Here is a 141,491-nt window from a genome sequence, read left to right on the forward strand (position 1 = left end):
ACACATTTTTTGAATTATGAATTTGATTTTTTTTTTTTTTTTTATTTTTTTTTTTACTTTAAAAATAAATACCCCTTTTTTTTGATTTTGAAAGTGATAAAAGAAGATTTTTATAAATTTTTTTAATAATTCAAACTAAGAAGACAAATTTTGTTTTTATTCTTTCTTTTTCTTTTTTTTTAGAACAATTCCGGTGAGGTTTTGACAATACTTGAACATTGGTTTTATTTTTCCAAAATAAGTAATTATCCTTCCACGTTGCTATTTTCCTCTTTTTTTTAGAAACCGGTCAGCATGCGGAACCGAAGCAAATAAATGCACAAAACAAATAGGATGCAGCAGGGTGGTCTTTTCAATTCAGGTTGCCTGTCCTAGACGGACCCAACCCCTGTGTTGAGCCCCCTAAGTCAAATGCAACATAATGCAAATAAACGTTCCTACTAGGGATCCGGCATGAAGTTTCGTTATACTAGGTTTAAACCTTGGTATTTGTTCTAGACTGTGTACCCGAGCGGACCAACTCGAGTCGAGGAGGGGCTACGTATCGGGGACCCGCGAGATCGTCCGGCTTTGTAACTTGTCCATCCTCTTTCTTATTTTAGGTATTGACATTAACAGAATAGGGAGTCTCGACCAGCGAGCTTCTCCCCGGAGGTAAGAAGAGAAGGGTTTCGGCACAGTTTATATACAGTTCAGATAATATCAAAGCGGTAAAAGACAGCATTTAGCACATTATGCAAAAACATGTAATAAAGATCAGATAATAAAGCCAAATATAACAATTATTCTAAGCTCGAATTCTTGAACCCTGAACCAGTGGTTCTGGGTCCACTATCCCCAGCAGAGTCGCCAGAGCTGTCACACCTCCTTTTTGCGCGCCCCACCCCAAGGGGTAAGATGCGCGGGTGGAGTTTTTCCAATTTAAGTGACAATATTCGAAATGGGATTATTTATTTAATTCAGAGTCGCCACTTGGGAAAGGTTTGGTTTTTGGTGTCCCAAGTCACCGGTTTATCTTGAATCCCAAATCGAGGAAATTTTCGACTTTTCCAAGTGAAGTCTGCGAACCAGAAATTCTAAGTAAGGAATTCTGTTGACCCGAGGGAAGGTGTTAGGCACCCTCGAATCCCGTGGTTCTAGCACGGTCGCTTAAATTATTATAATGGCTAAATATCTGATTTAAATACAGGTTGTGACTTATGTGCTTTTATTAAGTTTAAACCGCTTTTATTATTATCATTTGTTTTATAGAATTGCAACGTCGTGAAAATGCACCTCAAACCACGTCACAGTCAATGCGCCCGTAGTTGTTAACACATTTCGACTCCGTCGAGATTTGGATTCGGGTCACATCAATGTGCACCCAAGTTTAACAGTGTAATTTATTAAGGGCGCCTAAGGGGGTCTAGTGCGTTATTATTTGTGGAAGGCCATGAAATTTATTAAATGGCCTATCCTGAATTCTAGATAATTATCAAGGTTATTTATTGAGGACCCCGCGATTTTCATCTCATTTGGCGAGGCTCGTCTCATTTTTTTAGAAGGAACATCCTAAAGCGATTACATTTCTAATGTGTTTATCTCTATAAAAAAAAATAGAAGAAAAGATGCGTGCTATTTTTACTATGTGTTTGGCCCAAATCCAGATTTTTAGCTAATCATCCAATTAATTATTTACGGGATGAAGAAACATTGTACCTCATGTAAACATGCTTTGAACTTGATAAAAGAAACGTATATGGGATTGATGAAATGCTATGACTGTTACAAGAGCTCCTTAACTTTAACTTATTCAAACAAGATTAATTAAGATTGCTTGTTAAGAAATGCGACTAATGGTATTTTACTCATCCTATAAACTGCTTCACGCAAACTGAAACTCAAGAGTTTGAAACTGTATTGTCTTTAGCTAAATCTTAAACAATCATTTGCCCCTACATATTCAAAACATGCTGAAATGGCGATTTTGAGTTAGCAATTGCATTAAAATGGCTGCACATTTCATGGATTGTATTTACATCTTATGTACTACCAAACGAATAAAATGTCACAGCTCCAGATGGGCATAAACTTTAATTAAGTACAACCTTACTAATGTGTCTCTATTAGGCTAACAGACCAAGAAACTGCGTATCTTAACAACATTAAAAAAGGCAATTCGTAAGCAATACAACAGGTGATTATAACTCCTTCAAATCTTTTGATTCATGCTTTCATTGTTACATCAAATGCGAGTCTTAGTATGTACCTGGATATTGGATACAACAGGAGAAGCAAGGGGTCAGTAGGGCAATAGAAGCGACACCAAACAACAGCAGTAACAGCAGGTGCCAAATAGAACAGAAATCCCAGTGCAAGAGGCCAATAAAGCCAATGGAGGAGAGGCAGAATGAGACAAATTCCCAGTAGTAATGGAGTCAGAGAATCAAGCAATCCAATTCCAGGGGAAGCCAACAAACAAATCCAAACAATAGACTTAACTGACACTTGAAGGAAAACAGGACTAACTTGGACAGTTTGAACAAAATGAGAATCGACAAACAGTAGGGAGAAGACAATTCCTGATTTTTGTGATATCTCTTTCCCTATCTCCTTTCTTTTCAAGTTCTAATATCAGTCCTCAATTTGAAATCTATTTGGTTTATCGAAGAGAAAACTTTTCCAGTTTCTGTTTTCAGAATTTGAAACTTTCAGATGTTCCCTCTCATTGCCTCTCTCTATCTCTGTATGCTTTTTCTGTGTATCTCTATCAACTCTCTCTTTCAAAACTCCTCACAGTGTGTGTGTGTTTCTTCTCTAATCCCTCCTGTCCTAATCTCAGATCCTCCCCTTTTATAAGCCTCCACATCAAAACTTTTACAGCCTGTTAGATTAATCAGATACCCCTCCCATGTGCCCATTACTTTTCAGTTTCCACTCAACTATTTAAGTATTAATCCCATGACATTCCCTTAGCAGGCTTTAACTTTTTTACTTTATTATCTAAAAGCAAGTATGGGCAGTAAAATATATCTGACAGCATATACTGTCAGATTGTTTAAAACTTAAAAGCTTCTTAATGCAGAAAAACAGGCTGTGCACAAGGCACATGAGGTGCACCAATGCACATGCTGTGCACGAGTGCACATGCCTTCCAATTCAGGATTTAAACATAAACAATCCCTTTTTACATTGACTGGTCCAAATCAACAGCTATAGGTAAACGAAACTGATTCTGAATTGATTTCAACAAATGTTCAACAGAAGCAAATCGATTTACTATGCTCAGACAGTTGAAATTAATTGACGACACATGTCGACTCGACTATATTAGCATTATCGTACACAATCGTAGCCGAAAATCAAACATTCAGAAGTATAGGATACATGACTCGACTTATACTGATTAAAATAGAATGGTGCATCCGAGGAATCAGTTAGTTAGTACAAATTGGAATACAACCAATACGCATGCCGTATCAGAATAGGAGGAGAAGGATTCAGACAAACACAGATGTTCAAACAGAGTGGACGAACAAAAGTTGATAAAAATTCAAAACACAAATTGACACAAAACATGAACAGACATCTAATCCCTCACATGGACCAAACAAATAAGGGAAGAAGGCAGACTCACCTCAAATCTTGAAAAATCGGAAACCTTGAACCGGACTTGGACAGACTTTCTTAAGGCTGAACGGACTTTAATCGAAGTGTTTCTCAGATGAGAAACACTTCGATTAAGGTCCCTTGGACCTTAATTTCTTTGGCTCGAACGGGTATGAACTAGTGACGAGGAACTACAAAGTTCCAAAACTCAGATCCGGGATTCATGTTTCCCTGGTTAGATTCGGACCAAACCAAGTATGGTTCGGTCACGAGGGGGTCTGGGGAGTATCTGGTACAAAACTGGGGTTGGTTGGGTCAGATCGAGTTTTGACTCGAATCTTCGAATGAAGATTCGAGGACCTGGGGGGTGATTCGAAACATGGGGTTGGTAGATTTGGGTTCAGGATGGCCTGGGGGTCCTATGGTGTTCAAGGGAAGGTCACCGGCATCCATGCCGCCGGCTTTCATGGCGGAAGTATGCAGAGGCGGCTAGGGTTTTAGGTGTTGTGGTGAAGACGACGAAGGCTGGGGTTTGGATAGGGGGGGCAGGGTAGTGTTATGCGCTTATATAGTTAGTGGGCAAGTGGATCCTGGCCGTTGGATGAGACGAGATGAAGGGCCAGGATCCTTCGGCTAACAGGGAACGACGTCGTTTCAAGGGTAAGGGGTTGGGGTCGGTCCGGGTGTAAATGGGTCGGGTTTGTTGATGGGTTATGGGGATTGATCTTGGCCGTTGATCACTCTGAGATCAACGGCCCAGATCAGGCACGACTCAAACGACGTCGTTTGGACGTCCTGGGCATCAGGTGACCTGGGCTGGGCAGGCCTGGGTCTTGGGCTGTTTGTTTGGGCCAATTTTGTTAAAATTGGCCCAAGTCCGGAAGGGGTCTTTTCTTTTTTTTTTTTTTTTTCTTCTTATTTATTTTAAAACAAAGCTAAGCCAAAAAAATCAAATTAAAATTAAATACACACTCAAATACAATTATTTGCACACATACTAAAATATTTCAAAACCGGTAAAGTCAAACCAAATAAAATCACGGACGAAAATGCCTATTCACGATTTTCTATTTAACGACCGAATTACGGTTTGAATTACGCAGGACACATACATATTTTTTGAATTTTATTTTAATAAAGTAAATAAATAAGAATGGGCCAAAATCACAAATAAATCCACAAGGTGCCGTACAGAAATCCGAAATTGTACAGCAGGGCCAATTATATTTGTTTTTTTATTTCTTTTTGGAGTGATTGTCGTGTGAAACAAAAATCACGTGCTCACACTGTTATTACATCAAAAATCAAAATAAAGCATGTTTCACTATATCAGTTTTTAATTATTTCTTCCGCAATTGTTGTTTATATTTCGCATTGTTAGGCTTACCTAGTTGTAGAGACTAGGTTCCATCACGATGGTTCACGGAGGGTGAATCGGGGTCGTGACATATTCAAACATTATTCAGGTATGAATCTAAACCCGTTCGAGGACGAACGTTTATTTAAGAGGTGGAGAATGTAACTGGTCGTTTTGATTTCTAGTACCCCGTTCCCCTAAGCAACACCTAAAGAGGTAACCCATCCTTCTAAGCAACTGAGCGATATCCTACTCCATACCCGTTACGTCCCTTACAACAACAACTAATTCATCCAACGTTTCTCATATACCCGCAAAGCATAACACAGCCCTCATTAAAAATTTTATTTACTCGAGCCATCCTCAATCTCAACCCCTGTAAGTGTCATGACCCAAATTTCCCCCACACTCGGGAGTCGCGATGACGCCTACTATTGAAAGCTAGGCAAGCCAACTATTTGAATTATTTACTTTTTTTCCATTTTAATCCTTTAGCAATTAAGAACCAACATTATATAAACATTGGAATTTAATAAGTGGAAGAACAAAGTATAACTATTTAAATATTACCAACACAACTCCTTAAATATAGACTACCCAGAACTGGTGTTACAATTTCACAGACTGTCTAGGAATACTACAAATAAAGGTCTGAAAGATTAATACAACGTTGTCTCTAAAATACATGAAAGAAACAGAATGAAAAGACAGAAGGAGACGCCAAGGCCTGCGGATGCCAGCAGGACTACCTCGGGTCGCCTGTTGGACTGAAGGCAGCAACCTCACAGTGGTCCAAAAGTTGCAGCACTGGGATCTGCACACAATGCAGAGTGTAGTATCAGCACAACCGACCCCATGTGATGGTAAGTGCCTAGCCTAACCTCGGCAAAGTAGTGACGAGGCTAGGACCAGACTACCAAATAAACCTGTGCAGTTAAATCATATACAGTGGAAAATAAAAGCAGAAATGTACAGTTAAGGATGGGAGGGGGAAACATGTTGCAGGGACATTAAATAATAACAGGAAAAAAACAACAGATAAATATAAGGATCACCAAGTTCAATTAAAGATAGGAAAGGGGAATCATGATGTGGGGTACAACAAGTATCAAATAAAAACCAACAGTTAAATGTAGAGAAACCATATCTCAGTTATCAATAAAAATCAGGAAATCAAAGACAAGTTCACGGCATCACCCTTCGTGCTTTAACACTCTCTCTCACAAATAACATGCACGACATCACCCTTCTTGCTTTAACACTCTCTCACAAATATTCTGCACGGCATCACCCTTCGTGCTTTACACTCTTCCTCACCCAAGAAACAATCACAAAACAATTTGGGCAAGGGAGTCAATAACATCACAATAAAATTAAGCAACAACAGAAAATCAGTAAATAAACGTAAAGAACACCATCACTCAATTATCAGTAAGAATCAGGAAAATCAAGGACAAGTGCACGACATCACCCTTCGTTCTTTTACTCTCATCCTCACCTTAAGAATCAATATAATCAGCACGACATCACCCTTCGTGCTTTTACCTCACACAATCATGGAACAGAATGATCCTTCATGCATTATCACTTATATAAAGGCATAGAATGGTACATCATGTGGCACGACATCACCCTTTGTGCATTAACACTCTCTCACAAATATTATGCACGGCATCACCCTTCGTGATTTACACTCTTCCTCACCCAAGCAACAATCACAAAGCAATAAAGGCAAAAGAATCAATAAAATCACAATAAAATCCCGACAAGGGAATAATAGTACAACAATCATATCCTGGCAAGGAAAACAATATCAAAAGCAATAACACCCCGGCAAGGGAGATAACATTAAAAACAACAACATCCCAACAAGGTAGATAATATCATAATCCTCTTCTCTTTTCACTCTGTTACACCCCCATGTTTTCGTACTTAAGAGTACGTTGTAAGTCAATTGATGTAAGCTCAGAAATGATATCATCTTTGAAAATTTTATAAAGTAAGTTAATCATGTTACCGTGGAAGTTAATATTATTTAAGATCATGAATAACAAGTACCAAGATGGTTAGAAGTATTATAAGCTAAACAAATTGAAGAAGATAATTTTGTCGAAAGTCGACAAGTTTGGTGTTACACCCTGTGCGTCCTAATGTGACGTATAATGAATATGAGACATGTTAATCATGATTTAATGAGTGTAAAGTTATAATATGACTATATATGATGTTTGGACATAAAATATAAAGTTTGGGAAAATTTGGATTTAACTTATGGAAAATCGAGTTAAGATTTTCCTTGTGACGAGACGTTTTGAGAAATTAAATTCGTACGCTTTATGGTGTCATTTTGGGACATATATCATACAAAAATGAAGGTCTTGGAACCTAATTTCCAGTGGTCCAAGCCATTTATTCATACAACATCGGGGTAGAGAAATATGGATTTTTAAACTAGGGTCACCAAGTCACGTTGCCGCACTTCGGAGAAACTAGCAGGTTTATAGGCCAAGTTGCGATGAAGTTTTCTCCCAATATTTTGAGAATTACATGGAGATATTTATATGGAATTAAATCCCTATGTTTCTAGTTTCCAACGCTGAAACCATTTCTCAATATGATATCGGAGTAGAGAGAGATACAAGTTTCAGAAATGGCACTGCTCAAGCTGCCAAGCAGGCAGCTTACCCACCTGCTTGGAGAATTGAGGCGGTGGGCTTATAAGTTGTCTTTATCCATTAAATTTCATAAATATCCAGAGATCAATGACTGCAAAACACTCTCAAATTTTCCAAGAACTTGTACAAGGTTCCAAGAACTAAATTCAAGAGAAATCAACACAAATCTTCATCAAAGGTGTTAAAGACTACAAGAGAATACTTCTATGATGTTGTGGTGTGATTGAGGGTTATTGTGAGCTAAGTTGAGATAAGGTTTCGAGTTGTAGCTGTTGTCCAAGGTATGTATAACATCTTATTCATTGTTCCTAAGGTTAATCTTGTGTTGGTTGTGTTGTTTGAGTGAAAAAACATAAGATACACTTGAAGGAACATGGGATACGATTATCTTTTTGGTGGGACTATTTTGTGGTTAAAAATATGGTTTGTGGTGGCTGAAAATTATGAGAAATAATTTGATAATGTTTTGGCTGTTGTTGTTAAACTTCCCTAGGTTTTAATTAAGTTGACTGAAGAAGAAAAGATGAAAAACAAGTGATTGACGATAAAAATTAAGGTGCTAGACGTATGAGGCTGTTTTGGAAGGCATTTTGTGGAGGTTTTAAACTAGAAATAATATGGTAAATATAAGTATGATGCTCTGAAGGTTGTAAACTAATTTATGGGGATTCAATTTATAATTTTTTATGAGTAAAAAAAAAGAGCTTGCCGCTATATATGATTGTTAAGATAATCGAAGAAACTCATGTTGGATTATATTGTTGTTGTTACTATGCTGGTTATAGTTGTTGTTGTTAGGCTATTGATGACCCTTAGTGGTCTTTGGGGTTATTAAAAATAGGGGAGTTGCTGCCCGATTTTTCTTAAGTCGTGTGATTAGCCAAATACGACGTACGACATTATATGTTAACGACAATATCATTTCACTTGTCGTAGATGCAAAAAGTTGTGTTGAGCTTGGTTGAGTAATAAGGAAAAGATCATACAAGTATGTTAAGGCTAAGTCATTCCTTCATTTTGGCATGATCTTGTAATTATACAAGCTTGATAATGAGACATAAAGAGAAATTCATATTTCTGAATTTATGTACATTTTTCTAGTCTCATAAGTTACAGTATTCTCCCTTATCATATTCAATTGAGTATTATCTTCTTCTAGTTAAGAAAGCAGAGAGCCTATATATAAAATATTACAGTATTTTCATTACCATCGAGCTATAATCGATGGGCAGGCCCCTATTGGGAAGCCTCTGATCAGATGGTAAGTTATATACCGAGCCTACTGTGGGCGAGCACCTATGAGTGAACTCATCATGGCCGAGATACAAATCCTAGTATGGCCGAGCGCCTATGAGCGAGCCTACTATGACAGAGCAATTATATAAATACCGAGCCTTATAGGGCCGGACAACTATTTTACTTACTATATTGAGAGAGTTGAGTCATCAGCATGTAAGCATATCTTTAGATTATGTTTGATTCTCAGATACTTTTAGTTATTATATTATCAGTTCAGTTTCAGCTTTCAGTTATTATGTTGTCTTACATACTCGGTACATTATTTCGTACTAACGTCCCTTTTGCTGGGGACGCTGCATTTCATGCCTGCAGGTCCTGTTAGACAGCTGGATAAATCTTCCCAGTAGACAGAGTTGAATATCAGCTTGGTTGGTACGCTCCACTTTCTCGGAGTTACTAGGTCTATACCTTGGAGACTATTTTATATATACAGGTTTGATGGGTAGGTCAAGGCCATGTCCCGATCATGATACAGTTTAGTTATCTCTGGAGGCTTGTAGACGAGTCCTGTATATTTTGGTCTATCAGTAGACGTTCATGGTGGCCTCATCAGCCTACACAGTTACATATATATATATATATATATATATATATATATATATATATATATATATATATATATATATATATATATATATATATATATATATATATATATATGCGCTTTTGGGTATGTTTACCCCTCAGATGAGAGAGATGATATTTTAAGATGATTCAGAGTATGGCCTCATCAGCCTAAGTTAAAGGTTACCCCTCGAGAGTTCACAGTTACAGAGTGGTACGCTCTGGCCGAGTATGGCATCGGGTGCTCGTCGCGGCCCATCGGTTTGGGTCGTGACAAAAGTGGTATCAGAGCAGTTCTGTCCTAGGAAGTCTACAAGCCATGTCTAATAGAGTCTTGTTTTATGGGTGTGTTGTGCACCACACTTATAATAAGCAGGAGGCTACAACGCATTTAGAACTGTCACTCTTACTTCTTACTCTAGATCGTGTGGTAAAGCTCAATTGTAAGAACTCAATTTCCTATACCCTATCTTATTCATAATACAATGATGCCTACATTTCGAAAGATGGTTGGTAATGGATTGCACGTAGTTATGGAAGAGTTGAGTAAGAGTAACTTGATTCTGCAGGATGCTTATAATGCGTAAATATAAGGTCTTCAGCAGACACTACAAGATATCGCCACTAAACATTTTTAGTAGCGACCTTAAAGGGTGCTGCAAGTAACTACGTTACTGAATGTTTATTGTGATGACTTCTTGGGGTCGCTACAAAAACAACTCATTTGTGGCAACTATACTCGCCACTAAAGTCAGGCATGTACATCACAAAAAAGGTTCCACAATATAAATTTAAAGTGAGCCGCTGCTGAAGAATGCCTTACAGTAGCGATTATAGTCGCCACTAAAACCCTTATATCTTCAGTGGCAACTCTTATCCCCACAATATCCTAATGTTTAGTGGCAATCTTGGTAGCCACAATTACTAATCGTTTTTGTGACGTTTGGTCGCCACTAATACATGTTTTTTCAACAATATTTTCCAAAATCTTATTGTTTCAGTGGCGCCCTAATTTATAAAATTAATATACATGTATTTTTCTACCATTTGACAATCAATATTAAAAGCATCCAATATTATTCAACAAATACCAAAAAAAATTCTCAAATTGAATTTTATAGATACTTCCATTACCAAAATGTCAATTAATTTGTACTACACAATAATTCATCATTCGTTGTCAATGTATCTTTATACATATGATAACAAAAATAAAAACTAAGATTTATGGCCTTCAAATTCCTCCATTATCGGCAACATTTGTGATTGCCCTCATTCCTGTTATTAGGGGGGGGGGGGAATAAGAGATCAATTTGACAATTCTCATAATTTTATTCTAATAAAAAAAATGGTAGCCACAATTGATTGGAGTGAAAATTAAAATTCTACAAATAAGTTTTCCAAGAGAACTAAGCTCAGAAATTTGAAACTATCAAACTGCCCAAGTGCTTCGAAGTGGAACATCTAGACAACCAAACTCAAATACCACAAGCATGAGAATTTAAAGAGAACTCAATCCAGGTTCTTGTATAAAAGCTTCAAGAGTTAATCAACTTATTTAATTATGCACAAAATTTGTAAACTACTAAATATGATCATAAAAAAAGTGCTAATCAAAATCTACAACACAAATAGAAAGAATGAACTTTATAACTGGTTCGAAACAGAGCCAAGACTTTCCACCAAAATTGAGAAAAGAAAGAGAAATAAACAAATAAATAACGGGGCCCATACTATCTGGAAGTTGATTTTAAGATTGAACAATAAACTTTATTCTAGAAAATCTTAGCTCAATTCAGCAAAAACCCAAATAATGTATGAAAAGTAAATAAACACAACTGATCCCAACTCTGGTACTACACAAATAAATTAGCGGGTACTACAATTATCAGTTGGTATAACACACACATCTTTTTAGCTTTTGCCAAAGTAAATAAACACAACTGATCCCAACTCTATCAAGATCAAAAAGAATGAAAATAAAAAAGAAAATACATAAGTGGTTGTGCTAGTAATACTAACATAAAATCGGAATGAGGGACGAATACCCCAAGAGCACTATAAATAGAGAGCTTTCCAATCGGAATACCAATTCCTGAAACTATTTTGGAACTTCCGGACAATTAGTTTCATGGCAGTGCTAGTAATACTAACATAAAATCGGAATGAAGGACGAATACCCCCAAGAGCACTATAGAAAGAGAGCTTTCCAACCGGAATATTAATTCCTGAAACTATTTTGGAACTTTCGGCCAACTATGTTTCGTTCAATTAGTTTCATCCAGTTGTTCAAATAGCACACTATTAGGCAATAAATCTAATAGTTAGTATAATTTAAAAGATTTATCTGACAGCCAAGATTACCAAGTCCTAATATTCCCTCTCTATCAGTAACACTAATGACTTAGATACAAAGTTCATGCACATGGAATAATTGATGAGAAGCTTGTAAGATGAAAGTAGTTCTTCAATATTATTGATGAGAAGCGTATAAAATAACCTTTTTCCTTTCCTGAGCATTGGAATAATACGTTATCAGCAGAATTTTAGCAACATAGACATAAAATCACCCATTGGTCCAGTGACAGAGTAGACTCATCATGAAATAACTTTGAATAGTCAAATAGTGTTTAATGAGATTGTATTCCCGTAGACTTACTGTCAAATGATTTTAAGTGTACAATGACCAAAATAGGAGCTTAAAGCATTTGTTCTAGAGAGCACAAAAGGGGGAAAATATGATAAAATAAAAAGGAGAACGAGAAAACTAAACATATGTTGGACCATATGATGAAGCAGTACATAATACAAAAGCGAGAGGCGGGTCAGTCGTGCATTGACAAAATGCATTTCCAAATAAAAGGAATGCTTCATATCACGCAGGTCAGATAAATACACCAAAGGAAGTTAGCACCTCTAACTCTTTTGATGTTTTGATGAGTGAACCGGTCATGGATGATACTGGAAAGAGAGTGCAACAGCTTGAATGTGCGGCAACATCAAAAACCAGTCAGTCATTCAAAGACACCAGACATTACAAAAGAGAAGCAGAAATCAGAAGCTACAGGTGATCTGTTGAGATATCAACCAGCTGCTGAAATTGCTGGTTCTAAATCTACAGCTGGGAAATAGATTTCTCAGGTTTTAGAGTGGGAAAAGCAGGCTGCTAACGGCCCTGGTGTTAAGTGTGTTCAAGTTAGGATTACAGATAATCCTGTAGTTGCTGGGCACATTAAAACTAGACAGGAGCAGGTAGTAACAGAAGGGAAAGAGGAAAAGGCTGGGCAGGTGTTTGCCAATGTAGGCAGAACTAGTGAATTACATCAGAAGTAGGTGCACAATCTACTACACATTATAATGTGAATGCTAATGATGTTTTGATGGTTGAGGATTAGTTAATACGTGCCAACATTGAGAAGGATTCAAAAAATAAGAAAGGGAAGCTTATGGTAATTGAGGATGAGTGCTAAGTATCCAGGAACTCTATTGCACCTGCTACTGTTAATCTTACTGCAATTTGTGCTAAAATTCTGGAAAGCATGAATCCTTTGCAAGTTCTTCTTGGGTGTTTGCCTAATCCAATGGAAGGACTGTCTCTTCAAGAGGTGAAGGAAAACAATGACATGGTAGGGGTTGGTTTGAATACATCCCAACATGATATCCCCTCTAATGATTTGTTTGATTGATCTGGCAACATGTTACAAGTCTCAAACAACCAACAAACTTTATCCATGATGTTGTCTACAACAAAACAGCCAAAAGGAGGGGCTGAGCACACAAGAGAACAACATAAAGACACGATGAGTGAAGACAAGTTAAGTGGTAAACCTGTCCAGAATTTAAATGAGCTATAGGAGCCAGGAGGTAGAAGGTAGAAGGCCGTGTGATAGCATCTCTCTCCACCACAGTGAAGGCAAGTCCTTTGTTGTACTGTGAATCCCAGAACAAGCTATATCCATATAACTCTGTAAAGATGACAGCCAAGAAGGACTAATTATCGTATAGTTGACAACTTTACATAAGATATATTAATTATTTTCAAAACCAAACATCCATTAATTAATAAATCTAGTCGAAGAAATCAGTAATAACTAAATAGTTTCTTCCGGAGCAAGAAACTAACTTAATAGAAATTAATCTAAAGAAAAAGAAGATAATAACACTATTTCCAACTACACATTAGATCCCACTATTTTAGTTTACAGATAACTAAGAATTGCACGATTAAACATGGAGCACTATAATATTGTTTTGGATTATAGTAGGAAAAGTTAACACAAGCAATGTTAAGCAAAAGCTAGACAATTGAAGAATTAGCCAACAAATAGTTTGGATTACCTAGCAACAGTAAAGGTCCTTTGGGAGATAAGCTAATCTTCAGTATTTCTATCTTCTAAAAACATAACCTCGACACCTCCAACACCACATTTATCCTTCATGGCAAGAACAAAATTACCAAATTGATATATTCTCTCAATCAATTCCTCCTCTTTCCGCCAATACAAGTACCCCCAATGCCTTTCTCTACTAACAAAACAACATGCAACAACAAAACAACAATAACCCACAAATAAAAAACAAATAAATACCCAAAAACTATGAAAGTTCATACTTCTGCTACCAAGAAAAGAACCCAACTTTTATAATAACACAAAATTGCTACTCGATTTTGCTAGAGAAAGAGATAGCGAGAGACTAGATGCCGTCAAGACCGCGGACTATTACTGTATGAATTTCTTACCACGGACTATTACTGTATGAATTTCTTTTCACTCCTATAGATTTTTATCTGGGCCAGAGAAATTTTAGATGAAATCTGTAAAATTATTGAAATTATCATTTTCGCTAACTGTTTATACCACTGAAAAGGGATTTGAGCATGAGATTGGAACACGTACCTGATGTAATCAAGATTTCTGATTAGGGCTTTTGTTTTGCTATCAGATTGGTCACAATTTGTGATTTGAGCAGTTAAAATTGAGAGATTCGAACAGAGAGGAAATTGAGTGGGAAATTTTTTTATAGAGAGACGAGTAAGGAGAAGAAGACTTACATCAGTCTGTGCTTCTTTTTTCATTTAATAAGAGTGGTTTTTCTTATAAAGATGCTTAGTAGTGTTAGAGGCAACTTAGTCGCCACAAAAGACCTTCAGCGGCGACTTTATAAAAGTTGCTACAAAACTCTCAAGCCAAAATTTCAGTCTTAGTGGGAAAGAAAAAATCAGTATTTAGCTAAACGTATTAGGAGCGACCTTTGAAAAGTCGCCACTAAAAGCTTACCTTCTGTAGCGATAATTATAGTCGCCACTAAAAGTCTAGCTTTTGTTGCAATAAATCAAGTCGTCGCTAAATATTGCCACAATAAGTCTGATTTCTTGTAGTGAGTTCATGTGTGTACTAAGACATGTAAGCTTCTTGTTGAGGAACCCTAAGCATGAATATTTATCCACCCATATGGTGAAAAGCAATGAGAGAATAAGAAGGTACTTATTTCAACAAGTAAAGATGAACATTATCTACAATTCAGGAAGAGAGATATAAGCATTTTGAGTTACTTTGAACAGTAACAGATGTATGTATAATTGGCCACATCGATCTTAGTTATGCCTTATGGGAGCTAACATATATGGTTTAAGATAAGGACGGGATATTAGGACCCGGCTGGGATTAGAGTAACCAAAAATGATGGATGGATTATTTGCATTAGTTGACATTTCCAAAGGATATTGCAAATATGCTAATAGATCTCCTTGTGAGACACCCGGATGGTGCACTCTAGAATAGTACAACTATATATGAGTACTACAAAGAAAGACACTGGAAGCCTTGAAAGTTCATCGATGATGTGAGAAGACGCCAAAGATGAAGAGGTAAAATATCTATAGGTAGATCGTCGTACTGCTAAATCTTAGTACTCCCCTAAAGGGGGAATATTGAATGATGTGGCATTAAGTCAGAATTAAGTGGTTTTAGTAATTTTGGAATGGTGAAGGAAGAATGCGATAAAAAATGAGAAAAGGGATGAGATTACACTTATCCAAATCCTACTGATATGCTATGATTCTAGAACATTATGCAAACGCGACGTCAAGGAGAGGAAGTAAGGGTTTCTGCCCAGGCTGTTATTAATAAATAAAGGGCCAGTACGAGAGGTAAGTTAAGATAAAGGAAATAATCCAAGAAAGATTACGCAGAATATTGATATGATAATGGACCAACGAGTAGTTAGCAACAGATTCAGGAAGAGCCTAGTTATGGCTAAACAAAGGGATACAGAGAAATCAATAGATCGTGCAAGATAAACATAGTAAATCCCAATATGGGGAATTCAGTATCGCAGATATGACATCGTAATCTTGAAAAATATTAAGATAGGAGTTGGGTAGTTAAAGGTACCACATGAGTGTTATGGAGATAAAAAAGAGTGTCACTGGGAAGACAATCAAAATATCATCTTAGAAGCTACTCTACGAGCAAAAGAGCATGAAGGTAAGTAAGTAAGGATAATTACAAGTAAGAAAGAACATCAAAAATTCCACCGGGTAAATGATGTAATAAGCTCGCATCCTTGCAAGAATCAGAGGGTCCTCCCTAAGCACTACAATAAAAGACTAGCTAAGAAAATAAGGAAGAAGGATTCAACCTAATCATAGTAACCTAAAGAGGAAATGGTTTTGTAACAACAATCTCACTACAACATTGCATGCACTCTATAAAAAAGTAGGATTCGAGATCATGTGAGTTGTACGGAAATTCTGTCATGCGTGGGAACTAAGAAAAACTAAGTATGCACGATACAATAGGGCAGAAAGACTAGGAAAAGCAATAGCCTACGTTTAAAGAAAGCTGAGAAGAAACGAAAGGAATTATTCGAACAATAATCCAGAATTAGTTATGATATGAACGCACTTAAGATTTCAGAGTATTATCCATGCAGCATATATGTTGACAATCATACAGCCTAGAAGACTCCGGTATAAGTTAAGAGAAAAGAAAAGTATTGAGTCCAGATCATAGACAAAGGATTGAATTGTTAGATGATGGTGTCACGGGTATTCCACAACGTCCATAAAAGGCTAAAGTAATAACTACTACCATGGGCCGCATACCGGAAGACGACTTAAGCCTACATAAAGGCTGATCAGAAGAATGAGAAAACTAAAGAGTTACATCAACCAAGTAAATTAGGAGTCTGATTATTGGACTCCGAAAATTATAGAAATCGCAATTGAGGGCTTTGCAGGATAATCCTTAATATCAAAGGTACAAGAGAGATAGTACGACAACCATATTATATAATGGCTCTACAAAAAAGCAGTTAGAAGAGTACCAGCCTCATAAGAAGTTAGTATGAAGCTCCCACTGGATTGTGTATACACCAGAGGTGTAAGTATTACAATAGAACTTCAAGTTCTGGATGTAAATCATACCTATGTAGAAAGAAAGTTATGAAAGAGATAGAAGACGTGATGCGATATTTTAATGCAAGTAAGGTAAAGGTGAACAACGTATGAGACACTTAAGTGCAGAAGGTTGTGGATAGTCTTTACTTCAGATAGAAAGCTAGAAGCTTTGGGATTTAGTATCCAGGAAAGATAGCGGTGGCATGCCTTCTAGCCTATGGGTTCTAGGTATCGGGAAGCCTGATTAAGAGAGTAAATAAGAGTTAGAGATGATTTGATGTCTCGCTTGATAATCCAGAATAACACAAGGAAATCTATGGTGCAAGCACGTTGAAGGAAGGTTGCAAGTAGTATAAATAGACATGTATAGGTTGCAGGAAAAAGTATGGTGAAGCAACAGGTTTTAGGAAGATATGAGTAAGGACATGAAAGGGCGAGTAAGAAGGTGATGAGAAATGGATGTCCTCGGAATTAAACCCAGGAAAAAAAAGAGCTGATGGTTTCTGTAAGTTATAGACAGCTTAGTATAGCCTTAAAGAACTCAAAGGAGTCTAAGACTAGTAGCATTTAGAAGAGATAGAATGTTGCCCTGGTAATGAGGATGTAATTGTGATAAATAATGGATGACGTTTGGGCTTTTGATTGAGCAATTATTTGAAAAAGGGGGATTTCATGAATTGTACAGTATTGACACATCCACGTAGGGTGAATCACATTGGGATGCTATGAAAAATGGTTATGGAAATTACTCCAGATGTTCCTCGATGCAACATGGGCCATAGTGATTACTTAAGAAGTTTTAAATTATCAGTGGTAAATTGTAGATCAATATTGAGGTGAATCAAAAATAAATGGACAAAAGTTATAAAGTATAAGATGAGATTAGGTCATCGTTCTTAAGATGAACAATAATGAGGAAGCATTAAAGGACTTAGCTTTATGCATATAGGATAAGCAACGAGAATAACCTAGAGTTTGGTGGCAGGCCTCAGTAATTATAGTATGACCAACCTAGATGCGGTAAAGTCGTATGGATGGATAACCAGGTCCAGGAAGTAAAGTATAGCAACATTCGTAAGTTCATCAAAGTACCGAAGAACTTCAGTATACCTATAGATGCCTAGAGGGACATCTTGTCAAGCTCTGTATATGTTTACAAGGTGAGGCCTAGAGATTGGGTAAAAACTTGAGGAAAACGCTGGAGGGAATAGTCGAATAGGCGCACATACAAGGAAAAAGGTGGTACAGGTTGCATGATGAAAGATTTCAACTACAAGTCATGGTGTGAGAAAGAAACCTAAAAGAGGGATGCCCTAGCCTTTACATTTGTTCACAAAGTAGTTGGCTAGATAGAAAGGACAATATTTAAATATTCTTAAGAGCAAGGGGTTATGAGACTGATAAGCGCATCAGTCAACATTCGAGGAAGAATGTTCCAAAGGGGGGAATGATGTTACACCCCCATGTTTTCGTACTTAAGAGTACGTCGTAAGTCAATTGATGTAAGCTCAGAAATGAAATCATCTTTGAAAATTTTATAAAGTAAGTTAATCATGTTACCGTGGAAGTTAATAATATTTAATATCATGAATAATAAGTACCAAGATGGTTGGAAGGCTTAGAAGCTAAACGAATTAAAGAAGATAAGTTTTGTCGAAAGTCGACAAGTTTGGTGTTACACCCTGTGCGTCCTAAGGTGACGTATAATGAATATGAGACTTGTTAATCATGATTTAATGAGTGTAAAGTCATAATATGACTATATATGATGTTTGGACATAAATATAAAGTTTGGGAAAAATTGTATTTAACTTACGAAAAATCGAGTTAAGATTTGCCTTGTGACGAGCAGTTTTGAGAAATTAAATTCGTACGCCTTATGGTGTCATTTTGGGACATATATCATACCAAAATGAATGTTTTGGAACCTAATTTCTATCGGTCCAAACCATTTATTCATACAACATCGTGGTAGAGAAATATGGATTTTAAACTAGGGTCACCAAGTCACGTTGCCGCATTTTGGAGAAACTGGTAGGTTTATAGGCCAAGTTGCGATGAAGTTTTCTTCCAATATTTTGATAGTTACATGGAGATATTTATATGGAATTAAAGCCTTATGTTTCTAGTTTCCAACGATGTAAACCATTTGTCAACATGATATCGGAGTAGAGATATACAAGTTTCAGAAGTGACACTGTCACACCTCCTTTTTACCTACATCCGCAAGGGCATAATGGAGTTTTTCCAATTAAAGGACAATCGAAACGGGATTTATTATTAAAGATTTAGAGTCGCCACTTGGGAGATTTATGGTGTCCCAAGTCACCGGTTAAATCTCGAATCGAGGAAAAGATTGACTTTGTATTACAGTCCGCGAACCAGAAATCTGAGTAAGGAATTCTGTTAACCCGGGAGAAGGTGTTAGGCATTCCCGAGTTCCGTGGTTCTAGCACAGTCACCCAATTGTTATATTTGGCTTAAATTATCTGGTTTTAACAATTATGAACCTATGTGAAAATTTTAACCTTAACCGCTTTTATTCATTTTTAAAGAAAATTGCAACGTCATTAAAACAAGTCTTGAACCACATCACATAAATGCACCCGTGGTTTTTGGACATACTTTAACATCGTTGGTATTTGGATTTGGGTCACATAAAAGCGCACCAGAGTTTAGGGAGGTAATGTTATTAAAATACGCGCCTAAAGAGACTAACGCGTTATTATTTTGGGGAAGGCCGTGAAATTCGCTAAACGGCCCGTCCCGAAATCTAAGTATTTTAATATATACAATTATCGAGGACCCCGTAATTTATGTGTTTTGTTTAGTGAGGCTCATCCCGTTTTTTTATTTTAAAGTGAAAACCTAGAGTAATCTATAGTTTTCTACTTAATTTGTCTCTAAAATAAAAGAAAGGCCATAATTAATTTGTTACTGGACTGATGAAAACTAAGTAATATTTTTGCACCAACATCCGACCATTGGGCTCCGATGTGAGCCCAGCAGAGGGAATTTAAAACCAGATATACACCATAAAATCGGCCAAAACAAACCTTGGCCCAAGCCTAAATGAGAAAGGGGCCAAACCTGGCCTGGGCCGTGCATCAATTGTCCTGAGGCCCAAACGTTTAGGGACTAGCCTGTTAAGCCCTGTCTTTTACACTAAATGGAATTTCAATTTAATTAAGAACACAAATCTGATGAATCTACTATTAAAATTAACTAACCAGTAAAATAAATTCAATGCAACATTAAACATGAGTTGGAAAACAACTGATTTCAGATTTCATGACCCACGTAAACTGCCTATGATCACAATTTCAAACATGGTGCATACTAGTTCAAATTTCAAATTCCCTACTATGACTCATTTTTATTAAAATGCTGACTCATGAACTTTGATTAAACACTAACGTGACCACATATTAGAATTAAAACTCGAGAATTAAGGATGATGGACGAAAATGGATTGCCTAAATTAACCTTACGAATTACATATCTCATATCTAGTTTTAACTTTCTGATTTCGAACCCACACACAACCACACAAACTCAGAATTATAGATTAACTCACATCATCACTACTAAATATAAAGCTCCCATGATCAGAAGAAGTATCACACTACTTTAACAGTTTACAGCCTAATTAATCACAGCTTGAAAATACCATTTATACAGATCTAGGAAAATCGGAAATTAACTAAACTAATAGAAACTATTCTGTTAGTCCATCATGGAATTATTACAACGAATACTCAACTAAACTCATATGCATTTCTAAATATCTAACACACACTTAACGGTTCAAATGCACAATCTTATAATTAACGGTCCATCAGTACGGTTATTACAGTATAATGAAAGCAGTAAATCAACAATAGGCATCCACTTCAACAACAATAGGCCTCCACTTCATTCATTTGCAACTGGATATTTACATACATCGAGTTTCAGGACATGTACCTGGTATGTAGAACAGGAAAATGGGGTAAGCAATCAGCAACAGCAAACAGCAAAATACAGCAGCAGAAAGCCCAACACAGTAACTTCAACACCTCAATCCAGAAATTCCAGCAACACGGAGAAAACCAGTAAAAATGGAAAAGAAAAATAGTCCAGAAATCTCTCTTTGTTTTCTATTTCTAGCTTTGAACTCTCTCTGGTGTTCTTCCGCTCTCAATATTTCAGAAAATTTGGTTCTATCTTTTTTACTCTCTCCAAAATGAATTCTTCCCCTGTATATCAAGTGTATCCAGAGTGTATATCGAGTGTATACCTCTCTCTCCGCCCCCTTTTTTTTTTTTTTTTCTTCTCCTCTCTTCTTTTTTTCTTCTCCTATTTATAGCAAAAAATTTGAGATTTGTCAGATTTTTTTTAAAAAAAATATTTTATTATTTTATTATTTTTTAATTAAAAGAAATTCCACTTACAAATTGCTTTTATTTTTTTATAAAAAGAAATCTCACCTTTCTTTACTTTTATTTTTTAAATTCCAACTTTAATTACTTTTATCTTATTTAAAATCTCACTTTTTTTACTTTTTAAAAGAGAATTCCACTTTATTTAACTTTTCTTAAAAAACAATCCACTTTCTTTTGCTTTTCTTTTAAAAATGCTACTTTCTTTTACTTTAATTTTTTTAATTTTCAGATACCTTTATATTTGTTTTTCAATTCCAACTTTCTTTTACTTTTTGTTTTTTTAAAATTTCCACAAAACTTTACTTTTATTTTTTTAATTTTCTACTTTCTTTTACTTTTTAAAAGATAATTCCACCTATTTTTACTTTTATTTTTTTTATTCAATACTTCCCTTTTTCTTATTTTTTAAATCACTCCCAATTAAAAAAAATATTTTTTCGGATTTTATTTTTTAAAATAAAAATAAAAATAAAAATAAAATAATATTAATAGTAATAATTCACCTTTTAAATTTTATATTTTTACCCTATAATAAAATGTGTAACAAAGATAAAAATTGTAGGTTAAAACCCCTAAAATATATTACATAGAAGAAGTGATAAAAAAATAAATATTATAAAAAATTAGGTGTTCACAGTTGCCCCTCTTTGTTTGGAAACATGAAGAGTTTTCAAGCAAAGATAAGGTGAGCCATGTGACTAATTTTTGAACAGATTTTTATTCAAAAAGGAAGAAATAAGGATAAGAGAAAAGAGAAAGGGTGCAACCGAGTCTTGGTTTTGGACAACCTACATATCCCGGGTTATAGGGGAATCAGGTTGCGTGTAGTTCAAGAAGTTTGGTAGCTGGGACTACCATGAAGCTGCGGTTTTACTGTTACTGTTGTTGCTGCTGCTGATACTGCCTACTGTCCTCCTTATTACACCATGACAAAAATGAAGAAGCTAGACTAAGCTATAATCTATGCTTTACAAAGATTTATTTTCAAACTTGGTCTTGTGACTGTTGTTGCCTTGTTGATTTGCATTTTCCTCAGTCGTTCCTTCGCTGCTGACTCGAATTGTATTCTTGAGATGCTCTCCCTCTCCTTCGGGTGGGTACCTGAATTGCTTGTTCCCTTCGTTCTCAATGTGGACGCTTGATTGCTAAACTTGAATCGTATTCCTTTGTTCTCCATGTGGACGCCTAATTGCGGAATCTTCCATTGCCCTTCCTTGTTCTCCAGGTGGACGCCTGATTGCTTGAGCTTGAATTGCTTCTTCCCTTCGTTTTTCCGGCGGGTTCCTGATTACTTGAAATCTGAATGGTATCCCCTTGTTCTCCAGGTGGGCTCCTGACTACTGCGCTTGAAAGTATTCCCTGCTCTCCAGGCGGGTTCCTGACTTCAAAATAGACAAACCAAGAATTTGAAAGCTAAAACTTAAATTATACTCCCTTGTTCTCCAGGCGGGCTCTTGACTGTTGCGCTTGAATGTGTTCCCATGGTTTTCAGGCGGGCTCTTGATCGCTAAAACTCGAACTGTTACTCCTTATTCTCCAGGTGGACACCTGATTGCCAAAACTTGAATTGTATTCCCTTGCTCTCCAGGTGGGCGCCTGATTGCCAAAACTTGAATTGTATTCCCTTGCTCTCCAGGTGTGCGCCTGATTGCTGAAACTTGAATTGTATTCCCTTGCTCTCCATGTGGGCGCTTGATTGCTGAAAATTGACTTGTTTCTCCCTGTTCTCCAAACGGGTCCCTGATTTCAACAAAAATAGACAAAACAAAGAAAATTTTCTGCCCCAGTTTGGTAGTTGGGCGCATATGTGAGTGTTAAACTGAATCATATTACCAAATATTACTAAAAATTTGAAAGCTATGTCCCATTATCCAGGGGGGTCCGGACAACTCTTAACTAAATGCCAATTTTAAATCTAAGCTATATCTTTTAAAGGTATGACTTCCGCTAAATCTTGTTATCTAAGAGGGTCTTAAACTACTCCCCATTATCCAGGAGGGTCCTGACAACTCTTAACTAAACGACAATTTTAAATCTAAGTTATATCTTCTAAAGGTGTTACTTCCGCTAAATCTTGTTATCTAAAAGGGTCGGTCTTAAACTATTCCCCATTATCCAGGAGGGTCCTGACAACTCTTAATTAAACGACAATTTTAAAGCTGAATTATATCTACTGAAGGTATGTCTTATGCTAAATCTTGTTATCCAAGCCAGTTTTAAACTACGTCCCATTATCCAGGAGGGTCCTGACAATCAAAAATCAAGTCTTATCTTAAGAGTGACAATTTTACGGCTAAACTATATTACCCTACAACAGAACTTATGCTAAATCTTGTTATCTAATGGAAATCTTAAAGCTAGGTCCCATTATTCAGGAGGGTCCTGAAAACTCCTAATTGAATCCTATCTTAAACATGCAATCTTTGAAACCAACTTATATTCCTTTGGGGTACATTTATGCTAGATTTTTCTATTTATGATTGTTTCGTTTTTTTAAACTAGGTCCGATTTTCTAGGAGGGTCCTGACAACTCCTAGCTAAATTCTATCTACAGAAAAAAAAATTTGAAACCAACTTATATTCTTTTGGGGTACATTTATGCTAGATGTTACTACTCATGATTGTTTTGAATTTTAAACTAAGTCCCATTTTCCAGGAGGGTCCTGAAAATTTCAAATTAAATCTCACCTTAAGAGTGACAACTTCAAAGCTAAATCATATTTCCTAAAGGTAAAACTTACGCTAAATCTTATTTTCTATGAAGGTCTTAGAACTAAATCCCATTGTCCAGGAGGGTCCTGAACACTTAAAACTAAATCCCATTATCCATGAGGGTCCTGAAGTGCCGAGAATGAACTTACCTGAGCCATGATTTCTTTCTGGAGGATCTCTGCATGACGAACAAAATTCCTTGCCTTTGAACCATGCTTTTCCTCGTGGAGGGTTCCTACAGATCGAACAAATTTTCCTTTCCCCTTCTCAAACCGCCTTTGTGCTGACAAAATTTGGGCATGACATTTGAAAATAATTCAATCTTCCAAGATTTTATTTGGACACAATATTTGTCTCTGTTTCAAACAAAGAAAACTTGTGAGTTTATAAATATGGTGGTTGCTTTGTGGCATTGACTTTGAAGGAGATTGCTCCTTCACTTCCCATGATAACTTTAGTTTCAACTTGAAAGACCTTGCCTATTTATTGACTGACCACTTTCTCTGTCACCCTTATCACAGAAAATACCTCTGATCCGTTCAGACCCAATACCTTCTATCTGTTGCATTGATCATGAACCGGCATCTACCAAACCTTTGTGTTTCACATGATCCCCACGGTATATTGATTATTACCAAATTCAATGTACACATTATTCTTTCCCGATTTAAATCACTGGCCTTGGTCTTGAGGTCTATTGCTCCATTGCTTGCCATGATAGCTTTGATTTCTGCATGGAAGATCTTGTTTGTCACTGGTTTACCACCTTTTTTTCCTTGTATTTCACATGGATCCCAACTCATGTTTATTTTTACCAACTCAGTGTATATGCTGTTCTTCCTTGACTTAAACCACTAGCCCTGGCCTTGAGGTCTACTGCTCCCTCGCTTGCCATGATAACTTTGATTTCTGCTTGGAAGACCTCGCTTGCCACTAGTTAACCGCTTTTGTCAATCTTAACACAGAAGATACATTTGATCCGTTCACCTAACACCCTCTATTTGTTGCATTGTCTATGGATTGATATGTACCAAAGCTTTGTATTTCACAAGGATCCCAAAGCAAGTTGATTATTACCAGTTCAGTGCGCTTGTTGTTCTTTACTGACTTATGATGCTTGATGTGCTAGCCAGATCTCATTTTGTGCACTTGGAAAGCTGGTGGCAAATTTTGAAGTCATTTCTCACTTGTTTGGACCAAACAGACTCAGAAAAAAAAAAGTAAACACAACAAAAGAAACAGAGTAAATGACAAGGGAAAGAGATGATTCCTAACAAGAAAACTACAAATGAGAAACCTATCAGATTGGATACCAACTCTAACGACCATGACATGCACTTGTGGCCTATTCTGTCAAACAAGTATGATGTTCAACTATTGTTGTACCCTCTAAGCCGTGAAACTGGGCTTCAATGCTCCGATTATCCAATCTGATTTACAATCCTTATTCAACTTGTAGTGCCCAAAGGGTTTTCACCACCAAGCCTCTCTCATTTGATTCTTTCTATCAACTTTCGTCGCCTCAAGGTGCCCGTGAAGGTTTTCACCAATAAGACTCTCTCATTTTTATTTCTCTCAACTCCCATAGCCTTACAGTGCCTGTGAGGGTTTTCACCGATATGACTCTCTCATTTTCATTACTTTTCCTACTTGGACCAGAGTGTTACCCTGATATGAATCACCTCTATTTGCTCGACTTGGCATCCCTCGAAGACTGATTGAAAGGTCTTTATTTGGACTGTAATGTGAGATTTTGGATGGGGTTAGAAAGAAAGGATATCAAAGGCTCAAAACAATTTGAATGGGTTCAAAATTACAACTTTCGGAATCAGATTTCCTACCACAACCACCACTTCTGCCCCAGTTTCTTTGCTTGGGGACTTTTGGATTTTTATTTTGATGAGACCGAACCGTGAGGTTGCCTACGTATCCTTAAAAGGAATCAGGTCAAACGTAGTTCATGTCATAGGACTTACTTTGTTGTTGTGCTTTTCTCTTTTCTCTTTCTTTTCTTTCTCTTTTTTGCTTTCTTTTTCTCTTTTTGTTGTTTTTTTCCTTTTTTTTCTTATCATTCTTTTCGTTCTCTTTTTTTTCCTTTTTTTTTTGATTTTTATTTTTCTTCTCTCCCTTTTTGTTCTTTTCTTTTCTCCTTTTCCTTTACTTATCTTTCACGCTTGTGTTTCTGATCTTTGCTACTGATTCCGAAAGAGGGGTATGAAAGAAAATAAACAAGGCTCAAAGGCGTAACGAAGGTTAAGATATTTAGATAGCAGAACAAAATGCCTTCGTCATTCCAATCTTCAAAACATGCCAAGTACAAACAACACAATTAAACAAACCAAGGAAAATATTTGTAACATCTTTTGATTGCGCCAGCCTTGATGACCATATCCACGCATTCGCCTTCTACATCTGTTAAGTACGAAGCACCATTGGAAAACACTCTCATAACGATGAACGACCCCTACCAATTTGGGGCAAACTTGCTTTTAGCTTCAACCTGATGCGGCAGGATGCATTTTAACAGTATTTCTTTTTGTTCTACCTGCCCCAGTTTCACAATTCGGGCTTGAAGTGATCTCAAAATGCCTTTACTTTTTTTTTCAAATGTCCCTATCATCTTCAAATTGTTTCATTGCTTCATGACTAAACTAACTTTTTAAGACCAGGCTGAGAATTACGCGTGCATGTCATGTCACTAGAGTCAATAGGAAAAGAACTATAAAAAGAAAAGAGAATGAAACAAAAATGACTAAAAATAACAGAGAACAGAAAGTTGCATTAGACATATGGTAAAAGGGTTTTAACAACAAAAAAAGCAAACTAAACTGGGGTTACAAACCTAGAAAAAACCTAGACAACACTAGACGGGCTACTATGACTAAACAAACTAGGCAAAATAAAAGGATAGAAGGGTTTGAGTCACCAGACAATATCTGGATTACAACCCTGAAATAACCCGGACAACAGAAATGACAACAAAATAAACCACCAAACTCCTCCCCAGCTAACCAAGAAAGGAGCATCTTTCCAATTGCCAAGCTCGGCATCTTAGCCACTGAATTCCGCATCAACATTACTAGGACCTTCACAAACTTCCATCACATTGTTCTTAACAAATTGCTTTTGGGTTCCCTTTGCTGGCTCTTTCTTAAGATCAACTTCTGATAGCATTGAAAACTTTGCAGCGCGTGGACCTTAGAGGATCTTAGAAGAATTTCCATATTCCTTTTCAAAACAAATCATACTCACCATATGCGTCTCATTACGAGCAGGCGATGGACTTTGGTTAGTGTCTGCTGCATCTGGATTTTGCACGACAATGTCACCGGCATCAATAAGCTTCTGAATTGCTTTCTTCAGATTCCAACACTTCTCTATGTCATGCCCCGGGGCATTTGAGCAATATGCGCACCTTTGAGAAAAATCAAACTTCTTTGACAAAGGGTTTGGCATTTTTATATGAATCAGCTTCAACATGTCCAATTACTTCAACTTTTGGAACAAAATGACATATGATTCTCCAATAGGTGTGAAAGCCTTTTCTTTTTTTTAGCAACCTCTCATTCTTAAATGCTTGATTGGGCCGGAAACCTGATCCAGGGGTTTTTTGATAGGCTCGTGGGGGTGGATAGCCATTTTTTGGAGCTGGGTACTGAGAGAGTGATGTACGATTTTGGGAGTTCTGTGGAGAGAAGTGGCATTGGGGAGGATCATATGGTGCATCAGGATATCCCCGAGGATGATATCGAGGCTGGAAGTGTTGATCGGGAAAGCCCATCGGATCATCTTTTCGGTTTCTCTTTATTCCACCCGAGCTTACTGGGATGTTCTGAATGTCTTTCGAACAGCTCATGATTTTACCTGATTTGATTCTCTCTTCTACCATCTCCCCCATTTTTAACACATCATCGAAAGTCTTTCCCAAGGCCGGGATCAAATGACTGAAGTAGGTGGCCCCCTGGGCTTTTAGGAAGAGCTCAACCATTTCTTCTTCACCGATCGGGGTATTGACTCGAGCAGCCTGCTCCCTCCATCTTAGTCCAAATTCACTAAAGCTTTCCTCCAGCTTCTTTTCCATTCTGGATAGGGAGGAGCGGTCTGGGGTAACGCCCGATCTGTATTGAAAGTATCGAACAAAATCTTGAGCCATGTCACCCAATGTAGGCCAATTACCAACATCTTGACGATTATGCCATTCCAAAGTTGCCCCAGTCAGGCTTTCACTGAAGTACGCCATCAACAAATCATCTTTCTCGCCAACACTTCTCATTTTACTACAATAATCCCTCAAATGGGCTACTGGATCTTCACACCCATCATACAAGTTAAACTTTGGTACTCTAAACCCCGCGGGCAGGCGAACGTCAGGGGACACATACAGTTCTTTGTAGGACATGCTGCACTGATCTTCCCTTCCTTGTTTGTTCTTCGAGGATTATTCTATGCCTTTCAGCCTACTGGGTATCCCCTCTTTCCTTTCTCTTCCTGTGAACCTTTCATTTTCAACATGCAACTTATCCCGAGGGCTCTGTTTGTATGAGTTGGGAACTTTGTGGGCAACCTCTGAGGGATAATATCAGGCATCGTGAGCTTTGAGTGGGTGCTCATTATTGGGGATGGTGGAAAAGACAGGAGGGCAATTTTTAGGAAAGGTAATTGGAAGATGAGTGATAGATCTACTAGGGTGGTTGGGAAAGCTGTGATAAGCGGGTAGATCTAGAGAGTATGGAGGATCATCTGGCATTGTGTCCGAAGTTTGGGTAAGGGCAGCATTTAAGAAGCTAGGTGGTGGCGGGGGTGGTGCCTTCCCAGTCATCCAAGTCTGATACATGTCCGCCATGTGTTATCTTAACATCTCTACCTGTTCAACCAACCCATTTTCATGTTCAACTACCTGCTTTCGGGCACCGATATCAACCAACTCAGTTCTGTTGTTGTCTGCCATTGTCTTTTGACTTTGTGTTGTAGAGAAGAGTTACCACTTTAAAAATCACAAACCAACCACCCTTCTGGTATGAATATAACAAAATGAGGCCATCACGTTAGCGTTAGGGCATTTAACAACAAAAATATCACATTGTGTGCAATGCACCTAGCCACAATTAACGGTTCTAGAATGACTTCGAGGGTCATAAGGTCACTTGGCATCATCCCAATTTGTTCATTTCAACCTCCCGTTTCTTTGCTTTTCTAGCACTTGCTTGATCATTTTACTTCATCTTTTTTTATAATTATCACTCTTTTCTTTCCTCTCATTTCTCACGTCCCATAATTTCACCCTTTTTTCTTTTTTTTTCCCCCTTTTTTCCTTCTTTTTTTTTCTTTTTTTTTAAAAAAATAAAATGATTTGATCGAACCCTATGTAGGTTGCCTACGTATCATGACGCCGCATGAATCAGATCTTTGCGTAGTTCTGGTAGATCGAGAATAAAGTAAAAAAACTAATATTTTTTTACCTTAATGACTACTTTGATGAGAAAAAGAACTAAAAGAATTTGAATTTTCTAAACTGAATGTTCAATAACCTATTCCAAACTCAAGCTTAACGAACACATATTTTTTCTCTCTTTGGAAACAAATACTCTATGGGAATTATTAAGGGAAAATCGTAGAAGAGAAAAATATTTTTTTTTGATTCTTTTTTTTTTAGGAAGAAAATCTCAAGAATAAACCACAGAAAAATATTTTGAATTTTCATTTGATATCTTGACGCAAGATTTCGAAACAAGCAAAAAAAAAAAATTGATTTCAATTTTGATTGCCTAAAAGAGAAACTCCGAAAATAAATCAAAGGTAAAGTATGTTGTCTTTTTTTCTCTTCTATGTACAATATCCTAAAGAAAATAAAAAGATTTTTTTTTTCATTTTTCACTAATCCCAAAGAAACTTCTCAAAAGAAAATCTTTTTAGATTTTGAATTAACACCTTAAATAAAGCTTTTAAAGAAGTACTAAAAGAAAATTCTCTTTTTGTTTTGGAATTTTGGTCCTAATATATTTAAAGGAAACATAAAAACAATTCATTTTAAGTTCTAGATATAGATTGCCTAAAGGAAAAACAGCCTCAAAAAATTTTCTTTTTCCATTTCTAGAATTAGTAATCTAAAGAAAACTTATAACGGAAATATAAAATGCAATATCTCTTTTTTTCTGGATTTTCGAGTTACAACACATGTTTTTCAAATATAAAGAAGAAAATACAATAACAAAAGACTTGACATTATTGTACAAAACTAGAAAGTAAAAGACAGACATAAAATGAAGAACGGACTCAAAACATAAAAATAAAACAAATCTCCTTAAGCAACTCCTGATTGAGTGATCCTGACTGGATGGTCATGGGGTGTCTGTCATGCTCAAACTCCGGTAAATAAATCCACACATGTATGAGAAAACTTTAAACCAACACTATGTGAGACAATAACACTCCCTACTGGACACATGCAAGACATGATTGAGGCTATTTTTGCAAAATGGCATATTTGGTGAAAAGGTGGCTAGAAGTACAAAATTTGGCTAAGACCCCGCAAAGCCAAGAACCTAAGATTTACTAGGAAGACCAGACCCTATGTGGGTTGCCTACGCATTCCGCCCCGAGAGACGAGAATCAGGTTCGCGTAGTTCGGGCTGATAGGATACGGGCGAGAAGTAAAAATAACAACTAATTTAGAGAAAATACGTTTTTTTTCTTTATCTTTTTTTTTTTTTGAAAAAATGATGAAACATGTAAACTTTTTTTTTTATTTTCTTTTTCGCTTTTTTTGATTTTTGATTTTTGAAAAATGATGAAAAAGTATAAATTTTTTTTGAATTTTCCAAGCTCTCGTTTTTTTCTTTTCTCTTAACAAAATGTAACAGAAAACATAATTCATCATATTTCATTTCCAAAAACTCATATATATTCCAGAAAACAATTTTCTTTAAAAAATTCATTTCTCGGGCTTGAGACCTTGAAATTCGATTCTGGGCATACGCCCAAGTCCTATATTTTCCTACAGACCCTCCGGGACCGTCAAATCACAAGTTTGGATCCGTTTACCAAAAATTTTGACCGAAGTCAACCTAAATTCATTTTAAAAGCAAAATTCATCATATTTCACAGATTTTCACATAATGGCTTTTTAGATACACGCTCGGACTGTGCACACAAATCGAGATGAGACAAAAAGGTGGTTTTAATGCCTCGGAACATAGAATGTATTTCTAAAATGAGCCATCCTCAGTCTCAATCTCCGTAAGCCATAACTGATTATCCAGCACCCTCAAACTGGAACCAACATAGCACATAACCGTGCAATCAACTGATCAATAGAAGACTCCCCCGCTTGGCTCAAAGCCATAGATTCGATACACCCAATAGCTCACAACGCCTATACTCTATTACTGCCATAATACCATAGTGAGATTAAACTCAATCCTTCATAAGCTCGTGCAACACAAGTCATCTAATACTTCAAATCTTTTGTAAATCTCGCATTCCCCCTCGTAACAGTCAAGACAACTCTCATAAGCGATCCAAACTTAAACTGCAACACATACAATTTACCGGTAAAAGAGGACTTTCAACAAATAACATAGGGATCACACAAACTTCAGAACACTCCACAGGAGATAACCAACCTGCTCCGCCTCAAACTAACTTCTCTTTATACCCTTCCACTTCCATAAACATAACGCAATCACCAAACCTTCCTGAGTCTGAACTCATATCAGAACATTAAATCTACTTCAGTCCCCAACTAGACGACATGAAAAGATTCTTCAACACACCCACAACTCAAGCTATATAACAAATCACGATGGAAATCAAGCACCAGATAGTTTTTTCTACCCTTAAGCGGACCCTTCTCGTCACATTTAAATCATATGAACACATCTCGTAGTCACGTCATACTCATCACGTAGCCATCTGGTCATCACTTACACTAATAGGGACATTATAGAACATATAAATACAAAAGCACGTGTTCACACAATCAACACCTTGGTGCTCAAGCTACAAGCAAAGTCCGGCCTCATGTCCTCCAGACTGGCCCCACGTCAACACATAGAAATCACATCTCGCCCCTCATTCAGGGAATCACAAGTCGTCGATGCATAGCTGATACCGAGCGCTCATGCACACATACGAATGCGTGGAAGGAATTCAAGGAGTTAAGCTTCAAGATGAATCAATGTTGCACGATAAGAATTCAAGAATGTGAAGTTTTTCCTAAAGGTTCTGCAGCCTCTCGAAGATAAGTATAGACGTCTCCGTACCTATCTGCGAGACTCTATTAAACCCACTCATGACTCGTGAGACCTATGTAACCTAGGCTCTGATACCAACTTGTCACGACCCAAAACCCGACACGTCGTGATGGCACCTATCGTAAAACTAGGCCAGCCTCAACTCAACAATCAACATGATAATAATAAGTTTGAAAATATTTACGGAAGCTTTTAATAGTTAAAGAACTATTTGAAACACAAGAAATTCCAAGAATAGATACAATCTAACCCAAAACCAGGGTATCACTGAGTGCATGAGCGTCTAAGGAAAAATACAAATTCTATTATAATGTCTAAGGGAGAAACTGAAATACAATTGGAAAGCACGGTGGAGAGCCAAGGCCAGCGAATGCTGTGCAGATACCTCAATAATCTCCTAAGTCAGAGGCCTCGATCAACCACCGCCACTGGATCCAAAGTGCCTGAATCTTCACACGAGGTGCAGGGGGTAATGTGAGTACACCAACTAAGTAAGTAACAAGTCCAACCTTTGGACTGATAGGTAGTGATGAACTCAACCTCATCAAGGGTAATGGAAATAATGTATAGAAACGTAGGCATGCTTTCAGTTAAATAAACAGCTCGAATAGTAAAACAGAGCAAGTATGAACAAGATAAAGAAGTGTAATTCTACTACATCTACATGCCGATGCACATGCTGTATGAAATGCACCATGCTTAGTGCCTCACGTGCCTACAATCTTAGATACTCATCCAATCAGTACTGTATATGGCTCGTACGACCCCGGGAAGATCCATCCCGAAATATAAATATCTCTGACAGCAGTCACTCAGTATTGAGGAAGGGCATTCCAGCCTATGGAGAAGATCCATCTCCAGATAATAACAATAACAACCTCACAACCACTCGGTACTGTATATGGCTCACAAGGCCCAAGGAATATCCATCCTGGAATATATACACATCACTGACAATAATCATCCAGTACCGAGGAAGGCCATTCTAGCCTATGGAGAAGATCCATCTCCCGATATAAATACTTCGGACAAGATCCATGTCCAGGGAAGATCCATCCCTCAATATCATCAACTGCGCTCACTAGGGGTGTAAAGACTCCCGAGGGGCTCCTTTCAGCCCAAGCGCTATAACAAACCAACGAAGGCATAATCAATATCTCGTTGCGGCATGCATCCCGATCCCACACTATCACTCAATATCTAGCTCTCGGCCTCACTCAGTCATCACTCTCTAGTCTCACACACGGGCTCAAAATGCCATGATACTAGCCCGAACAATGATATGATATTCCAAATAGCGATAATCGAGACTGAGACATGATACAATATGCATGAACAGGACTGAGTACAGAATATCAATGAAGCTAATGATGTGACAGCAAGAAACAACCTCTCGGGTTCTCAATGGTATTGGCGTGAAGCTTTAACATGATAATTAGCATGATTTACAGTTTATTAACTTATTCACATAATTGCAACATAGATATCAACAAGAAAAGTCACTAAGCGATGCCATGGAATGATCCAGGCTACGGTTCTCACGGTGCACGCCCACACGCCCGTCACTTGGCATTTGCGTCACCTCACTAGTAATCACAGAATACATAATTCGAGGTTTCGAACCCTCAGAACCAAGTTTGGAAGCGTTAATTACCTCAAACCAAGCCAAAACTCTAGCCCATGATGCCCTTGCCTCTCGATTCACCCTCCAAATGCTCCGACTCTAACCAAAATCAGTATATTATCATCAATACATGCTAAAAGAACAATGCCCATGCGAAAATTATCAAATTAACTCAAAATTTCCGAAATTGGCCAAACCCGACCCCCGGGTCTACGTCTCGAAATTCGATAAAACTTACATCACAAGAATCCTTATCCTCCCACGAGTCTATACATACCAAGAACATCAAAATCGGACCTCGAATGGCCCCTCAAATCCCCAATGAAAACTCTCAATTTCAAGCCCTAATTCGTCGAATTTTCACCCTTAAATCACAAAATATTTCATGCTTAAACAACTTAAAATCACCATAGAATTGAGGTTTAGGTTCAAGAAACTTACCTCAATGGAATGGTGGAAAATAACCCAAATTTCACTAAGTCCACCTTATATACTTTCTGCCCAGGCATCTCGCACCTGCGGCTCTTTTTCCAGCATCTCCGGTCCTGACCACCGCATCTGCGACTTCCACTTAATCCCCCAGAACCACTTCTGCGGTCACCCTACCACACCTACATTCTCGCAGGTGCGCTCCACCTTCTGCACCTGCGGTTCCTGCTCTTCTCAGCCTTGGCCGCACCTGCGGTCTTTCCTTCGCTTCTGCGTTCTCGCACCTGCGGCCATCACTCCGCAGGTGCGCTTATGACAAAACCAGCAGCTTCAGCTGCATTCTCCAATTTCCAAACGTTTCGATAACCATCCGAATTCATCTCGAGGCCCCCGGGACCTCACTTAAAATACGAACAAGTCACATATCACTATTCAAACTTATTCCAACCTTCGGAACACTCAAAACGACATCGAAGCACCAAAATACCCTCGGATTCAAGACTAGGGACTCGAAAACTTCCGAATTCCGCAACCGATCCAAAAACCTATCAAACCTCATCCGAAAGACTTGAAATTTTGGATACACGTAAAAAATGACACAACGGACCTACTCCAATTTTCGGAATTCTATTCTGACCCCGATATCAAAATTTTCACTACTAACTGAAAAATGCCAAAACTCCAATTTCGTCAATTCAAGCCTAAATCTACCATGGACCTCCAAAATACATTCCAATCACGCTCGTAAGTCCAAAATCACCTCACGAAGCTATCTAAACCATAAAAACCAAGTTCCGAGATCATTTACTCATAAGTAAACTTCCAGTTGACTTTTTTTTCCAACTAAAGCTTCCCAAAAAAAGACTAAGTGTCTCATTTCTCTACAAAATCACTGTGAACCCTAACCAACCAACATGATACGATAAAATGTAGCTAAACAACACATAAAGAAGCAAAAATGGGGCAAATGGAGCGGTAAATCGTGAAACGGTCGGTCGGGTCGTTACATCAAATAATATATATTTTAATCAATTTTTCGTGTGATATTGAAAAATATACCCAATTATTAAACAAAAACTAATGGCTTGGAAGGTGATTTCTATCAAGTACTATCAATAGTTACAAAATAAACGATAGTAGAGATTGTAAAAACTAGCTTGCCAAAATTATACTTATGGCCTCAAATGAAAAAGATTCAACTGACAAGAAATATAAAGTAAAAGCTGATCTAGTATTCAGTAATTTCTTGCTTTGTGTCAGAAACGAAGAAGGGTATCTAATAAAAGATGATTTGGTTCTTCTAGAACACTTGGTTATCAATCCCAATTGTAATAATAGTGCATTTAATAAAGAAATATTTTTATCAATAGATTAAAATGCAATTTGTGCAAATTGCATGATAGAAATTAAAAAGCTATCTTAGCTAGCAGAAATGAATATTTTGATCAACTAAATAAAAGTCTGATTGCGAAATTTTATAGTAAAAATAAGATATTTTTCAGTTTTTAACTCAGCAGAATATGATACCAACAATTACTACCAAGAAGAATACTTTAATACTAAATGGCCTTCTACCACACAAGTGTGTTGTCAAGTTTTTTTATGTACGCCAGTGTCACCGTATATGTAATAGACTAAGTTTAAAGTGATCTTTCATTGCAGATAGATTGCTTTTGAAGAAAACTATGCCGGTCATGCTACTGAAAAACTTAGCTCCGCAGAATAGGTTATGTAATAGCACATATATCGTATATAGAAGTTTTGAATGACGTCATGCATGCAAAATTATGATATTGATCAATGTGCTTCTAAGTATATTTTTATCCTCGAATTCAACTTTCGTCTTCCGAAACTAAAGAATATCCTTTTAAATTTATGTAAATATAATGTTCGGTATGTTTATGTTTTGCAATTATAATAAATAAAGCACAAAGACAAATATCCTAAACATTGGATTATATTTATCGCAATATGTTTTCTTGCACGAACAACTATATGTTGCACTTTCAAGAGAAATATCAATATCGACAACAAGAGTTCTGGTTATGGCAGAGCAACCAAAGCATTAGAAGGAAACATACACAAAAAAATCATCTACAAAAAAGTGTTTGACAAGATACCATCTAATTAAATACTTCTAAACTATAATACATAATTATCTAACTAACATGACTAAATTGATCATTTGTGTAAGTTCTGATGATATCCTTTTATTTTTAATTCACATATTATGCTAATGTAATAATATTTAGCTTTCAGATGATTTGAATGGTTAAACCATCACGTGCCATTATTATAGATATTGGTAATATCAAAACCATCTAGTACTGATTATTACATAATAGAAAACCAACATAATATAAAGTTCACTTATTATTTGAGTTACGATACTGTAAATGAACTGTCAAATACAAAATAAATTTGAAAAACGAATTACTTGGAAGCAAAAACAAAACAAAAATAGTTAAAAGCACTAATCCTCGTGATGGGGGCCGATTCGGCCCAACAGACCCAGGGCTGACTGTTTATTTCTGAACTTTCCCCATGTTACATATTCGGCCAAAAATACTCAAATTTTCTAGTCAAATACACAGAAAATATATACCGATTATGTAAAAAAAACAATATATATTATACAATAATATACAAAAAATATACATTTTATCGGCTGTTATTTCTCGAAGGGGCTATGCATTATACTTTACCCTTTCTTCTATTAAATGTACTTTCTTGTTGTAATATAAATTAGGCCATTTCTTTTTCTTTTTTTTTTTCTCCAGAAAGTTGTATTTCTCTTATTCTTTTTTGTTGCTAAAGCTGGTTATTGCTTTCTGTCTCCGAGAAACTCTCTCTCGGCTCTAAGGTCTCTCTTTGGTCGATTATTTTGAGTTTCGAGTGTTCTCAACAGTTGTGAGTCTAATAATAAAATGAGTGACTTTATAATAATAATAATAATAATAATAATAATAATAATAATAATAATAACAACAACAACATCTGCTTGCTATAAATTTTTAACATACGAAAAATAAATTGTACCCACAAAAGAATAAAGTGATTTTATTGATAAACATTGCGGGTTACAACTCTCTTTATCCCTTGATTCTTCCTTCGAATTGTTCTTCATGATTCGTGAGCTGGATTAGCGTATTCTCGAACATAGGATGATACGGATCTCTCTAGATTATTTAATCTTGTAAAGACCCGGTCGGTCGTTTCATGAGTTACCGCTCCGTTTTCCTCCATTTTTGCGTATTATTGCCTTGTTCAACTGTATTATGTGTTATCGGGTTGGTTGGCTTGGGTTCAGAAAGGTTTTGGTAAGGTTTGAGACACTTAGTCTCTTTTGAGTAAGCTTAAGTTGAAAAAGTCAATCAGATGTTGACTTATGTGCTAAAGGGCTCGGATGTGAGTTCCGATGATTTGGATAGCTTCGGGAGGTGATTTGGGACTTAGGAGCGCAATCGGAATGTGTTTTGGAGGTACGATGTAGATTTAGGCTTAAATTGGCGAAATTGAAATTTTGGCGTTTTCTGGTTGATAGGTGAAATTTTTATATAGGGATCAGAATGAAATTCTGGGAGTTGCGGTAGGTTCGTTGTCTCATTTGGGATGTGTGTGCAAAATTTCAGTTCATTCGGACGTGGTTTGATAGACTTTTTGATTGAAAGTGGAATTTGGAAGCTTTTAGAATTCTTATGCTTGAATCCGATGCAAATTTGGTGTTTTGATGTTGTTTTGAGAGTTCCGAAGGTTGGAACAAGTTTGAATGATGTTATGGGATATGTTGGCATATTTGGTTGAGGTCCCGAGGGCCTTGAGTGAGTTATCGGGTGGTTAAACGGACCATTTCAAGTTGGATAAAATTGCAGAAAATCTGTTGTTGATGTTGCAGACAGTTGTTCTTCGCGTTCGCGAAGGGTTAGGATGTGAGATTGGAAGATTGGTCTTCGCATTCGCGAAGGAGGTCCCGCGTTCGCAAAGGGATAAAGTCATTGAGCTACGCGTTCACGAGACGGAAGTCGCATTCGCGATGGGCTGTGAAGCTGAGCCTTCGCGTTCGCGAGAGGGGGAGCCACGTTCGCAAAGAAGGAAAATTGGTCAACTCAAATTTGTGCTTCGCAAACACAAGGCATTGACCGTGTTCACGAATAAGAGATTTTAAGTGCTGGGCAGAATGTTCAAATGACTCATTTCTGCGATTTTGGGTCTAAGTTCCTCCATTTTTGGGCAATTTTGAAGCTTTTTGAAGGGAATTGAAGAGGGAATCAAGGGGGAACACTTGGAGGTAAGATTTATGGACTTAATACTCAACCCTAATGTGATTTTTACCTAATTAATCATGGAATTTATAGAATTTAAGCCTAAGTATTGAAGAACTAGGGCTTGTAATTGGAGACCTAGAATTTCGGATTTGAGGAGTCGTTTGTGGTTGGATTTTGGTGATTTTGATATGAATGAACTCGGGGAGTGATAAAGAGTCTACTGATGTAATTTTTATCAGATTTCGAGACATGGGCCCAGGGGTCGGGTTTGGCCAATTCGGGATTTGTGTTGTAATTTGATTTCTTTCATGTGGGCTTTGTTCTCTTAGCATATATTGATGGTTTTGCACTAATTTTGGTTAGATTTGGAGCATCCGGAGGTCTATTCGAGAGGCAAAGGCATCACGGGCTAGAGTTTGGACCGGATAGAGGTGAGTAATGATTGTAAATGTTGTCCTGAGGGTATGAAACCCCGGATTCCACATCGTTGTGCTATATTGAGGTAACACACACGAGATGACGAGCATGGAGTCGTACACTGTTGGGAATTGTGACTTAGTCCATCCCGAATGACTTCTTTACTGCGTATTTGATTGAAAATTGTTTGTTATCATCATGTTTTGGGCCGAATGCCATATATGGGCCTCGTGCCAACTGTTTTGGACCCTTAGGGGATTTTTACTACTATTCCTCACTGTTTTGACTTTATACTTGTACTTAGTCATGCTATATTCCACTATTTTCATAACTCAGCCATGTTTATACTGTTTTGACATCTTAAATGATATTTTGAGCTAAGCATCATAATTTACTGTGCCTGAGTGGCTTTTAGAGATTTCTGACTGAGTTGGGCCGAGGGCCTGTGTTGTGAGGTTATTATGGGATCGGGTTGCACGCCGCAACAGTGTTGTACTTATTTATGATTATAAGGCCGAAGGCCTGAGTTGTTATGCCACGAGGTGGCTTGATATGAGGCCGATAGTCTATTGATTATGCCATAAGATGGCTTGATATTGCGCTTGGGCCGTAAGGGGCCCCTCCCAGAGTCTGTACACCCCCAGTGAGCATGTGTACCCAATGTGATATGTGATATAGCCCGAGGGGCTGGTGTTGTTCCATGTTATTGCCCGAGGGGCTAGTATTGTTCTATGTTATTGCCCGAGGGGCTGATTCTGTTGATATTGGGCCCGAGGGGCCGATTTTATGTGTTTATCTTTTCTCACTGCTTTTTATTTACTTGTTTAACTGTTAAAAAGGTGTTTTAAAGAAGCTTATACTGAACTAAGGTATTTTTATAAGATTTCACTATTTTATTGCATTGTATTGGTTTTACACTACCTCTTTGTAGCATTTTATTGTGTTATACGTGTTTTCTTATCGCTCAGTCTTCATTTATTTTTATTACTCACTGAGTTGGAGTACTCACTTTACTCTCTGCACCTTGTGTGCGGATTCAGGAGCTTCGGGTCCCGCCAATGAGGGTTGATTTCTCCCAATAGGCTATTTGGAGTCCACTAGGTAGCTGCTCGGCGTTCGCAATCCAATGTTTCTCCCTCCTATTTTACTTCCCTTGTTCTAGTTCTGTAATAGACTGTATAAACTCTTTCATACTCTTAGACTTATGTTAGATGCTCATGACTGGTGACACCCCGATGTCAGGCTGTGTTGCTTTCCGCAAATTATACTAGTTCACTTTTATTTTTGGATTATTAGCATGTTAATGACTTAAATTGTGTTATTATAATTGTTTAAAATGAATTGGGTATTGTGTCAGCTGGCCTTGCTTCACGATAAGTGCCATCACGACTGGTACAGATTTAGGGTCGTGACAAATATCCACGAAAGTCGATCATTGTATGGATATTCTTCATGGAGTATTTGATTATCAAGAAGAATATCTATTGATCACGATATTATTTTATGCCTTGATCCCTTTGTGAATATCCTGAGAATTTATGGGATTTTTGAGACCCGTCTTTAAAGGAATATGTATCCCTTTATATAGGTGTACGTTAGGGTTTAGAGTAGTTTAACCTCCAAGAAACCCCGATAGTCTCCTAGGATTGAAGAGTCCTGTATTATCTTGAATTTAGGATCTAACTTGATCCTTTAAAATTTCGATGTTTACAACAACAATAACAATAAAAGTTCTGAATAGGTTGAGGTCACCAAATTTTGAGTCGGTATCAATTTATGCCAAATTGCTCCACATATAATCCTCAAAATAATAATAATAATAACAATAATAATAATAATTTATTTTTATTTGATTTAATGACTATTGTAACTTTTATAAACACTCATAAATCATTATGGGAACACAAAGAATGGATCCTGAGATATTGAGATGGCACATCATGTTTCTTTGTCTTGACCTCTATAAAATATCGATGATTAAAATTTCTTTCCAACTGTAATGATCCGACCAGTTGTTTCGCTTTCTAGAATCTCATTCCCCTGAATAAGACTTTCTGTACTTTCTTTAACTGATTTATGACTAGGTGGGATGGTTGGTTCGGAATTTGGAAGAGTTTGGGTTGAAATCGGAACACTTGGTTCCTTAAGGTTGGCTTAAAAGGCCAAGTTTGACTTCAGTAAACGTTTTGAGTAAACGACCTCAGAATCTAGATTTGAAGGGTCCAGAAGGTTCGTATGATGATTTCAGACTTTGGCGTATATCCGGATCGGGTTTTGGATGACCCGGGAGCATTTTGGTACATAATAGTGAAAGTTGATTCCTTAAGGATTTTGAAGTTCTTAAATTTGGTTTTGAGTGGGTTTTTGTGTTATCGAGGTCCGAACGAAATTTTGAGACTAGGAATAGATCCGTAATGTAATTTAAGGCTTACACGCAAAATTTAGTGTCAATCCGCGTAGTATAAGTGTGTTTCGTCACATTGGAAGTAGATTGAAGGACTTAAAGTTCATAAGTTTGATTTAAGTGATTTTAGGGGGTGATTCTTAGATTTAGCGCTGTTTCGGGCGTTCCGAGGGTTCAGGCGAATCTATTTTATCATTTCAAACTTGTAGGTATGTTCAGGTAGGGCCCTGAAGGCCCCGAGCATCAATCAGACGAGGCTCGAGCTTAGTTGGAAATGTGGGAAAGAGCTTAAGCTTCAGGCTTCTGTCATAACCGCACCTTCGATTCACCAGCCGCAGGTGCGAGCCCGCAGAAAAATGGCTAGGACATCGTAGATGCAGCCATGGGTGGCCATCCCTGGAGCCGCAGTAGCGGCCTACCCTTCGCAGAAGCGAGCCCGCAGAAGCGGTTTGCTTACTACAGAAGTGGTCCGACCGGCCAGTGGAATTTCCGCAAAAGCGAATTCTTTTCCCCAGATGTGGTGGGCGCAGGTGTGGCCCAGGACCGCAGATGCGGAAATCACTTAAGGTAGTGACCTTCATTTATTACGGGTGTTAGCCATTTTTGGCTCATTTCCACTCAAAGGTTGGGCGATTTTGGAGCTCTTAAGAGAGGATTTTTACCAAACTTTTAGAGGATAGTAATTCCTACTATATGTCAGTTAAATACTTGGATATTGGATAGATTAACATGTAAAGATTAGTGAAAATTATGGGACTAGAGTAAAACCTAGGGTTTTGATAAAAACAAGATTTAACAACGAAATTCGTTATGAAATGAAGTAAAGATCATATATTCTTGGTCATTAGGTTATGGGTAACAACTTCCTTCGAAAATTTCCGGAATCTGAGCATGTGGGCTCGGGATTGAATTTTAGGATCCTTGCCCTAGGGATTGGATAATTGCTTTAATAGCTAGAATATGAATTTGTAAACCTACTATGATGGATTTTTACACTATTTGAATAGTTCTGATTGTGCGGCTCCGGTTTGAGAGTTTGGACGCATTTTTGAGTTGGAAGTAGGCTCGAAACAGGTAAATCTCTTTTCTAACCTTGTAAGGGAAAATGTCCCCATAGGTGAACTTAATTAATATATGATTAATTGTGGAGGCTATGTACGCACGATGTGACGAGAGTCCATACGTAGCTACTATTCCTATTATGTCTGGATAGTTTTAGGATCACATCATGTTTTGTAGCCGTTATTAATTGCTTATATATGCTAATGGTATGAAAGAAAGTAAGTTAAAGGAAATCTATAGATTTACATGCTTCAAGTGAATTGTATTCATTTTTATAAAAAGGAATTAAAGAAGTGTTGTTTTTTACATGATGATAATTATGTTTACCGCATAACACGTATGATTAGCTAGCGAGGTTATGCTTTTACCACGTCACATGTTGTGAGCACCTAAGTTTTGACTATATTTGAGTTTTTCATCACTTTTAGTAGGTAAATATATTTAAAGATTAATCTACATATTTTAGCTCTTATTTCTCCTTTTATATATATTTTATTTACGAAAATTAAAATTAATAAAAAAAAGAGTCACATTTTTAATATAAGCTTTATCTTCATTTACAAATAAAAAAAAAGTTTTCCAAAAAAATATATTAGTTTGTTAAGTACGTTTTGAATGATTAGTATTTTATCTTGCTATTCAATTCTAGGAGTAGTATTTTTTTCATCTATGAATCAATAAAAGAAAAAATCAAAATCACAAAAAAAGGAAAGAAGTTTTAATTTTGACTATTTCTACTAAAGTCTTGCTTTGTCCAAATGTCCAAGTCATGTCCCAAATTGGCCCAAAACATAACCCAACTCGCCTAGCCCACTACCCAAAATCCAATATCCCCTCATCTCTAAAATACACCCTAATTCCCTCTCTCTGAAAAGGGGACTTTCCCAAAACCTAGAACTAATTCTAGATCCCCTCCCATAGAAAAAGCTAAGAGCTGACAGTCGCAAGAGACCAAAAAATAGACGGAGGAGGCAGATTGTTTCTTTGTTCTTGAATTTCACCAAAATGAGCCATTTTCCGATCCCCTTTCTAATTCTATCTTCCCATAAAGATATATCTAATCTCAAAAGAACAACTAACTCATTCACAAAAAAGACGACAAACACAAAAGAAAAAAAAACCAAAAAGCGAACAAAGAGAACAAACAAAAAGAAGAAGCAAAAATCAGAGGAAGATAGATATGGTAAGTTGAGTGAAAATTTTGAAGTTGAGATCTTGATTGTTCGGATCTGAGTGACAAAGAGGTGGCGAGACTGTTCGTTTTGGTGCTTAAGGTTTCTGGTTCCGGTTTCTGTTTGTACCATTGTTGCTGTAACCGAGATGGCATCGCATCTTGAGGTCCACTCTCATATTGCTTATGTTAATTGATATGTCAATAATTTGGTGTTGGCATTGCTTATTATTAATTCTTTGTTGAGCTTCATACTAGATTGAAATGTGAAAAAATGCTTCTGCTTATTTGTGTTAGTTTAGATACGAGATGAATGGTGTTAAATTACAAGCAGCTCATTTGCATTTAAGTGTTAAGGTGCTATTTTTAAAAGAAAGAGCCTTGGTTAGAGTATATGGAAAATAAAATGACTTAAACATTGATGCACAATTTTATAGTAACAAGAAGGGTAAGGTGACGTCCACTCTTGGGAAGGATAACATTGGAATCAACCATTTGAACAATTGTTGGAAGCATGTTTGAATTCATTAGCGTAGTCGTTGTTTTGATATTAGAGTAGCATTCTTGTTAAATGGTTTAATTTCTCCAAAAGTGGAATTCAACATTTAGTCGTTTTAGGAGTTCATTTTAAGATGAGTTGTGAAAATCTTAAGTAATTTTTGGGAATTAAGTTGCTTTCCTTGGGGGCATTAAAATTGATACAATAGCTAATTGTAACTTTTGACTTGCTAATAATAACTAAGTCACACTTTTTCTTTTCAAAAATAATTCCATAATCTATGGACTTACAATAATCTCAAAGTAGTTTTAGGAAGAAAAAATTAAATTATGAACATCATAGTTTTTTTTAGGCGCAATTAACAAATCCTCGTGACTATGGGTACGGTTCTCGTAGCATAGTTGCGATACATGAATCCAAATTCGGGTGTACATTTCATGCGACTCGGCCATAACTTCGATATTGATAAAAATAAACATGTTGTAAACTGCGGGTGCATTTCATGTGACACGATTAACAATGTGTTCAAAAACGATAAGTGTATGACTATCGTGCCTTGTTCCGAAAATAAATCCATAAATGTTAAAAGCGGTTTAAAGGAATAAAATGCACATAGGTTTCAAATATGTAATTAATCAGATAATTAGGCCAATTAATAATAGCTGAGCGGCCGTGCAAAAACCACGGAACCGGAAAATGCCTACCACCTTCTCTCGGGCTAACAGAATTCCTTACTCAGATTTCTGTGTTTGCAGACCATAAATAAGAGTCAACTTCCTCGATTCAGGATTTTAAACTTGTGACTTGGGACACCATAAATTATCCAAAGTGGTGACTCTCAATTTGAATAAATAATCCAGTTTCGGTTATTGTCACTTTAATTGAAAAAACTCCCTTATATCCCTTTAGGGTAAAAAGGAGGTGTGATAGTTCTGGCGACTCTGCTGGGGACAAGAACCCAGAATCTCTAGTTCAGGGTTCACAATTCAAGATTAGAATAACTATGATAGTTGGCTTTTTATTTATTATCTAATTTTTACGTGTATTGAGCCTGATGTGCTAAATGTCTCTTTTTATCGCTTTGATATTGAGTGAACTGTATATAAACTGCTACGAAACCCTTTTCTCTCTGAGTCTTCTAAATCTTCTGGGAAGTGTGCGCTTCGCGTGACATCTTTTCCGTTAGTGTCATATCCCAATTTTAGAACGAGGTTTGGACAAGTTGCAAAGCTAGTAAAGTTTCTCTATTTCCGATACGCTGCCCTCCCCCCCGGCTCGAACTGTCCGCTCGGGTAAGCCAGGTCTAGAACAATACACCCAGGTTTTTAAATGTGACGATCCGGCTAGTCGTCTCATGAGTTACCACTCTATTTCCCCCATTTTTGCTTCTTATTGCCTTGTTCAACTGTATTTTGTATTACCAGGTTGGTTGGCTCGGGTTCGGAGATGTTTTAGTAAGGTTTGAGACACTTAGTCTCTTTTGAGTAAGCTTAAGTTGGAAAAGCCAACCGGATGTTGACTTATGTGTTATAGGGCTCGGAGGTGAGTTTCTGATGGTTCGAATAGCTTCGGGAGGTGATTTGGAGCTTAGGAGCATGATCGGAATGTGGTTTGGAGATCCGGAGTAGATTTAAGCTTGAATTGGCGAAATTGAAATTTTGGCATTTTACGGTTGATAGGTGAGATTTTGATATAGGGGTCGGAATGGAATTATGGTTGTTGTATTAGGTCCATTGTATTATTAGGGATGTGTGTGCAAAGTTTCAGGTCATTCGGACGTGATTTTGGTAGACTTTTTGATCAAAAGCGTAATTCGAAAGATTTTGGGAACCTTAGGTTTGAATCCGATGTGTTTTGGTTGATTCGATGTTGTTAGAGGTGTTTTGAAGATTGGTATAAGTTTGGATGGTAGTATATGACTTATATTTGCTTTTGGTTGAGGTCCGGAGGCCTCGGGGTGATTTCAGATGGTTGGCGGAAAGTTTGGAAGTTGGTTTTGGCAGCTGAAGATATTCCAATGCTGTCATAACCGCACATGTGCCTAGGGGACTGCGGGTGCGGGCTCGTAGAAGCGTAGAGGGAGCCGCAGATGCGGCCAAGAGGAGGCTCAGCTGGAACCGCAGAAGCTATAAGGGGAGCGCACCTGCGATAGCGCAGGTGCGGGCAGTGCATCACAGATGCGTATTTTGGCCACTTAAGTGATGACCACAGAAGCGGTGCTCGGACTGTACAAGCAGTTGCACAGGAGTGAGATATGGTCTGCAGGTGCGAAAAGCCTGGGCCAGAAGGTATAAAATGATTCCTTCGCGATTTTTGAGTTGTTCTTCACCATTTCATGTCAGTTTTGGAGCTTTTTGGGAAATTTTTGAAGAAGTATTCAAGGGATAACGTCTGGAGGTAAGATTTTTGAACCTAATAATCGATCCTAAGTCATTATTTTCACTGATTTGGCCGAAGATTAATGAAAATTAAGAGTTAAAATTTGGGGATTAGGGCTTGGTATTGGAGACCTTGACTTAAGGATTTGAGAGACCATTTTGTGGTCGGATTTTGGGACTTTTGATATGTATGAACTCGTGGGGAGATAATGAATCTATTGATATAAATTTTATCAAATTCCGAGACGTGGGCCCGGGGGTCGGGTTTTGGTTAATTTCGGGATTTATGTTGTAAATAGATTATTTTCGCATGGGCTTCGTCCCCTTAGCACATTTTGACGTCGTATTTCTGATTTTGGATAGATTCGACACGAGTTGTGGGAGATTCGAGGGGCAAAGGTGTTGCGGGTTAGAGTTTGGATCGGATTGAGGTGAGTAATGTTTTTAATGTTGTCCTAAAGGTATGAAACCTCGGATTTCACATCGTTATGCTATATTGATGCACATGCTAGATGACGAGCATGGGGTCGTGCACCATTGGGAATTGCGACTTAGTCCATCACGAATGATTGTTTTACTGTGTATTTGATTGAAAACTATTTGCCACCATAATATTTTCGGTTGAATGCCATATTTGGGTCTCGTGCCAATTATTTGGACCTTTAGGGGTTTTCTATTGATATTTTCTCACTGTTTTGACATTATATCTGTACTCAGTCATGCTATTTTATACTATTTTCATAACTCAGCCATGTTTACTCTATTTTAACACTTTAAATGATATTTTGGGCTGAGCATCATGTTTTACTATTGCTCGAGTGGCTTATGAGATTCTGACTGAGTAAGGCCGAGGGCCTGTGTTGTGAGGATATTTTTGGGTCGGGTTGCACGTCGCAGCAGTGATACACTGATTATGATTGTGAGGCCGATGGTCTGAGTTGTACACCACGAAGTGGCTTGATATGAGGCCGATAGCCTATTGATTATGCCACGAGATGACTTGATATTTTGCTTGGGTCGTAAGGGGCCCCTCTCGGAGTCTGTACACCTCCAGTGATCGCGGGTACCCATTGCGATATGAGATATAGCCTGAGGGGCTGGTGTTGTTCCATGTTGTTGCCTGAGGGGCTGATTTTGTTGGTATTGTGCCCGAGGGGTGGTTTTTATGTGTTTATCTTTTCTAACTGCCTGTCATTTACTTGTTTAACTGTTAAAAAGGTGTTTTAAAGAAGTTTAAACTGAACTAATGTCGCAACTACAGCCTATGAGATTTCACTGCTTTATTGCACTTTACTGATTTTACTTTGCCTCTTTATAACATGTTGTTGTGTTTTTACGTGATTTCTTATCGCTTAGTCTTCATTTATTGTTATTACTTACTAAATTGGAGTACTCACTTTACTCTCTGCACCCTCTGTACAGATTCAGGCGCTTCAAGTCCTGCTAGCGAGGGTTGCTAGCTTCCAACAGATTCTCGGAGTCCACTAGGTAGTTGCTCGGCGTTCGCAGCCTAGTGTCTCTCCCTCTTATCATTATTTCTTTCCCTTGGTCCTAGTTATGTAATAGATTGTGAAGACTCTTTCAGACTTGTAGTTTTATGATAGATGCTCATAACTAGTGACACCCTGATGTCGGGATGTGTCTATTCCGCAAATTGTACTATTTCACTATTTATTTGGGATTCAATCGTGTTAATGACTTAGTTATACTATCTTAACTGCTTAAAACGAATTGGGTGTTATATCGGCTGGCCTTGTCATCACGAGAGGCGCCATCACGATCGGGTTCGGGTTTAGGGTCATGACAAGTTGGTATCAGAGCCTAGGTTACATAGGTCTCATGAGTCATGAGCTGGTTTAGTAGAGTCTTACGGATCGGTACGGAGATGTCTGTATTTATCCTCAGAGGCTGTAGAACCTTTAGGAAAAACTTCATGTTCTTGAAATTCTTGTCGTGCGAATCTTTTGATCCGAGTACTAAACTTCTGTTATTCTATTCTCTCACAGATGATGAGGACATGTGCTACCGGTCATGATGGACGACCACCAGTACCACCAGCTGTGGCCACTAGAGGCTAAGAACGTGTTAGGGGCAGGGGTGTGGCCCGCATAGCAGCTAGGGAAGCACCTACGGATCCACCAACCGTCCCAATTCAGGATTAGGTCTAAGTTGTGGACGCTCCAGCAGCACCAGCTCAGGCACCAGTTGTGCCCATTGTGATTCCGGGTCTTCAAGAGGCTTTGGCTCAGATTCTATTAGTATGCACTAGCCTAGCTCAGGCGGTCTCATTTACTATAGTCGCAACTACTTCTCAGGCCGGGGGAGGCACTCAGACTCTCGCCCCTCACATACCTAAGCAGGTCGTGCAGGGACTTCAGACACCGAGGGCATATCCAGCCTAGCCGGTTACAGCTGCTCAGGACTATGTAGCTCCTACCATGCCAGAGGATGAGCAACGCAGGTTGGAGAGGTTTGGTAGACTTCAGCCTCCGACTTTCAATGGTAAAGAGGGCGAGGATGCCCAGGGTTTCTTGGACAAGTGTCAGAGGATTCTTTGCACAACAGGTATTCTGGAGACCAGCGAGGTCCCTTTCACTACTTTTTAGTTTTTTGGAGTTGCCTTCACTTGGTGGGAGGCTTATGAGAGGCGTAGGCCTGTTGGTGCAGCACCCCTTACCTGGAAGCAGTTTTTCTTTCTCTTTTTGGAGAAGTATGTGTCGCAGTCTCGCAGAGAGGAGTTGCGCAGACAGTTTGAGTGGTTTCGTCAGGGAGAGATGACTGTGATGCAATATGAGATGAGGTTCTGCTAGTTAGCTCGTTATGCTATTTGGCTGGTTCCGACAGATAGAGAGAGGATTAGGAGGTTTGTTGATGGACTCATATATCAGCTTCGTATTCTCATGACCAGGGAGAGAGTGTCTGGTGCTGCCTTTAAGGAGGTTGTTGACATTGCTCGTGAGATTGAGTTAATTTGTCGCCAGGAGCGAGATGAGAGAGAGGCCAAGAGGCATCGAGGATCTAGTAGATATGGTGGTGCTCCTTCGAGAGGTCAGTTTTAGCATAGAAGAGGTCATCTGTTCAGCCATGCTCAGCCAGCTCACCTAGGTTATCGTGGGGTGTCATAGGGTCATGGTTCTCAAAGATATCATCAAGGCCAGTCATCAGTTAGTGCCCTTCCATCTCGGAGTTCCTCCCGTGCTCCATTAGTTCAAGGCTCTTCTATGCTAGGTGCATCTGCTAGTCATTCCGGTGCTAGGGAATCCCTTCAGTCCCGTCTCCAACACACGGGAGTTGCTATGAGTGTGGAGAGATGGGTCATATGTGGAGGCAGTGTCCTCGTCGTCTTGCAGGTTCATCTCAGCAAAGGAGTTAGCTATCGGCTTCAGCGTCGGTTACTTCACCATCACCCACCCAGCCAGTTAGGGGTGGAGGTCAGTCAGCTAAGGGTTGCCCTAGAGGAGGAGGTCGATCAGGTAGCGGTCAGACCCGGTTTTATGCACTTCCAGCAAGACCCGATGCTATTGCTTCTAATGTTGTTATTATAGGTATTGTCTCAGTCTGCCACATAGATGCCTCTGTATTATTTGATCCAGGTTCCACTTATTCTTATGTGTCACCATACTTTGCTCATTATTTGGATACGCCATGTGAGTCTCTTGTTTCACCTGTTTATGTATCTACTCTAGTGGGCGATACTGTTGGTGTAGACCGTGTGTACCGGTCATGTTTTGTTACTATTGGGGGTCTGGAGACCCGAGTGGATCTTTTATTGTTACGTATGGTGGATTTCAATGTTATTTTGGGCATGGATTGGCTATCTTTGTGTCGTGCTATTCTGGACTGTCATGCTAAGATAGTGACATTGGCTATACCGGGTGTGCCACGGATTGAGTGGTGAGGTTCGACTGATTATGTTCCAAGTAGGTTAATTTCATTCTTGAAGGCCCAGCGTATGGTTCGGAAGGGTTGTATTTCGTATCTAGCCTTTGTGAGGGATGTCAGTGCAGAGACTCCCAATATTGATTCTATTCTAGTTGTGAGGGATTTTCCCAATGTGTTTCCTGCAGTCCTGTCGGGCATGCCACCGGACAGGGATATTGATATTGGTATTGATCTAGTGTCTGGCACTCAACCCATTTCTATTCTGTCGTATCGTATAGCACCAGCTGAGTTGAAGTATTTAAAGGAGCATCTTCAGGAACTCCTCGATAAAGGGTTAATTTAGCCTAGTATGTCGCTTTGGGGTGCGCTTGTTCTATTTATGAAGAAGAAGGATGGCACTATGAGTATGTGCATTGATTATAGGCAGTTAAACAAAGTAATAGTTAAGAACAAGTATCCCTTGCCTCGCATTGATGATTTTTTCGACCAGCTTCAAGGAGCGAGAGTGTTCTCCAAGATTGATCTACATTCAGGTTATCACCAGCTGAAGATCAGGGACTCGGATATTCTTAAGACAACTTTCAGGACCCGATATGGTCATTATTAGTTCTTGGTCATATCTTTTGGGCTAACCAATGCCCTAGTAGCGTTCATGCATTTGATGAACATCGTGTTCTGGCCTTATCTTGACTTACTCGTCATAGTTTTCATTAGTGATATTCTGGTGTACTTGCGTAGTCAGGAGGAGCACGTGGAGCATTTGAGAGTTGTGTTGCAGAGATTGAGGGAGGAACTACTTTATGCAAAGTTCTCTAAGTGTGAGTTTTGGCTCAGTTCAGTGGCTTTCTTGGGGAATGTGGTGTCCAACGAGGGTTTTCAGGTTGATCTGAAGAAGATAGAGGTGGATAAGAGTTGACCCAGACCGTCCTCAGCCATAAAAATTCACAGCCTTCTTGGTTTGGTGGGTTATTACCGCCGGTTTGTTCAGGGATTCTTATCTATCGCATCGCCCTTGACCAAGTTGACTCAGAAGGGTGCTTCATTTGTATGGTCAGATGAGTGTGAGGAGAGCTTTCAAAAGCTCAAGACAGCCTTGACCACATCTCGAGTGTTAGTTTTTCCATCAGCTTCAGGTTCATATATCGTGTATTGTGATGCTTCGAGAGTTGGTATTGGGTGTGTATTGATGCAGGAGGGTAGAGTTATTGCTTATGTTTCTCGTTAATTGAAGCCCCATGAAAAGACCTACCCTATCATAATTTGGAAATGGCTGCCATTGTTCACGCATTGAAAATTTGGAGGCATTACTTGTATGGTGTGTCTTGTGAGGTGTTTATTGATCATCGTAGCCTCCAACACTTGTTTAAGCAGAAGGATCTCAATTTTAGGAATCAAAGATGGTTGGAGTTGCTAAAGGATTATGATATGCCAAAGATGTGACTATTGGTGATGATGGGGTGTTGAGGATGCAGGGCCGGATATTTGTGCCCAATGTAGATGGGCTTCGGGAGATGATTCAGGAGGAGGCCCATAGCTCGTAGTATTCCATTCATTCGAGTGCTGCAAAGATGTATCAGGATCTGAGACAACATTATTGGTGGAGGAGAATGAAGAAGGACATTGTGGGATTTGTAGCTTGGTGTCTCAATTGCCAGCAGGTGAAATATGAGCATTAGAGACTGGGTGGCTTGCTTCAGCAAATGGATATTCGAGAGTAGAAGTGGAAGTGGATCACCATAGACTTTGTAGATAGTCTCCCATGGACTTTGAAGAAGTTCGATGCTATTGGTGATGAGGATGCAGGGCCGGATATGTGTGCCCAATATAGATGTGCTTCGGGAGATGATTCTGGAAGAGGCCCATAGCTCGCGGTATTCCATTCATCCGGGTGTTGCAAAGATGTATTAGGATCTGAGACAACATTATTGGTGGAGTAGAATGAAGAAGGACATTGTGGGATTTGTAGCTCGGTGTCTCAATTGTCAGCAGGTGAAATATGAGCATCAGAAACTGGGTGGATTGCTTCAGCAGTTGGATATTCGAGAGTGGAAGTGGGAGTGGATCACCATGGACTTTGTAGTTGGGCTCGCACGAACTTTGAACAAGTTTGATGCTATTTGGGTGATTGTGGATCGGCTGTCCAAGTTTGAGCACTTCATTCATATGTGTACCACCTATTCTTCAGAGCGGTTGGCAGAGATCTATATCCGGGAGATTGTTCATTTGCGTGGTGTCCCAGTTTTCATCATTTCAGATAGGGGCACTCAGTTTACTTCATAATTTTGGAGGTCCGTGCAGCGAGAGTTGGGTGCTCAGGTTGAGTTGAGCACAACTTTCACCCTTAGACGGACGGGCAGTCCGAGCGCACTATTCATATATTGGAGGACATATTGCCTGCTTGTGTCATTGATTTCAGAGGGTCATGGGATCAGTTTCTACTGCTCGCAGAATTTGCTTAAAACAACAGCTACAAGTCGAGTATTCAGATGGCTCCATATGAGGCTTTGTATGGGAGGCGGTGTAGATCTTCAGTTGGTTGGTTTGAGCCGGGTAAGGCTAGGCTATTGGGGACAAACTTGGTGCAGGATGCTTTAGAAAAGGTGAAGGTGATTCAGGAGAGGCTTCGTACAGCGCAGTCAAGACAAAAGAGTTATGCTGACAAGAAGGTTCGAGATGTATCCTACATGGTTGGTGAGAAAGTCTTGTTGAAGGTTTCACCCATGAAGGTGTTATGAGATTTGGAAATAAAGGTAAATTGAGTCTTCTGTTCATTGGGCCTTTTGAGGTACTTTGGAGGATTGGGAGGTGTCTTATGGCATTCCTTGCAACCCAGCTTGTCGAGTGTGAATCCGGTATTTCATGTTTCTATGCTTCGAAAGTACATTGGGGATCCGTCTCATGTTCTGGACTTCAGCACGGTGTAGTTAGATGGTGATTTGACTTATGATATGGAGCCAGTGTCTATTTTGGAGCGTCAGGTTTGAAAGTTTAGATCAAACGATATAGCTTTAGTAAAAGTGCAGTGGAGAGGTCGGTCCGTGGAGAAGGCTACTTGGGAGACCGAATGGGAGATGCGAAGCAGATATCCTCACTTATTTGAGGCTTCAAGTATATTTCTTGACTCGTTCGAGGATGAACATTTGTTTAAAAGGGGGAAGATGTGACGACCTAGCCAGTCGTCTCATGAGTTACTGCTCCATTTCCCTTATTTCTGCTTCTTATTGCCTTGTTCAGATGTATTTTGTGTTACCGGGTTGGTTGGCTCAGGTTCGGAAATGTTTTGGTAAGGTTTGAGACACTTAGTCTTTTTTGAGGAAGCTTAAGTTGGAAAAGTCAATCGGATGTTGACTTATTTGTTAGAGGGCTCAGAGGTGAGTTCCGATGATTTGAATAGCTTCGGGAAGTGATTTAGAACTTAGGAGCATGATCGGAATGCGTTTTGGAGGTCTGGAGTAGATTTAGGCTTGAATTGGCGAAATTGGAATTTTGGCATTTTCCGGTTCATAGGTGAGAATTTGATATAGGGGTCAGAATGGAATTCCGGAAGTTGCAGTAGGTCTGTTGTATCATTTGGGACGTGTGTGCAACAGGTCATTCGGACATGGTTTGGTAGACTTTTTGATCAAAAACGTAATTCGGAAGCTTTTGGGAACCTTAGGCTTGAATCCGATGTGTTTTGGTTGATTCGATATTGTTCGAGGTGTTTTGAAGATTGGTATAAGTTTTGATGGTAGTATATGACTTGTTTGTGCTTTTGGTTGAGGTCCGGAGGCCTTGGGGTGATTTTGTATGGTTGGCGAAAAGTTTGGAAGTTGGTTTTGGCAGCTGAAGATGTTCCATTGCTGTCATAACTGCAACTGCGGCTAGGGGACCGCAGGTGCGGGTTCGCAGAAGCGTAGAGGGAGCCACAGATGCAGCCAAGAGGAGGCTCAACTGGAACCGCAGAAGCAGTAAGGGGAGTGCACCTGCGATAGCGCAGGTGCGGGCAGTGCATCGCAGATGCAGATGCAAATTTTGGCCACTTAAATGATGACCGCAGAAGCGGTGCTCGAACCACAGAAGCAGTTGCACAGGAGCAAGATATGGTCTGCAGGTGCGAAAAGCTTGGGCTAGAAGGTATAAAATGATTCCTTCGTGATTTTTGAGTTGTTCTTCACCATTTCAAGTCGGTTTTGGAGCTTTTTAGGAGATTTTTGAAGAGGGATTCAAGGGATAACATCTGAAGGTAAGATTTTTGAACCTAATAATCGATCCTAAGGCATTATTTCACTTATTTGGCCTAAGATTAATGGAAATTAGTGGTTACAAATTATGGATTAGGGCTTGGTATTGGAGACCTTGACTTGAGAATTTGAGAGGCCATTTGTGGTTGGAATTTGGGACTTTCGATATGTATGAACTCGTGGGGAGATAAGGAATCTATTGATGTAAATTTTATCGAATTCCGAGAAGTGGGCTTGGGAGTCGGGTTTTGGTTAATTTCGGGATTTATGTTGTAAATTGATTATTTTCTCATGGGCTTCGTCCCCTTAGCAAATGTTGACGTCGTGATTTTGATTTTGGATAGATTTGACACGAGTTGAGGCCGATTCGAGGGGCAAAGGCGTCGCGGCCTAGAGTTTGGACCGGATTGAGGTGAGTACTAATTTTAAATGTTGTCATGAGGGTATGAAACCCCTAATTTCACATCGTTATGCTATATTGAGGTGACGCACACGCTAGATGACGAGCGTGGGGTCGTGCGCTATTGGGGATTGCGACTTAGTCCATCACGAATGACTGTTTTACTGCGTATTTGATTGAAAACTATTTGCTACCATCATGTTTTGGGCTAAATGCCATATTTGGGCCTTGCGCCAATTATTTGGTCCTTAGGGGATTTGTACTGATATTTCCTCACTGTTTTGACTTTATATCTGTACTCAGTCATGCTATTTTATACCATTTTCATAACTCAACCATGTTTACTCTGTTTTAACACTTTAAATAATATTTTGGGTTGGGTATCATGTTTTACTATTGCCCGAGTAGCTTATGAGATTCTGACTGAGTAAGGTCGAGGGCATGTGTTGTGAGGATACTTTTGGATCGGGCTGCATGCCGCAGCAGTGATACACTGATTATGATTATGAGGCCGAGGGCCTGAGTTATACGCTACGAACTGGCTTGATATGAGGTCGAGAGCCTATTGATTATGCCACAAGATGGTTTGATATTGCCTTGGGCTGTAAGGGGCCCCTTTCGGAATCTGTACACCCCAGTGAGCACGGGTACCAATTGTGATATGAGATATAGCCTAAGGGGCTGGTGTTGTTCTATGTTGTTGCCTGCGGGGCTGATTCTGTTGGTATTGTGCCCGAGGGGCGGTTTTTATGTGTTTATCTTTTCTGGCTGCCTGTCATTTACTTTTTAACTGTTAAAAAGGTATTTTATAGAAGCTTAAACTGAACTAAGGTATTTTCATGAGATTTCACTGCTTTATTGCACTTTACTGGTTATACTTTGCCTCTTTATAGCATGTTGTTGTGTTTTTACGTGATATCTTATCGCTCAGTCTTCATTTATTGTTATTACTCACTGAGTTAGAGTACTCACTTTACTCCCTGCACCTTGTGTGCAGATTCAGACGCTTCAGGTCCTGCTATCCAGGTTTGATAGCTTCCAGCAGATTCTCGGAGTCCACTAGGTAGTTACTCGGCGTTCGCAGCCCTGTGTCTCTCCCTCTTATCATTATTTCTTTCCCCTGGTCCTAGTTATGTAATATATTGTGTAGACTCTTTCAGACTTGTAGTTTTATGATAGATGCTCATGACTAGTGACACCATGATGTCAGGTTGAGTCTATTCCTCAAATTGCACTGTTTCATTGTTTATTTGGGATTTAATCATGTTAATGACTTAGAATTGGGTGTTGTGTCGGCTGGCCTTGTCTTCACGAGAGGTGCCTTCACGACTGGGTACGGGTTTAGGGTCGTGACATTAAACCTAGAATAACATAGCCTCTTGTCGGATCCCTAGTAGGTACGTTTTTTTGCATCACGTGTATTTGACTTTGGGGACTCAACACAGGGGTTGGGTCAGTCTAGGACAGGTGAACCCAAATTAAAAGACCATCCTGATGTATCTTACATGCTACTTGTGCATCTGTTTGTTTCGGCTTGCATGTTGATTGGCTTCTAGAATAGGGAAAGAAAATCAAAAAGAAAAGAAAAGGGGAAAAAAGAAAAAATCAAGAAAAAATTAAAGGGAAAAAATCAAGAGTGAGAGGTAGGTATTTGAAATTCTGAAACTCTGTCGAAATTTTGAAAAAAAAAAAATAACCCAAAGTTTTCAAAGGTCATGCTTCTCCTGTTCCGTCAAAACTGGCTGAACTACACGAGTCTAATTCTCACTGGATGTGAGATACGTAGGCAAACCTCATCGGTTCCGGCCCTCAATTTTCAAAAATCCAAAAATATTTTCCTTTACTTCCTTCTTTAGAACAGTTTTTCTTTGAGACCCCAATTTTTAAAATCCAAAAATATTTTCCTTTATTTCCTTCTTTAGAAAAGTCTTTCTTTAAGACCCCAATTTAAAAAAAATCTAAAATTACTTTCTTTAAATTTCTTCTAAAAATCCAAAAATATTTTTATTTTTCTTTAGAAGTTAAGGCTGTATTTTGGGCTGGGCCTGGGCTTAAATGGGCTAAACGGGCTGAGCCTAATGGTCCCGGGCTTTGGCGTGCCGGTCTTTGGAGGTCCCGGGCCAAACGGTCCTGGGCTAAACGGTCCTGATTGGTGGAGCTAGCCCACTGTAGGCCTAAGCTCACATGGTTCTGGGCTAAATGGGTCGGGCCCACGGGCCTAAGTGTTACGGGCTATTTTTTTAAAAAAATTTTTATCTAAGATAATTTCTTGTAAACTATATATATATATATATATATATATATATATATATATATATATATATATATATATATATATATATATATATATATATATATAGTATGTATAATATGTATATATATCTACAAATATATATATATGTATGTATGTGTGTGTGTATATATATATTATATGTATTAGATATATAATATATAATATATCAAATTTAAAGACAAAATAAATTGCAAAGAAATATTCAAGGGAATGTCTTATAATTTTTATTATTACGACATTAATAAAAAATGGCAATATGTTTCCTAGCCTTCCTCCCCCCAATGGAATGAGCACAACAAGGTACTAATACCACCATTAAAAGGAAACAAAACTAAGGAAGATGTGCCAAAATACAAGTTACATATTAGTCTATGTATTATCTCTAACAAATTTCATAAATCCTTCAAGGTCCGGAGGAATTTTCGTTGGTGGTGGCGGAAAAGAAGCTTGTTTATCACCACTTCTGGGCAAAGCAGCATCCCGCACAAGTTCCTCTAGCATTTCTTCATAAGCTTCGTCTATCTCCGGTTGTAATTCTGCAAGTCCAAAATTTCTTCTTTCCGAATGGATCCAATCTCTGAAGAATGCTGATTTTTCCAAGCTCTCCCTCATAGACGCTCTATGATCACTAATTTGAAGTCTCGCTTGACTGAAAGCGCTATCCGATGCCACTATTGAAGCTTGAACACTTAAAATATCTCGAGTCATCCTTGAAAGAACCGGATAGTGTTTTTGTTTTACCTTCCACCATTCCAAAACATCAAATGAGTCGTCGGGATTCTCTGATTCAAGTCCCTGCGACAAATAAACTTGAAGCTCATTTAGTTGTGAACTATCACCAATATTATCACCTTGAGAACCCCTGAACTCCGTCCAAGAACTAAGTGCTTTTAGGCCCGCAGTTCTTTTAGATGATTGCGAACTAGACGAAGTAGGAGTTGGAACATTTGGTCTAGCATGATCTAAGGCAAGTTGATAAGCATTATAAATTGTTTGAGCATTTATTTTAATTGAGGCTTTTGCATCTCCAAGTGTAGCAAATTCCTCATCTGAGAGTGATAAAGCCTTATAAATTTTTGTGTACCAAAAGTGAGGATCTCCTAATTTCATGGTAGGATTTAACATGGCAGCAACAACAAAAATAGGGGGGATAGGAAAAAAATATTTTTTAAACTTATCTTCCATAGAATTAATAGCAAGATGATAAATTACCCCGCCCTCTGAAAATTGAGTAAACAAATCTGCAAGTGCTATAATATAAACTAAACAGTTAGAAATAATAGGATAATATTCCCCAGATAATTTATTTGTAGCAATATAAAATTGTTCTAAAAAGTCTACAAGCATTTTAACATTAGTCCAATCCTGATTTGTAAGGTGCTCATCATCATCAGCAACAACACCAACACGAGCATTGAACGTTGCGTTTATTGGGTTTATATATTCATATGCAACAACTAAACTTTCATACATGTAATTTCATCTAATCAGACAAGGTATAGGAACTTTTCTTTCTCTAAGGCCAAATTCGTCATATTTTTTAAAATATTCTCTCAGTCTACTTCTACGGTTTGAATAAAAAAGCCAATAAAGAAATTTCCACATTTAAAATTTTCATACCATCACTGACGATTAAATGGTAAATATAACAAATACATCTAACATGGAAGATATTACTAAATGCAGGATTTAGTGTAGTTGTAAGCAAGCCTATAACATTAGTGTTACTAGAAGCATTATCCATTTAAACTAACATTATTTTATCTCTAATGCAAAAATATCTACAAATATCTGCAACTATGTTAGTAATAAACTTACATGTGTGGCGTGAATTAATTATTCTATAAGCAATAATGCGCTTTTGCATTATCCAATCCTCATCAATCCAATGACTTGTAACAGTTAGATAATCATAGTCATTACCACTTCTACCAATATCATTAGTAATAGAAATGCAACAATCTATATGAGTAAATAAATAGCACATATATTGTTCATATTCATGTTTATAATAAATATCACTCTTTACGGTCACACGAGGCCATCCTTTATAAATATGATTAAAAACTCTTCTAATATAATGCACAAAGTCAGGGTTAGAAGGAAAACTATAGGGTAAGCACATAACAATAACCATTTTTGTCAATTCTTCATGATCTTTATTTGGATCATAATATAAAATGTCACCGGTAACAGTGTTAATTCCCAGTTGAACTAGATTTGACCTTGTAGTAGGGCTAACCTCAGTATCTACACTTTTCCTCTCTTGCGCAGCTTTCATTTGTAAATATCTAGCTTTATCTCTAGGGTGTTTCTTTATGTGTCTAGTCAAAGTACTTGTACCGCTATGGTCTCCAGTATATTTATGAGTCATCAAAAACCCACAAGTTTTACACTTAGCCTTATTTTGTTCTCTTAGTTGAGTAAAAAAGTGCCAAACAAGAGATGTTTCGGTCCGTTTAGAAGGTTGTCTATTAAAAGTAGGGGTTACTACAGGAGGGTCAGGCGGGGCATCATTTGGATTATTATCAGTTGGGTTATTAACAGGACTAGTAAGTATATCATCTAAATCCGGTTGTGTTTCATCTAAATCATCATTTTCCTCATCATTTTCAAAGATAGTTTGATTATGATAAAGAGCATTCATAACTTCATCATTTAATTGTTGACCTGGTGCAATATCATGGAAAAATTGACTATCGGAAAATTGAAAACAAGGGTTATCACTATCAAGAATAACATATGGAGGAGGACGGGTAACAAGTGCAACAAGTGAATTTTATTTATTTTTCTTTTTTTTTGTCTTTTTTTAATTTTTGGAAGAACGACTTATAAAGAAGAAAGAAAATATTTTTTGTATGACTATAGTTGGAACTTCTGTTGTGCGCTCCCAAAGTTTGCCATTGACAATCATCCAGGCAACCACTAGTGTTATGCATGTCTTCACCATCCCACAAACGACGGTGGTGCAGAAGAAAACTCATGAGTCACAATTTGCTACCCAGCAAGAGCAGTACCACTCTCCTGAGTACCGCTCGTACTTATTTGATCTTCCTGCAAACATTGAGTAGCCTACCTAAAAGATGACACTGGAAGAAATGACCCAAAGAGTGAAAAGCTTAGAACAATAGTTGAAAAACATGCAAGAGTTGGCAGGTTAGAAGAGTATTGCCTTCAAGGATCTATGTATGTTCTCCGATGTCCACTTGCCACCTGGTTTAAGATCCCAAATTTAAAAAGTATGATGGATATGGAGACCCCATAGCCCATCTGAAAAGGTATTGCAATCAACTAACAGTTGCGGGAGGAAAGGAAGAATTACTGTTGGCTTAATTTTGGGAAAGCCTTATGGGAGTAGACTCCAAATGGTTTATGGATCAAGACACATCTTGCTAGCATGTCTAGGATGACATGGCATATGCTTTTGTCAAACAGTTCCAATACAACATTGACATTGCCCAAAACTTGAAGAAGAAACTGACAGAAAGTTTCAAGGAATATGCTATTAAATGGAGAGAGCAAGAGGCTAATGTCAAGCCACCCATGGATGACCACGAGTTAATCACTGTCTTTCTTCAGGCTCAAGAGCCAGATTATTTTCAAATCATGATGTCCGTAGTGGGCAAATCCTTCTTGGAAGTAATCAAAATAGGGGAAATGGTTGAGAATGGCCTTAAGACAGGAAGAATTATAAGTCAAGCAATTCTCAAAGCCGCAACTCAGAATGTCCATATTGAATCTGATAATTTTTGTGACATGAATGAGAAGGATGCAGAAACCATGATGATATCAGGGTCGAGAAGAGGTTCTAGGGGAACATCTCGAAGGTATGAACAACCTCATCTAGTTTCTGATGATTCCCCTGAATACTATTATCCACCTCAGAACCCTCAATAGTCTGTTGCTTCACCTCAGTATTTTGCCCGGCCACCAAGACACCCCAGAAGGTGAGCACCAGCACCGCAAAATCTCCACCAGCCTCCACAAAATTCCAAGCCAGGGGTATAGAAGGTAACAAAGGTTGAAAGATAATTTTACACCAATAGGAGAGTCATATGCAAGTTTATTTGAGAAGTTAATCCATTATGACATAATTGTACCCATTATTCAAAATCATGTGGACCCACGTGAAGGAAGCTTTGACCCTTATAAAAGGTGTGATTATCATTACAATGCCCAGGGGCACAATGTTGAAAGCTGTCAGGATTTGAAAAGAGAAATAGAAAGGATGATCCAGGAAAAACTGATTGTGATCCAAGACAGTGACACCCAAAATATCATGCAGAATCCTTTACCTGCAAATGATGATGCACACTTTGTGGGGATGATGCGTGGTGACAAGGAGTATGAGAATCCTCTCGGGAACTTGCTGACTGAAGTTAATGATTTTGAAATTGGAGAAGGCTTTGCTTATTTTTATGAACAAATTTGTGGCTAAATGTCAAGCCTAGCAATTGAAAAGTCATTCCCTCATCACTAGGAAGGAATCTTGGTATCTTGTTTTAATGTTTTTCTATTATCTGGGTTATTTCAGGGATGTGATCCAGATTTTATTTGTTTTTATTGAGTCAAACCCTTCTATCACTTTATTCTGTTTGTGCGAGTCTTGTCTATCTATTTTATTGCTATTTTTATTAGCTGGGTTATTTTAGGGTTCTAACTCGGATTTTAGGTTGTTTGTGTTATTGTTTACTCAATGAAATACAGCTTGTCCTTTTGTGTCTTTCCTTGCTTAGTTCTCTTCCCGCTAGTTTTAGTGACATGACATGCATGCGGAATTTTTGGCCAGATCTTAGAAAATTGATTTAATCTCTAATTGGATAACTGATAACAAGGCACTTTTGAGAATGAAAAAGAGTTGAAATACCTTGGAATTAAGCCCGAGTAATATTCAAGTGGAAGTAGAATAGTCAGACCCGTGGAGGTTAAAAATCTTTACCTTCAAAATCATTGAGAAGATCGGGTTGAGGAAGAAACAATTGAAATTTGTTGGAAAGTTTGATATTAAGGGATGGAAGTGTTTTGTGACCACAACACACTAAGAAGACAAACATGTTCGTCAATGTTGTGATCGCGAAAAAGTTACTATGATTGGTGTTCTCGAGTCTGGGAGGCCCTTTTTCTGCTATCCAAAAACTTTATATCTTTCTCTACCCCTTTTGAGTCTGTGTCATTTTCTTTGACCGCTCTCTTTTGGAATCAAGTTTAGAGTCAAAAGTCCAAAACAAAACAACAACAAAAAAATGAAAAGAAAAGTCCATGCCCCAAGAGTACAAACTGGGGAAACTCTTAGAAAGTTCACACGAAGAAAGAGAAAAAAAAGAACAGTCAAAAGTCCATGCCCACATAAAATAAAAGTTGGGGCAACTTGTTTTAGACCAAAAAAGGAGAAAAAAAATAGAAAGAAAGATGAAAAAAATATAGTTAGGTCGGATGTTTGAACTATGTTCGACCTGATTCCTTAAAAAAATGATATGTAGGCAGCCTCACGGTTCGGTCCAACAAAATAAGAATTCAAAAAAAGGAAAAAAAATTCCAAAAAATCTCCAATAGCTGAAACTGGGCAAAGATTTTATTTCACTTGTGAAAGAGTCAATTCCAAGAGTTGTAAGTCTACGACCCCCTTTACTTGGAGTCTATTTTGAGCCTTCATGACGTTCTTTCTTCCTACCCATATCCAAAAGCCTTCCAAATAAAGTCCTTCTAATTAACCTTCAAGAATGCCAAAAGGATGCATGCAATGAGCAACAGTTGTCAAGCGACATAGAACACTGTCAAGTTGCTCATAAAAGAAAAAGAAAAATGAGAAAGTCTCACTGGTGAAAACCCTTACGCGCATTGTAAGGCGACTGTAAGCAGAGATGAATAAATGAGAGAGACTTGTTGGTTAAAACACTTCGGGGCACCACTAGTCGAAAGTGAGTCATGAAGCCAATTCAAAGGATTGACGCGAACAGGCCCGACTTCAAAGGTCATAAGAATGGTAAAAAGGAAGATTGGATTAGTTTGATAGATCAGGTCGTTGATTCCAAAATGCATGTCATGATCATTAAGGCTAGTTATTAAAAAAATCTTCCTTTTATCCTTCTGATTGGGGAATTTCTTGTTAAAACTTGTTTCTTTGCATCATTGTATCCTTCACTCTGAGTCAGTTCTTATCAAAATAAGCAAGAAAAGATTTCAAAATCTGCTACCAACTTTTTAGTTGCATAAAGTAAATTTGGCCAGCACATTCAGTTGTTACTGTCAATATACCTTGAGGATTCATGAAAAGGCTTCCTCAAAAGACTCTTGTCAGCCTACTTGGCAAAAGAAAAGATAACTGGTGATTCTCTCTGACAGAAAAATTGCTCAAAAAGCAGGAAGTCATTTAAGATATCAGAAAAGGTCACCTAAGCATCAGGGGTGATGCAGAGCAAAAGTCTCTTGAAACTGACTCAAGCTGATTGAGCAGAAGCCAAGCTGCTCAAGACTCAAGGCCACAAACTGACCACCACTTTCAAAACTAATAAAATTTTCTTTGTGTGAAATAGGAACAAAGCAATGCAAGGAAAGTTCTTCAAAAAAGAATTAAAAACACAAAAAAAAAAAGAAGAGAAGAGTAGACAAAGGGAAGTTTCTCAAATCTTTGCCTTTATTTGTCTTGCTATTGTGCATAAAATCTTGCCATTGATTTTTACATTTTTCCTCCTAGGATAAAAAGTCCTAGTCTGATAGATTTTCCTCCCAATCAAAATATTAGTCTGATTAATCTTTCTCCTAGGATAAGAAAACCTAGTCTGATGAATTTTCTCCTAGGATAAACATCTTAGTCTGATGAATCTTTCTCCTAAAATAGAAAACCTAGTCTGATAAATTTTCTCCTAGGATAGAAATCTTAGTCTGATGAATCTTTCTCCTAAGATACCGAAAAAAGAGACCTAGTCTGATGAATTTTCTCCAAGGATTGCAGTCTTAGTCTGATGAATATTTCTCCTAAGATAGAAGACCTAGTCTAATGAACTTTCTCTTAGGATAGATGTCACGACTCTAAACCCAGACCCGGTCATGATGGCGCCTCTCGTGAAGACAAGTCCAATCAACACAACACCCAATTCATTTTTAAGCTATTAGAATAACACAATTTAAGTCATTAACATGATTAAATCCTAAAGAAAACAATGAAACGACATAATTTGCGGAATAAACACAGCTCGACATCGGGGTATCACCAGTCATGAGCATCTATCATAAGTCTACAAGTCAGAAAGAGTTTAAACAATCTATTACATAACTAGGACAAGGGAAATAAAATAGGAGGGAGAGACACTAGGCTGTGAACGCCGAGCAACTACCTAGTGGACTCTCAATAGCCTGCTGAGCAATCAACCCTCACTGGCGGGACCTGAAGCTCCTGAATCTGCACACAGGGTGCAGGGAGTAAAGTGACTACTCCAACTTAGTGAGTAATAACAATAAATGAAGACTGAGCGATCAAAAATCACGTAAAAACACAACAACATGCTATATAGAAGCAGAGTAAAACCAAATAAAGGCAATAAAACAGTGAAATCTTATAAAACACCTTGGTTCAGAATAAGCTTCTTTAAAATACCTTTTCAACAGTTAAACAAGTAAATGAAAAGCAACTAGAAAAGATAAACACATAAAATTCGCCCCTCAGGCACAATGCCAATAGAATCAGCCCCTCGGGCAATAACATGGAACAACACCAGCCTCTCGGGCTATATCACATATCACACTAGGTACCCGCGATCATTGGGGGTGTACAGACTTCGGGAGGGGTCCCTTACGACCCAAGTTCAATATCAAGCTATCTCGTGGCATAATCAATAAGCTCTCGGCCTCATATCAAGCCATCTTGTGGCGTACAACTCAGGCCCTCGGCCTTATAATCATAATCAGTACAACAATGTTGCGGCGTGCAGCCCGATCCCATAATAATCCTCACAACACAGTCCATCGGCCATGCTCAGTCAGAAATCTCTAAAAGCCACTCAGGCACAGTAAAATATGATGCTCAGCCCAAAATATCATTTAAAGTGTTTAAAACAGAGTAAACATGGCTGAGTTATGAAAACAGTATAATATAGCATGCATGTGTACAGATATAAAATCAAATAGTGAGAAAATATCAGTAAAAATCCCATAAGGGTCCAAATAGTTGGCATGAGGCCCAAATATGGCATTCAGCCTAAAACATGATGATAGCAAACAGTCTTCAATCGAATACGCGGTAAAACAGTCATTCGGGATGGACTAAGTCACAATCTCCAACGGTCCACGACCCCAAGCTCGTCATCTAGCATGTGCGTCACCTCAAAATAGCATAACGATGTGAAATCCGGGGTTTTATACCCTCAAGACAACATTTACAATCATTACTCACCTCTATCCGGTCCGAACTTTAGCCCGTGATGCCCTTGCCTCTTGAATCGGCCTCCGGATGCTCCAAATCTAACCAAAAAAAGTGCAAAACCATCAACATATGCTAAGGGAACAAGGCTCACTAAAAAGAAATCAAATTACAACACAAATCCAGAAATTTGCCAAACCCGACCCCCGGGACCATGTCTCAGATTCCGATAAAAATTACATCAATAGACTCCTTATCGCTCCCCGAGTTTATTCATACCAAAAGCACCAAAATCCAACCACAAACGACCCCTCAAATCCCAAATTCTAGGTCTCCAATTACAATCCCTAGTTCTTTAATATTAGGCTTAAACTCCATGATTAATTAGGTAGAAATCACATTAGGATCGAGTATTAAATCCATAAATCTTACCTCCAAGTGTTTCCCTTTGATTCCCTCTTCAATTCTTCTCAAAAAGCTCCAAAAACGCTCAAAAATGGTGAAAGTTGGACCCAAAATCGCGGACAATGGCTATGTAAACATTCTGCCCTGGCATTCAAGTCCTTCTTCGCGAATACTGTCAAAGCCTCGCGTTCACAAAGTACAACTTGACGTTGACCACAAATTCCTCTTACGTGAACACGACACCCCCTCATGAACGCAATGACTCCCTAGCTCAAACCATCGCGAACGCGTCTGCTACCTCGCGAACGCGATGATCAAAGACCCCAGCCCTTCGCGAACGTTAAGGCCAAATCTCTAGCCTCACATCTCAATCCTTCGCGAACGCAAGGGCCCACTCACGAATGCGAAGGCCAACTGTCTGCAACACTCAACAACAGATTTTTGCAATTTCTCACAACTTGAAATGGTCCGTTTAACCACTCAAAACTCACCTGAGGCCCTCGGGACCTCAACCAAACTTGCCAACATAACCCATAACATTATTCAAACTTGTTTCAACCTTCGGAACGATCAAAACAACATCAAAACACCAAATTTGCATTGGATTCAAGCCTTCCAAAATTTTCTAAATTCCGTTTTCGATCAAAAAATTTATCAAACCACGTCCGAATGACCTGTAATTTTGTACACATATCCCAAATGACACAACGGACCTACTACAACTTCCAGAATTTTATTCCGACCTTTATATCAAAATCTCACATATCAACCGGAAAATGCCAAAATTCTAATTTCGCCAATTCAAGCCTAAATCTACTCCGGACCTCCAAAACACATTCCGATCACACTCCTAAGTCCCAAATCACCTAATGGAGCTAACCAAATCATAAAAATTCCAATCTGAGATCATGTACTAACAAGTCAAAGCTTGGTCAAACCTTTCAAACTGAGAACTGTTCTTCCAAATACATCACACGGGACTAGTCATGCTCGAGAACTAGCGAGCGAAGTGCAAAAGGTCAAAATGACCGGTCGGGCCGTTACAATAGAAGTCTTAGTATGATGAATCTTTCTCCTAAGATAAGAAAATCTAGTTTGAAGAATGTTCTCCTAGGATAGAAGTCTTAGTCTGATGAATCTTTCTCCTAAGATAATAATAAAATCTCGTTTAATGAATTTTCTCCTAAGATAAACATCTTAGGCTAATGAATCTTAATCCTAGGATAAGAAAACCCAGTTTGATAAATTTTCTCCTAAGATAAACGTCTTAGTCTGATGAATCTTTCTCCTAAGATAACAAAACAAAACCTAATCTGATGAATTTTCTCCTAGGATAGAAATCTTAGTCAGATGAACCTTTCTCCTAAGATAACAAATAAAAACCTAGTCTCATGAATTTTCTCCTAGGATAGAAATCTTAGTTTGATGAATCTTTCTCCTAAGATAATTTAAAAAAGGACATAGCCTGATGAATTTTCTCCTAGGATCGAAATCTTAGCCCGATGAATCTTTCTCTTAAGATAGAAGACCTAGTCTGATGAATTTTCTCCTAGGATAATAATCTTAGTCTGATGAATTTTTCTCCTAAGATAGGAAACCTAGCCTGATGAATTTTCTCATAGGACAGAAATCTTAGTCTGATGAATCTTTCTCCTAAGATACAAAAAAAAAGACCTAGTCTGATGAATTTTCTCCTTGGATCACAGTGTTAGTCTGATGAATCTTTCTCGTAAGATAACAAAAAAAAAGGACCTAGCTTGATGAACTTTCTCCTAGGATCAAAATCTTAGTCTGATGAATTATTCTCCTAAAATAGAAGACCTAGTCTGATGAATTCTTTTTCCTAGGATCAAAATCTTAGTCTGATGAATCTTTCTCCTAATATAATAAATTAGAAAACCTAGTCTGATGAATTTTCTCCTAGGATAGATGTCTTAGTCTGATGAATTTTTCTCCTAAGATAGAAAACACCTAGTTTAATGAATTTTCTCATAGGAAAATAAAAAAAGAAAAGAGGATGTCTCGATTTTTTTTTAAAAGAGTCATTTGTTCATGCCTTTGAAAAAAAAAGCACTAGGGTAGTTTAATTAAAATAATAATTTTCTCAAAAGAAAAAAATGAAATTGATTTTCTTCCAAAAAAAAATCCTTCTTGGTTTGTTTTAGCATAGGGTACACAATTCCCTATTAGGGTCACCACTCCCTAGTTGATGCCAACATAGGGTTTCCACTCCCTAGTTGATGCCAGCATAACCTGATGCCAACATAGGGCCACCATAGGGTCAACACTCTCTAGTTGATGCCAACATAGGGTCTCCACTCCTTAGTTGATGCCAGCATAACCTGATGCCAACATAGGGTAACCACTCACTAGTTGATGCCAACGTAGGGTCACCACTCCCTAGTTGATAATTTTCCAACAATAGAGTCTCCAATCCCTAGTTGATTTTATTTTAGATATAGGGTCTCCATTCTCTAATATCTGTTTCCCAAGGATACACAATCCTGACTTTTATTGCTTTCAATAAAGAAGTAGTTTAGAATTTTGTTATAATAACTCACGAAATTTTCCTAGTGAAAATTAGGACAGAAAAATTTCGTTTGTTTGTTTGTTTTGGTATCTAAATAGGTTTTAACTTGAGGCACAGGGTTCGAGACGACCAAAAGAACGATTCTCAATCCAGAATAAAAAAATAAGAAAAACAAAAAGAAGTGAACTCAAAGTGCAAAAGCGGAGAAAATATGTGGACTGCTCAAGAGGTGATTGAAGTCAAAAGCTTTGCATGTCCCGCCTTGATCTGACAAGTTGAAAAAGGAATGAACTAGCACCTGTAGTTAATAAGCATCAAGATTCAGATCAGAGTCCGCATGAAGAAACAATCATGACTCAAGATCAAGTTTCAAAAGACTCATAGATAGTAATCTTGTAACTCGTAGCTAATAGACTTAGTTAATCTTTTTAATTTTTATTTTGATGTAATAACAGGACCGCCGACCGAAGCCTCGACGAAACCTCACTCGACTCTCGAATTCATCACTCTATCATTCTCTTTGAACAACACGCGACATGATTCCCTTATAATTAGTCACACCTTTTCCATCACTCTCCATCAGGACTCGGTTGCACCTTTTTCTTTTATTTTCTTCCTCTTTTGAATAACGATATGGTAAAGGTTAGTCACATGGCTCACTTTGTCTTTGCCTGAAAACTCTTCAAATTTCAAAGCAAAGAGGGACAGTTGTGAGCACCTAATTTTTGATTATTTTTGAGTTTTTCATCACTTTTAGCAGGTAAATATATTTTAAGTTTAATCTACATATTTTAGCTCTTATTTCTCCTTTATATATATTTTATTTACGAAAAATAAAAACAATAAAAAAAGTCACATTTTTTAAGATAAGTTTTATCTTTATTTACGAATAAAGAAAAGGTTTTCCAAAAATATATATTAGTTTGTTAAGTAAATTTTGAGTGATTAGTATTTTATCTTGCTATTCAAGTCTAGGAGTAGTATTTTTATTTTCATCTATTAATCAATAAAAGAAAAAATTAAAATCACTACAAAGGAAAAAAGTTTTAATTTGGACTATTTCTACTAAAATCTTGCTTGGTCCAGATGTCCAAGTCATGGCCCAAATTGGCCCAAAACTTAACCCAACTCGCCTAGCCCACTACCCAAAACCCAATATCCCCTCATCTCTAAAATACACCCTAATTCCCTCTCTTTATAAAAGGGACTTTCCTAGAACCTAGACCTAATTCTAGATCCCCTCCCATTGAAAAAGCTAAGAGCTGACAACCGCAAAAGACCAAAAACTAGACGGAGGAGGCAGATTAATTCTTTGTTCTTGAATTTCACCAAAAAAATAGCCATTTTCCTATCCCCTTTCTAATTCTATCTTCCCATAAAGATATATCTAATATCAAAAGAACAACTGACTTATTCACAAAAAAGATGGCAAACGCAAAAGAAAACAAAAAAAAAAGAACAAAGAGAACAGAGAAAAAGAAGAAGCAAAAATTAGAGGAAGATAGATATGGTAAGTTGAGTGAAAATTTTGATGTTGAGGTCTTGATTGTTCGGATCTGAGTGACAAAGAGGTGGTGGGACTGTTCGTTCGGTGCTCGAGGTTTCTGGTTCTGATTTCTGTCTATACCATTATTGTTGTAACCGAGATGGCATCGCATCTTGAGGTCCACTCTCATCTTGCTTATGTTAATTGATATGTCAATAATTTAGTGTTGGCATTGCTTATTATTAATTCTTTGTTGAGCTTCATACTAGATTGAAATGTGAAAAAATGCTTCTGCTTATTTGTGTTAGTTTAGATACGAGATGAATGGTGTTAAATTACAAGCAGCTCATTTGCATTTAAGTGTTAAGGTGCTATTTTTAAAAGAAAGAGCCTTGATTAGATTATATGGGAAATAAAATGACTTAAAACGTTGATGCAAAATTTTAGAGTAACAAGCTGGGTAAGGTGACGTCCACTCTTGGGAAGGATAACATGGGAATCAACCATTTGAACAATTGTTGGAAGCATGTTTGAATTCATTAGTGTAGTCGTTTTTTTATATTAGAGTAGAATTATTGTTAAATGATTTAATTGCTCCAAAAGTGGGATTCAACATTTAGTCGTTTTAGGCGTTCATTTCATGATGAGTTGTGAAAATCTTAAGTAATTTTTGGGAATTAAGTTGCTTTCCTTGGGGGCATTAAAATTGATACAATAGCTAATTTGTAACTTGTGACTTGCTAATAATAACTAAGTCACGATTTTTTTTTTTCACAAATAATTCCATAATCTATGGACTTACAATAATCTCAAAGTAGTTTTAGGAAGAAACAATTAAATTATGAACATCATAGTTTGCTTTAGGCACGATTAATAAATCCTCGTGACTATGGGTACGGTTCCCGTGGCATAGTTGCGATACATGAATCCAAATTCGGGTGGCATTTTATGCTACTCGGCCATAACTTCGATAATGATAAAAATAAACATGTTGTAAATCGCGAGTGCATTCCATGTGACGCGATTCACAATGTGTTCAAAAACGACAAGTATACGACAATCGCGCCTTGTTCCGAAAATAAATCCATAAATGTTAAAAGCAGTTTAAAGGAATAAAATGCACATAGGTTTTAAATATGTAATTAATCAGTTAACTAGGCCAACTAATAATAGTAGAGCGACGCTAAAATCACGGAACCTAGGAATACCTAACACCTTCTCTCGGGTTAACAGAAATCCTTACTCGTATTTCTGTGTTTGCAGACCATAAATAAGAGTCAACTTCCTCGATTTGGAATTTTAAACCGGTGACTTGGGACACCATAAATTATCCCAGGTGGCGACTCTGAATTTGAATAAATAATCACGTTTCGGTTATTGTCACTTTAATTGGAAAAACTCCCTTATATCCCTTTCAGGTAAAAAAAGAGGTGTGACACATGGATTCGCGAGCGGGGTGAATAAGTGCATCTATGGTTCGTGTCGTTTGATCCTCGGTAGTGCACATTTTACTTTAATGTGGATCGTGTCGATCGTCTTCGGGGGTATTTGTATGTGATAACAGAACCAGAACCCTTATAATTCATATGACTTATTGCTGGAAAGGCCACTAATTTAAATGAGGAAAGTGCTTAGTTTTATTAATTGGATGAAAGGATTTTCAATAATTATTCTTGTTTGATCTTGTTGTTATCTACATTGTCACGACTCGAATTTCCCACTGTCGGGACCGTGATGGCGCCGAACATTATATTGTCTAGGTAAGCCAATGTTTCAGAATATATTACCTTTTTCCTTTATCTTTCAAATATTTAAGACTTAACAAATAAAACCAGCGGATATAAATGCGGGAGAAAAACAGTTTAAAAGCTTGACTTTATGCAATAAGGAAAACCAAAATAAAATCCACCCAGAACTAGTGTCACAACTCATAAACAGTCTATGAATACTACAATTACAGTCTGAACGAAAAGTTTACATTTGTCTAGAAAGTAGATAAAATAGAGATAAAGTAGGATAGAAGGGGACGCCTAGGCCTGCGGACGGCTGCAGGACTACCTTGGGTCTCCTATGGACTGAAGACAACAACCTCGAACTCTGGTCAGCCACTAGCTCTGTAATCAGCACAAGAGGTGCAGAGTGCAATATCAGTACAACCAATCCCATGTACTGGTAAGTGCCGAGCCTAACTTCGACGAAATAGTGACGAGGTTACGGCGGGGCATACAACATATACAACATGCAACAATTTATACTAACAGAAAAGGAAATACAAAATGTAATAAAGCAATAACTGGCATTAAATAAGTCTGAACCCAACTGTTCTACTAGTATTCAGTTATAACCAATCCTTAGGGGTGTTTCAACATCACAATAACGAACCTCAACAGATATGAACACATAACGACAACTGATGCGACGCACATCTTGATCACATCATATAAACAATAACAGAATCAATATTCACCCTTATCCCTCCTTGTTGCAGCATGCAACCCGATCCCACCTGTCCATCCTTATTACTCCTCAATATATATATCACCTTTATTCCTCCTGTTGCGGCATGCAACCGGATCCTACCTTTCCACTCTTGTTGCTCCTTGTTGCAGTGTGCAATCCGCTCCCAAAACACAACCACATTTCACCCTTATTCTTCTTGTTGCGGCGTACAACCCGATTCCAATATATATATATATATATATATATATATATATATATATATATATATATATATATATATATATCACATGTAAATTCAAATCCCCCAATATACTTACACCGCAATCCACACAATGGAATATCACTACGATTATGACACTTCACCAGTGTAAACTACTCAGCGAGACCATCCAAGGTGTACCATAAGGCACCAATAAAGACCAACAGAGTAATAAAACGAAACCATGAGACAATTGAATACTCCAATAAAGAGAGCAATAGTTAATATGAAGTAATTAGACATGGAAACAATTATGAACAGGTAGCAATTAAGACATGAAAATAATTATGAACAGGTAGCAATTAAGACATGGAAACAATTATGAACAAGCAGCAATTAAGACAGGAAATAGTATAATAGGAAACGGGGAAGGGAACAAGCTAAAAATGGTAATTTAGTGGCGCATAGTTACTCGTCACTACACCTATACGCCACACACATGGAATTTCACATAGCAAATAAGGCGGGGATTCCTTTTCCCTCAAGTCAAGGTTAGACCAAACATTTATCTCAAGCCAACGGATATTTCAAAGTTCAACCACCGATTTACCTCTCGGTTCCACCACCAATTCACTCGTATCTAGTGTTAATTAATTCAGTAACATCAATAAAGGCTAAATAACTCAACTCCAATGCATAATTATAGGTATTCTACCATTTTTTTCAAAAAGTCAAAAATCGACCTCAGGCCCGCTTGATCAAAACTTGAAGTTCGGACCAAAACCCATTCATCCCCGAGCCCGAATATGCTATTGTTTGGAATACTACCTTAATTTGAGGTCTAATTTCAAATTTCGAAATTTCCAAATTTCACCCAAAAACACCCAATTTCCCATGAAAATCCCTAGATTTTGTGATGAAAGCTTGCAAAAAGATGAGATAGATTGAAAGAGTTGAGTTAGAATTCACTTACCTATGATTTGGAAAAGTTTGGGTCATTGAAAAATTTCCTAGGGAGGTTTAGAGTTTGAGAGAATTGAAAAATAGGTAAAAATCTCGTCTAAGTCCAAACAGATCAACTGCAGATGTCGCAATTACGACTGGAGCTTCGCATTTGCGAAGCTTACAAATGCGAGAAAGGCATCGCAATTGCGAACACCCTTACACTTCTGCATCCTTAGCAAATGCGAAGGGAGTTCGCGATTGCGAACCTCATCCTCCGCAAATGCAGCTAAAAGATCGTATTTGCGACCAGTCCCCTCCCAGCTTTTACTTCGCAATTGCGAAGACTGTTAGCCCAGCTACTCTTTGCAATTGCGATGAGTTACTCGCAATTGCCACACTAACGGGCCTCGCAATTGTGAAACTCTATTCTCGCAATAGTGAGATCAGAGGCCAACACTAGATATTACACAAAAATATCTTACGAACTTGTTTGTGTGATCAAATCCCAAAAATAACATCTTACACAACGAATTTAACACCAAAACTCATGAATTTCACAAGATAGTTCAAATTTCTATTTTCTTAACCAAGGGTCTGATCTTTATCAAATCTCTTCCATTTTTTACCAAATTTCATAGTTACGACTTAAATACTATATCAAACCCGTACCGGGATCCAAAATAAAAATACGGGCCCGATACCAACGAGATTACTCACAATTTCATTCTAAAAATGCTTACATTTTCTAGCAAATAATTTTCTTCAAAAATTCATCTCTCGGGCAAGGGACCTTGGAATTTGATTCTGGGCATACACCCAAGTCCCATATTTACTAGGGACCCTACGGGACCATCGAAATACGGGTCTGGGTCCGTTTACCCAAAATGTTGACCAAAGTCAACTTAATTCCATTCTAAAGGCAAAATTTAGCATTTTTCTCAAATTTTCACATAAAGGCTTTTCGAATACACGCCTGGACTCCATGCGCAAATCGAGGAGAGACAAAAGGAGGTTTGTAAGTCCTCGGAACACAGATTTGACTTCTAAAACAAGAGATGACCTTTTAGGTCATCAGATACATACACTGTGAATTAAATATATTGAACTTTAAATTATTATTTTTGCTGGCCTAGTAAGTGTCGGAATCGATCCCTCGTCACTACTTCTGCGAGGTTAGGCGAGATACTTACTGGGTACATATTTTTATGTACTCATGCTACGGTTCTATACTTGATTGTACAGGTTTTGAGGCAGGTGCATCTAGCCATCAGTCAGGCGCATAGAGTGGACATCTCAGCTTGAGACTTTCTGGTAAGCTACCCTTTCTAGCCGATCTGCAGCAGCTGGAGTCTCTCTTTTGTCTTTATGTTCCTGTCTATTTCTCTTCTATATAGTAGGATAGTATGGTTTTGTATATTCTACTAGATTTTCCACACACTTGTGACACCAGGTCATGGCACACACATTAGTAGAATTATGATGTTTTGGCTTGTATTCATGATTTAGATTCGCATTATTTCTTTCATTTAAATATCTTTAAGTTTTTAAAACTATGAACTTTCTTAAATCTATAATGGAAGTTATCACGCACTAACTACATAACTGAGGATTTACTATTTGATCAGTGTTGGTTTGCCTAACAATGGTGTTGGGCGCCATCTTGGCCTAATATGGGATTTAGGTCGTGACACCAATCGGGCTTCTAGGAGGTCATGGGCCGTATGTTGCTGTTCTTGGACTCGATGACTCAGGCTAGTTTATTTTCAGTAGACCCAGCCATATCTCAGGTAGGAAGGGGAGCACAAATCCATACTTCTCTGGGTCCTTGGTGCGCAGCTGTCGTATATCAAACTCCAGGTACATTACCCACGAGCGGTGCCCAACCAGTTGTAGTAGTGGCACCTGAGCCCAGACAAGATGTGGACGGCGATTCACAGAAATTATTGGACAGATGGACTAGGCTAAACCCTCCTATCTTCGGAGGTGAGCGTAATGAGGATGCCTAGGATTTTATTGACAGGTGTAGAGATATACTACACAACATGAGGATATTGGAGTCCCATAGAGTGGATTTCACCGCCTTCCAGTTAGAGGACAGGGTCCGTAGATAGTGGTAGTCTTACCTTCTTAGCAGACCAGCAGGTTCTCCTCCCATGACTTAGGATCAGTTTACAATGCTTCTATTGGACATGTATATTCTACCCTCTCAGAGGGAAGAGTTGTGGTGTCAGTTTGAGCAGCTCGAGCAGGGTCAAATGTCTGTGACAGACTATGAGAAGAGATTCTCTGAGTTGTCTTGCCATGCACTCATGATACTTCCTACGGATGCAGAAAGAGTGTGGAGATTTGTTGCAGGGTTACACCCCGGTATTCGAGCTAGCATGGCCCGAGAGGTTGAGATGGGGACTAAGTATCAGCTAGTGGTAGAGATTACACGGAGGATTGAGGGTTACCGTCAGAGGAGCAGAGAGCAGTTTCAGCAGGACAAGAGGGCCCGATAATCTAGAGAGTTTAGAGGTGCCCCAGATAGGGGCAGAGGTCAGTTTGGGAGGGGCGAGCTTCAGCACCACCACCACCTCCTCGAGGTGCTCCAGTGAGGCCTTATTTTAGTGTGATACTGGAGAGTTCTTACCGTCCACCAACTATTCAGGGTTCTTTTGGAGGGTATTCTGGACATCAGGGTTCTTCTAGTGGATATTCGGGCCATCACGATCATGCTTCAGGATAACAGTCTATGGCACTGTGGGGTTGTTATGAGTATGGAGATCCGAGTCACATAAGAGGACCTGCCCCAGATTTTGGGGCAAGGTAGTACAGTAGGGTCATCAGCCTATAATTGCTGCACCAGCTGTCTGACCGCCCAGAGGTGAGGGACAGGTTGGTAAGGATTGTCCTAGAGGTAGAGGCCAGGCAGGGGGAGTTCAGCCAGCTACCGTTCATACAGCAGGCGCTCCATCTAGATTTTATGCTTTTCCGGCCAGACCAGATGTAGTGGCCTCAGATGCTGTAATCACAGGTATTATTTTTGTATGCGGTAGGGATGCTTCGGTATTATTTGATTTAGGGTCTATATATTCATATGTGTCATATCTATTTGCTCATTTCCTGGATATCCCTCATGAGTCTTTAGGTACTCATGTTTATGTATCCACTCTTGTGGGAAATTTTGTGGTTGTGGATCGGATCTACCGGTCCTGTGTGGTTACATTCTATGGTTTCGATACTAGACCAGACCTTCTGTTACTTAATATGATCAACTTTGAGGTCATCCTAGGCATGGATTGGTTATCTCCATATCACACCATTCTTGATTGTCATTCCAAGACTGTTACTTTAGCGATGCCAAAGTTGCCAAAATTGGAGTGGAAGGGTTCCTCTATTAGTGTATCCAGTCGGGTTATATTTTTTCTAAAGGCTCGATATCTGGTCGAGAAGGGTTGTTTGGTGTATCTAGCATATGTTCGGGACACCACCGCAGAGTCTCCGACGATTTATTCAATGCTAGAAGTCTGGGAGTTTGCCGATGTGTTTCCTTCTAACCTTCCAGGCATGCCGCCGGATCGTGACATTGATTTCTATATTGATTTGGCTCCAGGTACCAGCTTATATCTATCCCACCGTACCGTATGACACCGAAAGAGTTGAAAGAATTGAAGGAATAGCTTGAGGAGCTATTGGCAAAGGGGTTTGTGAGACCTAGTGTATCACCTTGGGGTGCACTAATGCTATTAGTGAAGAAGAAGGATGAGACTATACGGATGTGCATTGATTACCGCCAGTTTAATAAGGATACTATCAAAAACAAGTACCCGTTGCCACGCATTGATGATATGTTCAACCAGTTGCAGTGTGCTAGGGTGTTCTCTAAGATCGACGGGTATCATCAGCAAAAGATTCAGGACTCAGATGTCCCGAAGACTGCTTTCCGTACTAGATATGGCCATTATGAGTTTCTGGTGATGTCCTTTGGCTTGACTAATGCTCCAGCAAAGTTTATGGACTTGATTAACAAGGTTTTTAGGCCTTATATTGATTCCTTTGTTATTGTCTTCATTGATGACATCTTGATATACTCCCATAGCCTGGGGGAGCACGAGCAACATTTGAGAGTAATGCTTCAGACCTTGCGAGAGCAGAAGCTATATGCTAAGTTCTCCAAGTGCGAGTTTTGTCTAGAGTCAGTAGCATTCTTGGGGCATATTGTATAAGGAGAGGGGATTAAAATAGATCCTAAGAAGATTAAGTCAGTTCAGAGTTGGCCACGTCCTACTTTCGTGACTGAGATCAAGAGTTTCCTGGGGTTAGCAGGTTACTACCGTTGATTTGTGTAGGGCTTTTCATCCATTGAATCACCTCTGACTAGATTGACCCAGAAGGGTGCTCCTTTATGTTGGTCCAATGATTGTGAGGCGAGCTTTCAAAGGCTCAAGACGTCCTTGACTACATCACCGGTTCTTGTGTTGCCTTCCGGTTCGGGGATGTACACGGTATATTGCGACGCTTCATGCGTTGGCTTGGGATGTTTATTGATACAAGAGGGGCGAGTTATTGCATATGCTTCACGTCAGCTGAATATTCATGAGAAGAATTACCATGTGCACAACCTAGAGTTAACAATGATTATTCATGCTCTTAAGATATGGAGGTATTATCTGTATGGGGTGTCATGTGAGGTTTATACTGATCATCGTAGCTTGCAACATTTATTCAAGCAAAGGGATCTCAATTTGAGGCAATGTAGATGGCTTGAATTACTAAAGGATTATGATATCACCATTCTTTATCATCTGGTCAAGGCAAATATGGTTGTAGATGCCTTGAGTAGGAAAGCAGAGAGTATGGGTAGCTTGGCATTCATACCAGAAGGGGAGAGGCCACTAGTTTTAGACATTCAGTCCTTGGCTAACAGACTTGTGAGGTTGGATATTTTAGAGCCCAGCCAAGTCCTTACGTGTGTTGTTGCTCAGTCTTCACTATTGCGGCAGATCAAGGCTCGACAGTTCGATGATTTGTATTTGGCAGTTCTCAGAGAGACAGTGCTACAAGGTAGTGCCAAGGAGGTTTCTATTGGCGAGGATGGTGTTCTACGACTCCAGGGTCGCCTATGTGTTCCTAGTGTCGGCGGCTTGAGGGAGAGGATTCTAAAGGAGGCACACAGCTCACGGTATTCGATTCATCCAGGTGCTACGAAGATGTACCGTGACTTGAGGCAGCATTAATGGTGGCAGCGGATGAAGAAAGATATGGTTGAGTATGTGGCGAGGTGCTTGAATTGCCATCAGGATAAGTATGAGCACCAGAGTCCAGGTGTCCTACTTCAGCAGATGCCGATACTTGAGTGGAAGTGGGAGTGCATTACTATGGACTTCGTAGTTAGGTTGCCACAGACATTGTGGAAGTATGATGCATTTTGGGTTATTGTTGACAGGTTGACCAAGTCGGCACACTTTATTCCGGTTATGACTACTTATACTTCAGAGAGGTTGGCTCAGATATACATTTGGGAGATAGTTCGGTTGCACGGTGTGCCTGTTTCCATCATATCAAATAGAGGCCCTCAGCTCACTTTCCATTTTTGGAGAGCTATGCAGAGTGAGTTGGGGACCTGGGTAGAGCTCAGCACAGCATTCCACCCACAGATCGACGGGCAGTCGGAGCGGATAGTTCAGATTCTGGAGGGCATGATTAGAGCATGTGTGATTGACTTTGGAGGGCAGTGGGATCAGTTCTTGCTTTGGCAGAGTTTGCTTACAACAACAGTTATTAGTCCAACATCGAGATGGCTCCATTTGAGGCTTTATATGGTCAGTGATGTCGTTCTCCCATCGGGTGGTTTGATCCTGGTGAGGCTAAGTTGTACGGTACAGATTTGGTGAAAGATGCCTTCGAAAAGGTAAAGTTGATTCAAGAAAGGCTTCGCATAGCTCAGTCCAGACAGAAGAGTTGTGCTTATCAGAAGGCGTGTGATGTATCATTCATGGTTGACGAGAAGGATCTCTTGAAAGTATCGCTGATGAAGGGTATTATGAGATTCGGGAAGAAGGGAAAGTTGAACCCAAGGTTTATCGGCCCGTTTGAGGTGTTGATGCGAGTTGGAAAAGTTGCTTATGAGCTTGCTTTACCCCCCAGCTTATCGGGAGTTCATCTATTTTTTCACGTGTCTATACTTTGGAGGTATCACGCCGACTTGTCTCATATGTTAGACTTCAGTACTATTCAGCTAGACGAGAGCTTGGGTTATGAGGAGGAGCTAGTTGCCATTGTTGATAGACAGGATCGCCAGTTGAGATCCAAGAGGATTTCTGCGGTAAAGGTCTAGTGGAGGAGCCAACCAGTCAAGGAGGCGACCTGGCAGTCCGAGAAGGACATGCAGAGCAGATATCAACACTTATTTAGCACTTCAGGTATGAATCTAAACCCGTTCGAGGACGAACCTTTGTTTAAGAGGTGGATAATGTAACGATCTGATAGGTCGTTTTGCTTTCTAGAACCCTGTTCCCTTGAATAAGACTTCCCGTACTTGCTTTAACTGATTTATAACTACCGAGGATGGTTGGTTCGAGATTTGGAAGAGTTTGGGTTGAAATCGGAACACTTGGTTCCTTAAGGTTGGCTTAAAAGCACAAGTTTTACTTTAGTCAACATTTTGAGTAAACGACCTTGGAATCCAGATTTGAAGGTTCCAACAGGTTCATATGATAATTTCGGACTTGGGCGTATGTCCAGATCGGGTTTTGGATGAACTGGTAGCATTTTAGCACCTAATAGTAAAAGTTGATTCCTTAAGGATTTTGAAGTTCTTTAAATTTGGTTTGGAGCGGGGTTTTGTGTTATTGAGGCTCGAACGGAATTCCGAGATCGGGAATAGATCCATAATGTCATCTAAGACTTACACGAAAAATTTGGTATCATTCCAAGTAGTATAAGTACATTTGGTCACACTAGAAGTATATTGAAGGACTTGAAATTCATAAGTTTGATTCAATTGATTTTAGGGGGTGATTCTTAGATTTAGTGTTGTTTCGGGCGTTCCGAGTGTTCAAGCGAGTCCATTTTATCTTTTCAAACTTGTAGGTATGTTCAGGCAGGGCCCCGGAGTCCCCAAGCGTCAATCAGATGAGGCTCGAACTTAGTTGGAAATGTGGGAAAGAGCTGAAGCTTCAGGCTTCTATCATAACCGCACCTGCGGTGGGGTAGCCACAGGTGCGAGCCCGCAGAAGCGGCTGGGCCATCGCAGATACGTCCATAGGTGGCCAGCCCTGGAGCCGCAGAAGCGGCCTACCCTCCGCAGAAGCGAGCCTGCAGAAGCGGTTTACTTCCAGCAAAAGCGACCCAGCCGGCCAGTGGAATTTCCGCAGAAGCGGATTCTTTTCCGCATATGCAGAGGGCGCAGGTGCGGCCCAGGACTGCAGATATGGAAGTCACTGAAGGCGGTGACCTTCATTTATTATTGGTGTTAGCCATTTTTGGCTCATTTCCACTCAATGGTTGGGCAATTTTGGAGCTCTTGAGAGTGGATTTTCATCAAGCTCTTAGAGGTAAGTAATTCCTACTATATGTGAGCTAAATACTTGGATTTTGGGTAGATTAACATGTAAAGATTAGTGAAAATCATGGAATTAGAGTAAAACCTAAGGTTTTGATAAAAACAATATTGAATCACAAAATTTATTATAAAATAAAGTAAAGATCATATATTCTTGATCCTTAGGTAATGGGTAACAACTTCCTTCGAAAATTTCCGAAATCCGGGCACGTGGGCCCGGGGTTGAAATAAGAACCTTGCCCTTGGGGTTGGATAATTTCTTTAATAGCTAGAATATGAATTTGTAAGCCTATAATGATGTATTTTTACACTATTTGAATAGTTTCGAATTGTGCGGCTCCGGTTTGAGAGTTTGGACGCATTCTTGAGTTGGAAGTAGGCTCGAAATGAGGTAAGTCTCTTTTCTAACCTTGTGTGAGCACGTGATTTTTGCCTTTTGAAAACTACTCCAAAATAAATCAAAAAATAAAATAAATTTCTTTTACTGTGTAATTCTTGAATTTGCGTGGAATTAAATATTTGTGTTACATCCGTAAATGTTTACTTCGTCATAATGAAATGAAAATTAAAATAAAATACATGTTGCATGCATATAGGATTTAATTATGCATTTGAAAGATAATTTAAATAAAATCACAAAAAATATGCATTCGTTCTATTTTTAAATGTGTCGTTATGTGATTAATGTTTTATCTACGTGTTAATGGTTATTAAAAGATAATTAGTATTATTATAATGATAATTTTGTTTTTATAATTTTTGATTAGGATTTTATTAATTAATAATAAAATAAAAATATAAGTTAGAATATGAAAATCGGACCTGGATTAAAATCCAGGCCCAAACGAAATGAATCCCACAGCCCAATCCAAACAAGTCTGTCCGATCCAATTCGGCTACGTCAAACGACGACGTTTCATCATCCTCCATCAAGGGCCGTTGGATTAAGTCCATCCAACGACCAAGATTTAATCACCCTAACCCGAGACCCGTACCCGATCTAATACCCGGTTCAAACCGTCCCCTAACTTAAACCAAACGACATCGTTTGGTTAAGTGAATAGATCTCAGCCGTCCATCCTGCCTAATCCAACGGACAATATCAATCCACCCCACCCCTATATAAGTCCCAAGCCCCTACCCCGGCCCCGAACCAAACACCCCCCTCCTCTCACTGTTCATCATCGTCCCCAAACCCCCACTCCTAACCCTAGCCGCCCTAGAATCCCACCGCCTGAAACCCGGCGGCATCAACGCCGCCGGTCACCAAAATAACACCCTAGAATCCCCTGAACATCCTCTACACCGATCTGACCTTAGTTTCCTTCAAATCAGACCCCAACTCTTTGAATATTAAATCGAAGGTGGGTCTGAAAACTTAAACCTTTCCAATGGCTCTCAAATTAACACCGCAGCTTCTCCTAAATTCCCTCACCAAGGATCTGTTAGTTGCATGGTTCGAATCATACTGGAACTACTCGAATCTTCATTTGAAGATTCGAGTACAACCTGACCTTATCCCAACCTACTTCAAACTCACACCAGTTACCCCCTGACCTCCCTCGTGCCTAGAACATCTTTGGTTTCCCTCGAATCTAACCAGAAATGAGTAAATCCCAAATCGAACCTTTAGGAACCCTAGAAATATCAAACATCTAGATTTTGTCCAAATTGATTAAAAGATTGAGGTTTAATCGACCTTAGTCGAAGTATTTTCAGTGGAAAATACTTCGACTAAGGTCTGTTTGATTTCAAACAAAGTCCGAATCCAAGTTGAGTCCAAGTCGGAATAAAATTGAAGGATTCAGAGGTATTTTTTCTATTTCTTTTGTGTATTCTACGTGTATTGTTGTCTGTCTTAATAGCTTGTTAATTTTTCATGATTTTATTTGATTAATTCTGTCATCTTTGTCTCATGCCCATCTATATGATCAAATATGAAATTATTTCTGTTGGTTGTGATTATTTACAATGTAAGTAATCGACTCGATTTAAGTTCGTCGATTAGTTATATTGTGAATTATCATTTATGATAATGCTAATAGAAACAGTCTGCTTCTATTGTTTTAGACTGATTATGGACAAATGTTGTAAATAGTCCACTGATTAATACTTGTCAATTAAAGCATGTTTGTTTGCAAATCAGTAAATTCAAATGTATGATGTGTATACATTGTTTTCTGAACAGGGCATTGTCAGTATATTGACAATGCTCCTGTGTTTGTTTGATTTATTGTTCGAAGTTAAAGCTCAGTTTACTGAACTCAGTGTAATATGTTGCTATGATGATTGGTTCTGAATTCAGTATGATTCTACAAATGTTTGATTGGATGTAATTGTGTTAGGAGTTACATTCTTAGTCAGGATTCAGTCCAAACTTTAGGATTGGTTATAGCTGCTTAAACAGATTTTAAAATCTGTATTGTGAGATTCTGAATTTAAGACAGTAATAACAGTAATTACAGTAGAAAACCTGGGACATTTTTTTGACAGAATAGTGAGGGTAATATGATATAATAGTGAGCTGATAGTGGAGTGATAATGGCTATTAGTTAATGAGTAATAATGGGGAACAAAGGGTAATGGGGCTGCTGAAAAACAGGATAATAGCACTCAATAGGATTTAAAGTATTCAAAAGTAGTTTTAATGGAAAAACTTTCTGATTTTTAAAGGAGAAAAGGGTCCATCCAGCATTAAAAAGTATAGGACCAGCCCTGTATAAATACAGGAGCTGGACAGACAGATTTTAAAGGAGGAAAATCAGACTTGAGAACAGATTTTAAAAGAGAATTTAGATGAGACTTTAAGAGTTTTCAGAGAGAGAGAGAGATATACAGAGAAGAAAGATAAAATTTGAGAAAGGAAAATCAAGCAGAAACAGAAATCTGAAAAAGGAAGATAGAAAGAAAGGAAAACAGAAATATTAAACAGAATTCTACATCGGAAGTTAGTATTGAAGCTGATTCTGTGTTTTGAAATTGATAGCTTTTTCAGTCTACTTTGTTTTAAGTCTCAAAAATCAGAAATATTACTCTTTGTATTAAATCTGTCCGGATTTGTTCGATATCATTGTTCAGTTAAAAATCTGAAATTTCTTAAAAGTACTGTCACTGTGCATCTGGGTTCCTCGGGTCTTATTATTGCTCAAATCTGTGGGAATACTGGTATTTTGTTGTTTTTGTTACTGGTGCTACTGCTGAAATTTACTCCTTCTACCTTCATTTTCAGGTACATATCCTTTTAAATTCTATGTTGGAAAGAGATTCAGCATGACAGATAAATGAAGCTTGAATTGTAATAATGTCTGTTATTCATTTGAGCTCTTTAATTAAAAATTCAGTTTTGTTTCTTGATCAAATAAGTAATATATGTTGATAGGATGACTGTAAGTTAAATATCCTTTATTGAAGACTGTATAAGTGTTGTAACAAGGTTAATTTTCTAAATTTTCATTAAAGTATAGTTGTGATTAAGATTGTCAAGGTAGGAAACATGGCATAAAGTGGGTCATTATTTAAATTTTATGATGTTGTTAGTTAAGTAAAGAGTAACGTAGAAATATCAAGAAAACTACATTACTAACTCTTGTTGTTAAATCAGGTTAAGATGGTATTGACGGTATATTTTTATAAGATAATAGATGTGTGTATAAACGTTGGCGAAAGGTGATATGATATAGCTTGTTACGATGTTAAACCGTTGAATGTTTACGACATACAGTTAGGCTGCACGTGAGGTAATTTTATTGAATTGGCTTGTATAATAATTCCTTTCCTATAAACTCGATGCCTATCTACCTTCATAAAATAAATTAACCAAATAATTAGGCCTATTGGATTAAAAGCAAGTATATGAGAATAAAATGAGATGTACAAATTGCAACACTTTACATCCACGACAATTAGAAATAGGACTTGCATTAAATAGAAATAATAAAAGTTCTTGAAAAAAAAAATATTCTTCCCTTTATAAATCATTTTTAATTTCATATACAATTCATTATTGGGCATATAGATATATATGTCGTATTTGTGAAGAATAGTATTAATCATGTTCTTATTCTTTATTTTGAATTTGAATAGTCTTGGATGAACATAAATTATACGCGGAAATTATAATCGACGGGCGACCTTTAATAAATTGTGAATTTTTTAGAATTAAGGGGTATCTTAAATGGAGATTTCTCATAATAATAAACAATTTGGAAAAAAAAAATCCATAATACTATTAACAAAGATTTTGCGCAATCAGGGATGCGTTCGCGCACCCTGATTATATTTTAAAAGTAAATTCGGATTATGCGTATGCGCAATTTCGAGCGATTATTTAATAAAAACAAATTTCTTTGAAAAATATTAAATAATTTCATATAACCCGAGATGTGCAGTTCATTGTCTAAATACAAGGGTGATGATGTTCCTGATTTTATTTTAAATTTCGAACATATGTTTTTTTTGTTGATAAAAACTATAACAATTTTATTGTGTACACCTACGCGTGGCACGATCCCCGGTAATTATAAAAGGTATATAATACGAATATACGTACGCGTAATTCGTCCATATAAGTGTAAACAATAAGTAAAGAGCGGTAGTAAAATCATGCAATAAAACGTATTTAATAGAATCAAGATAATTAAGCCAGTAATAAAAACAGTTAAGCGACCGTGCTAGAACCACGGAATTCGGAAATGCCTAACACCTTCTTCCGGATTAATAGAATTCCTTACTCAGGATTTCTGGTTCGCAGAATAATAAACAGAGTCATATTCTCCTCGATTCAGGGATTAAAATTGGTGACTTGGGACGCCTTAAAATTCCCAGGTGGCGACTCTGAAATAATTAAATAAATCTCGTTTCGACTGTCCTTCAATTGGAGAAAACTCCCCACGCGCCCTCGCGGGCGCGGTAAAAAGGAGGTGTGACAGCTCTGGCGACTCTGCTGGGGACTTTTAGTTGTAACCCAGAACCACTGGTTCAGGGTTTAAAGAATTCGAGCTTAAGATAACTGCAATAATTGGCTTTATTTACTATATGATTTTCAACTGTTTATATGCTAATATGCTAAATGTTGCTTTTTACCGCTTTAATATTATTTGAATTGTGAATATATACAACTGGTACGAAACCCCTTTCTTTCTGAGTCTTCTGAATTTATGGTGTACACGTGCGCGTGACCCACCTTTCTGTTAAAGTCATACCAAATAAGACGGAGTTGGGACAAGTAACTAGGCCGGGCAGACTTTCGTGCTCCGGGTACGTTGCCCCCGCTTCGGCTCAAACTGTCCGTTTGGGTAAGCCAAGTTTAGAACAATCAACCTAAGGTTTTACACTTAGAATAACTCAGCCATGTACCGGATCCCTAGTAGGAACGAATATTTGCATCATATGCATTTGGCCTTGGAGACTCAACACAGGGGTTGGGTCTGTCTAGGACAGGTGAACCCAAAATAAAAAGACCATCATGATGCATCCTACTTGTTACTGGTGCATTCATTTGCCTCGAACATGCTTGTTGACCAGCTTAAATAAAATCATGGTGATAAGAAAGGAATAAAATGGGTTGTTTTAAAAATTTCGAAAAAAAAAAATAGTTTTAAATTTTGAAATAAATAAATAAATAAAAAAATTCGAAAATGATTTTTTTTTAGTATAAATTTTCCAAAATGAATTTTGACTTTATTAAAATTAAATTTCAGATACAAAATGAGCACCACACAAAGTCCCTCATCCACAAGTACGGAAGAATTTCTATGTCAGCTTCAAATGTAGTGGTATGATTTAGGCGAAGACAGTCAAAAATGGGTCGTCAAGCATTTGGGAAATCTCACGGACATTATGAAAGTTAAACCCCGTGATGATCTGATTGCGGCGTTAGTAACTTTCTGGGACCCTGTTCACAATGTTTTTCGTTTCTCTGACTTCGAGCTTACTCCTACATTAGAGGAGATAGCTGGCTATGCTGATTTTGACGGAAGTCTAAGAAATCAAAGCTTGATATTCACAAAGGCTCCTTCGGTACATCGATTCTTCGGTCTTCTGAACATCAGCAGTCAAATCAGGAAAAGCAATGTCATCAATGGATGTTGTTCCTTCAACTTTTTGTATTCAAGGTTCGAAAAATCAGATGGGTTCGAAATTCATGAGAAAGGCCTTACTAATAAGCAAAACAAAGACACTTGGCAGATTCACCGTCGATTTGCTTTCATGGTGGCTTTTCTAGGAGTCATGGTTTTCCCAAATAAAGAGCGAACAATTGATATTCGCACCGCGAAAGTTGTGCAAATCCTCACCACTAAAGAAAATCACACCCTTGTCCCCATCATTCTATCAGATATTTATCGGGCTTTGACTTTATGCAAATCAGGAGCAAAAGTCTTCGAAGGATGCAAAATTTTGTTGCAAATGTGGGTGATTGAACATCTCCAACAACAGCCCAAGATCATACAGTATGGGTCAAACAATGATAATTTCATCGAAAGCTATGAGGAAAGAACAAAAAATTATCAGGTTCCAGAAGGAATAGAAGCATGGGTATCTCATCTAAAGGCTTTAACGGCAAATCAAATTGAATGGACCCTGGGATGGCTCCCGATGAGGGAAGTAATACACATGTCAACCTCAAATAGTTATCTACTGCTATTGGGATTAAGAAGCATTCAGCCGTATGCACCACTGAGAGTCCTAAGGCAATTAGGGAGATATCAAATAGTTCCTGATGATGAAGATTTGAGTGTGCAAGTAATCGAATTACACCCAGAAGCCACTATTCCCGAGGCTCTACTTTAGCAGATGTGGAATGGGTGCAGATACTTGAAAAGTGATACTCAAGTCCCAGACGCTACAAAGGGTGAGATAAATCCAGGATATGCAAGGTGGTTCGAAAAACGGTCTCGCGTGGATGATGTACCAGAACCCGAGCTAAGAAGGCCAACAAAAAGACCCCATGTGCAAAACTTCAATGATAAAATCCAAGAGCGGTTGATCTGGGGAGAAAAGGAAAAAGGGTACAAAACAACTATCCATGCCCTAAAAGAAAATCTAAGAAACCTCAGTTTGGAGAAAGATTTACAAGCACAAGAAGCCGAAGGCGAGAAAAAGAGTCTAGCTTGTGAGAATAAAAATCTTCATGCTCGATTCCAAAAAATGAAAAGAGTATCTGAAACGCCAAAGAGGAGCTGGAAGGATCAAAAAACCATCGCCAATATCTTTGAAAGAATGCAAGATTATGATTCCATTCTTGCGGAAAATGAAAGGGCGTTGAGCAAAGCAAAAGAAAGGATCCAACAATTAAACGAAGAAGCCAGATCTAACAAGGAACGCCAGGATAGGCAATCCGAAAAAGACAAGGCACAATTCAAGAAGGAAAAAGACTATTGGACGTGATCAGAAGACCAGCTTCGTGCACAACTAGAAGAGGCAAGAAGATGCAACAGAGAACATCAACAAGCAGACCTCGACAGGGAAAGATCGCAAGCAAGATTAGAGCAGGCTAGACTCCGAGCTCTGTTAGAATCAGCTCTAGATCATGAAAACCGTGTCAGAGATATAGCCACCACTCGTCAGCAGCAATTGCAAGACCAAGACCAATGTCTCCAAGGTTTCAGGGCTCAAATCCACGACCTGGCAGTCTTCACATCTCAAAGTTATGTAAACTGCCAAGGAATGGATTATGAAAGGTTTACAGAGCATGCGCCCACTTTTGCTCGTCATCTAGCAATGGAGTTGGAAAGGATGTATCGTACGCTGGGAGGCCATCCAGGTCAAGCCCCACATTGAGCAGATAATCCAATATTTGACAGCAAAAGTGGAAAGTGGGGCATGTTGTGAGAATGTTAAGAATTGTATCTTTTATTTTGATTTAAGTGTGTGTGTTTTCAAGCCATTTTCTTAAAGTTTTCAAATGTAATTCCATCTTTGTGTAATAAAAAAAGTGATTGCCTTTGGTCCGAACTACGCAAGGTCTGATTCATGTAAGGCATGATACGTAGGCAATCTCTAAGATTCGACCACCACGATAAAAGATATATATAATAAATAAAAGTGAATAACAATAAAAATTTCAAGAAAGCTGGGACGACACAAACAGCCGAGCAAATGCATAACAGAAAGGGATTATTTGTCTAGGAACATTGCATCTCAACGTGTAATTATATATGTGTTAAACTCTCAAAACTAACAAGTTTGTTCATTTCAGAATTCAAGCAGTTAGTTTCTCTAAAGAGTATACTGGCATATTATCACTATCACACAAGATCAAAAGGACCAATACCCGAAAGTATGTCTATCCCAGATGTTGACACAGGTATGGAGCTAGAGGAGATGGATGTCGGGAAAATGAAAGAAGAGATGTTTAAACTCAAGCAGCAAATGGCTGAGATGTACCAAGCCTGGTCTACAGGACAGTTACCCTCATCTCACCCAAATAACCCTGCTCCATCAATGACCAAAACTCAGGATAATATCACCACTGAATTATCCCCAAATTTCCCCATTTACCAGCACTACCGAGGCACCACCTCTCAGACACCACAGTCTCCACCTCCAAAACCAGTTCCGTACTTTCCTCCAACTATGACTCCTATTTTCGTAGCACCTCCCCCTGCTACATTTCACAAATCTCCTAGTGAGCCTACATTCCAGGCCCAGGACAACCAATATTACCCCCCGGAGCCCACCCTCAAAGCCTCCGAAATTAATTCAATTGCTCCTCGTTTTGATCTCCCAACCGAAATTGCCAAGCCAGCCAAAAATGCTGAACAAGAAGAGATGTTCAGGAAGGTCAAAAGTCTAGAACAATCGTTCCGAGACATGCGAGGATTAGGTGGGCAAGTCAGTGTAGCCTACAAAGATTTGTGCTTGTTCCCAAACGTACAATTACCAGTTGGCTTCAAGATGCCCAAATTTGACTTATACAACGGGCACGGTGACCCAGTAGCCCACTTAAGGGGTTTCTGTAGCAAGATGCGAGGAGCTGGGGAAAGGATGAATTATTGATGGCTTACTTCAGTCAAAGTCTAAGCGGATCAACTTTGGAGTGGTATACACGCCAGGACCATGGAAGATGGTACACCTGGGATGACCTGGCACAGGCATTCGCATACCATTTCCAATACAATCTGGAAATCATCCCAGATCGATTATCTTTGACAAAATTTGAGAAGAAGCACAATGAAAGCTTCAGAGAGTATGGTTTTCGGTGGAGAGAACAGGCAGCAAGAGTGGATCCTCCTATGAAGGAGAGTGAAATGGTAGACTACTTCCTCCAAGCCTTGGAACCGACTTACTATGCCCACTTGGTTTCAGCGGTTGGGAAATCATTCAACAAAGTAGTGAAGATGGGAGGTATGGTGGAAGAAGGCCTCAAGACAAATAAAATCATGAGCTATTCAGCAATTAAGGCAACTACTCAAGTTATTCAAGGCGGGGTAGGAGGAATTGGAAGAAAGAAGAGGGAGGAAGTAGCGGTAGTTGATTCAGGAATTTGGCCGGGACCCAGAGGTTCACCGCTTTACTATAATCAACAACGACCTCGCCAATTAGCTTACCACCATGATTCATCCCAACACTACTATCACCCTTCAGAGCCTCATTTTTCCATTAACCATGCTCAAGCATACAATCAGCCACCTGTTCACACCAATTGGCGTGCTCCGGTCACACCAAATACTTACCCACGAGCCTATCCCGGACCAGGTTTCAGGCCTAGGCCAGCATTCAGGGGAGAAAGGGAACAGAAAAAGAAAACTTACACTCCATTGGAAGAGTCTTACACCAGTCTGTTCCACAGGCTGAGACAGCTAGACATGCTGAGACCAATACAATCCAAGCTACCCGATCCTCCTCCAAAGAATCTGGATTACACCATTAGCTGTGAATATTGCTCCGGTGCACCAGGCCATGATACGGAGAAATGTTGGCATTTGAAAAATGCAATACAAGAGCTGATTAATACTAATAAAATCGAGGTTCAAACCCCCGAAGCCCCAAATATCAATAGTAATCCAATGCCAGCCCATCAAGAGGCTAATATGATAGAAATCATACAAGCTGATGGGGAGACAAAGAAGCCGTCACAAACTGTCATGATGATCAAATCTCATGAAACCAAGCCAGATAAGCAGTTAACAGAGGAGAAGTCGGTATCTAAGCAGAACAGAAATGGTGATGGACCATCTATGATAATCGAGGAGGGATCATCGAGCAAAGTTGCCGCAAAACAAGAAAGGCCGAAAGTGATAGTACCAGGGGTTGCTAACAAACCCATTATATTCATGGAAGGAGCCCGTACAGATCGGGTTATTATTGCACCTGTAATCCAGCTGCCGGTCATCAACAACAAAGCCATCCCATGGAACTATGAACGGGTGACTGTAATGTACAAGGGCAAAGAAATCAAGGAAGAAGTGTGTGAGGTGCAAGGCTTGACACGTTCGGGAAGATGTTTTACTTCCGAAGAGTTGAGAAAAACTAAAAACAATCCAACGCCAACAAAGAGAGTTGTGCGGAAGAAGAGGCGGAGGAGTTTTTAAGAAAAATGAAACTCCATGATTATTCTGTTGTGGATCAATTAAAGAAGACCCCCGCTCAAATTTCATTGTTGTCATTACTGATACATTCAGAGGAGCACCGTCTGGCTTTGATGAAAATCCTGAATGAGGCTCATGTTCCTGAAAAGATCTCTGTAAATCATTTAGGAAAAATAGCCAACAAAATCTTTGAGACAAACAGAATTACATTTGCTGATGATGAATTACCTGTGGAAGGTACCGAGCACAACAGAGCTCTTTACCTCACCGTGAAATGTGAAAACTCCGTAGTAACCCGGGTATTGGTTGACAATGGGTCCAGTGCAAACATATTCCCTCTCTCCACTTTAAACAAATTAAAAATTAAAGAGGAGAGGATCCAGAAGAATAGTATCTGCGTACGAGGATTTGACGGTGGAAGTAGAGATTCATTTGGCGACATAGTGTTGGAACTAACTATAGGGCCAGTTGAATTCACAATGGAATTCCAAGTGTTGGACATGACTGTTTCTTACAACTTGTTGTTGGGTCGACCATGGATCCATGCTGCTAAAGCAGTCCCGTCAACACTACATCAGGCTGTCAAGTTTGAATGGATCAAGTAATAGTCGTGCATGGAGAAGAAAGTTTAAATGCTCACAACAGTACCATTGTATCGGTCGAGGGAACAGAAAATGACCAGGGACCATGGGTATACCAAGTGTCCAACACAATGTCGATAGAGAAAATTCCAGAGGGGAAATACCTTCCGAATCCAAAGATACCCTCTGCATCAGTCATGGTAGCTTATGAAATGTTAAAAAATGGTTTTATACCCGGCAGAGGTCTGGGCTTATCTTTGCAAGGAATTATACAACCATTATCTCTCCCCGAGAACTGGGGAACATTCGGTTTGGGGTTCATACCCACTGCCAATGACGTGATAAGGGCCAGGAAGTTGAAACACCAAGCATGGGTTCTTCCAAAACCAGTCCCACATTTGTCAAAGTCTTTTGTCAAGACTGGTGCTAAAAATCGCCCGATAACAACAATTCCTAAATCTCGGGTCAATCCTGAGGAGGAATTAATTGAAAGGTTCAAGAAATTGTTTAGTGATGTGAATATGTTGGAAAGCGGAGAAGGGTGTAGCAACGCAGAAGTTCAATTCGTTGGGCCAGAAACAAAGCTTAATAATTGGAAATCCACTCCTCTCCCAATTCGAAAGGAGTCTTGGTAGTTTATTTTGATTTTCTTTCAGTTTGTTTGGGTTACTTCAGGGTTGTAATCCCAAAGCTTATCTTACAGTTTGTTTGAAGTGTGCAAACCTTGTTATCTTTCATCATCCAATAAAAATCAGTTTCCTTTTTATTATCATTCCTGATAGTTTTCTTTTCTTTTTCTTTTTCTGTACAGTTCTTTTTACCCTGGCTCTAGTGATATGGCATGCATGAGGAATTCTCAGCCCAGTCTTAAAAATCAATCTGGTTCCGAAGTAATAATTCAAGAAATATATTGTGATTATGAATCAGAATATGATGAAAATGAGGTTTTTGAAGAGATTATTAAAGAGTTAATTCACTTTGAGGAAAAAATCAAACCTAACCTGAGTGATACCGAGGACGTCAATATAGGGGACGCGAGTAATATTCGGGAAACTAAAATAAGTGTCCATCTCAAACCAAAGATCCGAGAAGAGTTAATTAAAGCACTCATAGAATTCAAAGATGTTTTTGCATGGTCGTATGACGACATGCCGGGCCTGAGCACTGATTTAGTGGTTCACAAATTGCTCACCGATCCAACGGTGCCTCCTGTCAAGCAAAGGCTGAGAAAATTCAAGCCCGATATAAGTGTGAGAATTAAGGAAGAAATCACCAAACAATTGGAAGCAAAGGTCATTCGAGTCACTCGATATCCTGTTTGGTTGGCTAATGTCGTTCCTGTGCCAAAGAAAGACGGCAAAATTAGAGTATGCGTCGACTATCGCAATCTCAACAAAGCAAGTCCAAAGGATAATTTCCCATTACCCAATATCCATATTTTGATCGACAATTGTGCCAAGCATGATATAGGGTCTTTCGTGGATTGCTATGTCGGGTATCATCAAATTCTAATGGATGAAGAAGATGCAGAAAAGACGGCATTCATCATACCATGGGGAACTTATTGCTACCGGGTAATGCCATTCGGTTTACAGAACGCCGGAGCAACCTATATGAGAGCAATGACCACAGTGTTTCATGATATGATACACAAGGAGATTGAGGTATACATGGACGATGTGATCATAAAATCAAAGCATCAGGCCGACCACGTTGGGGATTTGAGGAAGTTCTTCTTAAGACTTCGCAGGTACAACCTCAAGCTTAACCCTGCCAAGTGCGCATTTGGAGTTCCATCTGGAAAGTTGCTGGGATTCATAGTCAGTCGACGAGGCATCGAGCTAGACCCATCAAAGATCAAAGCCATCCAAGAACTGCCACCTCCAAGAAACAAAACTGAAGTAATGAGTTTGTTGGGAAGGTTAAATTACATCAGCAGGTTTATTGCTCAGCTCACAACAACCTGTGAGCCAATTTTCAAATTGTTAAAAAAGGATGCTGCGGTCAAATGGACCGATGAGTGTCAAGAAGCGTTCGATAAAATAAAAGGGTACTTGTCGAACCCACCCGTGTTGGTCCCGCCAGAGCCAGGAAGACCTTTGATTCTTTACTTGACGGTTTTGGAAAAATTCATTTGGTTGTGTATTGGGGCAACATGACCTCACTGGCAGAAAAGAACAGGACATCTACTACCTTAGCAAGAAGTTCACAGCTTATGAGGTTAAGTATACTCATCTGGAAAAGACATGTTGCGCCCTAACATGGGTAGCTCAAAAATTGAAACACTATTTGTCATCCTACACTACTTACCTCATTTCTCGGTTGGATCCATTGAAATACATTTTTCAAAAGCCTATGCCAACGGGAAGACTTGCAAAGTGGCAGATATTGCTTACAGAATTTGACATCATCTATGTGACTCGAACTGCAATGAAGGCTCAAGCACTGGCCGATCATTTAACCGAAAACCCGGTCGATGAGGAATATGAGCCGTTGAAAACTTATTTTCCTGATGAAGAAACAATGCATATCGATGAGGTGGAGCGAATTGAAAAGCCTGGCTAGAAACTTTTCTTTGATGGAGCCGCTAACATGAAAGGAGTCGGGATAGGAGCTGTAATCATTTCTGAAATAGGGCATCATTATCCTGTTACGGCTCAATTACGATTTTATTGCACCAATAATATGGCTGAATATGAAGCTTGCATTTTGGGGTTAAGGCTAGCCGCCGACATGGGTATCCGAGAAATATTAGTCATGGGAGATTCGGATCTTTTGGTACATCAAATTCAAGGAGAATGGGAAACCCGAGACTTGAAGCTCATACCATACCGACAATGTCTACATGATCTTTGTCAGCGGTTTCAATCGGTGGAATTCCAACATATTCCAAGAATCCATAATGAGGTTGTCGACGCATTGGCTACCCTGGCATCAATGTTGCACCATCCGGACAAAGCTTATGTAGATCCGATACATATTCAAGTCCGCGATCAGCACGCTTATTGCAATATGGTTGAAGAAGAATTTGATGGTGAACCATGGTTCCACGACATCAAGGAGTATATCAGGATGGGGATATATCCCGCACAAGCCACAGGAGATCAAAAGAGGACCATTAGGCGATTGGCAAATGGATTCTTCTTAAGCGGAGGAGTTTTGTATAAAAGAACACCAGATCTTGGATTATTAAGATGCATAGATGCCAGACAAGCTACAGTTGTCATGTCTGAAGTACATTTAGGAGTTTGCGGACCCCACATGAGTGGATATGTGTTGGCAAAGAAAATCCTCCGAGTTGGTTACTATTGGCTTACCATGGAACGAGATTGTATCAGTTTTGTGCGCAAGTGTCATCAATGCCAAATACACGGAGATTTGATTCATTCTCCACCATCCGAGTTGCACACAATGTCGGCACCATGGCCCTTCGTTGCCTGGGGCATGGATGTGATTGGACCAATTGAGCCGGCAGCATCCAATGGGCACAGGTTCATTCTGGTAGCTATTGATTATTTTACCAAATGGGTTGAGGCCAAGACGTTTAAATCATTGACCAAGAAAGCTGTGGTCGATTTTGTCCACTCAAATATCATATGTCGATTCGGAATCCCGAAGGTGATCATCACAGATAACGGTGCTAATCTTAACAGTAACTTAATGAAGGAAATATGTCAACAGTTTAAGATTACACATCGCAACTCTACCCCATATCGGCCCAAGGCGAATGGAGCAGTAGAAGCAGCCAACAAAAACATAAAGAAGATACTTCGGAAAATGGTAGAAGGTTCAAAACAATGGCATGAAAAATTACCATTTGCATTATTGGGATACCGCACTACTGTTCGCACTTCAGTAGGAGCAACTCCTTATTTGTTGGTATATGGCACTGAAGCAGTAATTTCTACAGAAGTTGAGATTCCTTCCCTTCGGATCATCGCCGAAGCAAAGATTGATGATGATGAATGGGTCAAAACCCGTCTAGAACAGTTAAACTTGATTGATGAAAAACGATTGGCCGCAGTATGTCATGGTCAATTATATCAAAGAAGAATAGAAAGAGCATACAACAAAAAGGTGCGTCCCCGGAAGTTTGAAGTAGGTCAGCATGTGCTGAAACGTATTCTTCCACATCAGGTTGAAGCAAAAGGCAAATTTGCCCCGAATTGGCAAGGACCATTCATTGTGTCCAGAGTATTATCGAATGGTGCACTATGCTTAAAAGATATTGAGGGCAAATGCATAGATATGGCAATCAATTCTGACGCGTTAAAGAGATATTATGCATAACTTTTTGAATGTTTGTATTTAGCATTATTTCGAAGATTGGAATGACAAAGGCAATTTATTCTGCCATCCAAACACTATACCATTTTCTTCCCCTTTGAGCCATATTTGTTTCTTTCCTAACCTCTCTTGGAATCAATGAAATTCAAAAAAAAAAGTAAAAAGAAAAAACATCACTATTATTTAGTGAACTACGTTTGACCTGATTCCTCAAAGAAGGATACGTAGGCGCCTCACGGCTCGGTCATAGGGTGCACAATATACATAAAATGTGCACAAAAAGAAACATCAAGCGACCCCAATCAAGGAACTGGGGCAAGAATTGTATTGGAAATAAGAAAAAGATTCCAAGAGTTGTAATTTTAAACACATACCAAAACTGTTTAGCTTTTAATACCTTTTCCATTTCTAACCCCATACCAGAAAGACCTTTCGACCAATCTTAGAAAAATTTTGAGTCATGCAAATGAAGATGGTTCATAATACTCTGGTACAAACAAGAAAAAAAGTAAAATGAGAGAGTCTTATAGGTGAAAACCCACACGGGCACCATAAGGCGACGGAAGTTGAGAGAAAAGTAAAATGAGAGAGTCTTATTGGTGAAAACCTTCGTGGGCACCATAAGGCGAAAAGGAAGTGAGAAATGAACAAATAAGGAAAGTTTATCGGTGAAAACTCTTTGAGACGTTGCAAGTCCAACAGGTCTGTGAAATGAAAAATGAGGTTGGATTATGGAAATTTTGGCAAAAACAAAAATGAGACAATTGAAAGGAGATTGATTAAAAGACTGGGTTGATTAATCCAAAATGCATACCCTGATCATTGGTACCAGTAACTCCAATCAGATAAGTTTTTATTCTTTCTCCAACAGTCATCCAAACTTGGATTTTTCTTTTCATTCTATAATTGTCGAAATCAGCGTGTTTCGCCACTAATAAATCTTACTTTTCTAAAAGCTTTGAGATAAGTTTTATTCCAAACAAATAAGAAGGAATGTCAAGGTATACTACCAAGATATAAGGTTACATGATGCAAAATACGGCCACGAAAGGTGGGAGATAAAAGATATGGGTGTAAGAAAGGTGAAATTAAAAGTGGATCAGCAAAGTCAGAAGGGACATATGATTACAGTTAAAAGGGTTTGAAGGAAAACATACAGAGGGGAATCCTATAGTCAAGAATCAATTACGAGGACAAAACAGTCTTTTCAACCATTCCGAGGCAATAAAGAGAGACGAAGAGAAGCCTCACCATCGGCAAAAATACCCCAGTTAACCACCCTGCTTTAAACTAACGAAGTTTTCTTTGATTTACAACAGGGGCAAATACAATATTTGTGTCAGGAAATACCTGGTAAAGAATTAAAGAAGTCAGGCGTCCACCTGGAGAATGAGGATGAGAAAAGAAGAAGTCAGGCGTCCACCTGGAAAATGAGGATGAGAATTAAAGAAGTCAGGCGTCCACCTGGAGAACGAGGATGAGAAAGAAAAGAAGCAGTCAGGCGTCCACCTGGAGAATGAGGATGAAGAAAAAGAAGAAGTCAGGCGTCCACCTGGAGAATGAGGATGAGAATCAAAAAGTCAGGCGTCCACCTGGAGAATGAGGATGAAGAAAAAGAAGAAGTCAGGCGTCCACCTGGAGAATGAGGATGAGAATTAAAGAAGTCAGGCGTCCACCTGGAGAATGAGGATGAGAATTAAAGAAGTCAGGCGTCCACCTGGAGAATGAGGATGAGAAAAAGAAGAAGTCAGGCGTCCACCTGGAGAATGAGGATGAAGAAAAAGAAGAAGTCAGGCGTCCACCTGGAGAATGAGGATGAGAATTAAAAAAGTCAGGCGTCCACCTGGAGAATGAGGATGAGAATTAAAGAAGTCAGGCGTCCACCTGGAGAATGAGGATGAAGAAAAAGAAGAAGTCAGGCGTCCACCTGGAGAATGAGGATGAGAATCAAAGAAGTCAGGAGTCCACCTGGAGAATGAGGATGAGAATTAAAGAAGTCAGGCGTCCACCTGGAGAATGAGGATGAGAAAAAAGAAGAAGTCAGGCGTCCACCTGGAGAATGAGGATGAAGAAAAAGAAGAAGTCAGGCGTCCACCTGGAGAATGAGGATGAGAATTAAAGAAGTCAGGCGTCCACCTGGAGAATGAGGATGAAGAATTAAAGAAGTCAGGCGTCCACCTGGAGAATGAGGATGAAGAATTAAAGAAGTCAGGCGTCCACCTGGAGAATGAGGATGAGAATTGAAGATGTCCGGCGTCCACCTGGAGAATGAGGATGAGAATTAAATAAGTCAGGCGTCCACCTGGAGAATGAGGATGAGAATTGAAGAAGTCAGGCGTCCACCTGGAGAATGAGGATGAGAATTAAAGAAGTCAGGTGTCCACCTGGAGAATGAGGATGAGAAAAAAGAAGAAGTCAGGCGTCCACCTGGAGAATGAGGATGAAGAAAAAGAAGAAGTCAGGCGTCCACCTGGAGAATGAGGATGAGAATCAAAGAAGTCAGGCGTCCACCTGGAGAATGAGGATGAGAATTGAAGAAGTCAGGCGTCCACCTGGAGAATGAGGATGAGAAAAGAAGAAGTCAGGCGTCCACCTGGAGAATGAGGATGAAGAAATTAAAGAAGTCAGGCGTCCACCTGGAGAACGAGGGAATGCAATTGAAGTGTTGAAGTCAAAAGCCCGCTCATATGATAAAGGAGCACATTTAGAATCAATAAAGCAGAGGAGTCCAACAAAATCCCCAGCAAGAAACAACGAGAGTCCCAAAAGAAAATACGGGACACAATGAAAAGGAATACGGAATAAGCCAAATGCCCAAGAGTCACCAAGATATTAAGACAACAAGAAACGCAAGGGCATGATCTAGATAAGATTTTTATAATTCATGTACCATAGTCTAGTTTAACTTTTTGTATTTCCTTTGAAGTAAGGTGTAATAAGGAGGTCAGCAAGTAGTAAAAATAGCACGAAGCAGCAGTAACATCACAGTCCCATGGTAGTCCCAGCTACCCAAAACTTCCCGAACTACATTGACCTGATTCCTTTATAGCCAAGGATATGTAGGAAACCTTTGAAGCAGAGGTTCGGTCAAATCTTTCAAAAAAATGCTTCCCACGGAGTATTCGAACGGGTAAAAATCGCTCGTATCCGCTCACTTTATCTTTGCACGAAAACTCTTCGAATTTCCGCACAAAGAGGGGCAGCTGTGAGCACGTGATTTTTGCCTTATGAAAACTACTCCAAAATAAATCAAAAAATAAAATAAATTTCTTTTACTGTGTAATTCTTGAATTTGCGTGGAATTAAATATTTGTGTTACGTCCGTAAATGTTTACTTTGTCATAATAAATTGAAAAAAATAAAATAAAATACATGTTGCATGCATATAGGATTTAATTATGCATTTAAAAGATAATTTAAATAAAATCACAAAAAATATGCATTCGTTCTATTTTTAAATGTGTCGTTATGTGATTAATGTTTTATCTACGTGTTAATGGTTATTAAAAGATAATTAGTATTATTATAATGATAATTTTGTTTTTATAATTTTTGATTAGGATTTTATTAATTAATAATAAAATAAAAATATAAGTTAGAATATGAAAATCGGACCTGGATTAAAATCCAGGCCCAAACGAAATGAATCCCACAGCCCAATCCAAACAAGTCTGTCCGATCCAATTCGGCTACGTCAAACGACGACGTTTCATCATCCTCCATCAAGGGCCGTTGGATTAAGTCCATCCAACGGCCAAGATTTAATCACCCTAACCCGAGACCCGTACCCGATCTAATACTCGGTTCAACCCGTCCCCTAACTTAAACCAAACGACATCGTTTGGTTAAGTGAATAGATCTTAGCCGTCCATCCTGCCTAATCCAACGGACAATATCAATCCACCCCACCCCTATATAAGTCCCAAGCCCCTACCCCGGCCCCGAACCAAACACCCCCCTCCTCTCACTGTTCATCATCGTCCCCAAACCCCCACTCCTAACCCTAGCCGCCCTAGAATCCCACCGCCTGAAACCCGGCGGCATCAACGCCGCCGGTCACCAAAATAACACCCTAGAATCCCCTGAACATCCTCTACACCGATCTGACCTTAGTTTCCTTCAAATCAGACCCCAACTCTTTGAATATTAAATCGAAGGTGGGTCTGAAAACTTAAACCTTTCCAATGGCTCTCAAATTAACACCACAGCTTCTCCTAAATTCCCTCACCAAGGATCTGTTAGTTGCATGGTTCGAATCATACTGGAACTACTCGAATCTTCATTTGAAGATTCGAGTACAACCTGACCTTATCCCAACCTACTTCAAACTCACACCAGTTACCCCCTGACCTCCCTCGTGCCTAGAACATCTTTGGTTTCCCTCGAATCTAACCAAAAATGAGTAAATCCCAAATCGAACCTTTAGGAACCCTAGAAATATCAAACATCTAGATTTTGTCCAAATTGATTAAAAGATTGAGGTTTAATCGACCTTAGTCGAAGTATTTTCAGTGGAAAATACTTCGACTAAGGTCTGTTTGATTTTAAACAAAGTCCGAATCCAAGTTGAGTCCAAGTCGGAATAAAATTGAAGGATTCAGAGGTATTTTTTCTATTTCTTTTGTGTATTCTACGTGTATTGTTGTCTGTCTTAATAGCTTGTTAATTTTTCATGATTTTATTTGATTAATTCTGTCATCTTTGTCTCATGCCCGTCTATATGATCAAATATGAAATTATTTCTGTTGGTTGTGATTATTTACAATGTAAGTAATCGACTCGATTTAATTTCGTCGATTAGTTATATTGTGAATTATCATTTATGATAATGCTAATAGAAACAGTCTGCTTCTATTGTTTTAGACTGATTATGGACAAATGTTGTAAATAGTCCACTGATTAATACTTGTCAATTAAAGCATGTTTGTTTGCAAATCAGTAAATTCAAATGTATGATGTGTATACATTGTTTTCTGAACAGGGCATTGTCAGTATATTGACAATGCTCCTGTGTTTGTTTGATTTATTGTTCGAAGTTAAAGCTCAGTTTACTGAACTCAGTGTAATATGTTGCTATGATGATTGGTTCTGAATTCAGTATGATTCTACAAATGTTTGATTGGATGTAATTGTGTTAGGAGTTACATTCTTAGTCAGGATTCAGTCCAAACTTTAGGATTGGTTATAGCTGCTTAAACAGATTTTAAAATCTGTATTGTGAGATTCTGAATTTAAGACAGTAATAACAGTAATTACAGTAGAAAATCTGGGACATTTTTTTGACAGAATAGTGAGGGTAATATGATATAATAGTGAGCTGATAGTGGAGTGATAATGGCTATTAGTTAATGAGTAATAATGGGGAACAAAGGGTAATGGGGCTGCTGAAAAACAGGATAATAGCACTCAATAGGATTTAAAGTATTCAAAAGTAGTTTTAATGGAAAAACTTTCTGATTTTTAAAGGAGAAAAGGGTCCATCCAGCATTAAAAAGTATAGGACCAGCCCTGTATAAATACAGGAGCTGGACAGACAGATTTTAAAGGAGGAAAAATCAGACTTGAGAACAGATTTTAAAAGAGAATTTAGATGAGACTTTAAGAGTTTTCAGAGAGAGAGAGAAATATACAGAGAAGAAAGATAAATTTTGAGAAAGGAAAATCAAGCAGAAACAGAAATCTGAAAAATGAAGATAGAAAGAAAGGAAAACAGAAATATTAAACAGAATTCTACATCGAAAGTTAGTATTGAAGTTGATTCTGTGTTTTGAAATTGAAAGCTTTTTCAGTCTACTTTGTTTTAAGTCTCAAAAATCAGAAATATTACTCTTTGTATTAAATCTGTCCGGATTTGTTCGATATCATTGTTCAGTTAAAAATCTGAAATTTCTTAAAAGTACTGTCACTGTGCATCTGGGTTCCTCGGGTCTTATTATTGCTCAAATCTGTGGGAATACTGGTATTTTGCTATTTTTGTTACTGCTGAAACTTACTTCTTCTACCTCCATTTCCAGGTACATATCCTTTTAAATTCTATGTTGGAAAGAGATTCAGCATGACAGATAAATGAAGCTTGAATTGTAATAATGTTTGTTATTCATTTGAGCTCTTTAATTAAAAATTCAGTTTTGTTTCTTGATCAAATAAGTAATATATGTTGATAGGATGACTGTAAGTTAAATATTCTTTATTGAAGACTGTATAAGTGTTGTAACAAGGTTAATTTTCTAAATTTTCATTAAAGTATAGTTGTGATTAAGATTGTCAAGGTAGGAAACATGGCATAAAGTGGGCCATTATTCAAATTTTATGGTGTTGTTAGTTAAGTAAAGAGTAATGTAGAAATATCAAGAAAACTACATTACTAACTCTTGTTGTTAAATCAGGTTAAGATGGTATTGACGGTATATTTTTATAAGATAATAGATGTGTGTATAAACGTTGGCGAAAGGTGATATGATATAGCTTGTTACGATGTTAAAACGTTGAATGTTTACGACATACAGTTAGGTTGCACGTGAGGTAATTTTATTGAATTGGCTTGTATAATAATTCCTTTCCTATAAACTCGATGCCTATCTACCTTCATAAAATAAATTAACCAAATAATTAGGCCTATTGGATTAAAAGCAAGTATATGAGAATAAAATGAGATGTACAAATTGCAACACTTTACATCAACGACAATTAGAAATAGGACTTGCATTAAATAGAAATAATAAAAGTTCTTGAAAAAAAAAATATTCTTCCCTTTATAAATCATTTTTAATTTCATATACAATTCATTATTGGGCATATAGATATATATGTCGTATTTGTGAAGAATAGTATTAATCATGTTCTTATTCTTTATTTTGAATTTGAATAGTCTTGGATGAACATAAATTATACGCGGAAATTATAATCGACGGGCGACCTTTAATAAATTGTGAATTTTTTAGAATTAAGGGGTATCTTAAATGGAGATTTCTCATAATAATAAACAATTTGGAAAAATAAAATCCATAATACTATTAACAAAGATTTTGCGCAATCAGGGATGCGTTCGCGCGCCCTGATTATATTTTAAAAGTAAATTCGGATTATGCGTACGCGCAATTTCGAGCGATTATTTAATAAAAACAAATTTCTTTGAAAAATATTAAATAATTTCAAATAACCCGAGATGTGCAGTTCATTGTCTAAATACAAGGGTGATGATGTTCCTGATTTTATTTTAAATTTCGAACATATGTTTTTTTTGTTGATAAAAACTATAACAATTTTATTGTGTACACGTACGCGTGACACGATCCCCGGTAATTATAAAAAGTATATAATACGAATATACGTACGCGTAATTCGTCCATATAATTGTAAACAATAAGTAAAAAGCGGTAGTAAAATCATGCAATAAAAACGTATTTAGTAAAATCAAGATAATTAAGCCAATAATAAAAACAGTTAAGCGACCGTGCTAGAACCACGGAATTCGGAAATGCCTAACACCTTCTTCCGGATTAACAGAATTCCTTACTCAGGATTTCTAGTTCGCAGAATAATAAACAGAGTCATATTCTCCTCGATTCAGGGATTAAAATTGGTGACTTGGGACGCCTTAAAATTCCCAGGTGGCGACTCTGAAATAATTAAATAAATCCCGTTTCGACTGTCCTTCAATTGGAGAAAACTCCCCACGCGCCTCCCGGGCGCGGAAAAAGGAGGTGCGACAAACAGGCTTCCCTCATAGGTGAACTTAATTAATATATGATAAATTGTGGAGGCTACGTATTCACGAGGTGACGAGAGTCCGTACGTAGCTACTATTCCTATTATGTCTGGGTAGTTCTAGGATCACATCATGCTTTGTGACCCCTATTAATTGCTTATATATGCTAATGGTATGAAAGAAAGTATGTTGAAGGAAATCTAAGGATTTACAGGCTTCAAATGAATTGTATTCATTTTTATAAAAAGGAATTAAAGAAGTGTTAGTGTTTTAAATGATGAAAATTATGTTTATCGCGTCGCACGTATGATTCATGGGCGGGGTTATGCTTTTACCGCATCGCATGTATGATTCGCGAGTGAGGTGAATAGATGCATCTATAGTTTATGTCGTTCGACCCTCGGCAGTGCACATTTTACTTTTATGTTGGATCGGGTCGATCGTCCTCGGTGGTATTTGTATGTGATAATAGAACATGAACCCTTATAATTTATATGACTTATTGTTGGAAAGGCCACTAATTTAAATGAGGAAAGTGCTTAGTTTTATTAATTGGATAAAAGGATTTTCAATAATTATTCTTGTGTGAGCTTGTTGTTATCTACATACACTGTGAATTAAATATATTAAACTTCATATTATTATATTTGCTGGCCTAGTAAGTGTCGGAGTCGACCCCTCATCACTACTTCTACGAGGTTAGGCGAGATACTTACTGGGTACATATTTTTATGTACTCATGCTACGCTTCTATACTTGATTGTACAAGCTTTGAGGTAGGTGCATCTGGCCATCAGTATGGCGCATAAAGTGGACATCTCATCTCGAGACTTTCCGGTGAACTGCCCTTTCCAGCCGATCTGCAGCAGCTGGAGTCTCTCTTTTGTCTTTATGTTCCTCTGTATTTCTCTTCCACACAGTAGGATAGTATGGCTTTCTATATTCTACTAGATTGCCCACACATTTGTGGCACGAGGTCTTGACACACACATTAGTAGAATTATGATGTTTTGGCTTGCCTTCATGATTTAGATTCGCATTATTTCTTTCATTTAAATATGCTTAAGTTTTTAAAACAATAAACTTTTTAAATTCTATAATGGAAGTTATCACACACTAACTACATAACTGAAGATTTATTATTTGATCAGTGTTAGTTTGTCTAACAATGGTGTTGGACACCATCACGCCCTATGAAATTTGGATTGTGACACCAACATGATCATTGAATATGAAACCACACGCATCTGGGCCGCATTGGCATGTCTCTTATTGCCTCCTTTTATAGAATCACTATTGCTAAGTCCTTTCGTCCCTGTATTTTGTTTGCCAATATGTAAGGGAGTTTTTCTATCTTGACCTCTTGTCAATTTTACTCTTTTTTCTTAGTGATATAGTACATATTTCTAGAAAATATTATTTTCTTTTTGTGGTAGCCCTACAATGTTTTTGTTCTTTGCTGTCGTGGCAATGAGGACAGAGGCGGAGCCAAAATTACAAGTTTATAGGTTTTAAATTTTAATTTTTTTAAGTTACTGAGTTTTAAATTAATAATTTACAAATACTCAACGAGTTTTTAAGGCTAATATAAGATTTGGACTAAACTTATTCTCGACACTCTAGCTCCGCCCCGAATGTAGGGACTAATCAATATAAAATTTCACTTTTTTGTGTTGATAGTATAAAATCTTTTTATATTATTATTAAATTTTAACATGTGATAATAGGCTGAATCTTTACCTGATTAGGCCTATTAGCCAAAATACCCATAAGCGAGAATCAGGTAGAAACGGTTACTATAAGATATATGGCCTGTAAGTACCTATTGGATGGTGGAATTATGTTTTACTTGAGTCGATGGCCTATTGGAAACAGTTGCTTTATTTTTATAAGATAGGAGTAATATCTGTCTACAAGTTACTCTTTTCAGACTCTACTTATGAGATTTCACTGAGTATGTTATTATTATAGTACATAAAACATAAGAAGAGTATCATAAGATTTTACTATATATCGTTTCATCTAGGCTTATTTTCTCCGTCCATGAGCATTTGCATATTCTGATTCGACTGCTCTCATTCGCCCACAACGTAAGGCAATTACTATGTATCCCTTTGTCTTGAAGTATAAAATAGTCGTCTAAATTCTAGTTTTTGTCTAGTTACTTTCGGTCACGTCTGTTTTTTTTTTATTTTTTGGAAAATGCAAATATTGCTGTTATTGTTAACACTCTAAAGTCTAAACCAGCCACGTGAACGATAGTTGCTCTAGGGCCTCATTTACAGTCAATTGGAAAATTACATTTCAATGACACCTGGCTCACAAGATTAACCCAAAGAAAAAAAAAAGGCCAAAGTATGTCTGTGAGTAGTAAGAGAAAACGTTTTTCTAAAAATATTTTCCCTCCCACCAAACGTACCCTTTCTATAAACTTGTATAAATAAATAATCACCCTAGAAGGACAGTACGGTGCATAAAGTATTCCGTGTTTACGTAATCAAAGAAAGGCTGCATTCCAATAAGTATGATATAGACAACTTACCATGATACAAGTATTTATATTGATTTTACAGCTCGAACTCGCGACTTATAAATCACGCAGAAATAAATTTATCGTTCTATCAAGTCTCCCCTTCAAATAATCGAACCCTATTTAAGGAAATCAATCCATTAGGAACTGAAAGTAGAGAAAATGATATTTTATGACCACTTACAATTTGAATAAAAAACTAATATTATCACCTTGACATTTTACTTGTTTTTACATTAGCTTATTAACTAAACTTGATTTCAAGCTCCATAAATATGCCTTATTTGGTGTGCTAAAAATATATATGCAAGAAAATTGCCGAGTGCTTGTGTTCCGCTGTTTATCTACAGAATATCAGTCCACTATATTTGATTGTCAACAAGTCAAATTAATTTAAGGGAATGAAAAATATCAGCATTTCCTATTTTAGATTGGTCCTTTCCATTGTATGATTATTCACCTTTCCATTTATAGATTGAATCGTCTTGTCATGTCACTTTCTCAAAATGAAAAGTGTAGAGGTAAAATAAGAAAACCGAAGAACATTAGTGGAAAAGCCAGGCTAGAAAGCAACACATCATAGTTTTGTTTTTATTTATTTGCTACTTTTCCTGGAAAATGTCCCCCCATGTTCAAAGGTCGGTACAGATGACAAATTAAATTAAAAAGAAGAGAGAAAGAAAATGAAAATATCTTTATATTTGTAGCTGTGAACTCCTAATTTACTAGAAGAAAAAGAAAATTGTAAATGAAAAGGATTGCTGACTATGAAAAAAGTCTGCCCGAAATTTTCATTTCGTTGTCATTATGCTTGTCCCATTTAATTTTTTATTTATTTTTTAATTTTGTAATTTTTTTTGTCCAATTTAATTTGGAAATCGAGAAAGCAGCCGGAAGATACGCCGTATCGACATGGGTCCGATCGCAATTGACAAAGTTGAAGGGTTTTCATTGCCTTTTTGCCGGGCAAAGAGTGTTCAAATTTTGAATGCTTTTTGTTAGTAGAGCTATGTAAGAGTATTCAAAATCTATTTTTGTATAAATAATAAGTACTCCTTGCGTTCAATTTAGATAATATAGTTTGACTTGACACAAAGTTTACGGAAAAAAGTAGAGCTGTCAATATTGGCCGGCTGGGTTAGCCCAGTCTAGCCCATGTGAGCTTTAGCAATTGACGGCTCGGGCTGGGCTAACCCACCATTTGATGGGTCTTATAATAGTCAGCCCACCACATCCTTATGTGGGCCGCGGGCCCCCACGAACCAGCCCATCATTTGCTAAAATATAATTTTATATTTTTTCTTTAAGTTCTAACCTAAAAAAAAAGATAAATACTTAAAAGTTCAAAAATATCTTATTGGAAAATTTTGGTAAAAACTTAATAACTTTTTATACTGTTCCAATATATCACAATAAACACTAAAAAAGTAAAAGACAAGATTATATTCCATTCACTTAAGTCGAAACTCAAAACAAACTATTCAAGAGAACGTCCATGACGCTTATGAGATATCCAATACATCATCTTCATCAAACATATATGAACCCACCCGTGACAAAGTTGTCTTAACATCTTTATTTTCATCTACATCTACAATTCCTATGCAATATTAATTAGTTAAATATTAAGAATAATTAAATTTTAAAATCTACTAATATTCAAATTCACATAAAAAATTATTATCAGTTTGAGTTTGGGAAAAGTCGTGCAACCAATTTGGAGTAGCAACAAGTGTTTGGACATTTTCATGATAGATGCAACTTCGGTACTTTGTCAGAACATGCCCATTAATACTAAATGTTGATTCTGATGCTACAATGATAATAGGAATACTAAGTACATCACGCGCCATCACTGAAAGATCGAGATATTTTCTATAATGGTCCTTTCGATACATGACAACATTCATCTCTTGAATCTTCTCAAAATCAAGCTTTGGTTCATCTATGTAAGATCCAATTTTGACTTTCCATCACTAGAGGCAGTATAATTTTTATATTTTAATTTACTATATATATTTTAAATAAATATTTTTATAGGCTCACGGGCCGGCCCTGCCCAACCTCAGTCAAGCATCACGGGCCATGGGCTGGGTTAACTCGGTCCGAGTTTAAAACCCTCATTTCTAAATGGGCTCCAAAATTCTAGCCAGCCCATATTGACAGCTCTAAAAATAAGGAAATTTTTTGAAACATGTGGTGCTAAAGGCTTAAGAGGACAAAACTTAATGGGTCATGATATTTGTGTGGCTATAAAAAAAAATTCATTAAGATAAAGTGGGTAGAAGAAATCCCTCCCCAGCCCAACTTGTACTTCATGTTCGCGAGAGCTGTATCGCGAACGCGAAGAACAACGTATCAGTATACCAGAAGCAGCAAAATAGCAGAATTCCTTAAGTTCAAAACATCCCGAAACCTATTTGATACTCACCCGAGCCCTCGGAGATCCAAACCAAATATGCACACAAACCTAAAAATATCATACGGACTTGCTCGTGCGATCAAATCGCCAAAATAACACCTAGAACTACGAGTTTAGCATCAAAATCAAAGAAAAATCTCAAAAACTCTTAAAGTTTCCATTTCACAACCGAGGGTCCGATTCACGTCATATAAATATTGTTTCTTACCAAATTTTATAGGCACAACTTAAATACCATATTAAACTTGTACCGGGATCCGAAATCAAAATATGGGCCCGATACCACCAAATTCAAACATCGCTAAATTTCCAAAAACTCTTATAATTTCAGTTAAACAATTTCTTTCAAAAATTCATTTCTCGGGCTTGGGACCTCGGAATCTAATTCTGAACATACACCCAAGTCCCATATTTTTGTACGGACCCTCTGGGATCGTCAAATCTTGGGTCCGGGTCCATTTACCCAAAATATTGACCGAAGTAAACTCAAATTTAATTTTAAAGGCAAAATTAGCATTTTCTCAAATTTTTCACATAAGGGCTTTCCGGATATACGCCCAGATTGCGCATGAAAATCGAGGTGAGACAAAAGGAGGTTTTAAGGACTCGGAACACAGATTTAACTTTTAAAACAAGTGATGACCTTTTGGGTCATCACATTCTCCACCTCTAAAACAATCGTTCGTCCTCGAACGGACATAGAAAAGTACTTGAGTCGAGGAAAAGATGGGGATATCGTCTCCGCATATTGGACTCGGACTCCCATGTAGCTGCCTTGGCAGGCTGACCTCTCCACTGCACACGAACTGAAGGTAAATTCTTCGATCTCAACTGACGAACCTGTCGGTCTAGAATAACTACCAGCTCCTCCTCATAGGTCAAGTCTTTGTCCAACTGGATAGTGCTGAAGTCTAACACGTGGGATGGATCGCCATGATACTTTCGAAGCATGGATACATGAAACACTGGATGCATAGCTGATAAACTCGGCGACAACGCAGGTCTGTAAGCCACCTCTCCCACTCTATCAAGAATCTCAAAAGGACCAATGAATCTAGGGCTTAGCTCGCCCTTCTTCCCAAATCTCATTACGCCCTTCATGGGCGAAATCCGAAGCAACACTCTCTCTTGACCATGAATGCCACATCACGAACCTTAAGGTCGACATAACTCTTCTGCCTGGACTGAGCTGTACGAAGCCTATCCTGAATAATCTTAACCTTATCCAATGTATCATGTACTAAGTTTGTACCCAATAACCGAGCCTCTCCCGGCTCAAACCATCCAACCGGCGACTGACACCACCTACCATATAATGCTTCATAGGGAGTCATCTGAATGCTCGACTGATAATTGTTATTGTAGGCAAACTCTGCTAATGGCAAGAACGGATCCCAAGAACCTCCAAAGTCAGTAAAACATGCTCGAAGCATATCCTCCAAAATTTAAATTGTACACTCAGACTATCCGTCCGTTTGAGGATGAATGTTATGCTCAACTCGACATGCATACCCAACTCACATTGCACTGCCCTCCAAAAATGCAAGGTAAATTGTGTACCTCAATCAGAAATGATAGACACGGGCACACCATAAAAGCGAACGATCTCCTGGATATAAATCTCTGCTAACCGCTCAGAAGAATAGGAAACCGCCACAGGAATAAAATGTGCTGACTTGGTCAGCCTATCCATAATAACCCACACTGCATCGAACTTCCTCTGAGTCTGTGGGAGTCCAACAACGAAATCCATAGTGATACACTCCCACTTCCACTCAGGAATCTCAATATTCTGAAACAAACCACCAGGTCTCTGATGCTCGTACTTTACCTGCTGACAATTCAAACACCGAGCTATATAGGCAGCAATACCCTTCTTCATCCTCCTCCACCAATAATGTTGCCGTAAATCCTGATACATTTTAGCGGCACCCGGATGAATAGAGTCGAGAGCTATGGGCTTCCTCTAGAATTAACTCATGAAGTCTATCCACATTAGGCACACAAATACGACCATACATCCTTAAAACTCCATAATCTCCAACTGTAACCTGCTTGGCACCACTGTGCCGCACCGTGTCCCTAAGTACAAGCAAATGAGGATGATCATACTGTCAATATTGGATACTCTCAAATAATGAAGAACGAGTGACTGTGCAAGCTAGCATACAACCGGGCTCAGAAACATCCAACCTCATGAATTGATTGGCTAAAGCTTGAACATCCAAATCAAGCGGTCTTTCACCGACCGGAATATACACAAGACTGCTCATACTAGCTGACTTCCTACTCAAAGCATCGGCCACTACATTGTCCTTCCCCGGATGATACAAGATGGTGATATCATATTCTTTCAATATCTCCAACCACCTCCTCTGCCTCAAATTTAGCTCATTTTGCTTGAACAAGTATTACAAACTCTTGTGATCAATGAACACCTCACACGACACGCCATATGAATAATGCCTCCAAATCTTCAGCGTGAAAAATGGTTGCTAGCTCCAAATCATGAAGTGGATAATTCTTCTCGTGGATTTTCAACTACCGCGAAGAATATGCAATAACCTTGCCATTCAGCATCAACATCGCACTAAGTCTAATATGAGATGCGTCACAATATACAATATATGACCCTAAGCCTGTAGGCAATACGCAGTAGTCAAAGCTATCTTGAGCTTCTGAAAGCTCGCCTCGCACTCATCCGACCACCTGAACTGGGCACCCTTTTGGGTCAAACTGGTCATCGAGACTGCAATAGACGAAAACCACTCCACAAATCGATGATAATAGCCCGCCAAGCCCAAGAAACTCCGAATCTCTATGGTTGATGTAGGTCTAGGCCAGTCCTTGACTGCCGCAATCTTCTTAAGATCCACCTGAATACCCTCTGCTGATACAACATGACCCAAGAATGAAACTAAACTCAACCAAAACTCACATTTCGAAAACTTAGCATATAACTGACTGTCCTTCAGAGTCTGGAGAACGACTCGAAGATGTTGCTCATGCTCTTCCCGGCTGCGGTAATAGACCAAAATATCATCAATGAAAACAATCACGAAGGAATCCAAATAAGGCTTGAACACTCGGTTCATCAAATCCATGAAAGTTGCCGGGGCATTTGTCAACCCAAATGACATCACTAAGAACTCATAATGCCCGTACCGAGTGCGAAAAGCTGTCTTAGGGACATCCGATGCCCTAATCCTCAACTGATTGTAGCTAAACCTCAAATCAATCTTCGAAAATACCATGGCACCCTGAAGCTGATCGAATAAATCATCAATCCTCGGCAGTGGATACTTGTTCTTGATGGTGACTTTGTTCAACTGCCGATAATCTATGCATATCCTCATCGACCCATCCTTCTTCTTAACAAACAATACCGGCGTACCCCAAGGCGAGATACTAGGCCTAATAAAGCCTTTATCAAGCAAATCCTGCAACTGTTATTTCAATTCTTTCAACTCTAGCGGGGCCATACGATATGGCGAAATAGAAATGGGTTGAGTGCTCGGAGCCAAATTAATGCAAAAGTCAATATCTCTGTCTGATGGCATACCTGGCAGGTCTGCAGGAAATACCTCTAGAAACTCATGGACAAGGGGTATAAAATCCATAGAAGGAACCTCAGTACTAGAATCACGAACATATGCCAAATTGACCAAACATCCATTATCAACCATACGCCGAGCCTTCATATATGAGATAACTGTACTAGTAGAATGACCAGGAGTCCCTATCCACTCCAAACGAGGCAACCCCAGCAGTGCTAAGGTCACGGTCTTGGCATGATAGTCCAAGATAGCATTCTAAGGGGATAACCAATCCATCCCCAAAATGACATCGAAATCCACCATATCGAGAAGTAAGAGATCTACGCTAGTCTCAAGACCCCCAATAACAACCACACATGAACGATAGACTCAATCTATCACAATAGAATCACACACCGGGGTAGACATATATACATGTGCACTCAAAGAATCACGAGGCAAAACCAAATAAGGGGCAAAATAAGATGCCACATAGGAATATGTGGACCCTGGATCAAATAGAACTAAAGCATCCCAACTACAAACTGAACCGTACCTGTGATAACTACATCGGAGGCCTCAGCCTCAAGTCCGAGGACGACCTTTTGCTGGCTGGCCTCCACCTCTAGCTGCCTGACCTCCACCTCTAATGGCTTGACCTCCACATCTAACACCTCGACCTCTACCTCTAGCTGGCTGAGCGGGCGGTGGAACACTCGATGCTGGAACCATAGCACGAGAACCTTGGTGCTGAGGACTGCTCAAAGCTCGAGGGCAAAACCTAGCAATGTGCCTCGTATCGCCACAAGTATAACAAGCCCTCGACTGCTGGGACTGCTGACCCTGAAACTGACCCTGACGGCCTGAGTAACCACCCTAAAAGCTCTAGAATGGTGGTGCACTGTAGGGCAACTGATCAGAATACTGCATATGAGAACCACGGCCATTTGGAGCACCGTGAGAAGCCTGAAGTTATGAATGAAATGACCTGGGAGGATGGCCCCTACCAAAATAATCCCTACCTCCAGATGAGGCACCACTGAACCTGCCAAAATGACGGTGCCTCTTGTCAGACCCCTGACCACTCCCTTGTAATAGAACTATCCCAACTTATCTGGCCACATTGGCTGCATCCTGGAAAGAAATCTCACTCATTGTCTTCTTAGCCATCTGCAATCTGATAGGCTGAGCTAGTCCCTCAATAAACCTCCTCACCCTCTCTCTCTCTCGGTGGGAAGTATAATAAGAGCATGATGGGCCAAGGAAATAAATCTGGTCTCGTATTGAGTGCCGGTCATAAAACCCTACTGGAGAATCTCAAACTGCCTCCGATAGTCCTCCCTCTGAGTGATAGGAAGAAAATTCTCTAGAAATAACTAAGAGAATTGGTCCCAAGTCAAAGCCGGTGACCCATCTGGTCTAGCCAAACAATAATCTCTCCACCAAGTCTTGGCGGAACCTGACAAACAAAAAACAACAAAGTCAACCCCATTGGTCTTCACTATCCCCAAGTTCCATAGAATCTCATGAAAGCTGTCCAAATAGTCCCGAGGATCCTCTAAAGATATACCGTCATAGGTAGTGGTGGAGAGCTTGGTGAACCTGTCCAACCTCCACAAAGCATCAGTAGACATAGCTGCTCCATCACCGATCTGAGCTGCCACACCCTGCTGAACTACCCTAATTAGCTGAGCTGCTGGAGTTTGAAACTGAGGAGTCATCTGCTCCGGAGTGCGGGTAGCGGGAGTCTGTGCTCCTCCCCTAGCATGAGAGACAGTTGGTGCTACCGAAAGTAGGCCTGCCTGGGTGACACTCTCCATAAGGCCCACTAGACGGACCAGAGCATCCTGGAGTACTAGGTAGCGATAAACCCCTCTAGGACCTGAGCTGGCCCTGCTGGAACAGTTTGGGCTGGAGCCTCCTCCTTAAACTCTACCTGAGGCTCCGTCGCTAGTGTTGCTGCTCTGGGCTGAGCCCTACCCCTACCTTGGCCTCTGGCACGGCCTCGACCTCGTCCTCGTCCTCTGCCCCTCGTAGGAGCTGCCACTAGGGGTTCGGGCTGCTGATTAGCAGATGAAGAAGCACGTGTTCTAGCCATCTGCGAAAAAACATAGTAAAAGTTCAATTAGCATTGAGAAGTCAAATCGCACGACAAAGAAGAATAGATGTGAAGTTATTCCTAAACTCTATAGTCACTGGGGGATAAGCACAAGCGTCTCCGAACTGATCCCTCAGACTCTACTAAGCTTGTTCATAAATTGTGAGACCTACACAACCTAGAGCTCTAATACCAACTTGTCACGACCCGAGTTTCCCACTATCGGGACCGTGATGGCGCCTAACATTGAACCCGCTTGGCAAGCCAACGTTACTGATTATTTTACCTTTTACTTTATATTTTTACAATTTACATGTTAACATAACATAAATAGAGGAATAAAATACGGAAGAACGAAATCTAACTATTTAACTTAATACAAATACGAATCCATAGTAAAACTCTACCCAGAACTGGTGTCACAATGTCATGGACTATCTACGAATACTACAAACAATGGTCTGAACAAGGAAAACATACATCTGTCTCTGAAATAAGTAAAATAGAATGGAAATATGATAGAAGGGGACGCCAAGGCCTGCGGACGCCTGTAGGACTACCTCAAGACTCTACTGGACTGAAGGCAGTAACCTCGAACTACGGTCCGTAGGGTCTAGTACCAGTATCTGCACAAAAGAGTGCAGAGTGTAGTATTACTACAACTGACCCCATGTACTGAGTAAGTATCGAGCCTAACCTCGGTGAAGTAGTGACGAGGCTAGGACACGACAACCACATAAACCTGCGCAATTAAATCATATACGAGAAGCAATAATAACAAGAATGAAACATAATAAGAGGGGAAAATGGGTAACATGTTGAGGGGGATATCAGCTTATGACAATGATAATGTAAAGCAACAAAGTAAATATCAAACTTTAAGCAACGAAAATAATAACACAGAAATAAGTGCACGACTTCACCCTTCGTGCTTTTACTCTCGTCATCACCATAGAAATTAATAGAAACGGAACGGAATCACCCTTCGTGCTTTTACTCTCTCATAATCATGGCACGACATCACCCTTCGTGCTTTTAATTTCATTTATATGGCACAACATCACCATTCGTGCATTAACACTCACAATATCGGCACGACATCACCATTCGTGCATTAATACTCACTCACAATATCATGCACGACATCACCCTTCATACTTTACACTCTTCCTCACCCAAACAAAAATAATGATAACATCCCGACAAGGGAATCAAACATAGAAACATCAATAGAAACAATACCGTTCTGGCAAGCGAGTTAACAATAGAAACAATATCATCCCGGCAAGGGAATCACCTATAACCAATCTAGTTCAACAGTTACTTCACAAAATAATCCTCAACTTGAACCAGTACTCGACAATGGTCAATTACCAAGAAGTTATCATAAGTTTTGTTCCACGGTGCTAATCATCAATTTAAGCATGAACAATATATAATAAAATCACAACAATCTTAATATAATACTCACGGGCATTCTTGACACCAACGTATAGATACTCGTCACCTCACTTATACGTTGTACTCGACACTAACACATAGCAATTAAGTCACAACACTTATTCCCTCAAGCTAAGGTTAGACCAAACACTTACCTCGAATTTCATGGCCAAACTCAAGCCCCAAATACCGCTTTTCCTTTTGATTGCACTTCCAATTCAATTGTATCTAGCCAGTATTAACTTATTAACATTAATTAAAGCCAAAGAAACCAACTCAAATGAAAAATTATAGTCTCAACATTCTTCCAAAAAGGTCAAAACCCAACCCCAGTCCCACTTGGTTAAAACTCGATGTTCGAACCAAAACGCGTTCACCCACGAGCTCAAATATGCAATTAGTTTCGAAATTTGACCCCAAATCGAGGTCTAAATTCCCAGATTTGTAAAATCCCCAATTCTCTTAAAATCCCTAATTTCTACCCTTAAAGAACAAGATTTAGGCCTAGAAATCTAATGGGTGTTGATGGAAAATGAAAGAAATGAGTTGAAGAACACATACCTATGATTTGGTGTTGAATTTTCTCTTCAAAAATCGCCCTAGGTCGGATTCTATGGAAGGAGATATGAAAATATGGCTTATTCCCGTTCTGCCTCTGTTTTTAAATCGTTGGACAGACCTTCTTCGCGTTCGCGAAGCTTATGGCCAAAAGGGCTTAAGCGTTAGCGATAAGCTGCTCGCGTTCACGATAGTCTATCCCCCTGATCATCGCATTCGCGGGCCTAGGACCGCGTTCGCGAAGAACAACTCAAAGACTCCCCCCAGCCACCTCTATTGCACTACGCGTTCGTGTGTGGCCAGTCGTGTTCGCGAAGAGAAATCCCCCCAGTGCTCCGCGTTCGCGACCAAGGCCGCGCGTTCGCGTAGAAAAAATACCTCCCCATCCCAGCTTGTACTTTGTGTTTGCGAGAGCTGTATCCCGAACGCGAAGCACAACATATCAGTATACCAGAAGCAGCAAAAAAGCAAAATTCCTTAAGTTCAAAACATCCCGAAACCTATCTGAAACTCACCCGAGCCCTCGGGGCTCCAAATCAAACATGCACACAACCTAAAAATATCATACAGACTTGCTCGTGCGATCAAATCGCCAAAATAACACCTAGAACTATGAGTTTAGCATCAAAAATCTCAAGAACTCTTAAAGTTTTCATTTCGCAACCGAGGTTCCAATTCACGTCATATGAATTTTGTTTCTTACCAAATTTTACAGGCACAACTTTAATACCATATTAAACCTATACCGGGCTCCGAAATCAAAATACGGGCCCGATACCACCAAATTCAAACATCGCTAAATTTTCAAAAACTCTTATAATTTAAGTTAAACAATTTCTTTCAAAAATTCATTTCTTGGGTTTGGGACTTTGGAATTCAATTCCGGGCATATTCCCAAGTCTCTATTTTTGTACAGACCCTTCGAGATCATCAAATCATGGGTCTGGGTCTGTTTACCCAAAATATTGACTGAAGTCAACTTAAATTTAATTTTAAAGGCAAAATTAGCATTTTCTCAAATTTTTCACATAAGGGCTTTCCGGATATACGCCCGGACTGCGCATGCAAATTTAGGTGAGACAAAAGAAGGTTTTTAAGGCCTCAGAACACATATTTAACTTTTAAAATAAGTGATGACCTTTTGGGTCATCACACAATCATTGAAAATTCCAGGACTATTGGTTGTTATGGCTAACACGTTTCTCCTGCTTTCACTTTTTTTTTGTTCCTCGTAAATTCAATTATCAAACGGCCCCCATTAAAAGAGCTCTGAATAAATGAAAAAGAACTCGTTTAATTTAGATTCTAGTGTTTATGGAAAGCACAATATAAAATAAATGAAAAGGAAGAAACATCCCATTTATATACTACTACTACTTTTCATTTAGGCATGTTTTTGTTTTATTGAATGTTGCGTTCCATTTTTGGCATTGTTAAAGTAGAAAAGCTTATTGTTAGCTTCCATGGTTATGGCAGCTCTTAACTGGAAGCTCGACTTGGAGAAGAAGTTAAGAGAGAACTTAGAGAAATAGAATTACTGTTCTATTGAAAAATAAAGAAATGAACTTCTATATACATTTTAGTATCTACAGTGTATTTATACTAATACAAATTAGTTACTAACCTCCTAACTACCTTTCTAACTATCTAACTCATAAGGTTAGCTAACTCTACACTTAACCACCTGTAATAACTGTAGTTTAATAGTTCCATTTCTCTCAATACTCCCCATCAACTGAAGGCATAAACAGGTTCTTTACTCCGTGCTTGTCCAGTAGATAGTCATGCTGAGTCTTTCCCAAGCTCTTTGTAAGAAAGTCTGCTAGTTGTTCCTTGGTGGACACATGCTGAGTTTTTATTATGTCTTGCAATATTCTTTCTAGAACAAATTGACAGTCTATATCAATGTGTTTGGTTCTTTAATAGAAGATGGGATTGGTTGCAATTTGAATTGCAACTTTACTATCACACATGAGCTTCACATATGAGTTTAGCTGAATTCCAAGCTCATTGAACAGACCAATTAGCCAAACTATCTCAGCAGTACATGATGCCATACTTCTGAACTCAGCTTCTGTAGAGCTTATGGACACATTCTCTTATTTCTTTGACTTCCATGAGATCAATGCATCACCAAACATTACTAAATAACCTGTGACTAACCTTCTAGTTTGTAAGCAGGAATCCCAGTCAGAGTCATAGTATACAAATTATTGATTAGTATTCTGCACTGGCATAAAGAGTCCTAGCCTAGGAGCCCCTTTTATGTACCTTACAACTCTCAAGGCTGCTTCCATGTGAGACACCTTAGGGTTGTGCATGTATTGACTTAAGACTTGAACCACAAAGGCTAGGTCTAATATGGTCATAGTCAAGTAAAGTAGCCTCCCTACAAGTATTTGATAGATGCCTGGATCCTTGAGTGTTGCATCTGTTGCTTCTGAATTTTATACACCTGTTACAGCCTTGTCATACTCCTCAAAAGTTAACTTCTAATTCAGCTCAAGAGGTGTACCTACAGGCTTAGCTCCCCCTAGCCCTGACTCAGAGATGAGTTCTAAGACATACTTTCTTTGAGACATGACTATACCTTTTTTGATCTGGCAAATTCAATGCCAGAAAGAACTCCAAATCACCTAGATATTTCATCTTAAAGTTTCTCTGTAGGTCTGTTTTTTTTTGGTTAAGTAAATCACATTATTGCATGTGATTAGTAGATCATCCACATAGACCAATATCACACTATGTCACTGCCCTTGTGTTTGGTAAATAGAGAGTAGTCAAAGTGGCTTTGCTAAAATCCCATGTGCAATAATGCCTCAGTTAGTTTCTTGTTCCATTGCCTTGGGCCCTGTTTGAGCCCATACAGGGTCTTATGTAGTTTACTGACCTTGTGAGACTCCTCTTGTCTAGAAAACCCATCAAGAATCTGCATGTACACTTCTTCTAGTAGATCACCATTGAGGAAGGCATTGTGCACATCCATCTGGTAAATAACCCACTATTTAGCTGCTACTAAGGCAATGATTGTCCTGGCAGTTACCATTTTTGCTAAAGGAGAGAATGTTTCAGTATAATCAAGTCCTCCTTCTGGCTATAGCCTTTGACTACCAACCTAGACTTATACCTCTCAACTTCCCCTGAAGCCTTAAACTTTATCTTGAAGATCCACGTGCACCTAATGAGTGTTTTGCCAATAGGAAGATCCACAATACTCCATGTGTGATTGTCTTCTAGAGCAGCTACTACAAGTTTTATAGCTTCAATCCACTTGGGATTTGTAGCTACTTCTCTATATGATTTTGGTTCTATGAGGGAAGAATAGGATGAAAGAGCGCATGAATGTGAACTGTAAGAGTGTCAAGTGTCATAGGACACACATGAGGAAAAGGGGTATTCATAGGTATGAGAGATGACTGGTTTGGTCACATATCTTATAGCCACAAGGGTGGTTTGCTAGGTCATGATGACCTTCTAAGGCTCATAGCAGAAGCCTATGATGATTCTAAAACACAAGGCTCAATAGCAGGAGGAGATTAACCTAAAGAAGCAGGTTCCTCTGAATGTTGTTGTGTAGGTGAAGGAGCAACTATGACAGAGTCCATAGTTGGACTCTGAGATAGATTAGGAGAGAACGAGTACCATGAGGTTCAGACAGATGCTCCATTACTGTGGTATAAGGAAACAAGTCTAGAATAGGAAACATGGGAGCGCCAATAGTTTGTACACATTTCTACTTACAATAAAGGATCTTGAGTGAAGATCATAGACCTTGTAGCCCTTCTAATTTAAAGAATAACCTAGAAAAGCTTCAGGTACTGCTCTTGAGGCAAACTTGTTCAATTTCTTAGGGGAGGTTGCATAGCACAAGCAACCAAATACTTTGAGATGTGAGGGAATGGAGCAAGCAAATAAAGCATCTCAAAAGGTGATTTACCCCCAATGACTTTTGAGGGAAGTCTGTTGATCAAATAAACAGTAGCAGACACACATTTTCCCTAGAATTTCAAGGGGAGAGCAGCCTCAAATCTCAGAGCTCTGGCCATCTCTAGAATTGTCCTGTGTCTCCTCTTAATAACTCCATTTTGCTTACGAGTGTAGGTGCAGGTACTTTGATGAATAATGCCCATAGATGACATGAGATTATGTACTTCATGATTAAGGAATTCACTACCATTATCAGTTCTAAGAGTCTTAACTGATATAGAGAATAGATTTTTCACTTTTGTTAGGAAATCTTTCAGAACAACCATTGCATTTGACTTAGATACAAGCAAGAAAATCCAAGTGAACTTAGAGTAGTCATCCATAATAGTAACAAAGAATCTTTTAATGTCATATGTTGGTAACCTATAGGGCCCCATACATTAGAATATAGTAGTTCAAAAGCAGCATTAGAAGTAGTAGTACTCAATTTGTAAGGTAACTTTGTTTGCTTGGTTAAAGGACATATAGTGTAGTGAGTGTGATTAGTGTCTTTCAGGTTACTCAGTGATGTGTGCTTCTTGATTACATTTAGAGGTACATGACCTAGCCTTCTATGCCAAAATTTCACCAGAGTCAGAACATTCATTAGCCATACAAGTAAACTTATTCCCAGATTTAGTAGTCTAATTTACAGACTTCATCTCAGATACTTGTTGAGGAGTTTTATTCCTTAGTTGATTTGGATCATGTTGCAGGATACCACTTAGTAAAGACTTGCCTTGCAGTAAATACAATCCCTAATTCTTCTTACCAATATCCTTTACCTGACCATTGCAAAGATCCTGGAATATACAGAAGTCAGGAAAAAATGCTACAATACATTGCAACTCTTTGATAAGTTTAGACACAGATAACAGGTTGTACTTAATCTTTGGTATGTATAGCACATTACTGATATCCTGATAGTTAAACACACTTGCTTTTCTTATATGTGAAATAGAGGCAACATTTCCTGTAGGGAGGTGAACTTTATTTCCCCTGTGAGATGAAACTGACTGACAAGAATTTAACATCTCTAGTGTGAATGTCATATGATTTGATGCTCTGAAATCTATTATCTAATTGTTATTAACATGATTGGATAATAGAGCTACCAGTTTACCTGCAGTTGAAGCTCTGGCAGAAGGACCTTCATCCGCTCCCTTGTTAATAGTTGAACTATCTACTAATATTGCTCTTGAGTAAAGAAAGGAGTTGGAGTTGGTGCATGTTGTTGTGCTATGTGCTGAAATCCAATTGGTGAAGGCATCTGCATTTGCTGAGGCATGTGCTGAAATCCAATTGATAGAGCCACTTGAATTTGCTGAAGCCCACCTAGTATTCCTTCTTCTCTGCCTTGTAAACCTCCAAATGGCGTTTGAGTGTTTGCATAACAGAATTGTAACTAGGAGTAGTATTGACATGATTGACATATGTACCAAAGTTGCCCTGTTTCTTCTTTGTCTTAAAGTTAGACTTGAAGTCTTGAGAGTATCCTATTAGCTTGGAATAGTTTTCCTTGGTGTGGCCTTTGTAGTTACAAAACTCACACACCACTTTATTCTTCTGAGCTCTAAATTGTTCATTACCAGTAGTCGGGATTTTGTTGCTATATAGAGCAGTGTTGTCAGCAACTTCTGCTACTTGCATCATTTAAGAGAAATTGGTGAGGTTCCTTTGGCTTTCCACATCTATATGTAGAGAGTAGGCCTTGTTAATACTAGGCACTAGTGACATCATCATGATTTGACTTTGAGCATGAGAATAAGTGTCGTTATGTCCCATAAGGAACTGGAGTAACCTGTGATACTAAAAATGCTCAACATATTTCTTTGATTCTTGGCAGGGACAACCAGGACAGGGCATCAAACTCATCCCATAAGTCCCTCAGTTTAGAGAAGTAATCAACTACATTCCTTGTTCCTTGTGTTAGAGTGTGAATCTCTCTATATAGGTATAGAATACTAGCGACATTCACCTTATTAAACCTCTCCTACAGGTCTTCCCACACCTTATGAGCATTAAAAGCATACACGACACTACTCAATAGCCCTGGGCGCACATCATTCATAATCCTTGAGAGAACTACAACATTTACCTTCTCCCATTGCTCGTGAAATTCAGGTTCAAACTTAAATTTTGGGTATCGATCATCTATAAAACCTAGTTTGTTTTAACTAGTAGACATATTCTCATAGATCGACTCCACAAAGCATAGTTATCTGAGCCAGTTAGATGAACGAAAATGTGTGAGCTACTTGGTGTATTAGTTGGTTGAAGGAAAAGAGGATGATTGTGATCAACTGTGGGGAAGACAATAGGTGATACTAGTGCATTCACATGTCTCGATATACTCTCGCTTGTTTCGTCTCCAATCGCCATTGATGAAACTTTCCAGTTGATTGAATTGCAAACCCTAGCTTAGAGGTGTTGTCACTTTCAGACAATTCAGTATAGTTTGACGGAATTGCAGTAACACACATACACACAATTGCGCAAGGAATGAGATTGAGATCGTCATCGCGAGCTCTGATACCATGTTAGCTTCCATGGTTATGGAAGCTCTTAGCCGGAAGCTTGACTTGGAGAAGAAGCTAAGAGAGAACTCAGAGAAACAAAATTATTGTTCTGTTGAAAAATGAAAGGAAATGAACTTCTATATACATTTTAGTATCTATAGTGTATTTATATTAATTCAAATTAGTTACTAACCTCCTAACTACCTTTCTAACTGTCTAACAAATAAGTTTAGCTAACTCTACACTTAACCACATATACTAACTGTAGTCTAATAGTTCCACTTCTCTCAACATTTATTTGGTTTAGAGCGACACCCAAAAGATTTCTCTAACGCCTAATAATAAGTCAAGTCAACAAACATTTTTTTGGATAAAAATGAAATTTGCATTAATAATTAATATACATCACCACAAAATACAGGCAAGGCCAAGGCCAAATATTACAATTAGCCGAAATTTTCGTAGCAAATAGTTAATAAAATAAAGGGTTTAACAAACGTTTTTATCTACCTCATAAAAGTGTTTACGGAATTTTCTTAGAAGTGATGAAATATGTCAACAGTGTAGTTGATTTCCATTATCCAAAAAAGCACATAAAAGTTTCACCGTCGCTATATCGATGAGTAGGAAACTATTCGGAAAAGTGGGAGTCTTATTAATACATGGGAATTGCCAATTTTTGTTTCGACCCAAGAAAAACAATTTTTCTTTAACAAGATATAGATTAAAACCTTTATTTTGGGTCAAACATTCAAACTAGATGCAGTGTATTAAAAAAAAAAATTAAAGAATCATTACACATAGTAGTAATTCCAGTGAGCTTGAGGTTACACTAATCATTTTCAAACCACAAAACAAATATTGATGCGAAAGTATTGGGACAATATTACCTGTATGTGTCCCTTGTCTAATTCTTTTATATTGTATGTAGGGGACGGATGCCGGAGGGAGGGAAAGAGACATATGGGGATTTAACATTTAAATTCTATACATTTTATATTTAAGGTTTTTAGTATTTAACCTATTATATTTTTAGAATTATAAGTTCAAACTCACAATATATTGCAATTTTACTAAATCTTTATACTAAATTTATGTTTTACATCGAAAGTATTGACTTCAAATGAACCCGATATTATGACACTACATGCGCCTCTAGAAAGGGAAACAATGAATTTAGCCATTTAAATATGTACCAATTCTTTTCCTACTTTCTAACACAAAAATATATGTGCAGTCCGAGCTAGATACAGTACGAAATCTTATTGAACTCAATATATAGGTTTAATCCAGGTCCGCCAACTTAGCACAATCGTCTAGATTTTGAAGGGTTATTATACAACTCTCATTAGACATAAGGCCAAGCGTCATAGTGAAGAGAAAATAATTTCTTTTACTTTAACTAGATCGGTGAAATTCTAGCTCACTGAAGCTTCTAGAGTGCTATTTCTTCTTTCCAAAAAGAGATATTAAAGGGCAACCAGATGAACAAACATTTCATATTCACCTAAGATTGAGAGAAGTATCGTACCCTTAAGGGTGTGATATAGACGGCACCAGAATATAAGTCACCACATTAATTTCCAAAAAGAGATTAATTCCTTTATTTTCTTGAGCTGGCCAAGAAAAGACGTTTCCTTTTTCATGTGTCCAAATATCATTTTCTGCACGAGATCAAAACATGCTTGGAGAAATTATTTGGTTTTTGGACGTTTTCATGATGTAAGAAGATGAAAGAAAAGGACAAGGACAGTTGCAATTCATCACCTGTATTTTCCTTCAGCCAAAGGGAAAAAGGTAAGAATAATAATAGTCACATTATAATCCTTAGATTCCATGGTCCCTGCTTAACATTTCTTAATTTTGTTTATAAACTTCTCTTAAAGAAAAATATTATTTCAAGTGTTTCGTGACTTCTTGCTAGGATTTAAGTTAGATACATTCCTAATATAATGATCTTTTTATATTACAGATGTAATTTAATGTGTTGTAATATATTACTGACCATTTATTAAAAGTAACCAACCAATGCTATTAAATAGAGTTAAAATGCAATTATATTTTAAGTAATATGGTTATGTAAATATTAATATTATTTGTGCATAGTATGTCTGTCTGAATAAAGTCTCATATGAAAGTAGAAAAAAAAGCTACTTATAAGGGATTAGATACTCTTAACGGTGAGGCATCTTGAGCAATATCGTGTTGGCTTTGGCCCAAAGTGAATAATATCATACCATATTAAGAGTATCTTTGGACCATTTTAGCCCAATAACTGATATTAGAAGCCAATGGCTTGGTGAGTCGAGTATGGAGAACGGCGGAGTGATGGCATAGGGCCGACTTAGTGTCTTTTTCTCGTCTATGGGCTGGTTTACTACCTTTACTTGTAGCTTCAAAGACGTATATACAGCTTCTCTTTTGGGTTTTGGTGATCATAAATTCTCAAATCATGTGAGTTGCACATAATTAATCTCTAAATTAGCCCGTGAATAGTGATATATCTTGTGGAACTTAGTTCAAGAGTGATTGAGATTGTTGGGCGTGTGTGAACAAAGTCCAACGTGAAAAGTAGAAAGAAAAATAAGTTACTTATAAGAAGTTGAATACTCTTAATGATGATGTAAGACCTTTTGGGAAAAACTATGCGGGGTAGGCCCAATGCAGATATTATCGGTCTTTTTTCACTTTTAGACCATACCAGAAAATATTTATATTTGGTAGCCGAAAAAGTGTATAAAATTTACTATATATTTTTGTATATAACATACAGAATGTATATATAGAAAAAAAATATACATTTTTCTGGCTATTATTTTGAAACGGCTATACAATATTATTTTCTCGATAATTGATATCACGCTATGTTAAGAGTATATTTTCGCCATTTTAGCCCAACACGTATAACTTAAACTGATCTTAGCTTCATTCACTTAATTTCCGTTAATTAGTCATCTCAAATTTCTTTATATAAACTTTCAACCATCTGCCGAATTAAACAAACTCCACGAGCCTCTTATTATTTTATATCTTCAACAACATGATCAGCTCCCCAATCACCTCTGTGGATTGCCAGAAACAAGTGCGTTCATGGAGGTATGTTCGTTCTCTCGTGGAACTTCTGGTTCCTCGTTGCAATTGTATATTTGTTGAAGATGATAACTACGAGAAAAAACCCATACCCTATTTCAAGCACCACTCAGCAGCAACAACAACAACAACAATAACGGGCACAATATTCGGTTCTCGTAAAGGAAAAGTTAGTTTTTGTATCCAAACAAACCCTAAATCCACAAACCCTATTCTTCTTCTTGAACTTGCTGTTTCCACAACCACACTCGCTAGAGAAATGCGAAAGGGAATAGTGAGAATCGCGTTAGAGAGTAGTACGAATTTGGTATCCGAGCACTCTTCTTATTCTTCTTCGTCTTCTTCGTCTTCTCTTTTGTCTATGCCAATATGGACTATGTATTGTAATGGAAAGAAAGTAGGGTTTGCAGTTAAAAGAAAACCTACAAAAGCTGATTTAGAAGTGTTGAGAAAATTGGAGTCAAAAAATGTTGGAGCTGGCACTATTATAAAGAGAGAGGATGATGATATTATGTATCTAAGAGGAAAATTTGAAAGGGTTAATGGATCTCATGATTCTGAATCCTTTCATTTGGTTGATCCAGAAGAAAATATGGGTCAAGAGCTAAGCATTTTTTTTCTACGATCTCTTAATTAAGTAGGATTAGCATCTAATTAGTGCTCTTTTTTTATTGTACAACTTTTTTTGGGGAAAGATCGCCTCGTTCTACTCCTTTGTTTTTTTTGGTATATTATACTAGCAGTGACGTGACGAAGGAGTATTACTTATATATCAGAAAAATTAGTTTGTGTTATGAATAGTTTGTACATTGGATACTACATTGGATGTCCATGTTGTGAATAACTTAAAGATTAAATTTCCTATTTTATGTCCATCATCTCTACTTTTTATGCCTATAAAAGACCATGTAATTGCAATGAAAAATTACACCAAAGTGAAAGAAGAAAACACTTCTCCATTCTCTCTATCTCTTCTTGTTTACATTTTACTGCATTGCTTTTATTTTATAACACGTTATCAGCACGAAGCTCTAATTTTATTCTTAACTCCCGCTAAGTTGAGCCATATTTTATTAAGGTATGTATCATTATAATCATTTTATTTATTGCAGTACATATCATATGCTCATTGTTTGCAGATTACTTGTGCGCTTGGGCATCTTAAATAGTTTAAGTACATTGCAGTGATAAAATAACTATTTCCTTCCGTGCTCTCAACTCTTAGAGGACCTCAAAATCATCAAACTAGCTATGCACTAATGTCATACTTATAATATTCATGGACTCCCTAGATCAAAACATATCTTTAAGGCATTTTGAAGAACTATGAGAAATAAATTGACAAGCAATAATTTTATAGTTTAATTGCTTTATATCTATTGGAACATATAAATAATGTTAGTCACGTTCAGTTCTATTAATATATATATATCAATAATATAAAGTGAAATGAAACAAGTATATAATTTCTACTTTATAGCAAGAATAAAATGAAATAGTAGATTGTTAACATGATATAGCTCTATTTTCATTTCTTTTACCTTAATCGTTTTGTTTTCATTAATTGTTTATTATTATAATTATTTCTCTAACTTATTCATCCTTTATGATAGTTTTCACTATGTCAAATTTATCAAAACTTGAATTTGTGGCACTTGACATCACCGGGAGGAACTATTTATCATGGGTTCTTGATGCTGAAATTCACCTTGACGCTAAAGGTCTTGGAAATACTATTATACAAGGAAATGAAGCATCAAATCAGGATAAAGTGAAGGCCATGATTTTCCTTCGTCATCATCTACATGAAGGGTTAAAAACTGAATATTTAACCGTAAAAAATCCACTTGAATTATGGATTAATTTGAAGGATCGATATGACCACCTAAAACTTACGGTATTATCGAAAGCTCGGTATGAGTGGATACATTTAAGGTTGCAAGACTTTAAAACCGTAAGTGAGTATAATTTTGCTATCTTTAAAGTAAGTTCTCTATTAAAATTTTGTGGAGACACTATCACAGATGAGGACTTATTGGAAAAAACATTTTCTACTTTTCACGCTTCAAATGTGGTGCTACAACAACAATACCGTGAAAAAGGTTTTAAGAAATATTCTGAGTTAATCACATGCCTACTTGTGGCTGAGCAGAATAATACTCTATTAATGAAAAATCATGAAGCCCGTCCCACTGGGTCAGCTCCATTTCCGAAAGTGAATGTTGTAGCAACATATGATAAGTTTGAAAGAAAACAAAATAATTACTATGGTCGTGGACATGGTCGTAAACGTGAACGTGGCAGGGGGCGAAACAATTATCGTCATTATGGTGGAAATAAATTGGAGAACTATAAGGGTTCTCAAATTAATCATTCAAAAGGTAAAGCTAGTATGTGTCACCGATGTGGTATGAGAGGTCATTGGGCACGCATTTGTCGTACGCCCGAACATTTTGTCAAACTTTATCAAGCCTCCCTCAAGAAAAAAGAAAATAATGTGGAGGCACACTTGACCTTTCAAAATAATGATGATGAAGCAGGTCCCTCAAATAAATATGATTCTAAGGCACATCTTGCATATAAAGATGATGATTTTGAAGGCCTAACAAATATTACTCATTTAGAAGTTGGGGACTTCTTTGAGGATATTGACTGAAGAACTAATCATCTTACTGGGGAATAAAGCTATAAAAGTTGTTATGTTTATGTTTGCAACTAGTTTATTTTTCTTGAATGTATTTTCCTAATGCATCATGTGTTGCTAGTTTCTACACTTCTAATGTATTTCTTAATGTTTTTTTTCTGCTTGTCTTTCATATTTCTTATGATGTATTATTTGTCTTTTTTATGAAGAATATGAAAATTCCCCAGTCTTCAGTTGGACTCAAGATTAATAAAGATGATATATGTCTTCTGGATAGTGCTACAACACACACTATTTTAAAAGATAAGAGATATTTCTCTTATTTGGTAATGAAAGAAGAGAATGTTAATACAATATCCGGTAGTACAAGATTAATTGAAGGTTCTGGAAGAGCCAATTTATTACTACCAGGAGAAACAAATTTGGCTATTGATGAAGCACTATATTGTAGTAAATCTCAAAGAAACTTATTAAGTTTCAAAGATATTCGCCAAAATGGCTATCATATTGAGACTACAAATGATGAAAAGATTGAATATCTTTATATTACTACAATAATGTCCGGTAAGAAATATGTGCTTGAAATGTTACCTGCTCTTTCCTCCGACTTATACTACACAAGTATTAGCAGGATTGAAACACATGCCGTAGTAAACGAGAAGTTTACTAATCAAGATAATTTTATTATTTGGCATGACCGGTTGGGCCATCCTGGTTCTAATATGATGTGTAAAATAATTGAGAATTCACATGGACATGCAATGAAGAATCAGAAGATTCTTCAATTTAAGGAATTCTCTTGTGCTGCGTGTTCTCAAGGAAAATTAATTATTAGACCATCAACTATTAAAGTTAGGATGGAATCCCCTGCATTTCTGGAACGTATACAGGGTGATATATGTGGGCCCATTCACCCTCCATGTGGACCATTCAAATATTATATGGTTTTGGTAGATGCATCTACAAGATGGTCACATGTGTGCTTACTATCAACTCGCAATATGGCATTTGCGAGATTGTTGGCTCAAATAATAAAGCTAAGAGCACAATTTCCAGATTATGCAATTAAGACAATTCGTCTTGATAATGCCGGTGAGTTTACATCCCAAGCCTTTAATGATTATTGTATTTCAACTGGGATAACAATTGAGCATCCGGTTGCTCATGTTCATACACAAAATGGTCTAGCAGAATCATTGATCAAACGCCTCCAATTAATTGCTAGACCAATACTTATGAGAACAAAACTTCCCATTTCAGTATGAGGTCATGCTATTTTGCACGCAGCAGCACTTGTGTGGATAAGGCCCACAAGTTATCATAAAGTCTCCCCATTGCAATTGGTTTTTGGTCAGGAGCCAAATATTTCCCATCTTAGGATCTTTGGTTGTGTGATATATGTTCCAATTGCTCCACCACAACGCACAAAGATGGGTCCTCAAAGAAGGTTGGGGATATATGTTGGATATGAATCTTCTTCTATTATAAAATATCTAGAGCCGATGACTGGAGATTTATTTACGGCAAGATTTTCTGATTGCCATTTTAATGAATCAGTATATCCAACATTAGGGGAGAAAATAAGCAACTGAAAAAGAAGATAGATTGGAATGCATTATCACTGTCTCATTTAGATCCTCGAACAAATCAATGTGAACAATAGGTTCAAAAGATTATTCATTTACAAAATATTGCAAATCAATTGCCAGATGCATTCACTAACCTACTAAGGGTGACTAAGTCACATATTCCAGCTGCTAATGCTCCAATTCGAGTTGATATCCTGACAGAACAATTAATTAAAGCAAATGAGTCTAAGCCATGCTTGAAACGTGGTAGACCAATCGGTTCTAAAGATAAAAATCCTCGAAGAAGAAAAGGAGCAAGTGATCAAAGTGAACATAACACAGAGGTAGTGGCTCAAGAAGATCCCCAAGACATAACAAATGATAAGACCTTAGGGGAGGTCCAGGTACCTAAAAATAATGAAAATGAAGAGATATCAATAAGTTACGTCTCAACTGGGAAAAAATGGAACCGAAATAATATTGTTATCGATAACAATTTTGCTTATAATGTTGTTGTTGAAATAATGCAACAAGATGAGGATCTTGAACCAAAATCTGTCAATGAATGTAGACAGAGAAATGATTGGCCAAAGTGGAAAGACGCTATCCAGGCAGAGTTAACTTCACTTGGAAAACGTGAAGTCTTCGGACCCATAGTTCGAACACCTGAAGGCATAAAGCCAGTAGGGTATAAATGGGTTTTGTGCGAAAATGAAATGATAAAAATGAAGTCGTTAGATATAAAGCACGACTTGTGGCACAAGGGTTTTCCCAAAGGCCTGGAATTGATTATATGGAGACATATTCTCCTGTAGTGGATGCTATCACCTTCAGGTATCTCATAAATATGGCAGTACAAGAAAAACTTGATATGCATCTAATGGATGTTGTTACAGCCTATTTGTATGGATCATTAGACAACGAAATTTTTATGAAAGTACCTGAGGGATTTAAAATGCCAGAAGCATATAAAATTTTTTGAGAAACTTGTTCAATAAAGCTTCAGAAATCTTTATACGGATTGAAACAATCAGGACGTATGTGGTACAATCGCCTGAGTGAATGCCTGTTGAAAGAAGGGTACAAGAATGATCCAATTTGTCCCTGTGTCTTTATAAAAAGGTCTGGATCTAAATTTGTTATAATCGTCGTGTATGTTAATGATTTAAATATCATTGGAACTCCTGGGGAGCTTCCAAAAACAGTAGACTGTTTGAAGAAAGAATTTGAAATGAAAGATCTTGGAAAGACAAAATTTTGTCTTGGTCTACAAATTGAGTATATGAAAGATGGAATATTTGTCCATCAATCGACATACACCGAAAAGATTTTAAAGCGATTCTATATGGATAAAGCACATCCATTGAGTACCCCGATGGTTGTGAGATCACTTGATATAAAGAAAGATCCATTCTGACCTCATGAAAATGATGAAGAGCTTCTTGGTGCCAAAGTACCATATCTTAGTGCAATTAGGAAATTAATGTATCTTGCCAATAATTCCCGACCAGATATAGCTTTCTCAGTAAGCTTATTGGCAAGATTTAGTACTTCGCCAACACAAAGACAATGAAATGGTATTAAACATATATTCAGATACCTCCAAGGGACCATTGATATGGGTTTATTTTATTCAAATGAATCCAAGTCATTATTGATTGGTTATGCAGATGCAGAATATTTGTCTGATCCACACAAAGGTCGATCTCAGACAGGCTATTTATTTACAAGTGGATGTACAGCCATATCATGGCGTTCGACAAAACAAATTATGGTTGCTACTTCTTCAAATCATGCAGAGATAATAGCCATTCACGAAGCAAGTCGAGAATGCGTTTGGTTAAGATCTATAACTCAACACATTCAGCAAACATGTGGTGTTTCTTCGAAAGAGAATATTCCAACAATATTGTATGAAGACAATGTTGCATGCATAGCTCAATTGAAAGGAGGATATATCAAAGGAGATAGAACAAAACACATTTCACCGAAATTCTTTTTCACTCATGATCTTCAGAAGAATGGTGAAATAGATGTACAACAAGTTCGTTCAAGTGATAATTTGGCTGATCTGTTCACTAAGGCATTACCAACCTCAATATTTGAAAAGTTGATATATAAGATTGGAATGCGTCGTCTTTGAGACATTAAGTAATTTTTCATCAGGGGGAGTAACTACACGCTGCACTCTTTTCCTTAACCAAGGTTTTGTCCCACTGGATTTTCCTGGTAAGGTTTTTAATGAGGTAGCAAGCAATGCATATTATAAATAACTATGTACATCCCAATATTTTTTTTTTTGTAAGTTTTAATGAGGCACATTATCTTACATGGACATCCAAGGGGGAGTGTTATGAATAGTTTGTACATTGGATACTACTTTGGATACTACATTGGATACTACATTGGATGCTACATTGGATGCCCATGTTGTGAATAACTTAAAGATTAAATTTCCTATTTTATGTCCATCATCTCTACTTTTTATGCCTATAAAAGGTCATGTAATTGCAATGAAAAATTACACCAAAGTGAAAGAAGAAAACACTTCTTCATTCTCTCTATCTCTTCTTGTTTACATTTTAGTGCATTGCTTTTATTTTATAACAGTTTGATAATTTTCCTGCAATTAAACTACTATAAGTTTGATGACATTTTGTGTATTTAACACATGCAACTAGAGGTGAAAGTAGTTAAGTAGAATCTTACCTCCTTGGTTCATATTTTGAGAATGGAGAAATATGCTTTTTTTTTTTACAATATCTCATCATCAGCAAATTATGCTTATTAGACTTCAAGTGCAACTCTCTCTCTCTCTTTCCTGCAAAAATATATTAGTGGACATGATATCACAAGCTAGAGTATAGATCTATTGATTTCACATTGATTTCAAATTTTAATTTTATTTTAACTAAGCGATTTTAAGACCTTGGTACAAGGGCTAAGAGTTCAATATATTTAGTATCACCCAAATCGCATTTTATTCGAATATATAGTTTTAGGATTCGAATATAGCTAGGTGGAGGGGTTTCTTATTTGAATGTAGAAAAAGAAGACTGTTTTTTTAATGTTGTGATTTGCTAGGTCGGGGTAAGTAAGCTATACCAAGGAAAAGCCTATAATTTGACAATGAAAATGACTAGAGGTATTTGTTTCTGAAAATACTTTAGCTTGTACACAAATGCAGCAAGCCCTTTCTAAATTCATGTGAATTCCTCTTCGTAGTTTTTTATTTCACCACACCCGTAAAATTATTTCACTACTAGAAAACTGTCAAAAACCGTCCACAGCATACCAACCAAAATCGTCAAAAGAAAAATCGACCAAAATCGATTAAAAAATAGGTAAACTGGTCGCAAAAGTCAAAGAAAAACTTTCACACAAAGATACCGACAACCATCGATCGGAAAAAGTGATCCCACGGCAAAGAAATACTGCTACGTCTGACACATATACAAATTTCGACCGAAATCAGTCAGAAATTGGTCAATCTTTGGCCAAGACTTGGTCATACTTGCATATTATCTACCAAAATAAGTTTAATAAAAAATTCAAGTATACCGACCGAAAATCGGTTGGAAATTTTAATTTTTTCCCCCGCCTAGGATTAATTGGTTTTTTTCATAACAAAAATATTTTTTTATAATTATTATTAATTTACCGATCGATTTCGGTCGGTATTAGTGTTAAATTATTTGTTATATACAATATCTACATATATTTAACACACACACAGTCTTTAATATTTTATTCTCGATCACCTTATTAGTATTTTGCTCGGATACTTCATTAGTGGATCAATTGAAAATTCAATTATATTCGATTAAAACTTACTATAACACATTTAAAAATAAAGTGTATAATTCTATAAGATGTGGTGCTATATTAATACTTATGTTGTAGCAATAATAACATATGTATACTTATATTAATGCTATATTAATATTTAAGTTGTAGCAATAACAACATATGTATACATATTAATGCTAATATAGTTTTGATAGTTATTACTGTTGTTATTATTGTTGTTATTGGTTGAATGGCAGTAATGTAATGCTGCCATTATAGGTATTGGTTGTTGGCAGATGGTGCAGCTGTAAAACAACTGTATTCTGCCAAAATTTTACACAAAAAACCGATCGCATACCGACCGAAGTCGGTCGAAAATGTTGAAATAAAATTTCCAAATAGTTTAAATTACGGACCAACTTCGGTCGATATCATGAAGAATTTTTTTCAGGTTTTGAGATTACCAATCGAAATCGGCCGAAATTTTTTATTTTAAATTTTAAATTTTAAATATTTTAATAATATCAACAGATTTCGGTCGGAAATGTACAATTAAAAAAAAGAATACTTAATATTCCGACTGATATCGGTCGCTAATTTAAAAAATAATTAAAAAATATTTTCTACAATACCAACCGAATTCGGTCGGTATATTTTGTTTTTGCTAGATTATTTGGTCAAAGGTGAGTTGAATATACCGGCCAAATTCGGTTGAAAATACCGACCGTCTATAGTCATCAAAACCTTAGCGCCCATTATTTTTTCGATGAATTTAAATCGATCGGGAATCGGTCGATACTTATTGGATTTTGAATGATTTCGGTCGGTTTTTCTAGACACTTTTTGACAATTTTCTAGTAGTGTTTGGCTCACTAATTCTTTTATTGTGGATAAAATTATGTGATTCGCCAACAAAAATTAATTCAATTTTGTTTTTCCTTACACTTTTGATCCGTTCATACTTTGCCATTAGAAATATATATTCATTTTGTATTTGGTCTTAGCTTACCTCTAACGTAGTTCTAGCATGAAACGTGTCGAGGGTCGAATGACACAAACCAACATATAAATATAAATGGTGCACTGCCGAGGGTCGAATGACATGAACCATAGATCCATCTATTAACCTGTCAAGATGAACGGCCCGCTCCTATGAGAGTAGTGGAAATTTACTCCGCTCACGTAATATATTTGCGACGCGGTTGAACATAGATTTCTCAAATTATTATTATAATATTCTTCACTTCTTTTAAAAAATACAAAGTTCAAATGAAAACTTTCAAGTCTCAAAATCCTAAATTATAACTCTTTTCAAGGCATTTAATAATCATACTCGATGTCAATTCCTTTCAAGGCAAATAATAACATAATCAAATAACGGTATCAACAAGACATGGTGTAAACCTAAAACTACCTGGACATAAGCATGAATAGTAGCTATATATGGACTCTCGTCACCTCGTGCATATGTAGCCCCCAAAAATAAGAACACACATGAATTCATTTCACCTATGGGGTTAATTCCCTCTTACAAGGTTAGAAAAGAGACTTACCTTGCTTCGAAATTCCATAACCGGATCCCAAACCCTTCCAACAACTCAAACCGATTCCTGGACGCTCCAAAACTAGTCAATAAATGCGCAAACTCATAAATATATACTATAATACTCATTATAATCCAATTTATAACAATTCCCAACTCCGCTCGAAAAGTCGATAAAATCATCCCCGGGCCCACATGTTCTGGAGTTCAAAATTTTTTGAAGATAAACATTACTCGTAACCCCATGAACTCAAATATATAATTTATTTTCTATTCCATGCCCAAATTCGTGGTCAAAATTCAAAAATACCAAATTTTTAGGTTTTCCACCAAAACCCCAATTTTTCACAAATTTCCCATGAATTTTCATATTAAAATCCATATATAAACCAAGTATTTAACTTGCAATAGGTGGGATTAACTTACTTCCAAGTTGCTAGGTGAATACTCCCCTCAAGAAGCTCGAAAAATCGCCCAAGAATGAAGAGAAATGGCAAAAAGATGGTTGAGCCCCACGCTTTTAAGCTTTCTGCCCAGTGACTCCCGTACATGCGGGCTCTTGGGCATCCCCTTCTACGGCACTTCTTCCGCACCTGAGGCCTTGTCGCTTTTGCGGCTACTGACCTCACACCTGCGCCATCGTAGGTGCACAACATTTTCCGCTCCTTCGGTCTTTAGCAGCCTTGTCCCCTTCCGCACCTGCGGGCTTGCACCTGCGGCCCTTTTCACGCAGGTGCGATTACACCAGATATCAGCTGCCTCAGCACATCTTCCAAGTCCAAACTCGATCCATTGAACATCCGGAATCCACCTGAGGCCCCCGGGACCCTGTCCAATCACACCAACCAATCCCATAACGTAACACAAACTTGCTCGAGGCCTCAAATCACACCGAACAACGTCAAAATCATGAATCGCACCCCAGTTCAAGCTTAATTAAATTTAGAACTTCAAACTTCTACATTCGATGCCAAAACCTATCAAATCACGTCTGATTGACCTCAAATTTTGCGCACAAGTCACATTCGACATTACGAACCTACTTCAACTTCGAAATCGGAATCTGACCTCGATATCAAAAAGTCCACTTCCGGTCAAACTTCTCAAAAACCTTCAAATTTCTAACTTTCGTCAAATAACCCGAAAATGACCTACGGACCTCCAAATCCACTTTCGAATGCGCTCCCAATACCAGAATCACCATACAAAACTATTCCCAGACTCGAAATCCCAAACGGACATCAACAACAGTAAAATACACCTCCACCCCAAATTTATGAAATCTTTCCAAATGCCAACTTTCCACAATAGGTGCTGAAACGCTTCCTCGTCATCCAAAACTCAATCCGGACATACGCCGAAGTCCAAAATCATCATACGAACCTGTTGGGACCTTCAAACCCTGATTCTGAGGTTGTTTACTCAAAAATTCAACGTTAGTCAATTCTTCTGACTTAAAGCTTCTGAAATGAGAATTTTCTTTCCAAATCAACTCCGAACTTCCCGAAATTCAATTCCGACTACATGTACAAGTCACAATACCTGAAGTGAAGCTGCTTATGGCCTCAAACTGCCGAACAACGCGCTAGAGCTCAAAATGACCGATCAGGTCGTTACAAATCGGGTACAATTAACCGGTGACTACTATTTAAATTTGGAGCTCCACTAGGGGGTTTAGGGAATAAACGAGACTTTTTCCTAATGACAGAAGTAATAATAGAATAAAAGTTTAACATAAACTGTTCAATTTTAAATAGTACATGGACAAATTGTAAATAGTACTTACTAGTAACAAATTGTACCAGGACTTACCCTAATGTGAGATTATTCGGCGCGAATTCGAATTTACCCCTAATGTGAGATTATTCGGAGCGAATTCGAATTTAGTCGGATCTCAATATCTGACATCAGGTGGAAAAAATATCTCTCTATATATATATATACGCGCGCAAGGATCATAATGGATAGTGCAATGTTGTGAATAAGAAGACTAGTGAAAAGATATATTAGGAAGCAAGTTTGCAGGGAAAAGAGGAGACTTTACGGATGTGTTTTTATGTTGGGTTGGTGCGCTACTGAAAAGATGCTATTGTTGCATGAGTTGTTTTTGGATTAATAATCACATGTTGATGTGAGTAAGCAATAGAGAATATAATAGTTAAATGAATTAATATTACTAAATATGATATATAAAATTTATACTCCTATTATATAAGGCTTATTTTTTTAACAAGACAATTAAGTTCAAGTGACGAGTGATTTCAAACCGAAGAATAGAATAAGAGCCGGAAATCGACCCATTTTGTCTTGCGCTGCAATTTTTGTGTGCGAGCATAATTCTTTTTTATTGCTTTTACTACTCCATTAAAAGGACAAATTGCTTTAAAAAAAATGAAAGAATGAGCTTTTTCTACTCCATTTTGAGATAAATTCCTCCAACGATACTTTGATCTACTAATTATAGTGTGATGTTTGGTTCTATTTGATTTGATGTTTTGTTCATAGCAATTCTTCTTATTTGTAGCAAAGAAAGGTACCGTACTCGCCCCAAAAAGTAAAGATAATATTTATTAAATAATTGCGTGTTTGGTGTCTTGCTAACTTGTCTTTTTCTAAGCGGAAAAGGGCTAAAAATATCACTATCGTGTAAATAGTTTACTTCAAAGCTCCATCCATTTTTTGGTCCAAAAATACACTCGACGTTATCTTTTGGACTAAAAGTACCCCGCGACTAACGAAAATTTCTGTGATCCCTTTTTTAATGTGTTGGCAACACGTAATTGGGCCATATGGCTCCCCAATCCGGCTTGATTTCTACCCGCCCCAAATTTAGACCTGCCCCAAGTTTTTTGATTGAACATGTTCTTCAACCTTTGAATTTGCTTTGAAAATTCACCCAAATACATTTCAAATCTATTCCAAACTCCTTCAAATTTCAGATTTAAGCTCATATTGATGTCCCCCAACAAAATCTAATAACACACATTCAAAATAAGTTACAATTTCAAAAAATCCCAAATTCAAACCAAGGTTTCAAAAGAGTTTTAATGGAATTACAACTCCTTCTTCAAGGTTCTCAATCTCAAATCAGTTTGCATAGATGTATTTAGGCTCAAAGTACATTAACCAACTAATTCTAACAAGAAGTAGCTCATTTTTAGATCAAAATAAAATTTTACTCCAAATGGGTCTTTGAAAAGCTCTTCGTTGAAATTTTCATGCTTTGATTTGGAGACTATTTGTGAATACCCAATATTTCAAAAAGAAAAAAGAAACACTTGGAGTAAAACAATCCACTATTGAAGAATCCCTCGCAGCTTGGTTTGAAAAGACTTCCAAATTTAAAATTCGTTCTCAAAATTGATTGGGTGTTGCTGAGAATTAATTGTTGAACCTTCATATAGAGTTTGGCTGGAACAAGAATTTGGAGCTCCGCTTAAAAAAATTTAGCCATTGATTTTTTGTTATTTAGAAAAAGTGATGGAAATGGAGGAGAAAGGAATAAGATCTTGGGTTAAAGTTGAAAAACTTTAGTGGGTTGCTCCAATAAATTGGGGCGGCTTTAAATCTAGAACGGGTTATATTTGATCCGAACAAGGGAGCAACGTGGCCCAATTACATGTTGCCAACACATTAAAAAGGGGACCACAGAAATTTCCGTTAGTCGCGGGGTATTTTTTGTCCGAAAAATAACATCGAGTGTATTTTTAGATTCAAAAAATGGACAGAGCTTTGAAATAAACCATTTACCAAACGATATGGGCGTTTTTGGCCCTTTTCCGTTTACTAATTTGTGCAATAATGTCATTAATATGAAATGAATAATTAAGACATTATACTTTTCTAACACCGTAGAACTTTTTTGATGAATAAATGTAGGAGCCGTTTGTTCATAAATTTTTTTTTCTTCCTTTTTTCGAATTTATTTTCTTCAAAAATATGTTTGTCCATGAAATTTTACAAGTTTTTTGAAATTTTTCGAAAAAAAGTTTTTCAAAATCAAAATTTTCAGAATTTTTTTCTCTCAAAACTACAATATTTTTTCAGGTGAAATGCATGTCCAAACATAATTTCCAATTTCAAATACTATTTTTTAGCTTAACTCCAAATACTACTTTTTCCCCAAAAAAATTATTATTTTTCTGTCCAAACGCCTACGTATTATCCCGTTCACTAAGTTACACTAGTGATATTAAACTTCTTGTGCATTTCATCTCATGGGAATAATATTGTAGCAAAGAAAGGTACCGTATCACCTCTCGCCCAAAAAAGTAAGGATAAAGATTATGACTTAAATTGCGTGTTTGGGGCCTAGCTAGCTTATCTTTTTCTATAATTTGTGCAATATTGTCATTACTGTGAAATGAATAATTAAGACATTATATTTTCCTAACACCGTATAACTTTTTTGATGAATAAATGTAGGAGCCATTTGTTCATAAGTTTTTTTTTTCCTTTTTTTCAATTTTTTTTCTGTTTCAAAACTGTGTTTGTCCATAAAATTTTAAAAGTTTTTGAAAAAATCGAAAATAAGAACCACTTTTTCAAAATTTTCAGAATTTTTTTTCCTCTCACAAAACTGCAATATTTTTTAAGTGAAATGCATGTCCAAACATAATTTCCAATTTCAAATACCATTCTTCAATTTAATTCCAAATACTACTTTTTTTTTTCAAAAATTATAACCTTTGTTTTTGTCCAAACGCCTACGTAATATCCCAACCCGTAGTTAAACTGATGATATTAAACTTCTTGTGCATTTCGTCACATAGGAATAATATTGTAGTTGCAATATGGATAATTGGAATAAGGTTTTTATTTTTTTATTTTTATTTTTATTTATTTTTCTTAAAGACAAGAAATAAGGGAAATGAAACTGAGGCCAACATTTCACTGACCCTAATTTTTCTTTGGAATTTTTACATTCCTATGTCATATAAGAAATATATTACCCTCAATGTTTAAGGTTTGATAGTATTAAATTTAGTATGCCTAATTACCAATTCTATACCATAAGGTGTTTTAACTGTACGTTAATGTACCTTATATCACTCCTAAATTAATGGTACCGTATATTCCTCCAAATCCCCCCCTCCCCCCCAACCACGTTTCTCTCTCCCAAACCCACACCCTCACCCACGTATCACCCCACACCCACGTTTCAAACCATTATTCCCTCTGCTAAAACCAGAAAAGCAATTGTAACCCTCTACCATTAACGTCCAAAATCAAGATTTTTCTTCTACAACCAGTCAAAATTGAAGTCAAATCTTCAAAGTTCATACACACATTTACCTTCAGCTTCAAATTTTCTCAATGAAGAAGAACAAAGATTCAAAGCATAGCCCTAAAAAAGCTCTAGAAGCTGATATACCTTCTTTCGATTTCGGTGTATTATCACAACATTCACCCAAAAAGCAAGGGAAATCTACACAT

The 141,491-nt window shown here is 38.0% G+C and overlaps 1 protein-coding gene and 3 long non-coding RNA genes across 4 annotated transcripts; 3 read left to right on the plus strand and 1 right to left on the minus strand.

Annotated features, from left to right (window-relative positions):
- Positions 1-10,586: 10,586 nt before the first annotated feature.
- Positions 10,587-14,554, minus strand: LOC107802893 (uncharacterized). Its single transcript, XR_012696854.1, has 3 exons — positions 14,382-14,554; positions 13,312-13,448; positions 10,587-10,761 (listed from the first exon to the last, which is right to left on the minus strand). It is a non-coding gene; the product is annotated as an uncharacterized LOC107802893 (long non-coding RNA).
- Positions 14,555-43,244: 28,690 nt separating this feature from the next.
- On the plus strand, positions 43,245-48,217 carry LOC142166424 (uncharacterized). The gene is made up of 2 exons (XR_012696855.1): positions 43,245-43,812; positions 47,945-48,217. It is a non-coding gene; the product is annotated as an uncharacterized LOC142166424 (long non-coding RNA).
- Positions 48,218-69,829: 21,612 nt separating this feature from the next.
- On the plus strand, positions 69,830-81,749 carry LOC107799441 (uncharacterized). The gene is made up of 3 exons (XR_001651118.2): positions 69,830-70,275; positions 74,944-75,012; positions 81,570-81,749. It is a non-coding gene; the product is annotated as an uncharacterized LOC107799441 (long non-coding RNA).
- Positions 81,750-126,371: 44,622 nt separating this feature from the next.
- On the plus strand, positions 126,372-127,352 carry LOC107822902 (protein MIZU-KUSSEI 1-like). The gene has a single exon (XM_016649490.2). The coding sequence runs from the start codon at positions 126,462-126,464 to the stop codon at positions 127,146-127,148; it is 687 nt and encodes a 228-aa protein (XP_016504976.1). The 5' UTR covers positions 126,372-126,461; the 3' UTR covers positions 127,149-127,352.
- The last annotated feature ends 14,139 nt before the right edge of the window (positions 127,353-141,491 follow it).

This window comes from Nicotiana tabacum, chromosome 11 (genome assembly GCF_000715075.1).
Source record: "Nicotiana tabacum cultivar K326 chromosome 11, ASM71507v2, whole genome shotgun sequence".
NCBI classification, from domain to species: domain Eukaryota; kingdom Viridiplantae; phylum Streptophyta; class Magnoliopsida; order Solanales; family Solanaceae; genus Nicotiana; species Nicotiana tabacum.

What these genes read in the sequence shown, in the direction of transcription:
- LOC107822902 (XM_016649490.2), top strand. Translation starts at nt 126,462, where the DNA reads ATGATCAGCTCCCCAATCACCTCTGTGGATTGCCAGAAACAAGTGCGT.